Source organism: Coloeus monedula, assembly GCF_965178545.1.
Source record: "Coloeus monedula genome assembly, chromosome: 3".
In the NCBI taxonomy this organism is placed as follows: domain Eukaryota; kingdom Metazoa; phylum Chordata; class Aves; order Passeriformes; family Corvidae; genus Coloeus; species Coloeus monedula.
In genome coordinates this window covers 77,872,240-78,008,409 of record NC_138783.1, presented here as the reverse complement: position 1 = coordinate 78,008,409, position 136,170 = coordinate 77,872,240, and the positions used below count along the sequence as shown (strand labels likewise).

At 40.9% G+C, this 136,170-nt stretch overlaps 4 protein-coding genes across 5 annotated transcripts in view; 2 read left to right on the top strand and 2 right to left on the bottom strand.

The window, feature by feature from the left end:
* Positions 1-14,778: 14,778 nt before the first annotated feature.
* On the bottom strand, positions 14,779-41,522 carry GPR180 (G protein-coupled receptor 180). 2 transcript variants are annotated; one of them, XM_082278312.1, is made up of 9 exons: positions 41,327-41,522; positions 38,583-38,741; positions 35,421-35,615; positions 31,864-32,044; positions 31,612-31,661; positions 27,937-28,094; positions 21,503-21,694; positions 21,080-21,157; positions 14,779-19,410 (listed from the first exon to the last, which is right to left on the bottom strand). In XM_082278312.1, exons 1-9 carry the CDS (start codon positions 41,472-41,474, stop codon positions 19,252-19,254), a joined length of 1,320 nt encoding a protein of 439 aa, XP_082134438.1. In that variant the 5' UTR covers positions 41,475-41,522; the 3' UTR covers positions 14,779-19,251. The 2 variants fall into 2 exon arrangements, with proteins under 2 accessions (XP_082134438.1, XP_082134439.1); XM_082278313.1 differs by lacking the exon at positions 41,327-41,522 and adding an exon at positions 41,198-41,307.
* A 213-nt stretch (positions 41,523-41,735) lies between these two features.
* On the top strand, positions 41,736-54,907 carry TGDS (TDP-glucose 4,6-dehydratase; the record flags this gene model as incomplete). The annotated part of the gene is given in 14 exon segments (XM_082279458.1): positions 41,736-41,778; positions 41,781-41,938; positions 41,941-42,044; positions 43,491-43,557; positions 43,979-44,047; positions 44,882-44,972; positions 45,919-46,061; positions 47,514-47,612; positions 48,448-48,507; positions 50,764-50,807; positions 51,084-51,249; positions 51,814-51,872; positions 53,764-53,861; positions 54,222-54,907. Coding segments are annotated over 14 exon segments (1,302 nt in total). The 3' UTR covers positions 54,323-54,907.
* Positions 54,908-70,035: 15,128 nt separating this feature from the next.
* On the top strand, positions 70,036-86,348 carry DCT (dopachrome tautomerase; the record flags this gene model as incomplete). Its single annotated transcript, XM_082279350.1, has 8 exons — positions 70,036-70,366; positions 77,550-77,849; positions 79,314-79,414; positions 80,483-80,649; positions 82,251-82,430; positions 82,536-82,671; positions 84,072-84,273; positions 86,167-86,348. The coding sequence occupies exons 1-8, from the start codon at positions 70,066-70,068 to the stop codon at positions 86,346-86,348; spliced, it is 1,569 nt and encodes a 522-aa protein (XP_082135476.1). The 5' UTR covers positions 70,036-70,065.
* Positions 86,349-110,344: 23,996 nt separating this feature from the next.
* The window catches only part of GPC6 (glypican 6), a gene marked incomplete at both ends in the record, with an annotated part of 751,009 nt that continues 725,183 nt past the window's right edge, over positions 110,345-136,170 (bottom strand). Inside the window, 3 exons of the mRNA XM_082278450.1 lie at positions 110,345-110,547; positions 110,981-111,156; positions 120,136-120,272. Of these exons, the coding sequence (XP_082134576.1) occupies positions 110,345-110,547; positions 110,981-111,156; positions 120,136-120,272 (516 nt within the window). The remainder of the gene's footprint in view (positions 110,548-110,980; positions 111,157-120,135; positions 120,273-136,170) is intronic.

Genomic DNA, 136,170 nt, shown 5'->3' with positions numbered 1-136,170 from the left:
TTTTTTTTTTTTTTTTTTTTTTTTTGAGGGGTGGAGGGGAAGGAGGCGGGAGTGCAGGTTGGAGCCAGAAAAATGACAAGTTATCTAACCCAGCTCTCATTCAGGTTCCCTACAGTACGAATTCATCCTCCCTGGCCTTAACAGCGAGGAGGCTTTCTAGCACATCCCTGATTTTGACTCGAGGAATTTGACTCGCCCCCTTTTGCTCAGGGGCTGAAGCCGGACTCGGTGCACTTGTTGGGAGCTATTTTCTCATCGGCGGAGTCAGAGACTGAATTAGTCACCGATCCTTTGTTTTGATGTTACAGCCCTTCTTTCTCCCGTGCGACGCTGCAGAAGGACTTGCTGGGCTCTGTGGGACAAGCCACCTGCACTTCCTCAGCTGTAGGGTAGTTTTGACACGCGTGGGCAGTAACTGCTGATCCCGAGTGCGGGAGAGCATCGGGAGAGGCTGTTCATTTATGATGAAGAGCTTACCTCTCGGGGAAAAAAAGGGTGTCTATTAACTGTTTATTAATGCGTCTTAATAACCGAAATTATCTCAATAGCATAGAGCTCGGGAGTAAGAACCATTAAATCTGTTCATGTTTTAAGAGGGATCAGCCTGAACAGAAATCAATTAGCACCGCAGACAAAACCAAGCCCTTCTAAAGACAAGTGTCACTGCATTTTCAGCATACTTCGGGAGTTAATCGTTAGCGCCGACACCGTTCCTTCCTACGTTCAAACATTTCAGCATGAGGAGGCGCTGAAAACCCTCAGCGAGATAACCTTGGGAACAGTCCCCATCACCAGGAGGGAGTTATCCCTCCTTGGCCGTCCGTTTCACACCTGCTGAGGAAATCTCGCGCAATCCCATGCCGCCGTTTCGGGCGAGCAGCGGAGTTGGGCTGGCATTCAAACGTATCTTCCGCATCCGCCCCGTGTGCCGGGTGAGCGTCCCGGGGGAGACGGGCCCGCTGGCCACGGGCTCGGGGACCGGACCGTGTCCCTCGCCGCAGTTCGTGGCATCATTTGCGCTGGAGCAGGTGGCCCAGCACGGCAGCGCCGGGCGTATCCCCCCCGGGCAGCCCGAAGGGCCGGCTGCGGGTCTGTCTCCCTCACAGAGTGACTTTGCAGCCGGACCCCGACCGACCCCAAGCCTTCAGCCTTTCCCGGCTCTGTCAGAGCAGCTGCCCACGCTACCGCAGCCTGAGTACGAGTGTACAGTCCGTGTCACTCCCCCCCCCGCCCCCGCTCTGCTGCTCGCCCTCGCACGACCCCCCCACGCCCCGGTCTCCCGCAGCGGCTGCGGAAGCCGCAGCCGGGGGCACCGGCGGCCGTGCATCCCCCCCGAGGCGGCCGATGCTCTGTCACCGCCCCGGCGCGTCCCTCTGGCTCCCCCCGTGTGTCTTTCTGCATCTGTGCCAGCCCCGGCCCCGCGAAGGCCACCCCGGGGACAGACCGTGCTGACCCAGGAATTTCGGGGGGCGTCGAGGGAAGCTGAGGACAGAGATCTGTGGGTGTTTGCTGACCGCTGTGCGGTCGGCTGAGGCTCCCCGGAGTGCATTCAGCGTCTCGGGGTTCCGCCTTCGCCGCGCCGCGATGGTGCCCCCCGCCCCGCCTCGAGGGTGCCGCACTGCCCCGACTACGATCGGCGAACCCCCACTCCTTCAGGGCCTGCAACCCGGATGGGGTTGGTTTATTTTCTCAGAAATTAAAAAAAAACACCAACAAAACCCTAACCCAGCCCTGTCAAGGAGGGCACACACCTTTGGGCTTTCCCCCGTGGAACGTTTGGAGGATTTTTAATAGCTAAAGTCAATGTGGCAGCCTTAAACCGTGGGAGCAGGTCAGGAGAACCCCTGCTATGGCACCCTGGCCGCGGCTTCTTGGACCTGCTGGGGCTCCCGCAGACCTGATTTCTTCACTGTCAACCTCTAGTTTGCCCGCAACCAACTGGGACGCCAAATCAGGCAAACCCCAGGTTTACGCCGTGCCCTGTGTGTTCCCCGCCTTTGCTCCTGCTTGGCTGAGTAGCTTTCGCCCAGGAGATGGGTCTCCAGCTCCTGGCCATGACATACTAGGGAGGACTTCCAGCTCCTGTCTCCCGTGTGCTCCACCTGCCGTAGGGCAGTGGAGGTGAATGCTTTCCTCTTGCTGGGACACTTGGTGAGCTGGAGGGTGAGATCTAGAGACAGGAGATGGAAAAGCTTAGAGATGAAGAAAAAAAGTGAATTTAAGGCATTCCTGCTGTAGAGGTTCTGGGGTCCTGCTCCACAGCTGCTTGACTTCCATATCTCTTATTAGTTAGTTAAGGGTTAAAATACAGACATTGTTCAGAGTGCAGAAACTCCGGTGGGTACTTCAGATCTGGGTCAAAGAAGTGACTTCAGGCTCTGATGCTCAGCTTCAAAAAGATGCCTAGCTACAACCTAGCTGCAGGAAATGGACATTAGTGGCATGTATTTCTCGGGAGCTTCCTTGCAAATGCTGGTGTGGACTCCATCAGCAGCTTTGGCCCCCACCTTTCGAGTGCTGCTGAGCCGATTTCTTGAATGCATGTTCTCTGGTGTGGCAAGAAGGTTTCATTAACACCTGCTGTTAATTGCCCAAGTCTGGCTGGTGGTTGGGCTATGGTCGTTTCTTGACCGGCCTTTCTTGACCTTGTTACTGTAATTACCAAAGAATAAAGGTATGTTTGAAATTTGTTTTTATGGCCTGCATATTCTGCATACAGGATAAATAATACCTGCTCCTGCATCTTATCATTAGCATAATTTAACAATTAGCAAACCAGCATTTGAAAAGTCCAGGAACCAGTATTGCTGGCCAATATAGACCAAAACATTTGTATAAACAACGCCCATTCATACCTATATGCACAAATCAAAATCTATTATCACACCCAGAATAGTTGACTAAAAATAAGCAATGTTAATTTTGGTATTTTAGTGTATTTTGAACATAACCTATGCAATTTAAATACACCTGAAAACTCCCAAATGTTAAAAGTAATCAGAAAACAGCTGCATTAGCTTTATAATGGTCACAGATAAAAGACAATGGGGAAAATACAGACTACACTAAAGAAAATGACATCTCCTTTTTTCTTTCTCCATTGATGCCTTGTGATAAACGAATTTATTTCTGGGCTCCAAACTCTTCAGAGGGTCATAAATCCTGAGGAAAACATGCTCATTCTTGAAGTTGCACCTGGATCACTTCTAGAAACATTTTTTTAAGTTCATGTAAAAGTTCCTTACTGATTAATAAAGTGAAATGTTGAAGAGGGTACTGGATTAAATGAAAATTTAGTCTTTCATTTGCATCTCATAAGTATTCTTGAGAATGGTCTTTTTCTGACATGGACTAATGACAAGTTTGGCTCCTGGATGACTGACTAGGACAAGTAATTTAAAGATTACTACTACTAGAAACAATTGCTGAAGACAAATTTACTTTTTCCCCCCTCTCATTTATTTGCTCTGGCATCCTCAATAACAATTTATGTTACATCAAATAAAATGTACCCACGGCAAGTGACTTCTAAATGAGCAGAATATTTTTCCTCCAGCTTGTAAGGAAGAAAAAGATGTCTTGTTTTTGAAGGGCTCAGGTATAAGATCGTGAGGTTTTAGGGAAAACTTACTCTTTATGAGGCATTCTTTTTAAAGGTATTTCTTCCAAATGCTGAGTGATGAAAGTTTTGTCAGTTTCCAAAACTCGAACTTAGAAGAAAACATTAATTTTCTCTTTTGCTACTTTTCTAAAATGAGAGTTTTATTTATTTAAACATTTATTTATTTAAATATTTATTTATGATCAGCTATGGAGAAGTAATGATAACCTCAGAGCAAGTCCGCCCTAGTCAGTTGTTACTATACTTCTGACAAACAGGGCTGTCCCCTAGGAACACACCACAAAGCTCTGACAGAGCAGAGCATCTAGTAGTAAACTAGAACTAGTTACAGCTGCAACATGAGCCAATATCCCACCTTGCTAAATACCTCCTGTTGACAGCAGAAGATATTCCAACCAACCTCCTCCTAGGACGTGCCACCCGCTCTCTGAAGACTTTCCACACAGCTCTTTCAGCTTGTGGCCCACAGATTTTTCTCATCCTCTCAGTCTCAGCTGCCTCTGGCACCTGCAGCCACACTCTCCAGCCTTTATTTCTTTCAGGCTTTTTAGACTCGCCTCTTTTATGCTCTTTCCCTTACCTATCCCTTCTTTGGTGAGTCCAGAGAAGATGGCTTCATCTATCACCTTCACTGTACAGTGCAGAGTATCACTCTTCACTCAGATTCTGTCTTTGTACTTGTTTTCAAAATATCTTATCTTTATGGGTTTTAACATACCAGCATTAATTCAGCATAGCTCAGAGCAAGCTCCTGCTTTCTTGGGCTTTGAGCATTTTCTTGCACTGTCCTCTCTTGATTAATATTCCTACCGACATCTTTGAATCTTGACCTTCCCTTACTGTCCTTCAAACCAAACCCCAGCCAAGTCTTCCATAATTTAGATTAATATAAGTTCCTTCAACAAATACCAGTTGTCCGTTTTCCCTCTACCATTGTACAGCAGTGCAGGGGTCTCCTTGGCCCATGTGACCACCTACTCCTGTGCTTTCCTTCTCTGCACCCCTTTGCTCTGCACAGCTGTCAACAGTTGCAACACAACTGTTGTGCTAGCACTGACAATTGTGTGTTTTACAGCACCTTTTTCCTCAACTACAGCGTTGCTATAGGAGCTCCTGCCTTTCCAGTGCTTTTGATAACATCTTCATGGTCCATTGATTCAGCTTCCCTCTCAAGCATCTACAGCTTGCCCGGTTCTAGGTGTAAGGAGCATCCTGTGAGGTTAGTTACACACTGTACTCCTCTTAATCTCTCCTTAAAATCGACTTCTCCAATTTCACCAGCAAAACACTCAACAGAATCAAGGCAGTTGATGGGTTGGATGGCTGTTCATTGTGATAGGAGTGATTATTTCCTCACCCTGTTTGCACGGGCCTTGTATCACACACCAAGCTTGTTCACTCTCCAGTGCCAGGAAAGTACCTCAGGTTCCATGTCCAGCATAGCCAGCTGACGAGCACAGTTTTCATTTGTCAAGACTTAAACACAGAGTCAAGCACGAACACAATTCATTTTATATGTATTTATAAGTAACTTTCATCTCAGTAAAAAATGTTTTTCCACAGCCTTGACATTTTTAGAGAAATAAATTCCCTTTAGAACAAAACATAATGTTTCCAAGTAAAAAACACACCTTACATCTTGCAGTTGTTGAGGTAACTGCTGTTCTGACATAGGCTTCTTCAAGGTATTGTCCCCAGGCACCTGTGGAAGTTCCCAGAACACATGGCTGCGAGACATTTCCAGCACCCAAACAAGCCCAGAACTATGAACCCCAAGGCATGGCACTAGAGCTTGGGCTCTGAATCCCAGTGCTGCAGTAGGCAGTGGGGATGGTCAAAAAGTACATCTATAGGGAGCCTGGGTTCAGATCAATAATTTCAGGGTTGAAATCCAGGGAAGGTATCTTCCAGAATTTCACACTTGGAAAAAGTCTTCTCCAGGACTCCATATAAGCTTTGTGGAGCATTGATCTCCTGCATTTAGATACATTATGAAGCATATTTGTGGCGTCTTTGGACAAATGGACCACAAATAAGATTCTGAGATACAGTGTTGGCCTCAGACCATTGAAGTTCCGTTCCCATTTCCGAAGATAACACCTCCTTCCCAACTTAAATCAGGATTATTTTGAGTGGTTTCAAGGAATTCTGACAATGGACATAAGTGTGAGCTCAAGTCCAAGGTTATTTTGCCTTCATCTGGGGTCAAGCATGGGCTTTAAGCAAACTCAAGAAAACTGTGAGACAGGAAGCTGAGGGTGCAAGAGATTCTTCTGATGAACCAACACACAAGAGAAATTGATCCACTGAATGGGAGGCCATGCAGTCACACAGCTGTGACCCTCCCACAGAGTTTGGATGTACAGCATCAACGGATGCAGGAGGAGAAGAGGAGATAAAGGTCCCTTGAGCCCTTTAAGAAATCCATGCTTACGTAAGCTGTAAGCTAAGGTTCCGTCGCTTTGACATTGTCATTTTACCTGCTGTCCCTGATTTATCTGCAAGGTAAATCTATTTCCTACCTGTAGATTTTTTACAAATCCAAATGAAGGCTTTCTCATCATCATGCTGTCATTCAAAGAAGCAACATTCCCATGGAAGGCAAGGACCTCCAAAGAATCACACTCAACCATATACGAAAGTTGAACATATGTATGTAAATTGTTACATATGTAAATTATTTTCATTAATATATTGGTGTAAATAGTAATAGCAAACTTGTGCATTTCTAGGGTTTGAATTAACAGCAATACAAAACAAAATACAAAATTGTTGCCATTACCAAAATACAATATCTGAAGGTTGAGCAAATTGTGTTGCTTTTACTTAATAGTCTTTACACCTATCTGTTTATTTGACATTGCTTCCTGTCTCTCTTATTTTTAGTGATCACATCCATCACTGATACCAACAGGAGAGGGAAAGGTATAAGCAGTTGCAATATGCAGCACTTCTCTCAGGACTCCATAGGGATGACAGAATCCATGTGTTTTATCTCCCCAGGCAGCTCCAGGCTGGGCAAGCCTGCATTTGCATGGAGTTGTGGATTATGGCTGGAAACAGGCCTAAGTTTTGGAACTATGTTCAAGGTCTTTCTGAAACTTTTTCTTGGATTGGAAGACTCATCTCTATATCTGATTCATAGGATTGACCTTGTGTTAGAGGCTTTCCCTCTGGAATCAGCAGACTGGGTTTTCCTCCTTTACCCAACTGTCCATTTCCATAATAAAGGGCTGAGAGACCATCTTCCCTCAGCCAGATTTTCCTGAATTTGTCCAAAGAGATAAGCCGTTTTCAGGAGGGGACCACCAGAGAGCCCTACATAAGCACACTGTCTGCGAGTGCAACGTTTTCTCCATTATGAAACCAGCCTGAAAATCACAGTGTGTGTCCATGAGATGGAAAATCTGACAGAGGTGGAAGAAGAAACACTCTGGCTATCAGCAGTGATCTGGTTGAATACGTTTGTTTTTTGGTTTTTGGGGTTTTTTTGGAATGGATTATTTTAGAGCTGGAGCACTCTGACAGAACAGGCTAGGGATGAGGTTTTCACCAAAACTAAGCTGGGGATGAGGTTGTCACGAGTTATACGAGGAAATAAATGCATGGGAATGTTGCCCACATGGGATGGCTGGCAGCACCTGGGCAGCAAAAGGGCCAGGCCTTACAGCCCACAGTACCAGACTGTGTCTCCTCACCTCTCAACCCCAAGTGTGTGCTGCAGGGAGCACGCCGACTCCAGCGTGCAGGCAGCAGGGAGCTGGCACTGGAAGGCAGAGCACGGGCAGGCGCAGCCCAGGGTGGTGGAGAACTCAGCCTCACAGGTGGAGCAGTCAGTCCCGCTGTTCAGAGCTCAGTCCCACGGCACAGGGGTTCAGCCCTCCCCGGCAGAAGCAGGGAGATGACGAGCGTGGGGGACGGAGGGGCCGGGCAGCAGCGCCCCGCGGGGCCCGGCCAGGACCCGCCCCGACGGCCGCCGCCCGTGTCCGCGGCAGGGGGAGCGCACGGCAGCGGCACTCAGCCGCCGGGCGAGCGGCAGCCTGCTCCGGGCTTGTCCTGAACGTCACACCGGCTTCGCGGCCGAAATGTGCGCTTCAGTGCGTCTGGGGACATGCTTTGGAAAGGTGCGTGGACACCAATGTCTGGGATGAGACTGTTGTGTTGTCTCCCTCGCTTCCTTCCCTTCCTGAAGAACTGGGGCACATCCGTCAAAGGGCTCGCTGGTCCAGCCCCCTCACCCCCCGCCTCGGTAGGCGATGTGCTGATAAGGCCGAGCAGGCTGCGCGCCTCACCGCCTTCCTGCGCGGCTGCTGCGCGGAGGAGGCTGCGCCGGGCCGGGGCTGCTGCATCAGCCCTGCCAGGGAGGGCTTCCATGGGCAGAGAGGTTCACAGTGTAATGAACAGCCTTATCGTCGCTGGTATCTTTACAACTGCTTAGATGACTTTTTAATTGTGGCTTAATGCATTTAATTATGACAACTCTTCCCCATTTTCAAGTATGATGTATTAATATTACAGATCATTAACATTGCTAAATTACTGTAATGACACAGAGTCCTCAGTGTCCCAGTTAGACAGAAAAAAGACCCGCTCTTCTCATTTGGCTCTTTTGTTATTTGCCTTATAGGAAATTCATGCACGATTCTTGAGTCTTTAAAGCATGTAGGAGAGGCTGCTGCTGCTGCTGCTGCACCCTCCTTATTAAATTATTGATAGAGAAAATCCCCCATGTAAAACTTCCCGAGCCCGAGACGGCACAGGAGCTAATATTGTCTTTCTAATATCCACTTCATCAATGTAAAAGTTAGAAAGCCTCGGCTCTTGAGCGGGTCCCCCCCTCCCCTCCTTCATAATTAGAGCAGACCGTATTTAACATCTGCAAAATAGTCATGCTTATAAGGAATGAGAAATGCGAGATGTTCCATTCTGTTTGCAATGGTTAGACCGTTTTAATCTCTTAACTTCAATATATGTCCTCTAGCAGGCTATACTTCTTGGATTTCATTTTTAGATCCTTAAGGCTGCATATATCTGTCAAACAGACATAATGAATTTAAAGTGCTAATGCCTAGAAGACCAGAAAAAACATTGAAATATATCCTCGGATGATTAAATTACCACCTCTAGCTACTTTACCTCCTTATGTCCAAACAGATTTCCCTTTTTACTTACCAAGTACCGGATCTGGGAGATGTGGAAGATGTAATTTCATGGTAAAAAAAAAAAAAAAAAGAAAATGAAAAAAAAAAAAAGCCGAACACACCAACCCAACCTCAAACCAACCCTTGAACGGATCGTTGGACAAGCGTTTTTTTTTTTGTTTTGTTTTGTTTAAACATCGTTTCAGATATGTGCCTATAAGATAGGACTTGCCATTGACTGGAGGTATTTTTCAATTACACCCGAGCTCCAGGGAAAGCCTGGGGTGGGAGCCCGTGACTTTGCAGCGCTCACCTAAAAGCTGGGGAAAGCGGGGGGGATGAGATGCAGGCGCGTCCGACGGCGGCGGGAGCGGGGGCTCTCCCTGCCCTGCCCGGCACCCCCTGCCCTCCCCGGGGGCTGCCCCTGCTCCCCCGCCGCCGCTGCCGAGCGGGGCGGCCCCGGCGGGGTGGCCCGGAGGGGGCTTGGTGGGGGGATGTGGGGGCGATCCCGGCCTCGAGGGTGCCGCGCATCTGCGAGGGACCGGCGAGTCTGGGGAGAGCGGGGACAGAGGGAAGGCGAGCAGATTTGTCGCGCTTTGAAATGAAACGTTATAATCCCTCCAACAATCCTGTTGACTGTGAGCTGTAGCGCCGGGAGTACAACACGGAGGAAAAAAAAAAAAAAAAAAGATACATTGTTGGATAAACAGCTCCTTATAGGTAAAAACTGAATGGGCCAAATAGATGAATAAGGCGACACAATAGATGGGGGGGGGGGGGTGGTGAAAGGAAACGAGTCGGTGGCAGTGGAAGAAAAAGGTAAAAGTGAACAGAGGAGACAAAAGGAGAGAAAAGAAAAAAATGTAGATGAGTGAGACAAAAAAGCAAAGAGAAAAAGAAAAGAGAACAAGAGGGGGAAAGAAGTAATATTTTCCTTGATAAAAATGCACAAAAGGGAAGATGAACTTTGTTCTTTTTCTCTTTCTACTTTCCTCTCTCTTTCTGCTTTTCGCCTCGCAGCACGCCAGCCTAAGCTGAGAGCTGTAATGTCATTAAATTGCAAATGCTTTTTCATTTCCGACACACACTGTTTACTTATCTGGCAAAAACATATGTTGGAAGGAATCCGTTAAATTCTGCCCATTGCCTTGGGTAAAAGTGCAATGGAAACGGACCCACTGAGCTTCTTCTTTCTTCTTCTTTTAGCACTTCCCTTATCTACAAGACTGCTTCGCAGAAAACTGGCTAGTTCAATGAAAAATGAAGATACAGCAGGAGATTAGAGAAGAACACTGAGCAAAAAATTCCTGGAGAGAGGGTCACTCCATTGCAAATGATTTCACTCCTCTAGATCTGCATAAATTACTATTTTTAAGGCATCTCCAAAGTCTGTATATTTTTCTCACTCTGTCAAACATTTAATTTCACGCCCCGTGTTCTGAATATGCTAAAATGCATATCTCTGATGCACCTTTAAGCCAGAAAAACGAATGCAAAATTGAAGATAAAATGATGTGATTTGCACTACAAGCCTATTACTTGAGGTATTTACATATAGTTTACCTCTGCAGTTCTGAGAATGATTTATTAAAAAAAAAATCTGGATTAAGCTCGTATAAATATGTATAAATCTTTGTTTAGAAAATAGATTTTGCAGCTGTTGTGTCAAAAAGTTCTTTAAGATTCTGTGAAGAATTTTCCTTTCAGCCTGCTTTAAAAAAGAGGGGAAAAGGACAGTATTTGACATCCTGCTTTGGCAGGAAGGAAAACACACACACACACACGCGCACACACACACACACGTTCAGACATTCAGGATTTTTCTAAAGACTCATTTTGGTTGTTGTTTGTTTTTTGTTATTGAGGTTTTACGTTTTCCTATTTCACACCTATCTTCCTAAACTTCTCTGCTCACATCCTCTCCCCCTCACTCGCTGGGACTCGGTGTCAGCCGCTCTCTGGGTTTTCCCGAGCGTGTGAAATAGCGGGTCAGGTGTATGAAAATAATCTTAGGCTGGGGGGAAAAAATAAAGGGGGAAAAAAAAAGGGGGAAAGAAGACGAGAGACAAATCATCACGGGTGCCCGGAGCGGAGGAGAGGACGCCGAGGAGGCGGCTCGCCCAGCCCGGCCGTGCCGGGTCCCGCCGGCGGCGCAGGGGCCGGGGCCGCTCGCAGCCGCTTCCCCGGGGCTGCGGCCGCGGCCCAAGGGCCCCCCCTGGCGGCGCCGCCCGCCCCGCCCGGCCCGGCCCGGCAGCCGCGCTCCGGCCCCGCGGCCCCTCCGCGCCCCGCCGAGGGCAAACGCCGGGCCTCGGGGACTCCGCCCGGAGCCGCCTTCCCCGGCACAGCGGCTTCCACTCGCGGGGACTTTCTTCCTCCCGGGGAAAATTGTAGCCACAGACCCGGGCGTTGAGGAGAGGTGTGGATGCTCACGGGCCCTGCACGACCACAGCCGTGCTTCATAGAACCAACCTGGAAAGACTTCTAAGCCAGCTCTTCAGCCACGACGCTGCTTGCATTGCCTTCCCTCTGGAACACCAACAGCCGTGACTGGGGGTGAGGTGGGTGAGGAGTGGGGGAAGCTTGCTTGGGAAAGTCACATACTCGACAGGGAAGAAGAGAATTTTCAGATAACTTCAAGGTTAATTTAAGACTTGGCCACGAAATCTAGACTTTGAATAATACATGAATTGCAACCATTCCACCAGGATATGGTGACCGGGAAGTGGTTTCTTCATGCCCTGGTTCTATCATCCTATTTTCATCTCCAGAACAGAAGCCCTAGGTTTGCTGCTTCCCCCAACACAGAACTTACAAAGTCACTTACAACAGCGACATCCGCACACACACGCACACTGCCACACATTCTGGTCTCTGTTAATGGACCTCAGAGACAAGAAACTGAAATTCACTGTCTACATATCTCAAACTCAGCTGTAGAAAACGCTTGCTTTTTTTTTTTTTTTTTCTTTGAAGGTGATCAACCCTTCTGGTAAGTGCATGGCCATTCCCCCCTTTTCCAGCAGAAATACTTAGGGCTGATGGCAGCTGTCAGCTCCTCTCCTGTCACTGAGTAAAGTCTTCTTGCTTTGTCCATCTCAGCACTGGGATGACTCAGGCTATTGACAGTGCCAGCACAGGTTGCTGACTTGGAAGGATGGAAACCAGGGGTTGAGCTCATCCCTTGCCCCCACAGAGGTAGAAAGGAGGGAAAAATCAAACATTCAATTCTTGAGAAGCAGCAACAATCCTGATGTACCGATGCCATCAGTGACAATAGCATGGCAGTGAAGGCTCCCAAAGGCCATTGCTTCACATTTAAACAGAAGAAAAGTGAAGACATGAGGGAAATTCAGGGTCTTGAGAAGTGTTTTATTTTAGACAGCAAAGATTCATCTCACAGATTTCTCAGAAACAGGTCTGTTAAATATCAGGTATATAGTAGCCAAACCCAGTTAGAGACAAAAAAATGAAACCAAGTAGCCAAACTTGTAAGAGACAGAAAAATGAAACCAAGAGGTAGAGAACAACCAAGTCTCACATCCCATGTAACCCTTAAAAACCATTGAGGTGGATAGAAGCAGGGTCTCCCTGCTGCAACAGCAGAACACGTGTCCCTCTGCAACAGCCATTTGTGTTGAGGGATATCTAGGTGGCGACCCCTCTTCAGACAGGGCTGCTTTGCTGAATGAAGGTCCACAGGCTTAGCAGCCCAGTGAAATCCTGTAGGCCATCACCTCTCTTCCACATCACTCTTTCAAAAGGAATTTATTAATTTCTAACTCCCCAGCATATTCTGCTCTTCATGTGTCAGGGGTCTGTATTATCATTACTACACCAATATTAGTGTTCTGAAGGTCGCCATCCCCACTGAAATCCACTGGAAGGGCTACAGTTTGTCAGGACAGTGATGGCACTAAGTAAGATTTCTGTCATGTGAAGTTGCTGTTTTTTTGGTGACATCCCCTGCCATGGAAGCTGGCTTTGTGTGAGGGAACAGACACACACCGTGATGTTTGCACTGAGGGGACAGCTGCACACATGCATGTGGAAGAGCTTTCAAGAACTCAAGCAGCTCTATAGAGCAGGACAGGCAAGTGATGAGATCATGGCACCAAACATTTGCAAGTGTTGTATTTATCAGAGACCTGAAAAGCCACAAATAGTCCTAGGGGCTCCAAGGGGACACATCAGTGACAGAGCGACAGATGGTCCATCTTCTCCTACCAGTTTGCTAATGAGAACAGGGTGATGGGAATAACAGATAATCCTGATGATATCCAGTTTAAGACACAGTACCACCCCATCCCTCACCACATGGAGGATCAATGCTTTGTTACTCTATGGAGTTTGTCACAACTTGCTTGGTCTTCCAGAGGTCAGCAGAGGCTTCCTTCCCTTGGCATGAAGGCTAGAGATGAGCAGCTACCATAGCTCTAAATGGTGAAATGTTTTGAAGGTATGATGCTGCTCACCTTTTCTATCTTGCAAAATACAGCTCCCATAAAAATTGTATCCGTTCTCCAAATTCCTCCCAGCTTCCTGGCCCGGCACTAGCTCCAAGCAATTTTAGTTCCTTTCTATTAAAAAGGAGCAATGCAGCCTGGTCACAGTGAACTTCCCATGTTTTGCACCAAGCTCATTACCCTTCTGTGCTTCAATACAGTACTATCTGAATGTAGACATTAACATCCCTGATCCAACTGAATCCTGTGTAGTCTATCACAGGAATACACATCTGAGCTCTGGGTAGCATTGCCATATGCAGCATAAGGAACCTTCCATATGGTTTCTGAAAAGTGGTTACAGCCCACGTGCACCAGGCACTTTTCAAAGTAAAACAGATCTGTTCATTTTTATTTTCAAAATACCAAAGCAGTAAAATCATGTAATTGAGTAATCACTTGCCAAATTTCCTTTTTTAATCTAATCTATTTTGAGTTTCATCAGAGCCAAAATGCAAATTAAACTGGTAAGGTTCCAAGGTTTTTTTTCCCTTCCTTTTAGAAAACACAATTTAAGGTAATCATAAGTAAAGAAATTTTAAAACACCATTTGTTTTGTGTGCTGTAAACTTTGGAAAACATGTTTCAGCCTGAAGTAAATTTTCATAGGTAATAGGTTACATAGAAGTCTTATGTAAATTTTGATCTCTTCTTAACAACCCCAATGTTCATTTTATAAAATTTGATTTGAAAATAATGCCATTGTTTTAAAAGAGGCTGGAAGGGTGAGAAACTAAGCAAAAAAAGTATACAATAACAAGGTGCACATACACTCTTTCAGCTGTAGCTACTGTATTAAGGCAGGAGAGATGCCTGAGATACCTTGTTTTCAGTTTCCATGAATCCATTCTTTTGAGGGGGTTGTTGCTGGAGCATTAAAAACCAAACTCGCTCACCAGCCTGGACAAACTCAGGAGCACTTGACCACAGGGCGAGACAGATCCTCACAATCCCACCACAGCCTCTCCAAGTCAGGCATCTCAGCAGACTAACTGGCTGATAGATAAAGAGTCCCCGCTGCTGGAAACCTTTGCTCTTTGGGTTGCAGATGTTTGGATTAAGTCTCTCCTTACCCACAGGCACACCTTGTGGAAAGCCATGCAATGTCCTTGGCTGCCTTCTACCACAGTGTTATCATGTTGAAAAAAATGGCACCCACTCCAGCCATGTCTATTTTCATGGGTTTTTCTCTCCTCAAAAATACTTCCTCAAACTGGGGGCTGCTTGTGATGCCTCCCAGCTCCTTTTTAAGGCTGCAAACCCATAACTGACCATGTTAAATTTAAAATACTTCAAAGCAACCAAACTTTCTCTTGGCTGGAAGCCCCCTGCCCCTAATGACACACTCCTGTTGTAAGACAGTGGTCAAGGGCAGGGACAATCCAATCCCTAGCATGCAAAATGCAGAAGACATGGAGAAGAGAGAGATGGAGGACAAGGCCGACAGCTTGTAAAAGACTAACCTTGCAGCCACCCTTCTAAAGGGGATCTGGCCTCTCTTCAATGTGCTTTTCCTACCCCATCCCCAGCAGTGGCACCAGCACTCAATGAAGTTTGATGAACGTGGTTTGGTGAGCTACAACCACTGAGAACTAAATTGTTTTTTCTTTGGCTGCTGCTAAAAGCTGAATTTTTCACCAGTATTACTCCTTGACTCCTCACTCAGACTCCGAGGTGACAGCCAGTGTCAGTTCAGGGGAACAGGGACACTATTTTTGACAGCTCACAGCCCAAATTAGCTGCAATGTCAAACCACACCCTCAGGTCTCTGACGGCTATGGAGACTAGAAAGATGGCAGAGAGGGCAAAGGAGAGACAGGAAAAGCGCGAAAACAAAACAGGCCAAGGATAAAGAGAATACACATACTACATGCAAAGCAGGGGCTGGACTGCAAGTGTTGATCGTGGGAACAGATGGAGAGATAGAGAGAGAAATGACACCCATTACACTCAAAATCATATGTATGAGAGAGGGGGAGAGGGGAGGGCAGAGACAGCACAGTGGGAGAGAGAATTCGCAAGGCAGGAAATAGATTTGCAGAAAATAATGGTTTAAGGAAAACTGGAATCGGAACTTAGTGTTCACTGGAAATTCACAGCCTGGTAAGATCAGTGCAGCTAGAAAAGAAGGATTCTCTGAAAACTGGCTTAATATTTTCTCTTTTAATGTTTGACATTACAAGGAGAACCTGCTTTTTGTACACTGCATAGTCAAACAAAGAGTTAAAAGGTACAGCCTAACATCAGCATTGGCCAGCCCCATAAACACTTACTCTATCAATTAGAGGCAGAACATTGCACAGAATAAACTAAAGCCAAATCAAATAAAGCGTTCTTCCAGTTCTGTAGAGGATTGAGATGCAAACAAAAAGATTTTGATACTTCCACAGCTTTCCACTGGCATAGGAACCAGAAAGGAATATTCATTTAGATCTGGCTATAAACGTTTGTCTTGTGTGGGAGGTCTTAGTATTGTAATATGTATTAGAAACTTGGTATTTTTCCAATCAGGTCTTTCCACCTCCATTAACATATTTAATTGTAAATATTCATTTTCCTACCTGAAGCACTTTAAGTAAATATACAATAAACACAGTCTACATGTAAGGGGAATGAATAGCTGAGGAGACTTGTGATGAGCCCCAGAACTGCTCCAGACTCCACATTGCTGGTCAGGAGCAATGCAGGATCCTTTCTGACAGCTTGTGGGGGCGTGGGGAGGGTCTTGCAGACCAAGTTGGTGATCCCATCCTTTTGTCTACTGAACTGAGATCCTCCCTCCCAACCTACAAACCATAACTGATGCAAACTGGAATCTGTGCCAGCAGAAAAGGTGATGGCTGGCCAGGTGATGCCCTTTCTCACATAGATTTTGTCAGAGTACAACCAACTTCAGTTTGCAGTCTTGCCAATACACTCATGCTTTGTGAGAACTAAAACACAGAGGCAATAGAATGAGCAGACACGGTAACCCCAACTTTATTTAAAACAGAACTGCATGATGCACAGAAACTCTCAGATGAGATGTCATCCTCTGACCTCGACAGTGCTGCCTTCAGGAGAACCCTGCTTTGGCTTCTTGCAGCAGTGAGGTGTCAGGGAGCCTGGAACTGCTGAAGCTGTCCCCAAAAATTCCCCAGGTGCGTGGCAGCTCTCTGCAGGCACAAACCTGCACCCTGTACACACTGGGGCTACGGGGGCACTGGAGGAGTGCTTCTGTGCACTGCTGTCACCTAATGCACACCTGACGTAGGGCGCAGCACTAGTTCTGCTGATGTGTGCAAAAGCCCCAGTTTGTGAGAGCAAGCTAAATTTTTTTCTTTTTTGTGGTGACAGAAAGCACATTTTAGAAGTATAGTTTTCAAGTTGGGATGCATGGATTGAAGACAACTGGAAGAAGGCTGGAAGCTATTTTATCAAGATGAAGTTATGAAATCAAATTGATAGAATGGGTAACAGTGTGGATAAGCATGAAAAAAGCAAGGTCTTATCAGCTGTTCTCACTAAATTAGAAAGAAGAGAGAGACTTTTACATACTTGAACCACTCCTCAGGCATGATCCAGAGGCAGTAAGTTTCAACACACAGTACAGGTTAAGTAAGAAGCTCTGTCCATTAGTCATACTTGAAGACTCCCTCTCCACTCTGAGCTATCCTGCACCAATAACTGAATATTACTGCAGTCATAGTGATGTACTGCTACAGTGCTAAGAGACCCGGGCACCTGCTAAGAGACCCTTTGTACCACTTACCCTGAGAAAGTGAAACTTAATTGCTATAGTTACATTAATAGCAAAATTAAAATTTATTTTCAAGTAACTGGATCCAATGCCAAACTAAGAAGCTAATGTTACCTGTTGACTTAGGGGGCAATGTGGGAAAGATGTAAAAGACACCACCTCATGTTTCATGCTGACACTAATGAACCACAGCTTGTTGTGGGGTATATTTATGAAGTGAAAATAAGGTAAATGGTATCGTAATACTGACCAAGTCAAGGCAGAAGAACTACAGGAAGTAAGACAGTACTTCTGGAGAATAAAACAAATGCAGTGCCTCTTCTGAAAGTCACGTAGAGGTTTTTTTGCATAGATTAAAACTTTTATCATGATGGATCATAAACTGTAAAGTAGTACTTGTGTCTATCAGAAAATTCTATTTTATGTGTGAATTTGAAGTCTTATACATGAGGACAGATAGAACTCTTACTACACTATTGGAGACTTATCAAAAACAGGATGCTTTTTTCTTGAGAAGATGAAAAGTACAGAGATAAGCAGGGAAATAAAGACTGAAGTTTTAACCAATAATATTTTTGTGTGGTTATCAGAGGAATGTAATAATTAATCTTTTAATCATTCTGAAGATTGTGTGAAATCATAATATCTCATCTTTTCCAGCCTCAACCTGCCATTCTTGATCTGAATTACAAACAATAAGAAAGGAGATGATTTAATGAGCAACTTTGTCATGTTGCCATTTTGCCTTAGTCAAAGGCAAATGTCTAGTTTTGCCTCTAAACTAAAATGGAACAGACTTATGTTTCAACTATGCTCACAACTGAGGGAAACATAAATGGAAAAGTTAGGGCTATGTTAAAACTAGAACCAGTGTCTTCACATTTTCACAGAGACATAATCAAATACACACTGTTAAGAAGAAGCAAACACTGATTTACCAGAAAATAAAATCCATTTTGTTCAGAAACACACACCTATGAAGTCTAAATGAAGCTAAATCCAAAAAGAAAAATTTCACTCACAATGGCAATAGGTATGTTCTTATTATGAAAGAAAAAAAAGAAAGTCAGCATGATTTAATCATACTCTATAAATAGGCACTTCAATAAAGTATATATTTACACTGGCTTTCTGAATGCTAGGGCATCACAAAATAGAATGGCTTTATTACAATGGATGGAAGATGGCAACTACTTAGAACCCAGTGCCAACATGGATTATAACAAATCCAGTGAGTATTTTGTTTTTCAATTATTCATAGAAAATTTAATCCTGATTAAGTATCCTTGGGCAGGAATTCATGGGTAGTTGATGACTGAAACCAACATTTATTTGAAATGCTTCTGTTAATTTAATCTGTGTATATGGCTTAATTATGATTGAATCCTCAATGTAACAGAAATGAATTATATCAGGATTAAAATTCTAGTACCACATCACCCATTCCATTTTCTTTGCCTTTATTTTTTTCCTCTTTTAAAAGATGCAAGGCTGCTGTTTTAATTACCTTTATGTTGGTATGTATTCTAAGCCTCAAAAACAGTTTAGACCTTGATTACTGGAAATTTTTGGTTACATTTACGTTTTTTTTTTTTTTAAAGACAGATATTAACCCTATTTACATTCCCATTAGAATTTTAACCAGTATGAACATTAGATGCAAAAAAGGCTTTTATTTTACACCTATGATGAAGGAACGTTTCTTGCAGTCAGTTGTGAACATTTCACATATGTCTTCTAGACTATTCTCCCTCCTTTCTTTCCCCATCTTTTATACTGATACATAAAATGCATTTTCTCTAAAGCATGAAAATAAAAAAGCCCTTGTACTCATCGTTATGCATCACACCAATTTCACAACTGGCCTATTTTAAACTTGTTTGAGCATGTAGATGTTTTAAGAACTGCATTTTATAAGACCTTCAAACCTAGTATTGACACGAAGTAAGGGCATTTTTGGTGTCTGTGAATGGGAGAGAAAAGATTCATTGTACTCTTCTGTGATACAGCTCAGCACCACTTGCTAAACAATACCTATAAAACTATTCAAATTATGGATTAATATACTCCACAATACTTTTAACACATTAATCTAGGAATCTTGTCGGACCAAACGTCTGTGAAGTGCTCTGATATCATCACTCAGTTTTCCAGTGAAACCAATGTATCATACACTTGTGACAAAAATACCTGTATATTTAAGTCATTATTGCACATTTATTACCTAATGTATTCTTCCTAAACATCTCAGAAGTGATGTCGATTTTTATGTCCAGAGGATACTGTTAGTGGCAATGTCACTGATGACAGTGAAGATACTTCCCAATATAGACTATGAGATAGAAAAAGTCTGTAGAGGATAACCATGGAGATGCACTGACAGAGGATAACACCTATGGTAATAATCTAGAGACAAGAAAAGAGAGAAAAAGAAATAGTAAGTCAAAAAAAACCTCTCACCAGACAAGCCACAATAAATTTCTATTAGCATGAGTGCTTGAGGTTTAACTTTAAACCTTTTAATACTGCTGCAGTTACAAAAGATTTGAACATGCATCTTAAGTCCAGGAATCAGACTCTCACACCTGGGTGTTTTTAAATCAGTAGATAGCCCTGGGCAAGTCACATAACCCTTCTGGCAGTCTCTGTTCTGGGGAATTTCAGACTTGCAATTCACCACCCATGCAGTTTCACAAGCAGAGGTGATGTTTAGATATTCTATTCTTACAACAAACAGAGTGGGGGTAAAAAAAAAAAAAAAAAGCAAGCTCAGAAACACTTCGCACTAGAACAGTCATGGAGCTGAGAATAGTGATTTATCAATCTCACTTAGTCAGACCTCTTTCAGTTCAAGCCTCTTAATCTGTAAAAGCTGTGTATGGCTGTATTTATCAAATGCCTAAAGGTGTAACAATTGTTTCTGAGAAAGCACAACTCTTCATTTTATGTACAGGCAGTCTTTTAAAATACATGTTTTTCTTAAATAAATATAGTATTTATTGATCATGCATTTCTTTATTGTATTGAAGTGTATTTGAAGAAGCAAACACAGCTGAATTATCATAGTGTAGGAACTGCAGCTGCACATAATGGTTAAACTTGCTCAAATGCAAGAGTAGAGCAATTGTAGTCTTCCTTCAGTAAGCTCACAATACTGCAAAAATACTACTTTACTGATCCCACCTCTAGAGACTGTCCTCCTGCACTAGGGATGTTTTCATCAAGCAAAACAAAAAGCCTCTTCATTAGTAACTCTGGAGAAATAAATTTTTTTCTGCCTAGATTTCCTTTTTTTTTTCTGTAAATCAAATACAGTATTTAATTGATTATATCTATTTAATAAAACCTTTTTCTTTCCCTTACATATCCTCTACACAAAAAAAAGCTCAATTTATGAATATATTTGCATACCAATGCACAGACGGTTACAAGCATAAAGAAAAGCAGCAAACCCTAAGAATGCACCTGAGAATAGTGGTGCATTCCATCTGAACATGGCAGGCTCCATGCATGGAATTCTCCAGTTCCCAGTATGTTTAAGCAACCGAGAAACTCAGTAGTCCACCTTTGTTTTTAACTGTTTGGAGCTTACAAACCAAACAACATATTTGGACAGACTTCTTGATCTAAAGAACACAGTTCAGCTACAGGTTCTCTGACCTATTTAGCCACAGAAAGCTTTTAAAGGATGAAGACTAAAAAGCAAACAACAAAAAAAATCCACTGATTTATCTTTCTACTCCCTTTGTTAAAAGAATCCCCAAGGTGTTTTTAATTAAAAGCAAACAAGCAAACAATAAAACAAAACACCCCCTCCACATTTTCCTTTGACTTAACAATCTCTCCCTCTCCCTCCCTTAACCTAGAAATGATTACCCTTAGATGATTTGAGCCCTGTATGCCTTTGTAAAATATGACTCACGTTAGCATCAATGAGAGCTGTGTGACTAAGACTTTTCAAGTTGCTTTGGGGTCATAAGATTAACAGCCTAAGAGCATGAGTTTGCTAACAAACATTAAACATGAAGAACAACTACTATTCAAATTTCATCTCTTTTATCTTGCCTGTACATACCTTTTCTCTTTGATATTCTCTGAATATTACAGCAATGGTTGCAAGACATGGGTGGCACAAAAACCAGAGAATGCAGGCCTAAAAAAGAAGATAAGTTGTAAAATGACTACATGCCAGCTTAGAAGAAAGAGATGACAGTTACACGAACTACATTTACATTTCTGTCTATTTTATGAACCCATTGTTTAATTTTCAATCAACATAACGAAAACCACACAATGAAAGGTGGGATTTCTGTTTTAAAAAGCTCTATACTCCTTGTCAAATTAAAATCACTACTCAGAGTATGATGACAGGGTGCAATGTAATCAAATCAGACACTTTAACTTTGTTACGCAAGAAAAGAGTTTAGTGCTTCAGTCAACTGCATGCCACAATTATATTTACAGAAGAAGGGATCAGTTTGCTTGATGTAACTCATACTTTGGCAAAGGTGGTATAGAACTCCCTTTTCAGCGTGCTTCTCTCCACCGTGATAATCTGGTAGAGCCCAGCAGCCAGTGACAGAGCTAGGCAGACTCTGAGGCCAATGAGCAGCCCGCTCGCCAAGCCATGGTGCGAATGGTAGCTGTGGTGATTTGTATCTTCAAACTGCTCCCAAATTAACAAAAAGCTCTGAAAAAGAACAACAGCAAAGTACACTTACAGTAAACCAGGTTACACTAAATCTCAACCTTCCCATCACAGATTAAGTTATCTGGTAATGCTCCACTCTACTTGTCAGCCACTGCCACGCTAAGCAAAAAAACCCAACAAACTCTAGTCTGAACTGCTTTTTGGTGTGACCTATTACTCCAATTGCAACTGGTGTGAACATAGTCTCACTTCTTGGATTCTGTAACTTTTAGAAACCTTGACAAGTTAGTTTCCTCTAATTTGGGTAGAGGACATGTAGCACCTTAGAAAAAAATCTAAAATAATCACCTGAACACTCGTCCTACTCGGCAGGAAGACCACTGAAACGCTTTCACAGAGCTACAGGGAGGTGTCTCCTTTCACTTGTGATCCACAACCTGTAAAGCTTGTTTCAAAGGCAGGCGACTACGCCTTTTCTTTCAAAATCCTAACAAGATTCACTTTTCTTTTCAAAGATGGGGAAGTAAGAGGGTGGTGCTGCTGCCCCTTTTATACAATAGCCTTAAGGCTCAAGCATTCACCCAGGTTGAACTTGGATCTCCCACAATTCCCTTCTTTGCCTACAGGATATCCAATTCACATCTCCCACCTCCTTGGAGAGTGCTGCAACTGCCAGGCTATAGGGTGTTCTTGGGTGGGCCACTCTCCACCCCTTCTATTGAAGCTGTGCCATTGTGGAGAAAAGAATTCAACATCAGCTAGGTCAGAAACTGTGAGCGAGCCTGACTCTGCAAGCACCTGGCTCAAAAACCTCCTAGGGTCTAGGAAAGGGAGTGTCACAGGTTCCAAATGCCATTCCAACATCTGGCCAAACACTCTAGCCAACAGACAACTACATATAAGATAGGAAGCCCCTCCTTAACTCCCAGTGTTGTATCTGTCTGCTGCAGAATCCAATTTCATAGGAACACTGTCAGAAACAATATTGATATTCTCCAAGGAAAAATAGACTAACAAGTGCCTAGTTTCTGAATCTTAGTTGTGAAGAAGGCAGGCGCCAACCAGTTGCATAAAAAAATGTGTCTTGCTGAAGAACACCTTTTCAAGACTTTGGGAATGCTAACATTATAAATTAGAATACACATAAAGTTTAGACTCTCTGAGAATCATGTAGCAGCTGAATGGCATTTCAGAACTTGAATATACACTGGAATCCAGTCCACCTAGTGCACATATCTAACTTGCACTGAGGCTTCAGGTGCATAATAAAGCAGGTTTTCTGAAGAAAGGTAGGCAAATTTGATTTATGAGTGAAGTAGCGCTGAAGGCCTTCAGAAGCAGACATTGTATGGCTCAATTTAGAAATATAAATTAGTCAGATTCCTTTCTGAACACATTCAAAGGCTTTCTCACTACATAAAGACAAAAAGGTTACTAATATTAACTTCTTAAAAATGTGTAATCCACCTGTGCCTTCCAAAGGTGGGTGTCCTTGAGTGTCATCAGTAGAGCATTCGAATAATTTTTGCTTAGAGTATCCTCAGAGAGTACTCTTGTACTTTCCCCCTCCCTTACCTAGGGGGGACACAGCCCTGTCATTTCACAGCTGCTGTCATTTCAGTCACTCCTGAACTACGTGGATGGAAAATGGAAGGATGGGAGAGGGACAGATGTAAAGTATGCGCGTCTTCAACATCACGGATTACTAGCAAACAATCTGACCAACAGGCTTTAAATGCTCTCACCGTAATGCTCGGAAACTGAGTAATTTCAAGCAAACATCTTCAAATGATCAAATTACTTGACTGAGAATTCTGTCAAGGACTAAGACTAAACTGCTCCTGAATCCCTGAGATACAGCACAGTGCTTGGTAACATTGTGTCTACAGCACTAGTTTTGGCATGAAATTGATGAATTCCTATCACAGAAGTTACTTCAGTCCAGTTAGAACATGCTCAGACAACAAACAAGGGTTCTACCAGTTACAGAATCACTGCAGTCTTGTGAGCATTTTCCTTTTTGATATTTACATTTGGGAACAGCAAAAGTATTTAACTTACCTGGACTGTACATATTCTGCTTGAGAAAATGAAAGACCCCTGAACCTATATATAGAATCTTCCTGACTCAAGCAAGCTTCTGGGGCGAAGCCATATAGGCTGATGGAGATAGAAGTGTGATACTGCTCTAAGAAGAAAATATCCCTGGGATCTACCTTACCTTAAAAACCAGAGCTCATGAAGGCCTAAATTTTCCTTAGTCTACACCAAGAGTAACAGCAAAGAAGGAAGCCACTTTCATGAGAAGATGACAAAGAGCTGGAGTAAAGGAATCATGAGAACAAAGCCCAAATCCTCATAGGATAATAGTGTCTGACAGCAGAGTATGTCCTGGACTAGCCCTTTAAAGAGTGTAAACAACACAACATCAGTTGATCAAAGGCTGTGGTGACAGGAATGTGAGATCACAGAAGTCCAGTTTCCTTCAGGTTCATTAGATTATTCCAAAATAAGCAGAAGGCAGAGGTGTTAGAGGCAGAGATGGAACTGTTGGGGTAACACAGTGTTAACACGGACAAGGTGAAGGTATCATTGCCCTTACTGTGAGGTGGGGCTATTCTCACTCATCTGGGAACAGCAGGATCCAATAAAAGAGAAATCTGTGAGATTGAGTGTTTCTAGGTAAAAATGGATTAGGCAATCTGTTCTCAATGAAGAAGAGCTTTCATAGACAAGCACGATGGTGAAGTTTAAATCCCTTTAGTTGTGAAATAAAAAAAAAAAAAAATTAAAATTTGGTTGAGAAATCAAGGTCAAGGAACTCTGAAGTCCCTTACCTTGACCACAGAAAGGCAAGTATCAGCTCACTTAGCTGCAACATCAGGAACAAACCGAAAAACACCAGACATCAACCTGCTGAAGTAGACATCAGAGACATCTTTTGTTGGCAGTGAGCAGAACTATGGTTGAGCTCTGAGAAGAAATTGGGGGGGACATTTCTAATTGTTATCCAGAAGAACAACTGTGCTTAGTTTGTAGACAAAAGAACTTGATGAGAGAGGTAGCTAAAGACGTGACTCACACTAGCTATGTCCAACTGCTTCTTCATAAGGTGAAACAGAATGACCATCTCCTTGTTTACATAATACACTGTTCAAAATTCCTGACTTTACCTGTACATAAACCTGACCTATGCTGGCTCACAGTGGACACCAACCACTGTCCAGTACTGGCCTTCCTCTTCAAATACTAGAGGAATGATGGCCATGGATATCATCCTGATGTTCCAGATATACAAGCTGAACCTCCACATCCATATGAAGAAGAACCAGACACTCTTCCTTTATGCCATGAGGAAACAATTATGGTAGAACTCCTCCTTCCCTTCACTATGCCTACACTGAATTTATGACAAGCAAAGATAACATATCAATCTCCAGCAAAGACAGGTTCTCATGGGACAGATCACCCCTGAGAGGCAAGGGGAAGGGGGAAGCAAAACAGAAATTACAAGTAGCAGCAAGGCAAACAAGCTGTTTCTAACCATGTCTAGTTCTCAGGTATCTGATGTCACACAATGCCAGTACAGCAAAAAAGGGTTTAGATCTAAGGCCAGAGGTAGAGCTCATTCTGAGCACACCTAAGAACCCGTGTGTAGGATGATGTCTAACGCAGTAAGATTCTGTGTCATTTTGATCAGGTTCAGAGCAATCAGCTATCTTTCCAGAATCACTGCCTCCAGTCTGGTCAGCCCTGAAAGCTGAAACCGCTCAGGTCTATGAGATGGAAAGGGCCTGCCATCAATAAAGTTCTGCACAAGGTTTGTGCCTCAGCAGCAGAAAGTGGAATTTCTAATGAATGCACAGCAGCCTGGGAATCTTTTGTTCTGTGGCTGAAATAAAGAACAAGTTAAGGCAAGGGAGATGTTAAATGGCAGACTTGTCCCTCCTTTGAGATGTTACCTCTCTGCAGCTGTGACGACTACAAGACATTGGCTGACTAGAAGGATCTGTCCACCCTACACTGAAGGTAACCCATAAACATAGCCCAAGAAATTGCTAGTGCTTGTGCAAAAACAAAAAGAAAAAATCCATAGCATCAGTACAAAGAGGAGAAAAACCACTAAAAATTTGCTGAGTAATCTGAACTAGTAGTAGGCAAACAGGCTAAGACAGTTTGCCAGTCAAAACTGCATTTAAGAGTAACATGTTTTCTCAGGCTGTCCACTTTCTTTACTTCCCTGAAAATGAGATGAGGACAGGTACAGGAGAATGTCAATAAAACCAACATGGTGCAATTGCTATCTGCTGCATTAGGGTAACGCACATGGTTTCCAGCAGCCTCTACAGCAAGTCCTCAGAACATCTCTGATTATCCACATCAAGTCTATCCAATTTCTGGCATAGGAGGAAGATGGCTCTCCCATAAGAAACTCTGGGAAAGATCAGAACAGGAAGAAGGTTATTCTAGGTTTTTAGTCATTAAAAGTGCCCATCGATTGATTACCGCAGGTCAAACACCCATGTCAATCTAGACAGACCAGTGAACAACTGACTAATCCACAGATGAACTCTTGAACTCACCACCTTCAATAGAGGTGATACAGTCTAAATCCTGCTCCCCTGAGCTCAACACCTGCACTCTCTATTCAGGAGAACAAATCCAGCAGAAGGTGTATTTCGTACTGAACCATGAGGTGGAAAATATCCTCTCCAGAAGGGCAGGGATACTCTTGGTGTGAGGGAACTTTTGCTGGATACAGCAGACACTGATATGGGGGTGCAAAACCACCCAGGCAATGATATATTCCAATATCAATTTTCTGTTCCTACAAGATTCCTGCTGAACCTGACATTCCCAATGGTACCAGGAGGAGATGTGGTAGAGCTGTGCCTTACTGGTGAGAAGTAAGATGGACAACTTTGTGCTTATGCTCCAGTGCTGCTCCAAGAGCCAAAAGATGTGTAATGGACCAGTCTTGGGGGAAGCAGCAGATATGTATGATGCCTGCCCCACTTTTACCATAAGTAACAACCAAAATAAAACCAAGCTGATTATACTGAGTGCCTTTTCTATGTATAGTAAAAGGAAACAACAACAAAAAACTTTCCAGTCTCAAGTGGCAGAGTACTAACACACCATACATATGCACAAGCACAGAGGCATGAATGAAATTAAATACTTTAGAAGTCTTCTTTACCAGCAGCATGTAAAACTTCTGGTGCTAGATAGACTCATTCCACCTTACTTTGACACCCCTCTTTAAATTTCAACAGTCCCATTGACCTTAACAACCTTTGGTTTATATTCTTAATTAGCAAGAAATGTCAGCTCCCAGCTACTCTTAATGTTCTACAAGTCCACTTATTTAGTTTAGAAGCAGCACTAATTACAGATACTACCCAAATGACACAAAAATCTTCAGTATAATCTCTTCCTCATTACTGTCTCCAGTTTCTCCCTGCTCTTCTCTTTCTCAATGGTTTTCAGATTCTCTTGTCTTTATGATGTGATTTAAAAAAATTTGTTTACAAAAGGCACCACCAGGGCTGAATGATTTCCATTACAATTTACTTTTAAGTTACTGGTTTACTTAACTTTCTAATTTATACTAATGGAAAATATTTGAATGAAATTATGTGTCAGACCATTTGTATATTTGCAAGACCAATCCTGCACATGAACCTTTCAAGAATTCCCTTATATTGATTGAAAGGACCATTAGACATTCTATTTGACTGCTTCCAAAAGGAGGGCAGTGATGATTTCCTTTTTTTTCATGACAAAGAATTTGTCACAGCAGCTTTTCTTGTCTTTCCTCCCATGCTTCTGGTTGTCAACCTGCATAATGTAGTTCACAACGCCTCAGTTGTACTGATAACAACTATTTATAGGACCACATTACAAATCAGATCAACAAAATGAATAAAAAATATTTTTTTACATTTTTTTTCAGTCTAGATTGTTCCACTAATCTGGTTCACAGTATAATGCTACAAACAATTGGCACAACCAGGAGTTTGGAAAACTGTGGGAACTTCTTACGTGGTTTTATTGCTAGACAAAAACATACTGTGGAGCTACACCTTAAATTGTTGAAGTAAAGAGAAGGTGGTGTTACCTATTAGACATACTGGGTGCACATTATGCTGTGGGCTTTTTTCCAGTCTTGATACTCCCTCCCTCATAAAATTAAAATATTGAAATTATTTGGTTCACAGTTCTGTCATACTTAATAGCAGCCGTACACTTCAGTGTAAGAATGAATATGAAATACAAACCTGTGTAACAACAACTACTACAGCAATGCCAGTAGATGTTGGACTGGAATCCCACTGAAGAGGTCTGCCATGAGATTTCTTCATTCTGCCTATTGTCCAACCCATACACAGACTCAATAATAAATACAGCATTTGTATCTGTGAGACTATGTCACACACTATTGAAAACAAAGGAAAAAATGAATAAAATTACAACAAAAAAGTTTTGGTTTTTTTTTCCTATAGCAAAGAGAAATGCTCTATATACCCACAAACTATGAATGGATGCTTATGCCTCTGTATCACCTTTTAATTTTGATGAGTTAGATCAGCTGAGGTTGCTTTGCCACAAAATGTGGTTATTTTGTGGAGTTTTCAGTGACCAAACAGATCACCACCAGCTTTCCCCCAGTTATGCTGCAATTCTGCAAGAACACAGGCACAGTGCCCCATCTTTCTAAATCCCACTCTTGTGTCAGAGTAGTCTGGGCTCAGGAGTGCATCTGCATAAACAGACTTATAAATGCTAAAGAACTAAAATCATATGGATGTTAATCACAGTGCAAATATGAAGCATGATTAAATGAACTCCTTTCTTTGCTCTGAAGAACTTTTGTTCAAAAATCAGATAGTTACATTGTACTTTAAATTAATTGCACTTTGTCTTAAGGATGTAGTAGCTTCCAGAAGAAAGCACAAATATTTAGGACAAATTCCACTCTGAGATACTTAAAGGGGAAAATATAATGAATAACCGTAACACGAACTTCATTTAGATCAACAACTTGTCTGTATTTCATTTCATTAAATGCAAAGTAACTTTGCCTCATTTTGTTATATCCATTTTTACCTCTGTTAGGGAGCAATTAACACATACTCCATAAAGTTACATTCTTAATCAGTGTCTCAAACTTGTGTTTGAAGCTGCATCAGAATAAAGAAAACTTTAAGCTAGAATATATTAAAGTCTTTATTTGTAGCCTTGCTAACAGTAGAAAAACCTGACAATTTCTTTCTGGGTGATTGTTAGCTTTAGACTGGTAAGTTTTTGACTTAATGAACAATTTTAAAGTTGGTGCTGGGATCTGACTCATTGTACTGGCGTAGCAGAGATATAAAAAAAATTGATTCTTACACTATATAAATTGTAAATTTGGTTCAGAAACTAGAGATTGGGCACTACACACAGCAATGCCTTCTTTTTCACTTCATTAGTATTTTAGTTCTATTAATTTGTTTTTTATTTGTAATTTTCATTTACACTATCAGGTACAAGAATAATATTTCTGTCACAAAAAAAATTAAGCTCTACTTTTATACAACCGGAGTGTATTAGAAAAAATAAATACCACATCTACTAAAAATACTGGCACAGAAAATGTTGCCATTATACAGAAATTAATATGGATACAAGGGAAGTGTGTCAAAAGAAGATCATCTACCGTATTTCCCTGATACTCAGCAATACCAGCAAAACAGGGATACAAGAGACTTCAAAATGTAATTCCTGGGATATGCTTGGTATTCTCAGAGTTTATATGCTTAAATGCTTCTTAATGTGTTAAGACACCTTTACTGTTTAAGATCTGTCAAGAGCTTTTAGTAAATACAAACTTGATCATTCTTTAATAAAATGAACCAGCACTGCTTTTGGGAAAAAAAAAAAGATCATGGAATTATTTTCCAATGCTACCTCTGGAGAGACAGTACTCATTAGAAAAAGAATTGTTACATCAACCAAAGGCATACCAAACCAGTGTCACAAATCCAAACTAGAAAAATGACTGAATAAATCTGTGTGTTCTAGGGAGCATTTTATTTTCTGTCACTCCTTAAGATAACCTGCCCTATAAGGTATAGCCAGACCTCATCTCTCAATCATCTCTTGGATATAGATACTGCTCTGCTTCAGTGTGGTAACAATTCAAGTGGATTCCCAGATAAATTTGTGTAAGACAAAAATCCACAGCCAGCTTTCATCTTTGACATCCCATACACCTTGCTAAACAGGAACAAGGGTGAGAAAAATTTTAAAGGTTACAATAATCCCACAGTATTCAGGGGCAGCGTTAAAGTCATGTTACCGAGCTGATAGCAGAATTGTCTGATTTCATCACAATTCATCTTTTTTGACTATTCAACAGATATGATAATAGTCTTTGACTTTTCACACTTCATTCTTACCAAAAGTTAGAACACCACCACTTGCAATGTTTCTGAGTGCCAACATTACTTGTGTAATTTATGTAATTAGCTTAGGTGGTTAATTAGACTGAGGATCAGGTCTTTATACGTGGTAAAGACTAAATCATATCAGGAAAAGAGTAATTGCTGGAGATAGTACCCGAACAGGTTTTTAGAAAGATATTCTGGACACACTGCGATTAATAACAATTTTAACATTTAATTTTAACTCAGATTTCTGTTGCCATATAGGAAAAATGGTATCACCTTCCACCTTCAAACTATACTACTTGCCATGAGCCCTTCTTCAGAACTGGAATTGCTACTGAAGCTTTCCACATTTCTACTACTTCTGCTCTTTTACTGTTTTGGAAACCACCAACTTCAGAGACAGTAAGAAAGGAAAACTTTCTTACCTGAATTGATTCAAAAACAATATTAATTATAACTTTTGTTTTATCTAAATTAAAGTGGGCTTTTGACTACAACACATACACAAAAAAAAATTTAACATGCAGCTATTCTCTCTGAAGTTCTGGCTGGATAGTTAACACTGGGGAGGAGTTATGACTACCTCTATATTCTCCATTTCATTTACTTTCATGAGACGAGAAGGAGCATTTAATAATACAGCTGCTGGAGAGGTTGCAAGGAGCTGCCAGCTCAAATGGTTAAAACAAGGAAAAGGCAATTATTGTGGTGCCAGGTGCCATCAAGAGGCTGATAATTCCAACTGCAGCCTTCTAAACGAGCTCTAAAAGGGAAATACTTCTCTATATAGGCTGTTACTCCCCAGCACTACCAAAGTACTACTTTCTTGGGGTGCTTCAAACCAGTCAAAAGGAATTTGCTTGGAAAGAACCCCCAATCCTTCAAATGTGAAATGCAGAAAAAAATCCCCAAACTACCCAACAACAATGCTTAACCCTGAAGAATGGAACATGATTAAGTTAGTGCACTTTGGAAAGGGATGCAATAGGAATTTAGTTCCAGTGAGAACTCAGAATATCTATACAGAGTGGAGAAAAATGTTTTGTTAGCATCGAACCTTCACATAAGCACTTTTTGTATCATGCTAATCATAAAATATGTTCTGTAAAATATGTTTTCATTTAAAAATTGTTAAATTTGTTAGTGAAATGACAAACTCTATAAAACATGATTAAGTTTCCTAAAAAGCTTGGCTTTCTAGATCCAACTCCACAAAACTCTTCAATGTATTGAAAGATTTACTCAGGTGACAGGCATGTCTAAGTGTCTGTAGTAAGGAATCTTGAGACAAAAAAATCCTTTGAAAAATCCTAAACAATATCACAGTTGTATAACTTCAAATACAGTTACTGTAAACATCTAAACCCTTTTTTTTTCTGGAGGAGCAATTTATAGTATTTTATATTAGAAATCCAATTATGTGATCCAAGATCATAGTATAGTTCAGAAACAGCATTTACAAATGTATTATACAGATTCATGGGTAGGAATATGTAAGAAACAGGACACAAACATACTCACATTCTGCCAGACTTCCCATAAAAGGAGCGCCTATCCCATCTCTAGAATAACTGAAAAAATAAAAAGATTGTATTTTTAAGTAGGTGTGTCTTAAATGGGTCTTCTCTCTTAGAAGTACATTTAGGCAATGATGCAATTCAAAGGTCAGTCCTATGTTTTGCTGCAATCCATCCCAGGCAAAATCATGTACTGATTTTACAACACATTGTTCTTCAAATCTAAAGACTGAAAGCAAAAAAGGAGCAAAGGTACCTTGAGAAATGCAGGTAGTTGGCAAAAGCTGAACCAGCCTGCAACAGTAATGCAATTGTCAACACCTTTAATACACCATGCATAGGTCCACGCTTCCTAATTGTTTGCCATAGGGATTGTGCATATATGCAAGCACTTAAGAAGTATGCTAGGACAAGCAGGAAAAAGAATTCATGTAATCCTGTGGAAAAAAAAAGAAATACAGCTTGGTTTTTATGAAGAAACATTGCTACTAGCAGCAAATAACTAAAACAAAACAGCGGGGTTTTTTAATATAATCACTGGGAAATACCTAGCAACTGTTACCCAAAAATGGTAGTACAGACAAAATGTCTAAATTCTAGTAAATTTTATCCAAGAAAGTCGATGAACTTTATCAGAGAACCAATTATTACTTGATCTGACAAAATATTTTTTTATTCAACAATACCTTTTCTGAGCAGAGAGGTTTGCAGCAATTACCAAACTAGTGTAAAGTGGCACACAGTTCCATGATACACACAAAATAATTGTAGCCCGTTTGATCAGTCAGAAATATATTTATTAAAGGACTAACTTTATTTCCCTTTGTTTCTTTGTTTCATTTTGTAAAGGCACAATCTGAGGTGAGAGAAACCCAGAACAGACTTCTATTTAATCTTTTTAACCACTGGGTGTCACTCTTCCTCTGCATAAAGCAGCTCAAGAAGCACAGTTGATCAAGTCCGGAAACTTATAGATAAAGAAAAGTAGCACAGAAAACGGTAATTAGTTCTTAGCATGTGGGTTTTTGCACTTGTCTTAAAAAAAATCCCGAAGTTTTTTTAGATTATTTATAAAACAGAAGTCCTCTAATTTTCAGTCTGGCAGTAGTCTTTTAAGTTAAGCTCCCCTTAAGACCTCGATCACGGAAATCTTTTCTCTTGTCCATAAGCTTTGCAACCCATCAGGAGCTCCCAAAGGGTCAAAGCCAGTGAGATATAAGCAAAAACGAGTACACAAACATTTTTCACAGAAAACTTTACGTTTTCTTTCTCCAACCTTCCTTGAAATCTACTGGTGCCCACAGAATCAGATTCTAAAAAATGCTTTCTCTCCAGCAGCAAAATAACTCTGTTAAAAAGCTTCCAGCCAGCTCCACCCAGAGACTGGGAAGAGGAAGTATACACATTTCAATAGCTGAGCTGAAAAACATTAGAACTGGATGAGTTCCGAATAGTAGCTAGCATTATAACTTCTACAACTGAAATTAAGCATTTTGGACATACACACAGCAAATGGGAGAAAAAAGAGTGTAAGGTAATAAAGAGTCTTAAAAAATTCCATGCCACTCTGCTTGTCTTGTACACTGATACAAAAGCATGATTTATGAATGACAAAAATATGTGGTTCAGATCAAATCTTTCTTCTTTCTTTCTACTTCAAAAGATAGCCACTGAAGTTGGCAAGGATTTTGATAGAGTTATTTCTCACCACAATGAGCGAGAACCCTTAGAAAACTCTTTAGGAAAATCAACTAGCTTTTAACAAACACTAAGCAAATTTATGATAGAAAGTTCCTTCCAACCACAGACAGAGTGTAGATTATTGGTTTGAGACCAAAAGGGTTTAGGAGAAAGCTGCACTAAAAACCAACTATAAAAAATACAGAAAAGTGTAATTTTCAACCTGTCTTCTCTAAGTTTCCTGACTTTCAAGGAACCTAGTTGACAGACAAAATAAAACATTATTTGAAATACCTAACTTCAAAGCTCTTTAAAACACTGTCTACCTGCTCAGCTGCCTTTAGAAATCCTAGATTCCACTGACACCGTATCTTATGTAGAAGACCCCTACCATACAAAATAACATTACTTGCCAGGGATCAGAAGTCAGGCCTCCTCATCTCTCAAAGCAAACATCTTAATCACAAGGTGACAGCCTCAAGTTCTTTCCTATGCTCTCCTTATTATTAATTTAATGTTTGAGATGTCCTGTGCCAGGCCACAGCCTTAAAGTAACTCAAGTGAAGGATAACCTAACTAAAACCTTCTGTAACTATGTAATTTTTAGTTGCCCGCATGAAAGATGCAAGAAATGAAGCTGGATCTTCTCTGTGATACCCTCTCGTTCTAAGTTTCTATGGAAAAATGGCAAAGACTATTTCCCAAAGATGCATTAAACATCAAATTAAAAAGGAGAGAGAATGAGAGAGAGACGAAATTCTCCTCAGCTCTTTGAAAGCAGACCAGTGCACGTAACTTCAGGATTCATGGCAATAATGCAGGTTTTAATTCTGAATCAACAGAGGTGTTCCTCTGCAACTCTGGAAGACATGGCATGTACAGCTCACCTCGCTTCCTACTTGTTAGATCTAAGTACATGCATCCAGCACATTTACACACCTCCTTATCCAGCATGTCAGCTGTTCAGAGATCTGCTTCCAAGTACTCAGTCTTCCTACAAAATCAATACAGAACCAAGATGCCTCTCTAGGAGGTCTCTACACCACTGCAGTGGGCCATATGATGCCTTGTAGCTGCTTTGCCCCTTGATTTAGCAATTACTCCTCTAGCTATTACTCCTCTTTGACAGTAAGTACATTAACCTAGAATTCACTTTTGAAGACCAAATTCACCAAATAAAAGCTGACAATTTGTAGCATAAAGTTAAAGAGAGAGATTAAGTCTGATCATGAACCTTGAAATCCAGATTATTAACGTGTTACTTTCTTGCAGATTCTGCTAAATGTTCCAGTGAGTATTTCCTTCCTTTCAAAAAGTGAGCTGCCTTTGTTCCCTCTACATCCTTTTGAGACCAAGAGTGACAGCAGGGCATTTGATTCTGGGCACAGCAATTAGGCTCACCCTGGGTATGTAGGTTCACTCTTTGTAGGAAGGCAGACTAAGCCTACAGGCCCCTCCCCTCACAACAGACCCAGGTGAGTGACACGCTGATGAGGCCTCCCAGAGCAGTGATGCTACTCATTGCAACAAAGAACACATTAGGCTGGATTGTCCAAAGCATACAATTTTATGTAGGCGTTTCTTAAAATGTCTTGATTTTTTTCTTTGGATGTTTAAAGATTTAAAATTACATTTCCTAATTACGACAAAATCCGGCCTGACAAACCTAATCTACAGCCTGTGACTAAGGCACTTATAAAGATCTAAGCATTGAACTGAAATTGTACTGGCAAAATGTTTTATTGTGTATGTACGCGTGTTGCACAGAATCAAGTTTCACACAGCTAAGGAATTTCACTAATTAATTAAAATCAGGTATTAAGTCCACATTCAAGTGGAAGATTACAATTTCAACATGTTCAAAGTACCTATCAGCAAAGATTTTAACACTGACTTTCCTTGGGCATCTACACTTCTAGTTAGCCAAGTTTTGGAAAGTCCGTCTAGGCAAAGGAAAGCATTTTTCTGTGATGACAGGAAATGAACTCAAGTTTACTCTGTGTATGAAAACAGAATATGAAATATAAGAGGCTCTGCTATCCATTCCCCATACTTTTCCAAGCACAGTAAGCACTGATTTGAGTAATCAGATCCTTAACTTACAAATCTAATTTTAAGGAAAAAAAATCTTACCAGATTCCCCTGCGCTAAAGTGATCTAATGGATTCCCTTCTGCATCTGGGTTTAGTAAGACCATTTCAAACTGAATATCCTCGGATTCAGAATAATTCTCCTCGCAGGTAAACTTGTCTACATAAAACACATACCATGTTTCCGGATAAGGAATCTGGGACACTGTCAGATTTTGCTCTGTGTGGTTCACAGTCACTTTAGAAGAAAACAAAACAAAACAAAAGAAAAACAAAAATAGGAGTAAATACTTGATTAGTTTGGTTTTAGAAAACACATCTTTGCATGAAGATAAAACTTAAATCCACAGCATCATAAACAGGTTATAAACTGTACACAGCAGAAAACAGACTTAGTTTTGAAAGCTATCCATAACACCAGAGACCAGACGTCCAACTTCATCTTTTGTTTTCAAACAGGTGCAGGCAAGGGTTGGTGAGGACACTGCATCCCACCTCTCAGCTCTTAGCTCTGCTGGGAGGGCTCCTTTCTTCCAGAAGCCAGAAAGTGCAAACTGTGTTTCCTCTGCTTAGCACATTTCCATCCTTTAGTTCAGTATTGAGATGATTAGCTATTCTGTACTACCCACCAGGTACTTCTGCAGCATGAAAAATACCTTTGTGAAATTTATTTTACTCTGTTTTCAAAGAGATTTAGAGCACCAAACAGGAACATGTTTGTTTACCGAGCATGTGAGCTCAGTAAACAACAGCATGCATGCTTTAAAGGTGCAAATCAGTATTATTTCACAGGACCTTCCCCAAACTGTAGCATACTGAATTTCAATTGACAGTTAAGGGCTGAAACCATTATGTAATCAAAATGCATATTTCAAATCAGATTACATTTAAAAACAACTATGTAAGATACTCATGTATCATCTGCTCGCTATCTTACCACTATTTTTGCCTAAAAACAACAGTTAACCAAGCACAGTCTCTTCAAAACAAACACTTGATGCAAATGAAACCTGTGGCTATGTTTGGCTGAAACTGCAAGAATTGTTAGCAATGTTACATTGTCTTCCGAACTTGAGTGCTAATCAGCTCAACCATCTCTCTGCAGGAGAAATAACAATATCAGATGAATTCACCTTAACAGTTACAGATTACAATGGCAAAGGATGAAGAAAACGAAAAATTTCATAAAAACCCGACAAAACACATTTCTTTTGTGGAAGGCCTTTTTAAATGAAAAAGCTGCAAACATACAAACACATTTTCCCTAAGTATTTTGTAGACAAAATTTATAACTAATTTCTAACTTGAAGCCTACCTGTGAAAAACTTCTATGTAATTCAAATAAACTTGTTTCAACTACAAGAAGTTATTTTCTGTTCTCGTAAGGTATGAACTGAACAACATCAGAATCCACGAAAAATTGTACTATATGTGTCTTTGCAGCAATTGTCATGAGGTACAGACTCGGATGACACGCAAACCAGTATTTCATATGGTGCTGAGCCCAAATGAAAGGCAAATAGTGACTGACAGGAGCAGCTTTACTCCCCATGCCGACACTCAACTGAGTTCTGACACTGTGTTATTTGCACCAGGAGTAAGGATCACACAGAATGTGTTTAATCAGTTTCCTGTCAAATCTGTAAACTGACTCACAGGCAGAAAAGTAACTGATTTTCCCCAAGATCAGCAAAGAGATGGAACTCACACTTGGGTCATACAACTCCTAAACAGAGCAGAAAACAGTGAGTACACTGCTGGGACAGTCAGGGACGACAGACCAACTGCTAGTTATTCCAGCAGCACTTTTGTGCAGCTCTGATGAAGTGTAAGGAAACCACATCCCTAAAAGTGACATCTGTGTAAGATTCCATTATGACAAATGTTACAGGAGATCAATGTGTTACTCTAGGGATTTTGACTGCACAAAGAAAATGTATTTAAAAGAGAAGCTGTAATCATTTAAAATAGATATGAATGAAGCTTCTAATACTTATTTAATTTCTTAAAGGAAAATTTATGATTTAAGTACCATTACGATCAACAAATGGTGCAAAAATTATTTCAGTCTGTCTTCTAGTTACATAACTCAATGCTTCTGTGTTTTACTGTTCTTTCACATTTAGATGGGTACTCAAGCTAAGCTTTATCCTGATTAGCTCATCTTTGATATTGTATTAAAATTTTTCTAACATGTTTTGTACATCAAAGCATGACAGATTTGTGCTCTCATGAAAATATAATTTTATTTTCGTTTTTTCCGCTTTGAAAAATGCCATTTCCATGGAACCGGAGAACAGGAGCCTCCTGACAAGTGAGAAATGTTCCTTTGAAAACAAGAGACAAAAAGACAACCTACATATTCTATACTGGTATAACTCTCAGCTCAGATGTTAAAAACACTTGAATGTGAGATTCAATGAAGAGTATCAAATTACAAAAGTAAAGGGTGAAACAGCATTAAGTTATAATAGAGGCAAGTTATAAAGTAAGGCAGCATGACACAGATTAATTATTGCAGAAAAGAAAGACTTATTATGAGGTGGTGAAATAGAAGGTTTGCAGTACAAAATTACCCTTTTACTTTGTACTTGGGCTACACACTCTCACCTTACAAGCATTTGCTTCAGAAGTTTAGAGGTAACTGCAGCAGGTTCCATCAGTTTGCCTCTAATTTTTTTTTTCATTTCACTGCAATGAAAGTCACAATTCAAACTGTACATTTGACTGTCCCAAACAGATTCTTTACTTCTTCAGTTTCATAGTACAACGGTACTTTTTCTAAATTCTCTCATATACCCAAGATAATCTATGTTACAGAAAATTTGAGATCTGAGTGGAGTTAAAAAAAAAAATCTCTGTACTGAATGACTAAATCAAAACTTCAGCCAAGCATGTACCCTTTCTGAGTTGTGAACATGTGAAAGCATGAACTAGAACTGGTCATAAAGTTTGTCTGTTTCCACTAAAGCCACTGTTTGTCATGGATTTCATTTTCCAGCAGCACGTAACTTGCAAAGTCTTCTGAAGTGATACAAAGAAAGAAATTTTATTTCCTTGTAGTGGTTTTTAATTGCAGAAGGCCAAAGTCCTAGCTGATGCAAAGCTCAAATTCACTGAAATGAATATTCTAAATACACAGATAACTTAACAGAGTTCTAAATACACCAGTAACTCTGTAAGGAGAAAAAAAGCAGTAACTCACTTGTCAGCTGAGCTTTAGAGAACTTCTCTGTACAGCTGTGATCTTGGATACTCTCCTCCAGCTTCTGCCATTCCTGTGCTTGAAAGAGGTGAAGTCTAGCTGCTTTTGCCACAGCTACTGCTATATTCTTGATTCTGACACACAGAAGAGCATGGTCACCTTGATATTTAAAAAATAAAATCAACTACTCTGTTTTGATGTCAGTTACAAGCAAAAAGATAGCATGGCACAGATTTTTTTATAAGTAGCTGCACTACAGCTTCACATTATTCTTAAATTTTTACCACTACTTCCTAATAAAAGTATTTATGGTCTTTCAGAAACAATTTCTATGTATCTCATTAAGAAACCAGTGCATGCACAATTCTCTATGATGGTACTTAAACAAACCTTCACCGCAGCCCAAGTGTCATTAACCCTCTCTCCTACAAACAGCCTTCCCACCCCTCTCTTTTTTAAAACAGACTTCCAGATAACATTCTTTCCCTTCCTCCCTCCCATCCCAAATTTTATTTTTTTAAGTTAAAGACAGTGCCTCAATAGTCTCAATAACTAGTTCAAAGTCTAGTACTTTATGACCTTTCTGGCATGACTATGAGCATCACAGGGTAGCTCTTAAGTCTAAAAATAGAAGAACTTACGTGAATGGACTTTGATGTTATGGATGGATTAGAGCTAAAATACTTAAGTATAGATAACACATGTCAAACTGATGCAAAGAAAATCAAACTTCACAAGTGTGCTCTAATGTGTCAGTCTACCTGTAGAATCATAGAATGGCAGAATGGCCTGGATTGACAGGACCTGAAAGACCACCTGGCTTCCAAAACCCCTACCATGGACAGGGACACTTTCCACTAGGCCAGATGGCTCAAAGCCCCATCTAGCCTGTCCTTAAGCACTTCCAGGGATGGGACGTCCACAACATCTCCAGGCAACCCATTCCAGTGCCTCACCTCCCTCACAGTAATTTTTTTTTTCCTAATAGCTGATCTAAACCTACTCTCTTTCAGTCTGAAACCATTTCCCCTTCTTCTGACACTACAGTCTGCATCTTGACACACAGAAATATTTTAATCATTTTAGAACTAGCTCATTTGACAAAATTTATCTTGTCTGAGTAACTCCAAATCCTCAAACTTGTCTTCATAATTTCTTTCATATATTGCCATAGACTTCTTTAACCAAAGAGTATCCTAAATTAAAAGGCAGAATTTAGTGTACAAGAAAAATCAATTGGTACCCCAAGAGCACGAATTCCATACAAATTCAAGCAAGCCTTGAGTGGTTTTATATCTGCCAGAGCAACCTTTTTTTCACCCCTAATGGAGGCACCAGTTAGATGTGAATCAATAAAGTACTACCAGCTTCAGATAAGGAAGGTTTGCCTGATCAGAACCAGTTGCAAGACAGGTCCTGCAAAAACCCTCAAATAAGGTGATCTCCTGGGATCTGTAAAGTGTTGTATGAACTACAGTCTAGCTAAGATTTTGAACTACTAACAGAAGGCTCTAAAAAAAGCTTCACTAAGACCCAAAATAGTTGTTGGTATTCATGCAGAAAGAGGAGTATTTCTATGCAAATATGCAACATCAATTTATAGAATTATATCTGAACACCTACACCACTGACCTTGAATCTTAACAGTCTTTTCTCAGATTTAAACAGGGCACTTTTTCCCTTCAGATCTATTTAGAACACTTCTACAATTATCTTCTAGGACAGTGATAATTAACTGCTTTCAAGTCACTTCATAAGCTAGCTCCACCCTATCTATCATTTCCCATTCCGTGCTGGAAGGTCACGCTCCAACTCTATTTTGCTTATGTCACGTTTTCCTGCATCCCGTTAGATTTTGAAACACTCCGCAGAATTGTTCTGCCCTGAAGCTCAATGGGAAAGAAAACAGCCTAAGCTACTGAACTGCTGAGCATATAGGAAAAGCACGCTGACCAGCACAGCCTTGCTGTACACGGCACTTGTCATGGTTACACATGTGTCTTTCTGCAAAGTAAAACTTCTTTAGCAAGCACAATGGACCACTGCTAGAACTCTCTTTCAGCAGGATAGTGGTCAGGAATTATTACTAAGTAATTACTGACTAATAGTCAGAAATCAATACTAACAAGGAGTTAGTAACACGAGGAAAAAAAGCCATTGGGAATAACCAGGTGAGAATTTTACATCGTAATGCGCGGTGTCACCAAGACCACACAGCGATGGGGCACAGCGACGTGAAGCACCGCTGCCATTTGGTGGAGTTCCAAGAGGGAAGGAGCGACGCGTGCCGCAGTGAGAACAGAGCCTCTCTCTGCCGGACACTCGGCCAGGACTCTCCGCACCACGCTTCGGGACACGAAGGGAGGCACAGCCCCGCTCCCCTCCGTGACCCCCAGGCGGGGGCTGCTGCCAACTCCTGCATCCAGCGCCTGGGGCCGCCCGCCGCGCTCCGGCCGCGTCCTGCTGCTGGCCGGGATCCCCGGCCCCGCTCCGGCGCTGCCCGGACAGCGGATCGGACCTGTTGCACGTCCCGGCGGAGGAGTAGAGAGGAGGAAAAGAGGGAAGGAGGTAGCGAGGAAGAAAAGTAGGGAAAGACGGAGAGCTGCGGGGCTGACCTGGCTCCCCACTTCCCGGCCCCTCCGGCCGCCAGCGGTTCTCCCGCGCCCCAGCCGCTCCCTGCCCCATCGGCCCCGTCTCGGGACAGCACAGCCGCTTCCCCGCTCTCCTGCCGTCGGGGCACCCACCGTGGAACTGGAAGCGCGCCACGGGCCGCCACGGCTCCCGGCGGGCGGCGGCGCTGGCGAAGCCGCCCCGCAGCGTCTTGCCGGCGGCGGGGCCCCAGCAGCAGCAGCCGGCAGCGGCGCTGAGCAGCCACAGCAGCCGCCACCGCATCCCCGGGACCCGCCGGACACCGAGATCCTCCTTCCCTCCTCCCGCGCTGCCCCCCGCCGGGTCACGTGACAGCCCCCGCCGCGTTAGGCGCGAGCGGGAGGGCGGTAGCGACGAGCGAGCCAATGAGAGGGCGCGTCCGCCCTTGGGGGCGTGACCGGGCACCCAGGCCCCGCCCCTGCGACAACGTGTCCCGTTGCCGGGTCCGGCTGTAAAGTAGAGAGACTCAGAGTCGTAAAAGAGATGGCTGTCTGTCGCTGCTAAATGCGGAGGAGAAGCCTTGGCCTTTTTCACACTCCGCGCCCGCCCCGCTGTCGGTGACCTCCGGGACGGTGGCAGCTCTGCTCTTGGGGCCGCGCGAGGAGGGAGGAAGGCAATTCTTCAACGAGCGTCTTGCAGGCGCTGCGACTCTGGCCCTGAAACCCAGGGGCCCGTGCCGCGCACGCGCAGCCGTGGGGGAAAGGGAGTGAGGGGCCGGTGCCGTAAAGCGCGGACGATGTCGGGGCGGGCGGGCCCCGTGGCGCCGCCGGGGTTCGAGAAGCGGGTCCTGGTGACGGGCGGCGCCGGCTTCATGTGAGTGAGCCTCTCGGGGCCGCAGCGGGCCGCCGGCGTCCTGTCGGGGGGCGCGGGTGAGACGTGGCGAGCGGGGGTCCCGCGGTGCCGCCTCCCTTGTGCCTGTCCCGGGCCGGTTCCTCGGCGCCGCTGGCTCGGGCCGCGCTCACTCAGGGGCTGCTGGTGACTCTCCTTTGTCGTGGTTTCTGAGGCGGCAAGTGCTGGAGCAAGCTGGGATGCTGCCCCGGCGGTCCTTCGCCTGCAGCCGGCGAGAAGGTGCCCGGTGAAGGCGGTGAAGTCGGTGCTCGGCTTCAGCCTGGATGGGGCTGCCCAGAGAAGGGCAGCGGAGCTGGTGAAGGGCCTGGAGTACAAACATGCGGAACGACTGGGGGTGCTGCGGTTGTTTTGCCTGGAGGCTCAGGCAAAACAACCTTCTCCCTCTCTACAACTCCCTGATAGAGGGGTGTCGCCAGGTGGGGTTCAGTCTCTTCTCCCAGGCAGCAAATGACAGGACGAGAGAACGCAGGCTTGAGCTGCGCCGGCGGAGGTTTAGAGGAGGAATTTATTTACAGAAAGGATGATTAGGTATTGGAACGGGCTGCCCAGGGAGGTGCAGGAGTCACTGTCCCTACAGGTGTTCAGGAAATAACTTAGTGCCATTGTCTAGTTAACAAGGTTGTGTTTGGTCGTAAGTTGGATTCGATGACTGCAGATCTTTTCCAGCCTAATGGGTTATTTGGGTTGGGGGTGACAGGGCTTCGAGCCAGCTGCTTTTTCCCATATCAAGCCCCCAGTGCTGTGGGCTCAGTTTGAGTTAGAGAAAGGTCTGGTCCACCTTAAGCTTGAGCCCGTCGGTGTGCTTGAAGTCGGAAGCTGTGAGAGGGTCAAATTTCTATGTGTGAATAACCCCTGCTAACCTGAACTCTGAGCGAGCTGCACGTACACAAGGCTGTGCCGAAGAGGCAATGCCACCTGGTTGTCTGGTTGTCACTTCTTACACCTAGCAGCAGTGTCAAAGACTTGAGTGATGGGAGTCACTGCTGTGGGTTAGGAGTGTTGACTGGTTCTTCCTGATACCTGATACGTAAACTTTAGAGTGCAAAAGTGTTTTAGAATGGCAATTGAATACAGCATATAACAGGATTTTTTAATGTGACTGTGCGCAGTGCTGGTTTCTTTCATTACAGCATGAGCTTTTATTCTGATTTTTAATTTCTTAACAATATGCACTTATATATTAGAATAATGTACTTATATATATCCTAGAATAATGTATAGAATATATATTAGTATAATGTTGACATATGTTAAAATATATATTTGAATTCGTGTTTCACCTGTCTTGAATATATCCCCTTCTTTCCCCAAAGACTTTTGATATTGCTGACTTATTTGTAATTTGTCATCTCTTTATTACCTTAAAGCCCAGTATATAGTTGTAAAATATGTTTTTCTTCTATCCTGCAGAGCTTCACATGTAGTCGTCTCTCTTGTGAAAAACTATCCAAACTATCTGATTATAAATCTAGATAAGGTAATAGCTTGTTTTCTTTCTTGACATGGAAAACTGTTTTAAATTATTTATAATGCAGTCTATAATGTGTTGACATTTATGTGGCTTATTGTTAGTTATTAATTTTTGTTTGATTTTCCATTTGTTCCTGTGAAAAAAAAAAGTCAACTGGTGTTCAGAAAAAAAAAAGAAGCTTTTCAAGCTGTAAATGTCCATTTAAGAATTTCTGAAGTTGGGTCATCTTTTGGAGATTTGTGTTTTTAAACCTTTGCATCTGCTTGAAAAGCTATAGGAAATGCTATTTTCTATTGAAAAAGTAGGTTTTCTTTTGAAATAAGTTTTTGCTTCATTCTCAGACTTTCCAGTGCTTAGGTTGGATTTGAGTTAGCCTTTTTGCTTCCATAAAGCCCACGTATTGATGTTGTGTGGTATTTCTCTTTAGCTCGACTACTGTGCAAGCTTGAAGAATCTTGAAACTGTCTCTGGGAAGGAAAACTACAAGTTTATCCAGGTGATAAAGCCTTCTCTTCCACAAAACGTGACTTATTACAGATTTTTGGTGTACTGCTTCCACAGTACTACTGGAAAAAATAATCCCTGATGTGCAACCCTTATGATTAGAACTGTAACATTGGTTCTGACCTTAGGAGACAGCAAGAAGGATATATACACTCTAGTGGTACTGTAGAAAGGAAGTCTGTTTTGGAAAGTAGAACAGTAAGTGTAGAAAGTTTGACTCAGGGGCTGTATGAAAGATACATTTTAATCACAATTTCTGTTGCTGTTCAGTGTAGATGTACTAAGCTTGAATTTCAGTTAAAAAAATTCAATAAGTAGCCATTTAGTTCAAAATAATGCCTATTTAAAAAAAAATATATCAAATTAAAAAAATAAATCACCGGAATAAACAGCAAACAGCAAAACTCTTGCAATATATAACCTAATTGCCCCTAGTGGGAATGCGCTTCTCCTTTTGCAGTGCCACTAGATGTCCCTGTCTGCTTGCCAGACTGGGAACTCTAACTCTCTCTGGGAAGTTGGCATTTCAGCCTCAGTGTTGGAGCTCCATGCCATACTTTTGTTGTGTGTATTTTTGGGAACGTTGCTGTTTCTAATCTTAATAGTAATAAAAATTCTGAAATAAGTTTCGTTGAGGATTTTTAAAAAAAAAAAATTGGGTGAAGTTTTATGCATGGTCTTATTTTAGACATGGCGTTGATAAATGGCCCGGAACTCATTTGGTAGTGCTGTTTGTATCCTGTGTTCCGTTTGTAATGGTTTCTTGTATAAATGGAAGCTGACTATGTTCTATCAAAAAATAATTTGCTGGTTTTTTTCTCTTTAGGGAGATATTTGTGAACCTGATTTTATAAAGCAGCTCTTCGAAACTGAGAAAATAGATATAGTCCTTCATTTTGCAGCCCAAACACATGTAGGTGAGCATTGCTGCATGCTTTGGTGTTGTTTTTCATGGTTATACGTACTTGAAATATATGTCAGTACACTTTTCTTTTCCCATCATATAAACCAAGGATCCAATTTGTCTCTACAAATCACATGACTGAATGTCTGGTGGCCTTTTTGACTTAAAGGGTTTCACTGCCTTGATTTAAAAAGTGCTTCATCTAACTGCTGTCTTGTTTTCATTGCACATAAATGGTAATGTACCTTTTTGTCAGCATTACATTTTAAAATTCCATGTAGACTCACATGTAGCTGACAGTGTACTGAGGGAGGCATAAAAACAGTGGAGAGGGTCTTTGTACATAATCTGAATATTTACTTAACTGGCTCCAATGTCACATGAAAAAAACAGTGTGAAAGCTGAAGGATTAGGCATGCACATTTTCTCCATTTCAGATGGCTGCTTTTCAGTATCACTGTTAATACGAACAATCCCCACCATATTCCTTCCATCATGAAAAGAAATCCTCAAAAAATTCTCCAGGAAAATACTTCTCAAAATTGTCAGATTTGATATGCACAAAGTCATTAGGTCAGTAGAACAGTTGTAAGAATCAAAACAGCTGCTCATGAGTTAATAGTCATAGGTCCGTATTACTGCATCTTGCAACTGTCTTTGAATGACACTTTTCTTACTGTGCTTAGCCTTTCCTACTGAGATGGGAAGTAGTTATGCTGCCACTTAAATAAAGTTAGAGAATGCTATTTTAGATTAAAAAGTCCATAGACAACAAGCTTTTGCTCCTGATTTCAGCCTCTTGTTGAGAACAAGGATTTTTGTCTTCAGGTGAGTGTAGAAGGTGCCATCATTTAGTAAGGACATTGCTATCTGACAGATGTGCATTGCAGCCTCCAAGTGGAACCTATAGCCCTGTCTTGCATAAATTTAATCAGAATTGTTTGAATTTTGTAATGCAGATCTTTCATTTTGGCATGCCCTGGAATTCACCTACGTGAACGTTTATGGCACCAATGTGCTGGTTGCTGCTGCACATGAAGCCAATGTGGAGAAGTTTGTCTATGTTAGTACAGATGAAGTATATGGAGGTAGCATTGATGAGGTGAGTGTGAAAATGCATGAGGATTTTTCTGGTTTAGCTGCTTTTAATTGTGAAAACAAAGTTTGGTCTAACTTTCCTTGGCCTCTGTAAATGTTTGGCTTTAAGTAATCATTGTTTGCTTCTAGAAAGCTGAGTATCAAAATTGTCCTGATTTTTTTTTTTTTTTTGTGCATGTTTTATGTTGCATGTTTATTGTCTAAAGCAGTGAGATTTGGATCATTAATGGTGTCACTACTCCACAGAGATAGTATCAAAGGAGTGTATTATACAGGTTTTGTCCTGGAGACATTCATGAGACTTCAGCAATGTGCACAGCTTGACAGGCAGGGAACTGCTCTATATTCTAGCTAAAATGCTAACATTGTAGGTAATGACAATTCAAACAGGAAACAATTCCTGTATTACTGTAATAAATATTCAGGTGTTTCCTCTTGTTGTATGGAGGTCTTTGATTTTTGACAATTTATACATGACCTTAATTCAGGAAATGTAATTTGGCTCAGTTAAAAGCCAAGTTATGCATGTTCATCTTTTCAGAGGCATAAATAACAGTCAAGGAGCCCTTTGCCATAGTCCATGAAAATATTAGTGTATTTCAGAAGAGTTCTATGCACTTTTGTATTATCACAACGTCTTTATCAGTTCCTTCAACACAACTTCAATCTGTGGGCTTTTATGATACCCAAGGATGATGTTTTCTTGAGTGTAGACCTGTGGCTTGGGTGATACCTTCAAGTAAAATTTTTTTGTCTCTGGGCCTTGAAAGAGAACTTTAATCTGTTTTTTCTTCTCTTTTTGAATCACACTAGAAGTTCTTGTAGAGTTTTTTTTTTTTTTCAGGGGAGGAGGGCCAGTTAATTTCAGAGGCAAAGGTCAGACAAGAAGAGTGAATGTTTTAATCACGTTAAGGTGATTGTTACCAATTGCACCCTGTGTAGCATCCCTTCTTCTTTTGGTTTTTTTTTTTCTCTCTTCAAGTAAGAAGTAGATTAAAGTGTCAAGATAGCCTGGAAGAGACCTGTTCTGGAACTGGTCAGAATTGTCGAAGCCTTGCTTTGGAGGTCTTTGGGTTGCAATTCTATATTTTTTACAGAAAAATTTAAGATAAGACCCCTTTCATTTAGGACTGAAAGGTAAATTTGCTAGTGGTGGTCCAATGCCTCTCTGAGGCAATATGAGCCTAAAAATGATTGAGCCTTCCTGTAGCAGCAGTGATTATTTTATAAGATAAAAATCTGAGGACCTGCTACTGTGAGGTAACTCTGCTAGAACTATAAAAATATTACTGCTAGTAACCTGTCTGCCTCCTATGTTGAATAAATAGGCTGTCTTTTAATGTAAGGGGACTTTGTCAGACTGATGTACTTGGATATTTAGGGGTTTTTATTTCTTTTGTAACTTTAAGGCTTATCTGGGCAAATTACATTTGAGTGATGCAAATTTTTATTTTAGGAATTTGATGAATCCTCACCAAAAAATCCAACAAATCCCTATGCCTCCTCTAAAGCAGCTGCAGAGTGTTTTGTTCAGTCTTACTGGGAAAGGTACCAGGTAAGTCCATGGAAGCTTCAAAAACTCCGAAGCCTGTAATTAAATGTCTGTATTATGTATGTAAGAGTATAAAAGAAAAATCAGTGCTGGTCCACACAGTGCCACCTCTTTCCTTGTTAGTCTTGTAGTTTGGATGTGTTAGAGAATCTCCACCAATAAGTGGTGAAGATACACTGGAAGACAATGAGGACAGGTTGGATGTTTTTAATTTTTGTTTTTTAAATCTGAACTGTAACATCTGAGAATGTGTTTTGATAAACTGGTCAAAGAGAACGTTAGGAATTTAAAAACCCATACTAAACTTGAAGGGAGTACAAAAATATTACACAGGAGTAGAACATGCATAATTCAAATTGTATTAAGACTAAGCTTATAGTTAAATTAAAAAAAAAAGAAAAAGCCCTATTAGATTTGTTTAAGGAAACACATTTCATATTTTGAATAGTATACACTTTTGTTCTTGATATACGATGTTTTTGATGAAAAGTTGATAAGAATAGGATGTTAATAACCTGTGAAACATTGGAATAAGTAGGAGTAAGCCAGTCTTCATTCAGCCAGATACACATATGCAATGTCCTGTGGTGCTTCCAGGGCAAGAGAGATTTCAAACATTTGTCACTTGTGGTGCTCCTAACGGGCCGACAAGGCTGGTGGCCCTTGCCTGTTTGACAGAAATACAGATAGCTTAATTGAATAATGTTTGTAAGGGCTTGCAGATTTTTGAGTATGCACTGTGCATGTGTCAGTTTGTTTATTGATCAGCAGGAAGCCTACAGATTTTTACTGATATATGCTTTCCTATGTAATCACATGTATGTTTAATGCTCTCCAGTTCCCAGTTGTCATCACACGGAGCAGTAATGTTTATGGACCACATCAGTATCCAGAAAAAGTAAGTTAACCTGTGCTTTATTCTGAGCTTCAGTGTACCATAATTCAGGGCTGCAGTGAGGTTACTTTTTTTCTCATGTGCATGGGATGACCTTTGAAAAAAATGTTCTTGCAATTAACATGTGATTATGTATTTTGAGCTCACACTAACATGTCTTACTGTGAAAGCATTTTTTGATGGGGGGTAAAACTTCAATTAGAGACTTGTAGTTTAAATGAATTTTACAACAGCAACTTTGTTTTGTAATTTTTCTGTTTTTCAGAGGATATTTCGACAGAGTTCCCCTGCAAATTACATTAACTCACATGTCATTGTCTGTAATTGGGAGTGTTGAATAACTAAGGGAAACATTTCAAAAAGTAAACTGAGAATACAATATGTCTGGTGTAGAAAGGGATGTTCTAAGCTGCACAGAAAATAAGTAAGATGAAGCTATAGCATTCATCTCTAAGGTGAGAAGTAGTGCAAAGTGACTTATCTTTGCACGTGTTCAAACAGACCTTGCAGGGTACCTATTTAAAACAGTTATTAGTGAGGAGTTGCCTTTTTAAGTCAGTACCAGAATCTCCTAGGTTAGTGAATGGAAATGCACTGATGGAATGAAAATGATAATCACATGAGTTTGGAACTGGTGGGAAATGTAGTTACATTTTACAATACTACAGAGGTGTTTTTTAATTTAAATTAATTAATTTAAATTAAATTAAATTAATAAAATAAAAATTTTCACCTTTCTGGGTTTTTTTCTCTAATAAATTTATATTCACCTACATTATTGCAGGTGGATAAGCAGTGGGTTTTAGAATACATTTTTCATTCATCTGTATCTTGATACAGGTTGCATGATTGTTGGGGGTATATTTAGGGGATGTATCACTATTTGCTTGCTTTTGACTTTATAATTTCTCACATACCCAATTTTAGTTACTGCTGAGAACACAACACTAGGCTTGATGAATCTTTAGTTTTACTTAGTATCCTGCTCCTATGTTTAGATAGGAAGTTAAAAAAATTTGAGTAATTTGAGTAGTTTTCTAATGACTTCAGTTTAAGGACTTTAATAGTGGGGCTAACTGGTCTAAAGTATCTGGGGCATTATGAATGCATCTAAGCTTGTAGATGAACATAATATAGTAAATCTTTGTGCAGCAAGCACACTGTCACTTGATGCCTTTTGACACTGAACCGTGCCATAAATCAAATCCCTCCTGATGGGAGAGAATTTTCTAAAAGTCCTTGCAAGGAGTTTCAGTGATAAACCGAGACTTTTCCTGGAGTTTCAATGCTTCCAGATAGTTGTTTATTAAGTCTTATCAGAGGAACAGAGCCACTAGCATGACCCAGGTACAGCATAGAGCACAGGAAGCAGGAGAGAAGTCTAATTATCAAGATTTACATGGCCTTTTAAAGATAATTTAACCAATAGTTACTAAAAACGTATATTATTTTCACTTTTCTACCAATTATTCAGAAACACAGCCAGGAACTGTGGAATTCTCTATCCAATCATCCCAAACTACTTTTACTGCAAAATATGGAGAAGAAGAAGAAGGTTTGGAGAAGAATGACAATCCTCCATTTTGATATTTTTTACTCTCATCTATTTACTACAAAGAGAAGCCCAAAACCTCTAAAATTTTCACCCTGTGTCAGTCTTACATAGTAGTCTATCACCTAAGTCACACCACTGTATTTTCTAGTTTTTGTCTGATCGTTGGTAATTTTTTCCAAGGTTGGAGGTTAAAACAGTGTTGTTCAGGGGGTAAGAACCCATAAAAACAGGAAGAAAAATACTCTCGGCACTCTGGGTTCCGACACCTGTGTATCTGCATTATCTTAAAATTCTCTGTTGATTCTCTTCCAAATTTAACTATTTTAACAACTCTTTGGTTCTAGATTTACTGCAGTTTGCTGGATGTTTAAACCTTGTTCTGAACTGTTGGCAATTATTATCTCTAGTTAGACTCTAATGCACTGCTGTGTGTAAAAGTAATGGAAACTTCTTTTTTTTGTGAAAATGTTACATTTGTAACTGCCAGAAAGATAAGGTTTGCAGTACAATAGAGGCATCTACTCTTACAAAATCTTGCAGCTTCTAGGCTTGATACATTCTTCCCTTAGACTTAATAAAACTTGAAGGTATTTCAAGGATCTTATTAAAATAATGCTACATAACTGTTGAAGTTCCTTATTCTTTGCAGAATAGCAGCTTGTAAAATAGTGGAGTCATGGGGGTTTTTTTGTTCAATTCCTTAGGTTATTCCAAAGTTTATATCTTTGTTGCAACAGAACAGAAAATGGTAGGTAACTTGCATTTTTTTAATAGTATTTTGTGCTATAAAATTCTAATTGCAGTTATAAATATGTGCTAGTTTGTAAAATGATAATTACATAACTAAGTTATTAATCACTTATTTTAATAATAGGATTTCTTTAAAGTAAAGCATTGTTTGCTTGTCCAGCTACTTAAGGTACCTTCAGGTAACCATCTGGCAGCAAAACTGCTTAAAACACAGTCCAGTAAATTGAATGTGTCTATTTGAGGATTAACAAAATTTTTTTGTCTTTTTCTTAAGCTGTATTCATGGTTCTGGACTTCAGAGAAGGAATTTCCTTTATGCGACTGATGTGGTGGAAGCATTCCTTACTGTCCTGAAGGAGGGGAAACCAGGTGAAATTTACAACATTGGAACTAACTTTGAGATGTCCATTGCCCAGCTTGCTAAGGAGCTGATCCATTTAGTGAGTAAACAGTTCTGATACTTTTCTTTACCAGTTTTCATTGCACATATGAATAATTCTATACACCTTTTGTAGCTCTGAAAGAGCTTAGGCTTGTGGTGGGTGCTGGAAGATCCTTGCAGCAGAATGATGTGCTACCCTTTCTGTGGCAGCTGGACTGTGTAAGTTTGCAGTATGGGCTGTCCTGTGTTGGGCTGCTGCGTCAGTTATCCTGACTGGGACATAACTGGCATCATGATTAATTACCATTTTTTTTTCATGCTGACTGCTTTAGTTTTGGTCTGAGAATGTGGCACTGTTAAAATCCAACAGTTTGATTATGGATGTTCTGGTAGTGCTGGGATGAAGGAGACAGATTGGAGTTGTTCTAGATAATTCTGATCATTTCAGTGGTTTGAAGACTCAGTATACAAAAGAGCATTTCTGTTTGTGATTTGTGTTTTTTATTTGGTGGTGGTTTTTTCTTAGCAAACTTAAATCTTGTTTAAAACTCCCTATTTTTAAAAATATGTATTTAGACAGTCCAAGATGTATGGGAGTGATAATTGTTTTTCTTCTTGACAGATAAAGAAGACCAGTTCAGAGTCTGAAATGGAGCACTGGATGGATTATGTTAAAGACAGGTAAGGAATGTGGAGGACATGCAGGATAGTTTTGTCCTGGAGGTTTCTGAGACTATCAAATAGTTTCTTGTGGAAGTGTTTCTGCTCTGAAGGAGGGGGAATGCTTTTGAGGGAGTAAGAGCTGTTTTGCTTCCTTAATTTGTTTGTTTTGCTGGTGGATTTGACATCTATGATCAGGGTTCTGTATAGAAAAACAGGATTTTCCTTTATTATTTGGATCTGTAGGTCAGAATGTGTGTCTTGAAAGGGGAACGTGTAATGGTAATCTGTCTTCAAATTTACTTCATACTTCTCACTACTGAAGTCTGCTCTGGGAAGAGGACAGGTATTACAGAGCAACTAAATCTTTCCTTCACAGTAGTTTGGACAGTTTATTCAGTGTACTTTGTATTCAGCATCACTGAGTGAGATGAATCCCATAATCTCTCGCTTAGCTTTAGTATTTTGGCATTAATGTGACTAATTCAGACTTAGATCTACTTTATAGTAAGACCCACTCTCCACAGGCAGAAATATGTGCCTGTGGAGTGTAGTAAGCTTTAGATTTCTATCTTAAGCTGAAGCTGCTATCTCAAAAGTAGATGTAAAGCTCTAAGGTACCAAAGTTAGGACAGTGGTAAAAAGGGGTAGCTTTTATAGATATGCTTTTGCTGTGTGTTTCTGTCCTTAATTTCAGGCTTGGTTTGGCTCTGTTCTTTTATTGCCATTTCTTTTCTGCAGCAGCAATGAGTCTCTGCTTATACTTTAGATATCACTCTCTCCAGAGTGATTAGAAATGACGTGTCTACTGATAGCAGTTAAGTATTATGGCCTTTAGAATTCTCACTTTCTGTTCACATTTGTGTGGTTATCATGGCAACTGAAGTGTCTTTAAAAATGTGGTAACTTTTGTTTTTAAAAGGAAATGTTCTTCAGAATCCTATCTGAGTGTATCACAGGACTTTGAATGAACTGCCTTTGGCTCACATGATAGGAGTGTTCAGGAGTTCTCAGTGTAATTCAGTTTGAGATGTTTCTTCATGTGTTTTGGGCCCTGTCTGCTAATGTTTAAACATAAATGGGCTTGGGAAAACCAACCACATAGGAATACATGTTTCAGGGAATGTTGAGGTCTTATAAAAGATTGTTAACCTACCTAATTTATGACTATTTAATTCTATAATGAGTGACTTAAAGGTCGTGGGGGTTACTTGCTATGGAAAAATTGAGTTCTGCTTCTGCTCAAGATTAGCATGTTATAGTAAGTGATAAGTACTTGGTTTGTGCCTGCACACGTACCTTGACTATTCAGTATGCCAGTGTCAGTAGTGCAGGAATGCTAGGCTAGGCTACCTATCTGCCAGACTGCAGAAGTGAAAATTTCTTCCATGCTTAAATATAAAATGTGTCTTTCTGTGTTGAATCTCGCAGCTTGGGATTCTACATATTCAGTATTACTAAGGTTGTGTAGCTAGTGAGCCACTGTAATGATGCCACTTTGGAAGCCTGTGTGTTTTAAATCTGAAGTATGTGTAAATTTGTGGGTTTTCAGGATAAAAAATGTAAATGCTAATATTAGAAAACACTGGCTCTGCATTGCAAATGCACTGATTTGCACAATTGCGTTGGCAGTGATTCGAGTTTTGCATTCATTTTTGTGCCAATAAAATACTAATTAATATTTATTCTAGTCAATTTCAAGTAGTTGACTGTACAAACTGAATTGTATTGTTGTAGCTGCACTCAGCTGCCTTGTATTTTTTGAAAGGAATGCAATCCGTTCATGTTGGTGGGAATTTTCAAAATTGAAGCATATCTAATGTTCCTTGGAAGACAATGTGAGGTACTGCATCTCTAATTAATGAAGAAGTATAATCAGATTGTTTTCCGTATGCATTTTATACTTCATCAGGCCTACAAATGACCTGAGATATCCAATGAATTCAGAAAAAATGCACAACTTAGGATGGAGACCTAAAGTGCCTTGGAAAGAAGGAATAATGAAAACAAGTAAGACTGATGACTTTTACACTGATTTAGGAGTGATGGGAGAGGGAAAGGGGGAAATGGGTTATAGATTAGCTACTGAGAAGCTAAAGATTGAATGTAACACTTGAATTTTACATAAAATTGGCTGCTTTCTAAGTAGTGAATTTACATGACTAAAAAACAGGAATAATCACTTTTTAATAATAGAGTAAGTCTTGCATAAAGAATTTATAAAGTTCAAACTAGATTTTTCTAATATTGTAGGTTAAAATTTTTTATAAAGAAACTTGGCATGCTGTTAGTCTTACGATGTCTGTGGAATATTTGGATTTCCCTGTTAACTCTGGTCAACTTGACTTATCAACATTGTCTCCATATTAGTTGAATGGTACAGAGAAAATTTTCACAACTGGAAAAACGCAGAGAAGGCTTTGGAGCCCTTTCCTGTGACAGAGCCATTTGCCCAGCTCAGTGGTCCATAGTGTGGCACAGAACCCGAAAGAGTTTTTTCTACCTCGTATGATCTTTTCTTCAAAACCTGCAATCAAGTGGCCACACTGGACTCTCTATTCAAGATATGTGAACCATGATGAGTAAAGAACCACAGTACAGCACGACTTTGGAATGGTTTCAGCACTTTATAAATTGAACCTCTTAATTTCAGTTTTTGGTGCAATACTCTATTCTCAGTAGGTATTGATATTAAAAAACTGTATGGAATGAAGAATATTTATAATGTTATAACTTAGCGTAACTGAAGTAAAATCTGCCTTGTTAAGAATAGTTGACTGTGATTGCAGCTTTTGGGACTGGGAATTAAATTTGGTTTTGTTCTGGAATTATTCATTTGTATTAGTTTGTTGTTACGGTGTAATATATATATAGAATTTTTTGTCACTTCAAAGAGTTGGGTTTTATTTTTAATCAAGGGGAGAAATTATATATTTTTTGGAGACTATAAATTGGTTGACAAAAGCTGGATACAGTACCTGTATGATTCTGTCCATTTCTCTGCTGCTGGTGCACTAGTAACTTTTGTAGATGACTGATTAAACTTATCTACTCTATCATTTTAAATGCCTCTTTTTAAAGGGAACAAGGGGGGAAAGATGTCAAGAAGTAGCAGGTGTTCCGGCTGAGATTTCCAGAAGCATTTCCATAAACTTTGTCTGCTTTTTACTATATTACTGTCTATTACATGTTAATTCCCTTTCCTTAGCTGTAATTGTAACAAACTTGAAATACTGGAACACAGTTAACATTCCAATGGTCTTATTTCCTGAAATATGAAGGCTGCTTAAGGAGAAAAAGTTTTTAAACACTTCTTTTTCTATGTATTGTGGGTTGGCAGATCTTAATCAGTGCAGCGTTTCACCAATTTTTTTTCTGTAATAAACATTTTAAAGATAAAACAGTATTTGAGTTTTAATATAAAATTTGGGAAAAAAACCTTCAATTCTATAAATATGTCAATGAATCTTGTTCAAAGTTGATTTAGTAATATTATGGTGTAACTGGTTTCTCTTAATTAAAAAAAACAGGCCAAAAAAGTAGATGGTGGGTTTTTTTAAAAAAATATTTCTTAGCTCTTCCTCTATCCTGAAAAAATTACCTTCACTTTTCTGTCAGACGTAAGAGACCACTGTTCTTGGTTTTATCACTTCAGCTTCTGTGGTTGGCACAGTCCCTGATCCTCTGTGGCCCCTGGGCAGAGCTGCAGGAGGCACAGGACTGGGATGCTGTGGTATACTCAGAAAAAGCCGTGACTTCCAAAGGGTTTCAGAAATTGGGAGTTAACTCTTGAAGTACAGGTGTTCCCAACTTCATCACACCTCTTGTGTGGTGCATGGTGCTGTTGATAAAATGCCACTTTTGGTTGGCAAGAGTCATCTAAAAGAAGGCTAACCAGGAAGTTTCTAGGCTTACTGCGGTGCCAAGTATGGGTTTTAAAGTCTAGGAGCCTGTTATTGAAGGTGAGTTTTCTGTGACAAAGTGGGATAATTATAGTATACTTGAATTGTGTGGCAGTTGTATTTTTTGGGTTTCTGATACTTGGTTTGGAAGTAAAAGCCTCCATTTGGGACAGATAGAAATTACAGGACTTCGTACGTAGTGATCTGTTAGCATACATGGCTTACCAGATGTGCTTCTATGGATGAATCACTGAAATGTCACTGTCAAATGCATGTTGCTGACTACATTCAAATATCTCCTTAATTTTTATACTTTCCTTGATATATGACTTCCTTACAATGTGCATCCTTCCTTATGATATCCATCTTACTGTTTTGTATTTTGCAAAAGTCAGTGCCAGAAATAGCTAAAGTCTGGGAAAGATCTGTCTTAGCTGTGCTTGTGATTACTGTGACAGCTGCTTTGAGTGAGTTGCATGAAAATATGTGTATTTCACATCTCCTTATACTGGCTGTGTTGTGTTTTTAGGAGTAGAGATTACAGATAACTAAAATCTTACTATTTTAAACCTGCATAAACCTTAATTTAAGAATATTTTAAAACTTTGAAAATAGGTACAGTGTTTTTGGAGCACTAAAAATAATGTTGTCAGAAATGCATGGGAGAAAGCAGGAGTGGGGAATTGGTTTACTGAATACAACTTTTGAAAGTTGTTTTTAATGTTTAGATACTGAAGATGCAAGCTTTGATATTTATGTGACTATCCAAAGAAGTGATATTACCAGGAGTGGATTTTCAATAGGATCTATTAGTTTTTAGCGGAAGCTGTTCTAGTTTATTTAAATGTTTTTGAAAATTTAATTCATCAAAGTGTTTGAGCTTTTTTGGCTTTGTGTTTCTACTTATATATATATAAATAAATACATGCACTTTTTAAAATACTGAAATATGTATATTTAAATAATCTAGGAGGCTTTTACTTTGAGCTACTTTGCTGTAGATCAGGTTTTCTTAGGTGAGTGATCTGACAGGAGCATTTCTTTCACAGGGAAAAGTCTATTTTCCGTTAAAGAAAACAGCTTATTTTGCCATTAGAATTCTTGCTTCTGTAGGAAGAAGAGGACAAAGGATCAACAGTGAACTGTCAGTGTGGAGAAGTGTGATGCTTTTAGGTTTTATTTCTCACTGATTTTACTGGGAAGCGTTTCTGCAGAAGGCAAAGGTAGTGATGTAAAATCCTGTGAACACTAATTTTTCAGTCCATTCTCTCAAGGTTTGTGTCACAGAACAAAGTGAGGCCACACCAGTAGGAAAATAAGTGGAGTAAATGTGTATGTCACTTAAATTGCTAAAACTTTCTAAGGGAGGAGGGCTGGAATTTGGCAAAGGTTTTCATCCAGGTTCTATCGTGAACTTTGGAAGTATGTGGGGATTGCTGTCATTTTCATCTCTTTCTGGGATTACTGTTCTGAGTTGGATCAGATCTTTGGGAAGCAGTTCCTGAAATCCCTTTTTGGGGAAAACCAACGTTGCTGCGTCACTGTCTTTGCATACCACAGCTGCCATTCAGTGCATCCCTTGCCAGCAGCAGGTGAAAGGATTTGGAAGACATTGAAGTGGGTGGCTGAGGCAGGGCCATCTGCAGTCACAGAATCATAGAGTGGTTTGGGTGGGAAAGGACCTTAGAGATCACCTAGTTCAAGCCCCCTTCCATGTGCAGGGACGCAGAGCCCCATCCAACCTGGTCTTGAGCACTGCCAGGGATGGGGCAGCCACAGCTTACCCCGTGAGCTGTGGCCTGTGGGTGTTTGTGGTGTGTATCAGCTCCAGTTTGTGCAGTGGAGAGAACCCTTACTTTCTCCAAGGCTTTCTTCTGCTCCGACCTTGGCACTTGCTTAAATTTGTGTGCTGCTTGGCATTAAGGGGTGTCAGCTGTGGTTGAGGCTGGTTTACATTGTCATAAGATGATAGGCTAGGAAATAGCTTTTGTTTGTCCACCCTGTGCTTTCTTTGACATAGGAGAAAGATTGTGGGTGAAAAATCAGGGGTTTTTTTGTTTGTGGTTTTTTTGACTCAGAATGCTTGATTTTGCTAAAACTTCTTATGCTCATTAGGCAGCCGTGAAATGCAAGTATCTTTCTAGTCTTCAGAAGGAGGAACTTTAAATACAAACCCCCTCGCCAAATTCTGTTAGGGGAAAAGCTGACTCTTTTATTAAATATGCTGTATCTGAGACGGAATTGTCCTTCTTTTTAATTTTGCTTTGCATTACCTTTAGTTTCTATTTCCGTTGCCATTTCCATTTCACTTGGCAAAACAAAGATTTCTAAAAATAAAAATCAGAATAACCCGTTGCTCCATAGTACCTCTGATTGTTGTGGTAATGTATGAAAACTCTTAAGTCAATAGTGTTTTGACTTCTATGCATGCTGTGACACATTTGGAGTTTATCTGCACCAAAGATCACAAGATTATGTTAGCTGCATCAGTAGGAGACATGCTTGTTAAGGGATTACATTCATCATTTCTCAGCAAAACAATCTTTGCTAGTGGCAATGGAAAATCATGAGAAGATAAGATTTTGTATCAGTATGTTGTTCTTACTACTCTTAAGTACAAGTGTGGGTGGGTTTTTTTAACCTCTCCCTAACTGAATTTTTTTTTGTACAGAGGTTTTTATTCTCAGTCACTAAACTGCTGGCTCAGTCCTCAGCTTTTGTACTTCTGAAAACAGGTCTTTGACTCCTGAAAATACATCAGCTCCTGAAGAACCCACAAATGTGGGACAATTTGAGGAAAAATACACTCTGAAAATAAGAGGAAATGGGATGGTTCATGGCACCAACTACTCACGTGGCTGGCTTAGGCTGAGGCTGCTTCTTCCCCGCTCAAAAAAGGAGGGATTTGTTAAATTCCTCTATTACTATGGCAGAGAGTCTGGGTTATTTTTACAGGCAGGAGGGAGCAGCCATGGACAATTTTGCAAAGCAGCCTCTCTCACCTCACAGTGTGCAGAAAGTGTGAGTAGGAGATGCCCTCACAGGTAGTTTTTCCTAGACCATGGGCTGTGCAAATCAACAGAAACTTGAGCTGTCCATGCCCACTACAGGTGCTAATGTGGGCACTCGGATGCATCCTCTACCTTTGACCTGTAGCCACAGGAGTATGCAAGCACTTGCCTGTTGAACTAAATGCCTAATCACGAACGTGAATGTAAACTATATTTCTTATAACACTGCTTAGTCAGGCTTTGTGATTTGCAGACGCAGGGAGCTTCTCCAGTGGCACATGCATCTTGCAGCAAGACCATGGACACAAGAAGGTGCAGGTGCCCTTCCTATTCATGTCTCTTTGTGATACCATCATCTCTGCACACAATTAGTCAGGCTTTAAAATAAAGTCTCTGAAAACTGAAGTTAAAACACTGCCACTTTAATGCTCCTGAGTGCCACATAATGTTCTTGTTCCTTTTACCTCCCCCAATAATCCAGGGAGCCACTGCCAGAACACCTTCATACTGATGTCTGTGTTGTGCATAGATGTTTGTATGTGCATGTTTTGTGTCACTGCTGATTTGTCCTTGGCTTACGGCATAATTTGGTTTTCAAAGACCCATCATTGACTCGTTTGTGGCACCCGGCACCGCAGGGCTAGTAACACATACTCTATTTCAATCGTCGGGTATGAGCGGCCGGATGGCGGGTATGGAAGAATAGATTAGTATTTTCTCACCTGCGGAAAAGCAACACGGAGCCGAAATAGCTCAGTTGGGAGAGCGTTAGACTGAAGATCTAAAGGTCCCTGGTTCGATCCCGGGTTTCGGCAGGAGTGTTTTCCTCCTTTTCCTTTCCTCGCCGTGCCCGGGAGGTGGCGAGCGGATGCTGCTGCCGGGCCGGCCCGCGGGCTCTGACCGGGCACGGCTGCCCCGGGGCTTGGGCTGCACGTGGGAATTGCTGTGTCGGGCTCGCACCGGCCGCGTCGCTCCTGGCGCAGCGTGCCCCGCCTTCCCGTCTCCGTTTTCGGCTCTTCTGAATTTCAACATTTTATTTAGGATGGAAGAAATGAAAGCAGAGAGCTTCATTGGCGGTGCCTCCTCTGCCCTTCGCCGTCTCCCACTACTGATGGCGGGAGGGACGAGAGAAGAGAAAGTGAAACTGTGCGTGAGGGGCGGGATGAGTGGGAGGGAAGGGACAGGGAGGGAGAGGGTGGCTCCAGAGGGCTGGGACGGGAACAAGGATAGAAGGGTTAGTGGTTGCTTCTTGCCAAAATCTGGAGCGCAGTTCAAAATTTCCCGGACCTCACTATTCCTCTACTGTCAATAGATGGCTGAAACTACTTTACTTCACAGAAAGCTGAAGGAATAGCTTCGAGGCCAGGAGATCTGGTAATTAATGTCACCTAGTCTTTGCCGTTCATCTGTTTCCTCCTGTTCCCTTCTTGACTTGTAAGTTGAGAAAAATAATTTGGATTTTCTGAAGCATATTTTTAAGGAGGGCGTCTGGTTTTGATTTGAAGACATGAAGAGGCAGAGAGTTCATTGGTTGTCTTTGGTAATTTGTTGCAATTTTTTCAAATATATACTTTAATCTGGTCCTGCCCTCTGTTAAACTTTTTCTCTGTTAGATCAGAGATCTTCATACCTGGCATTTGGTAGTCACAAAACTGCCAAGTCAGCACCCAGCTTTGTTTCAGTAAGCTAAAGAAATTAAATTCTTTGATTCTTTAAGACATATTCTCCTGCTTTTGGGTAATTTTTTTGGTAACCTTTTTAATACACTGACACCAGAACAATACACGGAAAAAGGACTTTCAATATTGGTGTCACTACTGCAGCAGTAAAGCATCTCCTTACTTCTCTGTTCAGCATATTTCATCTATGCATGAAAAGGTGTCACTGGTCCTTTTCTAAGCACAGCATCACCATTGATTTGAATTACTTGTCTAGTACGAGGAACACTCACTACAGACAAACATCCTTTTAGTACAAAGCAAGGGTAGTGGTACTTAGATCCCTACTAATAAGACAGATAAGGGGTAGTGTAACTGCTAATATTACTATTTTTCTTAAAGATTTTTTAAGGTTTTGAAATAACATTAAGACTGCACACTTGAGTACTCAGGGACAGAAGGAAATGTTAAAATGATCACTTACAACTCCTCTGAGTGTGATATCAAAAATACTTTAATTTTTTTGCAAAAAGTGTTCAGTTATTCATCAACGACTTCTATGGTGCTTTGGGGATGAATTAGGGAAGTATTAATTTCCTGCAGATATGTGATCAAAGAAGGAAAAAAAGAGAATGGGTGCTTACTTTTTGGCCTTTTCCACACTGCTGAATAAAAGAGTCATGGTGCAAGCTTGCATGCTGGATCTTTGACTCTTTGCTTGGCTTGTGCAGTGGCACCCTGAGAGCTTTTCCCAAGATCGTTTGCTATGGAGGGAAGAGCTGGACACGGTGGAGACAGCGGCCAGAAGGTGCTGCTCAGCTGGGGGGCCTGCGTGTGGTCCCAAGACTGCTTTTATGCAGTGGTCTGGCTATACCCACCAGTGCTGCTCTGGAGGTTTGGTCCCCCTTGCCTCTGAGTTCCTTGAGGGGCAGGAAAAGAGTGGGTCACCCTCACCCCCTCAAAGTGTCTGATTTTTAGCAGGAGTACTCAGGCACATGGATCTATGACAAATATGTGCTGTGGTAATGTCTGAAATTTCTGTTTTAAAGGTAAAGATAATATTACCTGTAATGGTAAACCCATTCTCAGAGCTTTTGTGATGTTAAACAGAAATTTTGTGGATCACCAAAATACTAAAGATGATAGCCATGGGGACACTGAGAAGAAAATATCTTTTTTGTTTGGTGTGGGATTTAGATTGCACACACTGAGTAAAGCCTGAAGTCTTATGTGGAAGAAGAGGATAAAATTAAGAGATAACCTCAATTCTGGAATTTTTAAACTTCTGTCTGTTTGATTTTGCAGGCTTGATGCAGATTTCTAATGTGGTTTGGCAGGTTCTGTGAAAAAGCCTCAAGTGTTGCTGCTTTATTGCTTGTCAGAGAATATTCAGGCATTTCTTCATTCAGCTGTACCTTCTTTACACAATCGTTTTTGCTGCACTCTAGGGCTCTTCTTGCCAGCAAACATTTCCATTTATTTTTCTATCAGCTTCTTCCCTAAAGAGGAAACCCCCTGCTAGGACACAAATACAGGCTGTCTAACTAAGCATTTATGTTTAGTCACAAAGTTCCTTCTCTGCAGCTGGGAAGCTTCTCTGCTGCTGCAGATATAGTTACATATGCTTTTTCAAATGTCCATCAAATACTGAAGTTGATACCTCACAGGGACTCAGAGGAAAAAAAAATCTTACAATGTCTTTTCAGCCTTATGCAAAGATTCAAAATCTGGGGATTTGGTCCACACGCTTTTTCCATGGCCATCCTTGGCTCCTGTTTTAAGTGAATGAAAACTGGGGCAGAAGGAGAGGATCAGAGAGAGGTGTACCCCACATCCTAGCTCTGCTGCAGGCTGCAAGAACTTGCAGTCACAGAACACAACAAATAATGAAGTTTAAAGCTTTACTGTGAAATACCTCTATTGGAGTTTCTGACAAAGTTGCTGTGCCTGGTGTTTTCCATAGGCTCAAGTTCAGGTGTTCCTCGTGTGAAATGCTCCTCTTTTTCCTCCATGTCCCCTAAGTTGCACATCTACCTGATTTAAAATTCTCCTCCTTGTCCCTGAAGGAATTTCTGCACTTGATACATGTTTCTGTCTTTTCTACCTCTCAGCAGTAAAATTTCCTTCTCTTTGGATTAAAAATTGGATTTGTTTGATAGAAAAGATTTGTTTCTGTCTCTTGACTGAAAGGTTTCTGACTTTGTCTCCCTCACTGTTTATGGACATCTGGTAAATCTCATTTAGTTACATAGTGTGACAGATACAAGGGGTTTAGGAAACATGACTCAGGAGTCACATTTAGGTTTTTTTTGTGTTTTAATAACAAATCTTAGTTATAGTGTATTTGGTTTCTGATCCTGTAGAAGAACTAGAATGGTGTTTTTCAATTTTTTGGGAAATAAATGCAGTTAAAAAGACAACAAAAATTTTCAGCTGATGATGCATTTCTACAATCCGATAATTCGTATTCAAGTCTTTTATTTCCCCTGCCCCCCTGTGAGTGAGAAGTTTAGGAGAGCTTTATCCTGTTTGAGTTCAGCTCAGGAACCTCATTTAAGGAGGCATTTTCTGATCCTGTTCCTTGGAAGTTTTGGGTTGTGGTTGTTTTTCCCCCCCTCCTCCTTTTTTTTTTTTTTTTCTCCAGTGATATATTCCAGAGTTCCTACTTTATGCTTTTCTAGGAATATAGGACTCATATTCCATTGTAACGTAGAACTAGAGAATTTATGGTACAGTTAACAAGGCAAATATGGGGCAGTTAAGTGAAACCTTAGCCTTCAGTCCTGCTATGGTCATCAATGCTGTCTTTATTCCTCAGTGAACCTCAGGGGAAACATTATATTTTTTGTTTGTATGTGTGTACATCCTCTTGCTTAAAGCAAGGGAGCATTCATTACTTTGTCCAACAATGGTCTTGGAATTTAGACTACATATCATGAGGGATGAATATATTTTGTTCCATTTAATATTTTCTATTGGGATAAGTAGTAGCATTAGTATTTTGAGTGAAAACTGTGAGAGAAGAATGTCTTCTGGAACAGGCTCTGGAAAGCTGAATGTAAGGTTCCAAGCAAAACTATACTATTACTCTAATTTCTGATATTATTTCAAATACTGTGCTTATCGTATCTTTCAGGGTTTTTTTTAATGTGGTACGGAGCCAGATCTGAATTTCCTTCTTCATATTTCTTTCCCTGTGACAGGGACAATTTGTTGCCAGCTGAATTGATGCGATGAGAGACTCTATCCTATCTATTTCACTTCACATTTTGTAAACTGACATACATCTACTCTATGTAGATCAGGTCCTCCCCTACCACAGCCATTTAGTGATATTCATTGGATTGCAGAGACATTTAGAATTTCAGTGTCTGTCTGAATTCAAACTAGTCATCCTCACCTCCTTTTACGATCAAGGCAGAGAAATTAGGACAGAAGACGTTGCCAAGCTGCAAGGTCTGTCTGAGAATGGGGTGTGTTGTTCCCTGGAGGTGCTTCTTTCCCTTCGTAGAGTATTGCTGAATGTCAGGGTAACTGAGATTTAGTTCTCTTACCTTCCAGATTCTGGCTTCCTTAAGTGAATCATACTTTATATTCTAAGTCTGCCTTTATTGTAAGTCTGGGCTAGAAGATGATGAAATAATTCTGAAGATGAAGATGTCTTTGGGTAGGTGGTTACCACAGCAGCAGTTTAATCTGCCAGTCAGCATTGTGTTTATCTAAATTATAACTTGTTTAAGCTTATATCCATGTTCCTGCATAATATGGACACTGGAAAAAGTGTGCTTGGCTTGTTTAGTTAGAAAGTGACAGAGTTCTGAGTCTCATAAACCAAATGATGATACTCTATCATGATCACCGAAGAAGTTTCTCAGACATCTTGAATGAGTAAGTAGGATGAAAGAAAGATCTTACAAAAGAAATGGAGGTACTCAATTATTATCTCAGACAGAAATGCATAAAACCACAGTAAGGCAACACCTGACTTAAAAGTGTAAAAATGTGTCTACAAATAATGTTTATTTAAGGCTGTGGAAAGATCTGGCAGAGCTGACGCAGGCATGTGTTACCAGAGCAGTGTAAGAGTGTAGGACCTTCCTTTGCAAGCTGTGCAGAGTACATGCTTCAGCTAGCACGTGTCTTTGGGGAGGGGAGAAGCAAAGTGCTAGCAAATTCAGAGCTTTGGAAATGTGTCTGTAAGTAATTCCCACTGCAGTCAGCTCCAGACTTCTGGGAAGCAAGTGTAGCCAGACCACAAGGCCCAGTGAGGAATCCATGAAGAATCCAAGAGGGATTCATCTGTCTAAAGGTAGACCTCTCATGCATATTGGGTACCTACCACTGAAACCAATGCTCCCTTTACAAGAAATAAATAAATTGAGTTTAGGCCTTGTGTGGTGCAGTTCATACACTCCTAATGTGAGTACAGAAAGCAGGCCAAGTGAATTGCACTTAAACCCAGCTATTTCTCTCCATTAAGAGAGTATCCTACAAAGGAAACCCTGAGTGACTGGTTAAGTGCAGATTTCAGTAATCAAGAGATGTCTAACATCAGGTGAGATAAATTTCATTCTCTGTCACTTCGAGGCCTACAGGTAAATCCACAAAAAGATGACATGTGAAATTGGTGACGCAAGGAAAGGTTGAGTATCTAGCATCCAGACTGATAGCGTACAGCAGCCTTGTGGTTATTGAGGAAAGAAAACTCATGGAAGACTGTGAAACTGTCTTTAACTTAGGTTTAATTCCTGGCTGCATTCATCTGGTGTATTTTCCATGAGACTTGAGCAGATTGTTCTTCTCTGAGTTGCTCTTCTATTCTAACATGTGAACATGTGGTAGCATATAAATTGATTTTCAGGAAAATAATTCCATGCATTAGAAAAGAACTGGATAAATAACTTAAATATGAGAAGCCAGGAGATGATGAGACTGTTCATATGAAGAGGGTTTCTGTGCAGCAGCAGGATCATGAGATCTTCAGAGCTTCTCTGACATTCCCAGATGTTGTCCTCATTCTCCCACATACAGGACAGGGAGACGAAGGGTAAGGTGCTGACAGGGCAGTAGCTTGTGTTGAGAGATCCCAAAGACATAAATTTGCTAGGAGATTCAGGAAATGTAGAACACACACAGGTGTCTGAAAGCCTCTGCTGCAGTTTTCCTTGTAAAATTGTCTTTCTTCTTGTTATCTCTTAAGTCATTATGAATTATCATGTAATTTATTTATTTTTTCTGTTGATATACTGGTTTTCACACAAGTTTATATGTAGAATGTTTTATTTTGACCAAAATTCTTTCCAAAATTCCACAGGCTAAATACTTTTCTGGCTTGATACTAATCAGTGCTTGAGTACAGTAGAAGGAGCCTGAGAAACAATAGTGTCATTGACAAAGAAAATGTGAACTTGCTGCCTACTTACTAGTCAGGAATTCTGTATTACTTGTGTGAATTGTGTTTAGTGATTTCTTTTTCTGTACCTTTGAGCATTCTTTATTTCCTCTCTTGCCACAAAAATATGTGAATGTACTTATCCCAAAAATGTGTTGGCATATGGATATATTTCTTTGCCAGCCTTTGATGACAGGCTGAGAAGTTTTCTATTGGGGGTGACCCTGTGCATGAATCCAGACTGCAAGGTTGCTGAAATACTGTTTTCTTGTACTTTCAGCATAAATCCTAACTATTGTAATTAAAAATTGAACACAGTTTCAGGTGTGGTAGCCTGACCCAGTAGCTCAGATGTGTGGTGTGGTGGGTTGATCCTGGCTGGATGGCAGATACCCACCAAAGCCACTCTGTCATGCCCTCCTCAGCTGGATAGGGGAGACAGAATATAGAGAAAGGCTTGTGGGTTGAGATAAGGGCAGGGACAGATCATTCACCAGTTACTATCATGGGCACAACAGACTCAGGGAAATTAGTATAACTTATTACCAGACAAATCAGAGTGGGGTAATGAGAAATAAATTCTTGAAAACACCTTCCCGTCATATCTCTCCTTTTCCTGGGCTTAATGTCACGCCCAGTTTCTCTACCTTCTCCCTACCAGCAGTGCAGGGGAACAGTGAATGGAGGATGTGGCCAGTCTATCATGTCTCTTCTGTTCCTTCCTCCTCAGGGGAGGACTCCTCACAGTCTGCCCCTGCTTCTGCCTGGGGTTCTTCCCACAGGAGACGGTCCTCCATGAATTTCTCCAGTATGAGTCCTTCCCACAGATGCAGTCATGCAGGAACAGACTACTCCACTGTGGGTCCCTGCAGGGTCACAGGTTCTGCCAGCAAGCCTGCTACAGCAGACACTCGTCTCTCCACAGATCCTGCCAGGAGCCTGCTTCCCAAAGGGTCACAGCCCACTTCGGGCATCCACCTGCTCTGGTGTGGAGTTCTCCCCAGGCTTCAGGTGGGTCTCTGGTCCCCTGTAGACCTCCATGGGCTGCAGGGCCGCAGCTGCCTCACCATGGGCTGCACCAGGGGCTGCAGGGGAATCTCTGCTCTTGTACCTGAAGCATCTCCTGCCCCTCCTTCTTCTCCTTGGTGTCTGCAGGGCTGTTCCTCTCACATATTTTCACTCCTCCCTCCGTCTGCAGTTGTTTTTTTGCAGTAATTTCTTTCCCCCTTTTAAATCTGTTATCCCCAAAGTGCTACCACCTTTGCTGATGGGCTTGGCCTTGGCCATCTTGGAGCCAGCTGGCACTGGCTCTTGTGGACATGGGGGAAGTTTCTAGAAGCTTCTCACAGAAGCCACCCCTGTAGCTCCCTGTCTGCCAAACTGTGGCAGGCAAGCCGAGTGCGTGTGGATAAGGCAGTACAATCACAGTTTGGATCATTGGCATGGCTCATGTGCTCAGATTTGATGCCTGAAAAGTCCTCCCTTGATAGTTCAGGGCAGTAGTACCAACACACAGCACTACTCATTTTTCAAGATGTAGTAAAACTCTATAGTAAATAGAAAGCCATTCAGGATGCTAATTTGCAAACTGAAATAGTGCTGATTCTGTGCAGCCCCAACAACAGCTCCTTTATTTAAGTGTGATTGCGTGGGAAAAATGGAGGAACTTCTCAGTAGTGATGCACTAAGGAACAGACAGTGCCTGCTGGTTTCCCAATGACTGATTGAAAGACAACTGTCTTTTTGTAATTTTGTTCAGTGTATTCCTCATGGTGTGTCATGCAGCAGCAGAGAACCACCATTGTTGGCGACACAGTGATGCCAGGATGTGGGATCTGTCTGTCCTTTTTCCATTTGTCTAGGTGCCCCCCCTCAGCCAGGGAAGGCACTCCTAAAATGCTAATGCATTACTGAGGACCAGAGACTAGTGCTACATCTATGCCAGGAGAGCATGCTGTAGTGTGCTCCCAGTTTTGTAAAATTACATAGTTGTGATGGAGGGAAGTAGTCATAATAAAAGCGACACGTGTGCCACTCTTCTACTCACAGTTCTCTTTCCCCTGCACACTAAGTAATTTCCATGTCATCCTCTACCTGCTATTCCTTTTCTCCACACTCCAGCTTCTCTGAAAACAGCAGATTTCTCCTTCCTCATGTACTACATTAGAAGCCCATTTTCTTGTCTTACCTTATCTTGCCTGCCTCGGTACCTCACCTTTTTCTGCCCTGACTCTTTCTGTCTTGTATAGGGTCTCAAATAGCAGTAGGAACCTTCCTATCAGTGTCTGAATTGAGCCATCTTTGACTAAAATGGCTGCTTGGACGCATATTCCTATTTTTGTATAGACCCATCAGTTCAGGGGTTTGATTGGTTAGCTGAATCCTATCTGTGTGTTTTGAGTTAATTTCAGTGATGCTGATAAGTGAGTGTTCACTTTAATTGCTTTCAGATAGTATGTGGATAATGTGGGTAACCAATGTCTTTGGTACAAGACATTGTCTAACACAGATTCAAAGACAGATCCTTCACACACCAGAGAGATGTATTTGGGTGCTGAGTAGGATGGGGAGGAGTATTGTTCAGATGGTTTTTGAGCCAGTGCTTCCATTCATAACTCCTGAGCTTCTTCAACATGTTTTTCCAGTGCCTATTCGCAGTTTCTGTCTTTTTCACATGTTGTGTCAAGAGCAGCAGACAAAAGCCAATTCCAGGTAAATTGAATCCAAAGTGAGGTGAGTTGAAACCCATTTCAGAATACATGGTACTGCTAATTCGCTTTATGCCTCCATAAATGAGGTGGAATCATATTTCAGTTCATCTGTCAAAGAGTAAGTTTTTGATATAAAGATCTGAGAACCTAGAAGTGCTGATGACAGTGTCCACAGTGTGGATGAACTCTTTAGCTATATGATGGCAATAATTTGCTGCATAGATCAAAAACTTCTTGTGGCAGAATGGTGAGGTTGAACATCCATATTGAATAGCACAGATGCAACCATGGCTTTTTTCATTATACATGCTTATAAAAATGGCTAAACAACAGAGCTGTTGTTTAGCTCTGTGGAGGGGGAAGGTAGTGAAAGCTTTCAGTGAAGCAGGGGGAGTTGCCAGTTTTTATTTAGTATGGTGGACCTGAACTAATAGCTGTTGCTTCAGACTCACAGAACCACTTATCATGACTTTATTTTTGTTTATTAAATTTATTGCTCTAGGAGTTGCATTTAGGGCAAGAACTGCTGCATACTAGGAGCTTTTAAAGGATATTTTTGTCAGTGTACTGAACAGAACCACTTACGTGCATGTCTGGTGTGTGGATCAATCTCATAGACTGTCTCCTGCCAGGTGGGTAATAAATGCTCAGCTGTGACAGTTCTGAAAGTCTAACAGCCAGACCAGCTATACAATGACCTCTGATGTAATGATGGGGAAAGGATTTGAGAGCAAATAAGGACCATTCACTCTTTAAAACAGGTAAATAATTTATTTTGCATGCAATAAGACTATTAGGAAGGAAACCTTTCTTCGCTTGCCACTCAGATGTTTTCCGTGCAAGCACTGAAGTTCAGCAGTTGGCAGGTGGAATCTCCATCCCAAATTTATACTACCACATTTATTAATTTTTGTTAATGATGCACCTCTATGCTCTGCACTTCCAGTTAGTTTCCACTGCTACTGCTTTAATGGAAAGTATTATCTTGCAGTGAATGAACTAAAAGAGAAGAGGTTTACTCTTCTATTTATCATCTGTTTACAGGGTTTTGATTAAAAGAATAAATGTGTTTCTCCAGCCACCTCAGCTAAAACAAGACCATCAATTTCTCAAAGCTCGTAAAAGACTTGGAGAAATAAATCTGAGGCATTCACTTTCCTGACAAGCTGCAAGACCCTGCAGAACTTGCTTTCACACTGGCATCTTTTCTGCCCTTTATGTCATGTGCAAAACACGAGGATTTGTGCTGTGCTAATCCCCCTAATGAGGGCTTCTCCCAACCTCTATATAAACCCTGCTCAAAGCCGTGGCTGTTGGGCAGGCACCACAGAGTCAAAGCACCCGTCTTTTGAACTGCATTCAAGGCAATTAGAAGCCGGGATTAAACAAACACCCAACACCAGCATCCTCAGCAGCAAGAATTATTATCCTGGTTGGCCGGGGCATGGAGCTGTGGTGAGGCCAGGCTGTCTCACAGTAGAGATCTCCCTCCTCTTCTCACTCAGGTTCAGCCGGGAGGCAGAGCCTGCACCCAGCTGTAATGGGAGCCCTGAGGTGGCTCTTCTGGGCTGGGCTGGGCTACCTAAGCTGCTGCTGTCCCCCACAGGTGCAGGCACAGTTTCCCCGTGTCTGCATGACAGTGGAAGCCCTTCGCCTGAAACGCTGCTGCCCGCCCTTGGGGACAGAGCCAGGCAATATCTGCGGGTCCCTGCAGGGCAGGGGACAGTGCGAGGGTGTGCAGGCAGACACTCAGCCCTGGAGTGGCCCCTACACTCTCAAAAATGTGGATGACCGGGAACGGTGGCCCCTCAAGTTCTTCAACCACAGCTGTCGGTGCACAGGTGAGATGGGTACTGGGGGGAGGCTATGGGGATGGAGGGGTCTACTAACCTTGCTCCAAAGGCCAGAGACATTCCTGGTGGTGTAAGACACAAAGAAGGCTTCAAATATTACCATTTTCCTAAAAATTCATCCATATTGGCAATACTATTAGTACTTTTTCAGAGCAGCAGGGTTGAAGAAGTGTTTTCTCTCACATAAGCTTTGATGTTTTCCTCTTTGCCTGTGGAGTTGTCCTTGTAGCCAGTGATCCCCTTTCTCTGCAGGGTTCTGGACCTTTCAGTGCTGCTTTCAAACCTCTATCACTGCTGATCTAATCACAGGTGCAGTGAAGCTGGATCGGTGTGCATTGTTTGAAGATTCATTCCTCATGGACTAGTAGTTTGCAGCATGACATAGCCCTGTGCACTGCAAGTCTCCTGATGTCAGGCCAGGGCATTTCCCAGGTTTGTTAACTAAATCTATCTCTTACACTGATCCAAAATGTGTCTGTACAACCACCAAAGAGGCCATCCCACGCTTTTCCTCCTCATCTCCAGCTACTTCTTCTCACTGTGACTTTACATAGGCTCCTGAGTTTGCTTGCTGGAGGTGAAATGGATCTGGGAGCAGATGTGCTTGAAGGTTAACCTGGCCAAAGGGAAAAGGTTCTGATGAGACCACTTCACTAATGCTGGCAGGAGGCAGTGAGCAGGAAGGTGAGCTCAGGGCAGGATAAGGTATCAGGATCCTTTCTCAGCAACAGCCCTGGCTGAAGGGGGGTTAAAATGAGCAGGAACTGCACCCTCAGCCCAGACTCCTGTGCAGGGCTGGCAGGAGATGGCACCACTAGTCAGGCAAAAGGCATGTCCCAGCCACTGAAGTCTCTTCCTAGGCACATTTCAAATGAAGCCTGGGATTTCTTGTTGAAAACATCAAGTTGTTTGAGTTTTCTAACATGGGAAGAATAAACTGCTTTCCTTCAGCCTGATTCTTAGAACAAGCTGAACTGTTTTGTCTAAAATACACCTTGGCTCTCACTACCAAAAAAACCTGGACCAATCTGAGAAGGCAGCACTGCAGAGAGTTTCAGCCAAAGAGGTTAAATTTTCCAGTGCAGTTATCAACTGGAAACAGAGAGAGGTAGTGGCAGATGACTTAAATGGATACATGGTGTTGCCGAAACTCCTCAAAATAATAACAATAGGCTTTAGAGTATCAGTTTTTATCTCTTCCTTTGACTGTATTTCAAATGCTTGTGTGAAAGGACTTTTCCAGATGGTTTGCAAAAAAAAAAAAGGATGCACTTTTTTTTATCTCAAAGGTTCTTATATACCTCTAAAACTTAAGTCAGGTATCACAAACAGACACAGATCCTGGGTCAGAAGAACACTGAATCACATGGACATACACCAATATTTACACAGTTAATCAGAGCATCAAAACCTGGGAATAAATTGAAGAGCAGTGGAGACAGACATGGTCTGCATAGTCAGACATTAATTTGCTTGTCCAAGTAGAGATAAGCCCTGGGATTTGATATTTGCAGGACTGGATCCCAAGTTACATGAACAGAATGTAGCGTCCTTTTCTTCAGCCTTACTTCTTAGCTGGCTGCTCCCCTCGTCTCTTTAAAACCCTCGGATTCCTCTCTCTCTTTGCAGTTTTTTAAATCTAAATATACCAGTGATAAAACAGTAAGTGAAAGGCATCCTTAAGAATGACTTTCAGAAAGTTTTCCTGGGCTGTACTCTGCTTGATGCTGTATGCAAAACCATTTCTGGGAGAATGCTAAGAAGTTCACGGCCATGTGGGATTTGAATTAGATCTGATGCTTTTACAGTGCTGGTGATCGTGGCTCAGTGTCTACTAGGGTTTTTTTGTGTTTTGTTTTTCCACTCAGTTTAATACACTGGTTGGTTGTCTGCACACCAGCTGTAAGTGGCATGACGTGTGGTATTTATTAGGCATCCAAAGTTATGCTAACCGTGTAACATAATGGTAGGTAACATATGGTAACATAATTTAAACATTCTCATTCAAAGGGACATGGAACAGTGCACATCTCTGCTATTAAGGTGTCCTGTTTTCCAAGTGAATGTTGTGTGCAAACTGCCTGTTTGGAATGGTTCCTGTATTGTGCAAACTCCAACCCCACCAAGGCTCTTTCTAGCACTTTAACAAGATAAACAGTCATGTTCCATCTTGGCACTGTTTAATTTATAGTTTAGAAATTGTGTGAATGATAAGCTATGGGAACTCCAACTACCATGTGGCTGATAATTTGGTTAGATGGTGCCAACTGAATGCGTCACATAGCTAATGGCTATATGGTATCTATCCAGGTCTGGGTCCTGAATATTTATGGCAATCGCTACTCCCCCGCCCCCCCAATGCCCCCCACGACAACCAGACAAACCAAAAAGAAGAAAGAAAATCCCTAACACAAGTATGGATGAATGGCTATAATGGGATCAGATAATTTTTTTCCATTTCTAGGCTTCAGCAGATAATATGCATTAGTTTTTCTTTAACTAAGGACAAATAGAACAAGATTAGAACAAAAGAAAGATCCAGCTTTGCTTCCCTCTTTTTGTGCCAAGGGCCATGGTCAATCAGCAACTGCAAGTCTGTTGTCAGGATGCTGCACATTTCACTCAATGTGTTGGTTTCAGCAAAAATATCATCTCTGTAAAAAAAAAAAACGGGGTTGTGGCATGAACGTAGTTGGAAGGTAGCAAAAAGTTTTTAGTTCTCGTCTAATTTCAGTTTTGAATTTATTGAATGTGTTCTGCAATTGGTTTGGGTGCAAATGATATTATTCAATATATATAAATTCTTAAACTGAAATGACCTGATGACAGATCCTGACAGTGTGCAGTACTGTGTGAAGGGGAATGTGCTAATTTGTTTTTGAATAAGGTGTACGTGTTGAATTAGACCAAGTGATGGGTACATGAGTCCAACCTTGAATATCGAGACTTGTAGCTGTTTACACAATAAAGCAATATTTCAGTGATAGCTAAATTTAGTTTATAAGAAAACTGTTATAGAAGTCTTGTGAACTAAATGCTATTTTGAATTCTAAATGATAATGTTGTATTGCTGGGATAGAGGTCTGGTATAGCATTTTAAAAACACAGTACAGAAGACTATTGTGAAAAACCACTGCAGTCTGTCATGTGGTTGCTAATGCAAATTGTCACAGTGGTTAAACAATGACGTAGTTTGAGTTCACTGAGGACTTAAACATAATTATCATTCTTTTTTTCTGCTTCCACTTTCTAAGGTTTACATATGGGCATGTGATGAACTTTGCTCTATTTTTTAATGTAAGCTTTTTGGTTGCCCAGGCAACCTCTGGGCTTGAGAAGAAGCTACAGTGGTGTGTGATGACTGGTGTTAGCATACACCAGTGATATTTATGAGCACATACCGAGTGTCAGGTCATTTAGAAGTGTGTTTTACTCAGTACCATGCCCATGGACTGACGCACTGGGAGAAGTAGCGTGGTCACAGTGCCTACAGAAACAGCCAGATTCACCCAACTTGACTGAGGAAGAGCACCTTAAATGTTGCTGAGTTTAGGTACAGAAGAAGACAGCTCCCAAGGCATGTGATCCCATTTCCAGACAAAAGGGTTAGTGGAGGAGACACAGATGATTTTTTTGACCAGTGTCAGCAAAATGGACATTCCTGGAAACAGTGGAACAAGCTGGGATCATCCAACAGAGATATGATCTCCCTGCTGTGTACCAGAATGACCTCCCACACTATGTTCTCTGGAAACCACAAGAGGTGATAATAATCTCTATTGTTCCTGGCATAGCCTCAGGAAAGCAGTACACTGGGTTCTTATGTGTTAGTCACTGAAGGTGAAAAAATGCTAAGGCATGAACCCGTGCATGTTCCTATAGTTCCTGTGTGCAAAAGGATCTTGAAAGGGTCTAACTGCCTTACTGAAAATATCTACTGTGTGCTATATACTGCTACCATGAGATTACTTTTCCTGCTCTCCTAGAGCTGTACCACCAGCAGAGCAGACAAGGAAGATAAGCTGCAAGAGACCACCATTTCACAACACTGTCATGTGGGAAGTTCACATGGCAGTAAATGAACTTTCTGGAAACAATAATGCATAATTTCCAGATCAGAGGCCTGGTAGAGTGCTTTAGAAACAAATGCTGAAAGTGTGTTTTGGGTGGGTCATGAAAAAGCTGGGTCTGATTACTGCAGTAATTTCTGTTCACAATGTGGGAAATCCCACAAACCTCCATCAGCTTCTTGCCATTTCAGCTGCTGCATAATGGCAGTCCTGTGATGCACGGAGTCTGTTGAAAGAAAATGACAAAAAGCAAGTTTTGATATCATGAAGTGTTGTTGTTTTGTGTGTTTCTGACAATAGAACATTGCCAAATAGACCTGAGGATGTGACAAAAATGTTCAACACAATCAGCAGAAATACTGCGGTGTGAAATACCACTTTGCCTGGAAATCGTCTCCTGTTTGCAAGTCTCCACTGCAGTCCTCCTCACTTAGTAACAGCTCATTCCCCATTGAAAAGTGACTGGGGAAGTGATGGAAAGAATGGACACCTCTAATTCCCTAATAGATAGGGTGGTTACAGGAGAAAATCCTGCAGAACATCAACTGGATATAATTAGCACGTGCCCAAGGGAAACAGGTGAGAAGTCATTGTTCCACCTGGCTCCACATACATACAGTTGGAGAAAAGCTTCTTCCCATGAAGATAAATCATCATTTCAGGCTTCTGCAACTTTCTTCTCAGAGCCTGAGGAGGTGCATAGAGTATACCTAAAATATGGATATTGTCTGGTAAAATGATTTCAGGCATCAAGACCTGCACAGATTCAGAGGGCCCTTCCTGAGAGAGGAATAGGCACCATCACAGCCTCAACAAGTGACCAAGAGTGTCTTGTTCTAGTACGAGCCCAGAGAGCACAGACCTACCTGGTCCTGCACTGACTTTGGTTCTGTTAGTGCTGTATTTCACTCTGATGCTTATCCAGCACTGTGAGTAGAAGGGTCCTTTAAATGACTGAAGGAATAACTGGCAGTCTCAAAAGATGTTGTTGACAGATCTTTTTCATGGTTAATTCCTGCTTTTTCCTCCTTCTCTTAAGGATTGGATTGTACCTGAGTGTGAGGGGTCAACAAATGCTTTCCAGAAGTTCGTGGTCCACGACTGAAACTTGAGAAGTATACAGGGCCTGATTAGGCAATGTTGCAAGATATTCCTAATTTTTGTCATCTGGCCAGTTCAGGCTGGAGTATGTGATGGGCCCTGATAGCTAGGCTGAGGCATGAAGAATGAACAAGCCACAGACAGTGGAGTACACCAAATGATAACAGTAATTGTGCTGTTCTGATGGGACCCTGAGGATACTGTGATCCAATAAATCTTCCATGTTCATACCCCCCTCCCCCCCCCATCCATACCATCCATACAATCATCTTTGTTTCATATAACTATAACCTACTTGCTTTTTGTGGAGTATGTCTTCATCCCCTTTAGCCAGTGCAGACCCCTGGCTTTGGGTGCCTTCCCTCATAGCTGGAACATGGCAGCTGTACCCAGCTGCTTCTACTTGCATCATGACAAGCGTAAGCCATACATCTGGAAATTGTCCTCATGGGATGCCATCAGGATGTGCATGATCCAAAACCTTGCTGAAGTCTTCATGCTTGTGGTCCCTAACCTTAGCACTGATCCTCAGCTTCATGGTAACATGTAAACGTAGAGATCTCAGGGGCTCTGAAGCAACAATAACCAACCTATGGTTGGTCCAAACTCTACAGTGAATCCTCATATCATGGCAGGTCTCACAGGAGTCTGTCACAGATGTTTACAGTTCAGCAGCCCTTACACTAAGAGCTAGACATAAGCTTCGGAGCCTTGTTGGTAACAGCCCTTGTAACCTTGGGGGTCTTTGAATTTGGTAATAAGCCCTGTAGCCCCTAACAATCTGAAATCTTGCCTTATTATTAGTTGTTGTTCTGGTCATAAGCTCAAGCCCACAGCTTAGGGACATCTGCCCATCTGGGAACTTTTCGTAAGACTCTTCCTCATCCCCATGTTAGTCCTGGATCTAGCAGCACCAATACGTGCGGTGAGCAGTGAGATTTTGTGGCATTTTGGAAAAAAACTGGCATGGTTGTTGTGGAGTGAGTGTGTGGGGAGTTGGAGGGGAGCTTAAGGAGGGGTTAAGGAGTCAGTGCAGGTTTTTGAGAACTGCATGGAGATCCCAGAGGAACGCTGGTTGCCGTTCCGCTCCCCCCTGCCCGGCAGCATGCCCACTGTCCTACGCTGCTGCAGTCTGCCAGCACACAGGCAGGGGGCAGGTGTGTACCGCAGGAATGGCCGGTTGTTCCCCGTCTCCCCCAGAAACCGGGAGCAAGTTGCAGTAGGGCATTTCTGCTGCTGCCAGCTATCTGCCACAGCGTGCAAGAGGCCACACTCAAGCAAGCTCTGCTTTCCTGGACTCTTCCATCTCATCAGAGAGTCTGAGCTAATATCCTAGAGCGGACCTGATTACTTGCCTTAGGAGTGATGCCAGCAGGGAACGACAGTAGTGCAGTGTTTCTCAGGCTGTTATTGCAGCTCTATTTAGTAATGCTTAAAGCATGACCAGCAGCAACCCTGGTGCTTGTCCTGGTTTGTGTTGGGCCCCAGATACACTGTTAAGAGGCACTAGTTTCTCATAAGTTTTGTCCTTAGGAGAACTGTTTTGTTTAGGGATTTTTTTTTTTTTTTCTGTGCTTAAGGATCCACGTGAACTGACCCTGCTTTGGGTTTGATCCTGGAAGCAGAGGAGTACTTGAGAGCTAGTCGAGCAAAGCACTTCATCACCGGCTTAACCTCAATTGCTCAGCTCTCTGTTCCGTGAGAGTCCTCACGTGCCTGAGGGCTTTGCAGAGCTCTGAGCACCTCAGGGCGTCGAGCCCATTACCCAGCACTTCTCCAGCTGGCTGAGTGTGATTCTTGGCCCTGCTGTGGCTCTGGGAATCGGGCCAGCCATCCTTCTGGTTAGTCAATTGGCAAAGCTGCCAGTCTGCTCAGCTGCTGTCCTTTCCAGGAACCTGCATCTCTGGGGAAGAAGAGCACTAATTCTTAATTCTTCTGCATTTCACTGTTAGTTTTCCCTGATTCATAACATCATGACTGATTGTTCTCTCTTGATCCAGGAAACTTTAGTGGCTACAACTGTGGTGAATGCAAGTTTGGCTGGACCGGCCCCGAATGCAACAGGAGGAAGCCAGCAGTTGTCAGGAAGGACCTCCACCCCCTGACAGCAGAGGAGAGAGAGCAGTTCTTCGATGCTCTAGACCGTGCCAAGACAACCATTCACCCGGACTATGTCATTGCAACTCAGCACTGGAGAAGTCTGCTTGGTCCAAGCGGAGAGGAACCACAGATTGCCAACTGTAGTATTTATAACTACTTTGTTTGGCTTCATTACTACTCAGTCAGAGACACGCTATTGGGTTAGTGCTTTTCTTTTCCAATGGGCTTTGCAGGTAAAGAAAAGGGTGAAAGTACCACTGCTGAACAAAGGTGTGTGCTTAACACAGCTGTGCTGCTTCATCAAGCACTGAGTCCCAGTAGTAGGCATAGAGTTGTAGAGCAGTTGGTGTAGAGACTTGCAGAGAAACAGTTGGTGGTGAGAAGCTGGTGGCCATCAGTAATCGAGGGAGATGTCCTTGGACCTGCTGTGGTCTGGTCCCCCCACCCCATGGCAGCTGGAGCACACCAGTTGCACCCCTGGTGCATCTTCGATCTGACAGGGAGCAGTGCACAGTCTTCACTTGAGTGAACTGAAGTGTGGTCAGGCAGCGACTGACTTCAGAAAGATGTTTCCAGTCCATAGGACAAGGTAGGTGCAGTGGCAGTGGGAAAGAAGTTCTGCAGTGGTGAAGGCACAGACCATGCAGAGATATTTGGGACCAGAGTGTTACTGCTTTCTGTGGCCTTCACCAAATCACTAAGAATGGGATTTGCCTGACTATCCACAGTCACCTTTTAAAACCAACCTAAGTTAGAGGTTTGGGTATCTAACCCCATGCTTTCTCCCAAATCCAGATTACTAGTCCTCATTGCTTTTCTAGGCAGAAGTACCTATACCAGCCCCATTCCCCAAAGCCTACTTCTTGTAGGAGGAGCACCAACTAGTATGGCTTTTCTACCTGGCAGTCCCATGTGCAAGCTGAACAGCCCATATCTATCTCCTTGCTGGAGGGCGACTGCTACTCTGTGGTGGCTTTCATTCAGTTTGCCCCTCTGACACAGTTCCATTTTGCAGGGCTGAAGGAACCAGTCTGTGGTCCAGCGAGAGCAAAGGTCCTTCAGGGGACAGGACAGTCATGTGGAAAGGGAAAGGGGCAACTTCTAGTGCTGCTGCAGTGGTAAATAAATACATATATGGCTTGAAGCTTTCTACAGTGATAAACCCCTATGCGGTTTGAAGCTTCTCACCACTCACCCAGCAAAAGGACAATACAAGAAATAACAAGCACAATTAGAAGAAAGTTGGAAAAGGATTCCAGATTACTATTGGCATGGAAAATGCTGAGGTTCTCTTAATAGATGGATGGTGTAAGTCTTGCAGCGGAGCAAGAGAATGAGATAATGCACATATTAGCAAGGAGATAAGGTTTTAGAAAGTAAAACTGCTTTTTAAAAATCAAAATCCACTAAAGTGGGAAGAAATCTTCACAATGTCCAACTTTTTAGGGAATGTGAAGTTTTGAGAAGCACTGGAGCAAATATCCACAGAGGAGTTTGTTTCACTTGTCCCAAGTAAGTGATGTAGCTTCTGATGTGTGCACTCTTTTCAAAAATGCAGAGCAGAAGGTTCTTGTTTAACTCCTCTCCGGGCAATAAAAGAAGGTGCTGTCTTTCTCTCCAGCCTCGTTTGAAGCCTAAACACTTACTTTATCTTTCTTTTGTAGGTCCTGGCCGCCCCTTCAAAGGTATTGATTTCTCCCACCAAGGACCTGCCTTCGTTACTTGGCATAGGTACCACTTGCTGTGGCTGGAGAGGGAACTGCAGGTTAGCTGAACAGCCTTTCCTTTTCCTTGCACAGCTTCTCCCTTTTGCTCTGTCACCTTGTTGAGCCAGCCGAGAGTAAGCTACTTCCTACGATAGTTTTCCTCCCAAAGTCCCAGGTGTATTTGCTTACTGATCTTATTTTTTTTGTTTTAAGTGAAATTAGTGCTTTCTGAGTGCTGAGGACTGAATGGTTTCTCACTGTGAACAGTGATGTGAAGGTTATCATGGAGATTTATTTTTTCCCTTCATCTCCACAACAGAGGATAGAAGATGTGAAGTAACAGTATTTATTAATAAGATTGAAGCAACACCTTCATGTAAAACTTGGCAACTGATATTCTTGGCTGATATTGGAGATACCATTCCAATGAAACCAGCTCTAAATATGACATATTATACATTTAATACATACATGTATTTAGCAATATGCCTTTTAAACAAATACATGTTTACATGCCCGAGAGTCAGTTGCAGAAGCATAGACGCAGAAGCATAGACTCATTTCCATTTGCATGACTTCTTTATTGGAAATGTTGCTGTATTTCAGCCTTAAGATCTCTAATGAGAATGGTTGCTTATCAAAATAGTTGCAGGATCTTGCTTGTGTGAAATCGTATCTGGCAAGCAAGCACAATCAAATGCACTGTACTCCCCTATTAACACAAGTTCTGATTCCTCCCCAGGGCCAGTTTTCTGGAACGAAAGCCAACCACATGCACAATTTTACCCATTACCCGCTTACATCACTCAAAGCCTCTTACTTGCTTAAGGCTCTATTTATCTCTACTCCTGCTCTCCTGCCTGGTCTCTGAGTTGGCAGAAAGCCTAACATGGCCAAAGGAAGTGCAGTCCCACAGTAGGGGAACTAGAGACAATGTCTTTGCTTAGACTGATTCAATGCCACAATCTTTTGGAAGGAGTTGGAGCGGCACTGTGAAATGCAGGTAGCCGAAATGCAGAATGAAATGCACATAGAGTGAACTATCCAGTCAAACAGCTTGAAGGAGTCCCTTTCCTTCTCTTTCCTTTGGAGGTGATTCCCAGCTAATGCATTCCTGTCCCTTGCAGCGTCTGATGGGCAATGAGTCCTTTGCGCTGCCGTACTGGAACTTTGCCACAGGTAGGAACGAGTGTGACATCTGCACCGACCAGCTCTTTGGAGCATCACGGCCAGAGGACCCAGGCTTGATCAACCTGAGCTCCAGGTTCTCCCAGTGGCAAGTGGTTTGTAACAGGTATGAGAATATCCAGGGGAAGTTCGCATATGGACAAAACCTTGTCATTCAGCATTGACAGCATGGGCTGCTCTCTCAGTGTGAGGGAGTGGCAGGAAAGGAGCCAAGGCATCTTCTTTAAAACTGGAAATTGCCACCAGTTTATGTGTAGATGGTGCTGTGTAAACTTTCTCTCTCGTATTATAGAAGTGTATTTTTTAAAGATGATTCTCCTAGTACAGGATTTTTGTTGATTTAGCCAGTTTATGGCTGCAAAAAGTCTGAAGAGTTTCCATGTTGGCAAGTATCTTTCTAACAAAAAAATGCCTGTGTGTTGGTTCTCTATAACATACACGCAACTCATCTCAGCAGCAGAAAAAGAAAACTGTTTTGGCATGTAGGAAGCTAGAGATAGGCTGAAAAGTCTGCTACGTTGTTTTGGATGAGACCTTAACCCTGGTATATTTAATGCAGTTTGGGGATTGACTTTGAGGTATCTGAGATTTCACATGAAAAACAACATAGAGCCAGCCAGGAGCTTGCTGCCAGCTCCCTGTGGGAATGTGCTGACTTGCGTGAGAGCAAGGCTTTGACAGGGGATTCGGATGCAAGATTGGGGTGCTGTGACAAAATGCTGTTGGTTACAATATCCATGCATCATTCTTCTCTCAGCTCAGGGGTAGTGTGCAGTTAGTCAGACAGAGGTACCAAAAGCTCAGGGTTTTTGAGTCTCTTTTTCTGGATACCAAAAGAGATATTTGAAATTCCAGCTTTAGGCACCAGTTGGCTTTAAGTCCTGCCCCTACTTTTTCTCAAAGATAAATAGGGCATTGGTTTTTTCTTGAAAACTGAAGTGACTAAATTCAGCCTTGTCAAGGTAAAACCAAGAAGAGCTTTTGTTTACTTCTGAAGTTTCTGAAAATGCTGTTTCATTTCACACTGAACGGCACAGATTTTTTTTGTTTGTTTCACAAGTGTTACAGTTTTTTTCTTCTCCTTCCCTCTTTCTCTCCCTGATGTAACAGATTTGCTCCCCATTAGTTACTGGGTAACCCCTGCATGAGCAGGTTGTTCTCGAAGGCCCTGAAAAAAGAAGATGCAATGCATTGCTATTGCTTTTCTTCTAAAGGGGATGAAGGATGGAAAGGGAAACCCTCACAGCTCACATTTCAATATTTTTTTCTTCTTTTTGTTAAGAGTTAAAAAATAGTCCTTACTCAGGAGTGAAAGTTTGCCAGTTCAAAGTTGAAGTCTGTTTTACATTGCCTGACAAAAACTCTTCTTCCAAAGCCCTTGGAAGGGGAGAAGGCGTGATGGGAGTTGTGCTTTCCTTTTCTAAAGCATCCTCTCTCTGTGGACAATGAACTTGGTAACCTTTGGTCTAAATGACTGATGCTCCAGAGAGGAAGCAGAGCCACAGAAAGCCATGTTATGGTGACAGTCCTGCAACAAATTAATCTCCCAGGCCATGGGAGGTGAACTGAGCTGCCACAAGAGGTGTCCATCCCAAACCTCTGCTCTCTCACATGTATAGCTGAGGCCTCTTTGTACTGTGTGAGAAAAAGCCAGCAAACAAGGCATCACCTTCTTCTGACTTGTGCCTCTCTCTGTTGCACGCTCAGTTTGGATGACTACAACCGCCTGGTCACGCTCTGCAACGGGACTGCTGAGGGGCCGCTGCGGCGGAGGCCGCCCCAGGGCTCCAGTGAGCAGCTGCCCACCGTGGAAGATGTCAGGAGGTGCCTTTCCCTGCAGGAGTTTGACAGGCCCCCCTTTTTCCGCAATTCCAGTTTCAGTTTCAGGTTTGTCCTTCAGCTCCTCTAGAGCTGGCTGGGTCACTGGTTTTCTTTACGAGCACATTTGTCAGCTAAATGTGGTTACTTGATGGTGCTTTTACCCATCCACAGGAATGCGCTGGAGGGCTTTGATAAACCAGATGGAGCCCTTGACTCACCGATGCTGAGCCTTCATAATTTGGTTCACTCTTTCCTGAATGGGACCAGCGCTCTCCCTCATGCAGCTGCCAACGATCCCATCTTTGTGGTATGACTTTTACCCCCAGCCTGATTGACCATGACTGTGGCTTAAAGGCACCTTTCTCACCAGAGATTTGCAGAAAAAGTAAAGCAAATTCCCTAAAAATTAGTCCTTTAAATAGAAAAGGAGGAATCCTTTATATTTTCTTGAACACTGCCACACCTGTGTAAAGGTTGAATAAGAAGGAAAAATACGGTAATCTGTAAAATATAAAATAAGATTCTAGGGAGAAGAGCTGCTATTCTGAGTCATGCTGCTCTGAATCCTTTCATTAGGTGGTATCTAAATTTAATGGCTTATATTACAATTTAACAGCAACAAGGTAAGGTGAAAGTACGCCTAGTTATTTTAAAGCAGTAGATTGAGGGACTTGTTTCTTTGCTTCAAAATTTACAGGCTAAAAGAATGTCCATCTGATATCAGGGTCTCTTGGGAAATAGAAAAAATGTGATTTCACTGGTGCATCAGAATAGTGCTGCCCTGCCATGAGCAGCACAAATAGCAATGTGCAAATAAAAAGCCAGTAGTCGACTCTGCTTATACATCTTTCTCCCCTAAGGAATTTGTGCCAATTTATTTTCCTCTTTGTTAGATTAAACCACAGTGTTTACATTACATATAAAAATTCTTTGTATATTATGTCTATATATTATGTAGATACATTTCTTTCTTACCTTTAAGTTTTCAATCTTTTTTTTGAGAAATTAGTCCAAACACTTACATAGTGGTTTTCCAGATTGTTTCCTTAATAATTCTTTAATTCTTGCATTAGTTTATTTCTTACACAATGAAATTCATTTCAGTATGCTGTAATTTTGTACAAAAGATATCTTCTATAGGATATTTTCCAGTTTTTTCCCAGGGTTGTAATTAAAAAACATGAGTACATCAGAAATTAGTTTCAGACATTCATAGTAGTTGTCTGAAACAACTTTCCTGTATTAGTCAATTATAGTTCTATAAACTCACCTGATCAAATTCATGGCCACCTGGAGCTGTGGAGCTGGTGGCACGTGCTCTAAAATGAGCATGATGGAGTCAAATTTCCTGCAACTTTCCATACTTGTTCAGAGACGAGAAAGACTAAAATATATTTGAAAGGCACATTCACTGGAATGAGCTCAGTGGTTCCTCACCTGAGAAGATTCACCTGCCCATTCAATGCCAGCTGATGTTAAACTGTCTGGGAAAAGATCTTATTGTGAACGAGCAGCAACAAGAGTGTGTAAAGCAAAATGTCCCATGCAGAAGATGAGTTCAGCCTTCTCATGAGCTCTTCTGGTTTCCCATTCTGTAAATCCCATCTAAATTATATTATGTTCCTCCTGCGCATTTGTTGAGTGTTTTAAAGGTGGTTGAATTCTGAAAGAGCTTAATAGACGTCGTGCCCATGGCCGGATTTGCAGGTCCTTCACTCCTTTACTGATGCCATCTTTGATGAGTGGATGAAGCGTTTCAAGCCCCCTAACAACACTTGGCCTGAGGAGCTGGCGCCCATCGGTCACAACCGGCTGTATAACATGGTCCCTTTTTTCCCTCCGGTGACCAACGATGAGCTTTTCCAAACTGCGGAGCAACTTGGCTACACCTACGCCATTGACCTGCCAGGTATGTCCCAGGACGCTGTTCCTGGCCAAGTCATGACACAGCTCACATTTTCCACGGCACAGGCATATATAAAATAAGGAACCTTTCACAAAATGCACATGTCTATTCACCTGCTCACTACCCAACATTAATATTTGGGTACCTGGAGAGATGTACCTGGGTGTTTTATGTTGTAAACCCTCCATTTTAAAGATTTTTCGTGTCCATAGCTGGGATGTGTCTTAGGGTTTGTCTATCCATTTGAAATTACCTTTGACACAAATCAGACAAAGACAAAATAGCAAGAAAGCACAGTATTTATACACAAAATCCAAATTTTGCAAGAAGATACTAAAATACTTGTAAAAGGCAGAAGGGTAAGAACTGCATGAAAATCATGCTTCAGCTCCTTTTCCAAAGATTAAATCTAAGCAGTTTCTTTCTCCAGTATTACTTTGAGAGGCAGTAGGTGCTTATCTAACCTGTGTGGGCAGGAATTTCTTCTAAATGCTTACCATATATCTGTGGTTTTAATCTGTGGAGACTGTTTAAAGGTCTAGAGACTGCAAAAGATTGAAACCCTTGTCCTCAGGCTGCATTCATGCAGGGGAGCCCTACTTCGTGGAGGCATGCTAGCTGCTTCTGCAGTGCTTTTCTCAGGGGCATCCCCAGAATTTCCCCTGGAAATTTAAACTTCCCCTCTTATGGAGTTTAAGTTTTCCTCCCTTTGGACTAATGTCCCCCTCTCCTGCTTTGAAAATGTGGATGCCCCTTTGGCATGAGGCACTCAGAGAGGAACACGGGCAGCTTTTGATTCTGCTGCTTCTCAGCTCACACCTAAAAATATTGTTAGTTCACTGTGAAGGAGGGTATCTATCCCTGTCTGTATGGCCTGTGTTCAGACAATAAAGCTTTTATATCCAAACCCTTCTCTTTCATCTAAAAGAATAACTTGCTAATTGTACTTCAGGTAATCACATTAGAAATAAACATATATTAATACATTGCAGATTCTTACTTGAAAGGTGGTAAAGAGGTAAACAATTCATTTTGGGACTTTACTAATTTTTTGAATGATTGTACTCAACTTTTTTGAAGACTGCAGGTTGGGGCACAAGACTTTTAGTTGCTTTTATAGTCAGTGTGACATCTCCCTTAGCCATCTGTCTCCTCTAACCCATATGTCTAAAAAACTTTTAAATATGTGCAGTCCTCTTGAGAGTTTTTTTTTTGGTGATTGTTTTGTCAAACATGATTATTGCCATCTCAGTATATGTAGAATTCTTCAGAAAAGGAGAGCAGGCAATTTTTGCTTCTGAAAGCAGAAATGAAAACACAAAAATTCAGTCAAATGGAGCAGTGTTATTATAGGAATAAGCAATATTATCTTCGAAGACAGCGGTTCTTCAGAAGTGGTTCAAAATCAGCAGATGCGATCTGGAGCTGGTCAGCAGTACCACACTAAGTAGTGTTTTTAGTTAAAAGTTTGACAATAGGCTGCTTTGTGGTCTTTAGGAAAATTTGAGGGTTTTCTGTTGACCAAAATAGCTTGGAAACAGCTGTCTTGAAATGGCACTATAGAAAGAATGCTTAAATCATTCATAATTTTGGCCAAATTAGATGAAAGAATGGTCTTTTTGTTTTGTCAGTGTTAATCTTTCCCATTCGCAACACTTTAATTTGTATGAATTGTTGATGTTTAAATTCAGCTCTAGACTCCTCTGGCAGGAAGCATCTCCAGCTCTGGTATGTGTCTCAGTTACGTGGTGTGTTGTGAGCTTTCCCCGTGGCCAGTAGGTCACAAAGCTGCACAAGTAATCACAATTATCAGCATGTAGGAAACATTGCGTCTTCCATGTAACTTGCAAAATTGAATGATGGGCTGTCCTCACTTCAGTTGTTTCATATTTCCAGGTTCCCTTGAAGAAACCCAAGCATGGGCTGTCATGGTTGGATCCACAATTGGAGGAGCACTTATAGCTCTGGCCATGCTTGTTCTGTTGCTTGTTCTTTTCCAGCACCGAAGGCACAGAAGAGGTTTTGAACCACTGATGAATGTGAGCTTCACCCCCAAAAAGTACATGGGAGAGGCCTAGTGCCCTCACTTTCTTTCTTTGCTTGCTCTTGTAGGAAGCGACCTTGATTGCCTTACTGAGATCTTAGCTGAGACTTTACCACACACTCCTTTGGCAGCTGACTACATTGTTCTCATTCAGGTTTTTCCCATTATCTTGTGAATTGTAACGTGTGAAGTCTCTGGGTACATATGAGCAAGGCCCAAGTCAGACTAGATTTTTTTCATTATTAAATGTTATCTGGAGTGCATGACACTTGTAAATCATCCTCTATTGATTTAGATCAAGACAGCTAAGAATCCAAATAGGAGAAAACCAGCTTGAATAACCAAGATAATTTTTCACCTCAATGTGTTCTTGATTTCATTTCGCAGTATTAAGATGTGCTGAAAGTTATTAATTCTACATGTATATTTGAATAACATATTATTTTACAGTTATCAATAAATATTCTGAATAACATAGTCTTGTTTTGAGGTTCAAAACGTTTCATGCTGTATGAGAAAATACTATAGGAACACCCTGGTTACAGTTTATTTCAGAAACATGATCAATTCTATATGTTATTTCCAATAAAGTTGCTGTTAGCAATACCAGGTAAACTCCAAAACTCCAATTCTCTGAAAATTTAAGAGCAGGATTTCCCTGACACCTATACACTTGTGTTTTACCTCTGTGTTAGTGACCTTGGACAGAAGTTGAAAGTAGGACTTAACTTTTTTGACTCTGATGCACTGTTCTATGTATCTAGACTTAAACTTCCAAATTTCCAAAGTCTGGGATTCAGGACTCGAGGTAACAGGATTAAGATAACTTTCATTACTCAGGTGTGCAGGTGGGGAATCAGGTTTGGATGTGGCAGTCACCACATCCTAAACATTTCTTCATACATCCCCTATATATTTCTTTATTTAGACATAAGTTTGAAGCCCATTTGTGTGGTTCTTCTGTGTTGTCTTGGAACAGGTTTCTTTACATACCAAATGACGTCTTGAACAGATCCTGTCAGCTTTGGTGCTTGATGTATTACATTAATGGAGTGTTCCAACTTTGTGTATTGTGGAGTCCTGAGTCTTATAAAACTTTTGCTTTTGTAGCCTTGAATAAAAAAATTCAGTTAGCAACAGTTTCTGGCATTTCTTTTAGGCCTGCTCAATACTACCTGTGTGGACTAGGAAGAAGATGGTTTTCACATATACTTAGCTTTGAATATGTGTAACTCACAAAACATACCTCTAGAATGCAGACTTTTTGGGGCAAAGTTGTGATTTGCTCACCACACACTCAGACAGCCCTTGCTCCATCAGGTGGACAACAATCTGCTGCCGTTTCTTCTGTTTTGTGCTGCCTTTGGGGGTTCCCAGTGTGCTTGTTCCTGGAATATGCCCAAGATGTCAAAGGTTGAAGCACTTTTTGTACAGCAGCTCAGCTCAGGACCTTAGTTTCCAACTCAGGCTGCCTTTTGGGGGTTTTTGTTATTTAGGGACCAGTGTTATCTGGTGCTGAAGACATCAGATGAGGTCTCCAGAGACCTAGCTTACACATGTGTTGTATTAGTTGACCTTGATTAGTGTCAGAAAGTAGCTACATCTGAGATCTCCATGTGCCTTTCTCAAGGACTTGTCAGCTGTTTTCCAGCACTACAAGACTATGGGTCTTCATACAGAATCACAGGAGATTTTGGGTCCAGATCATCTAGTCCAGCTCCTCTGCAATGAGCAGGAACATCTTTAAATAGATCAGGTTGCTCAGAGCCCTGTTCAACCTGACCTGAAATGGTTGCAGGGATGGGGCATCCACCACCTCTCTGGGCAACCTGTGATAGTGTTTGACCATCTTCATTGTAATAAATTTATTCCTTATGTCCAGTCTAAATCTACCCTCTTTTAGTTTGAAACCCTCACCCCTTGTTCTATTACAACAGGCCCCACTAAAAATTTTGTCCCCATCTTTCTTATGACTCCATTTGAGTATTGAAAGTCTGCAACAAGGCGTCCCTGGAGTCTTCTCTTCTCCAGGCTGAACAACCTAGAACACGCACCAGTTCATGCTAAACACTAATTTAGAGAGCTGCTGTTGGATGGAGACCGACACATTTTTGTCCTTCATGGGATGTGGATGCCAAAGTTTAGGAGGCACTCTAGGCTGTTATTTCCAACAGTGGATGAGAATTTTCCTTGGGGTCACAGGGTGCCCAACTACATTCATCAGCTTGGAGGTTTATATGCTGCTGTCCCAAGGGCTTGCTTTGCAAGCTGCCCTGGGTATGGGCAAGTAACTGTGGCAGTGGGGTAGAGGAAGGAAAAACAAGAGAGGGGAAATATAAAAAAAGTAGCACAGCAGCATACTTGTTATAACACATTTTGCCTAAGTGCCAGTGGGTAAAGAAGAGTTGTTCTCGTTTCACATGTAGACTGAGTAGAAAAGTATTTTCCTTTCCAGAAGAAAAGCAATGAGGGCATTAGATTGATGCTATGCACATAACAAGTACTAGGGTCAAAGACGTGCGCATTCCTCTTTTCGCTGGCTGGAGCTTCGTTTGGTAATTAGGGCTTTAAACTGTGAGCGGACTTAAAAGCGGCTTATAAAAATCTGCAGCTGTATCGAAAACACAACCTGCCCTCTCGTGGCTTACTGGAAAATTGCCTGGTGACACCAGAAAGCTCTTTTTCTCCCTCTTAAAAAACTACAGCAACCAAGAAAAGTTGTGTCAACTTTCCATGAAATGCTCAAAAAGAAAGGAAATTTAGCACAGACACTTCAAAGAACAGACGGAGGAAATCTTGCAACAAGTCTGATTGTAAAGGTTGGTTTTCCATGTTTTAATATTCCATTCATCCCTAACTACAGAAGAAGCATTCTTTTTGTTGCTGGTTTATGCAGGTGTTATTAAATATCTACTCTCTCTTGTTTCATAAATTTTCCTGAGGCTGCTGGGGTGGGATGAAGAGGGATGCCCAAAGGCTCCCACAGATGCCTAAACTGAGGGAAGGGGTGCTGAAAATATACCCCAATATCCACATAGCCCTGTATACCCTGGGATGTTCATCCTAGAAATCAGTGCAAAGCATTACCTCAGCTGGTGCCCATGGACCACCTCTGCCCTTCACTTTTTCCCTTCACATTCATAACTAAACAGCCACACAGCCCAGCGCAGTGAGGAAGGATGAGGGATCAGCACATCTGTTTTGTGTGCTTTTTACTCAAGGCACTTTGCTAACAGGTGGGAGGTGCACTGCTGAACGGCTTCATGCTGAAATGGGTGTAATCGCCACCACCCCTGCCCCCCTTTAAAATAATTCCTACTGAATTGCTGCATTCTTCTGAGAAAATGATCTGAATCACACAGGAGCGTGTAACAGCTACAAATGAGATGTTTGAGCTCTGGAGAAGAAGTGCTCAAAAACATGCCTTCCTCAGCCTTTTTTTGTTAGCTAGACCCATGCAGCTTTCAGCTTTGCATGTAGGGCTTTTGTGTGGATCATCGTTCTGAGGAGTTTAATGCCCTCTCATCACTAGTTAATTGCTCTCTCACCTGACTGTACTGGATCTGTGGGCAGCTAATGCCTCTTTCTGAGTCACCCAGTAGGTTAGGTGCCTAAAGTTTCACACTGCAGTAAGCTGATGACAGCCACATCATCTCTGTCAGTCATAGCCTGTGCCTTTGTGAAAATGAGTATCATAAAAATACTCTTAAGGATTTAGCGAGAACCTGTTTTCTGAATTAAATTAAATCTCATTCCTGGCTGTTTAGCTAAATGCTTGAAATGGAATTTGTTCCAATTCTGACCCGATATAGGACAGAAGTGATGTAAAGCTACCTCATCTCATGGCTATTACTGTAAAATTGTAAGTTGCAATACCATTACTGACTTTCTTTTGGGGCAGACACATGCCTATGCTTGTGATGGCAGAAAAGAGAAAGAAAAGAAGCAGATTGAAAGACTGTCAGCTAAATTTAAGGTGAAGGTGTACAACACTTGTTTTCCTGAAATACTGGCTGTGCCCCGTCGTGCAGTGCATGCAGCCAGTGATGTGCCCTGCACACAGGTGCCTGCACTAAGGCAGGTTATGAACAAAGCTGTGTCTATGATCCTGCTCTGCTTCAGTGCTCCTGCAGCTGAGACAGCAGATATTCATTATCCAGAGCTTTTTACTGAAACTAGGCTTTCCAAGACCTGGGTGGCCAGACAAAATGGTACCAATGCTGTCCATCATTTTTACACACCAGCTTCTTCTTGTGAAGGGGTATTTACCTTCTCTTCTATAGGCTGAAAGACCGTGGATAGCAAAAATACCTCTACACTGGGCTTCAAATTAAGACAGCATATAAACCATTGCACTGTATAGATCCAAAACCATGTTCGAATACCAGCAGAGGATGGATGAAATATGAAAAGAAAGCTCCAGGTATTCACCTAACTGCAGAATCTGCAGGTTTGTGTTATTTTGCCTGTCCTGATCTTCATGAATCCCATCTGCACTTCTGATGATGTTACCATTGCCATGTGTTCCCACTTCAGAGGTCTCATTTGTCCTTGGGCCAGGACAGATGGGTTTTGCAGGATAGTAACAAAGCTAGAAAATCTGACTATGAGAGTGAGAAACCTCAACACACCAAGCTTTTCAGTAGAGAGCAAATAAGCAGTCAGGTCTTTTCCACATCACATTATCCATCCCTGTTCATCTCTCCTCCCTTCACTGCCTTGCTCTCGCTGGCCTGTTGACAAACTGATGAACCCTGGAGCAACTTCAACAGGCAGAAGGGAAAGAATGTATGGGTGGACTGCAGCCATTGCCCTTGGCAGCACTTCCAAGTGCCTGAATAAAGGAGGCAGCCACTAGGTCTCCAGCCCTTATCTCTGTCCTCAGGCTTTCTCACAGAGTAGATTAAAAAGATCCTTTCCAGCACCATGGTTCTGCCTATCATGGATCTCCTTCTGTGGCTGCTGATTTTCTGCGGTTGTGTAGCAGAGAGCTCAGCTGTCTGTTCTGGATATGGGGAATTGTGGATTTACGACTGGGAGACAAATGCTTAAATGTTCAGTGGTGAGGCCACAAAATCTCCCCTGCATCTTCCTTCACTGGGTGATTTCACTGCTGCATCTAGGCTGCTTCCATTCTTGTTTCCCTGCCATCCATCTCTGTTTGGTCCATACTGTCTCTGACCAGATTTATTTCTATTTCTGACTCAGAAGAAGGTCTTCTGAGGTTTCTTTCTTCTTTTTTTCCCCCCATGCCTTCTACTTGAAAACATCTTCAGTGGCTTCATATTTATGTGGAGGCATTATTGTTCAAGTATCTGTAAGAATTTCACAGTTGCTTCCTCTGCTTGAGTTAACTAAACAGCTGCTAAATACATTAAATGCTCAGAAGATGTTCTTGTCAGCAGTCAGGCTGGCTTTGTTGGGGCTGGTTGCCACCAATTTCAGATAGAGCTAGAAGTGCTTATTAAACCTTACTCATTGGTTTCTTTTTCATTTTTACCAGACTTCCAAACTGCAGCCCAAAAAATTTATAAGCAGATTTTTTCACTCTCTTTCATGCTGCCATCCCGTGGTCAGTGGCTGCTTGGGGTGGGGAGACCTTGCCAGAGAGCTGCTTCTTCCCATGTTGCTGCAGCTGGCTGTGCAGGGCGAGGACATTGCGAGGAGAGCCAGTGTGCTCAGCCCTTGCAGATGCACACCAAATCTACTCACAGTCCTGAGGACTGCCGTCAACAACCGGGTTCATGGTTAGCAGGTGCACTCCTGCTCGGCAGGCTGTGCTCTCACTGGTCCCCTTGGCATGGCTGTCCGGCAGAGCTGGGAACAAACAGCTTCATTGAGAGCAGCTCCAGGGCTGTTCGGATGCGTGTCACATCCCAAGGTGGCCGTACCTCCTCCCCAAGCCTGGAGACGGCAGCCTCGATGAGCTCTAGAAAGCCTGGTTCTCGTGCAGATGTGTACCCCTGCTCGGTGTGCCAAACCCCATGGATTTACAATTCAGCTCAGAGCTTTGAAAAATACTGCTTTGTGAACTCAAAGCACAATCCTTCCTGAGGAAAGAAAAAGTTGGATTTTTTTAACAGAAGGAAAAGCTGTTCCTTTTGTTTTCCTCCAACATTTTCCACATGTAATCTTAGGATAAGTTGATTTTGCAAAAGCCATGAGAGCATTTGTTTTAATATAGAATTTGTTGTTTTCAACTGAACCCCCCAACTAAAAATATTTGATCAGGGACATGACACATGTAGAGAAAGATTACAGAGCTCAGTGCTCATTTGCACTATGTCTATCTGCTGGTAAGAAAGAAGTACACCCTGGTGGCTGTGCTAGGACAGACAAACATAAAGATAAAAGGTATATTTCTACTTAAAATTGAAAAGGGAGGGAAAAAGTGTTACTTTTTGTTTCAGTCTTGTCTATATCTAAATTTTTTAACTTGGTCTGGGGATTGTTAGTTGTGTTTTTGTGTTTTTTGTGTTATTCAGACAGATGAATTTGTGTCGGCTCATCACAACAGCCTGTCTTGTGCTCATTTTTGCTTTAGTTGCTGTCAGTCTCTCAATATTGGTATGGTTTTTATCTGGAAAACACATCTCTAGTAGCACTTCACAAAATTGCTCTCTCTTGTTTTCTCTAATATTCCATGATTTATTTCATTTGGAAGCAAGGTAGGGGCAGGTTTTACAGAGCAAAGTGAATGGGAATGGGAATTTATTGAGCAACAAAATGACTACTTGGAATATTGCCTTTGCCTGAAAAGTGTCAGCAAATTCAATTTGCAGCCATGGAATGTCAGACTTTTTCCTTCCACATTTCATGGGATGTGTAGTGGAGCTGCTTGCCCTAGAACATTCTGTTTTCAGTTGTGCCTGTGGCATGGTTAAAAATCTTTGAAATTGTTTCAGGGAGGAGTCCCTCAAATATTTCAGCATTTCAGGGCACTGTAACTGAATTGGGAAACAGAGTTTCCCAAGTTTCACAACAGCTGGGGAAAGAAAAAAATCCAGTCTGAATTTCTAGCATGTTTGTATTGCAGCGCAGGATTGTTCCAGTTCTGTTTTCTGCTGGGATTGTCCCAGAGATTTCATTTCTATTTGTTTCTCTAGAGACTTCTCCAATCTCCCTCCTCTTTTCAACATTGGTTGCTTTGTCCTTTTGGCTCTTTCTGCCTTGCTTGTCAAATGTATCTATTTCACCCTCCTCTAACTTATCTGTTAATATTCATTCCAGTGGGAGAAGGTAGAATGATGCTTAAACCTAGGGTGTATTTTAAAGAAGCATCATAAATTAAGTAGCACAATAGTTGTCCCACATACTAACCATTTGTACTTTATATACTCTGCTGTTTTAAGTATAGTCAGGGTTACAGCTGAAAGATGGAAATTTTTAATATCTAATAAAGAGTGTGTGAAGAGTTTCTGTATTTAAAATTTTATTGATTGTTTTGAATGAATTAATAACTCTATCAAAACTGAATAAAGGCATAATTGAAGAAAATAATTAACCAGAAAAAAGAGAAATTTCATCACAAAAATTAAAATCAGGAGCCAGACTAGGCATCTATATCTGTTTCATTTTAAGGGTATTTTTACTGATACTCAGCTCAAATATTTCCTCTTAATTCCATTATTCTGTAGCTACTGGACTTACTTAATTTTACTCTTTTCTTTCTCTCATGCTCATTATCTCATAAAATAATTTATTTGAAGTAATTATAAGTATCAAAGATGCCTTGTTGCAGTAGGCTGGTGTCTTCTCCAAGCCTGTCCTATCCTTTATGCTCCCTCACTGCCCTGTCCCCAGAGCTCCTGGCTGCAAGGGCAGCCCAGCCCTGTGCTCCCTCCTGTATGTTGGGCTTGGACAGGTGAAGCTGATGGCAGAAGTGAGCATCATCTCTCACACAGAGCTGCTCAAAAATGGGCCATCGTCTCTCTCTTTATAAGACAACATCATTCCTCATGCAGATCCAAATCCCAGGGGAGGTTTTTTTGCATTTACATCATACTGCAAGTACTTGACACCTGCACATTCTTTATATTAACTGGGAATTTGTATTTGATGGCTCTCTGGAATGCCTGAGCTTAGCAATGCATCAGAAAACATTTTCTTAGGCCACGGTTTTCCCTGGATTAACGTCAACAGTCGATTGGATTTATTAATGTCTGCCATCGATACTACCTGAACATTCAGGTAAATGGATATGCACTTCACAGATGCAAATGTAATATTAGGTTCAATAGTGTATTAAGCCAAGAGAGTGCTAATAAATTCAGCAAAGCCTCAGAATTTAGTATATCAATATCTTTTCAGTGCTAAGGCTGGTGTTCAAATACCATCTCTAAATTGTAAAAGAACCGACCAGAACCTTTACTTGCCATTCAAATAAAAGCATCTGTTGTTTTCAAACAGTTAGATGGTTGTATTTTCACTTTTTAAAATACTTTCTCACATTTCATTCTCCTTGAATTTTATTTGCATTCTAATGAGACAAAAGAATCAAAATAGGATTGCAATGTTTCATACAGTCAAGAAACAAATATCAGAAGTCTGACAGAGAAAATTGTTGTGATAGTATCCCTAGACTAAAGGACTCAGTGGTGTTTGAACAGGCAGGTAAATTTTTGACACTTAATGGAATCAAATCCCTAGCAATTCACATTTTCTTACTGTTCCCAGGATGACTTAAATCCAGCAGAATTTAAAGCAAGGCACTATTAATCAACAGAATCTTCTTGTAGGTGCACAGGAAAGGAATAATAATTAAAAGAAATTATTAGTTGTCAGATAGATTTTCCATGATTCACAGAAGACTCCATGAACTGCTTCAGGTAATATTTCTTCAAGGAAGTACCAGAATTCTAAATTGTTGATTTCATTACATTCTTCTATGACAAGCGATTGTTTTTACCTCGTCAGGAAACACGCACAGCAAGGTTTGCCGTGTATGAATAAGATAAAGAATACTACGAAAGTATTAGAAGCTGGAAATCATTCTTCAGCATTCTTCAGAGGCTGAACACTGTAGAATATTTTTTTGTCTCTTTGAAAACACAGTGTTTTGGTCTAGGACAGGGAACACAGCAGTCCACTCTAAAGAAAGGAGTACATTTAACAACCCTGCCCAAACAATTTTTTCACAAAAACACTTTGAAAATGAGCTGGCTTCTCTCAGCCCAGTGACAGACATGCCCAGAAGGTGTCAGGCTTCATCTGTCTTAGAGAGCTGGTGTGGGTACGCAGAGGCAGGTAATGTAGTGCCACTGGAGATGCTCAGTGTGCCATGCATTTGCTCCAGCCGCTATCCCAGGAAGCCATGGATTTCTTGCTGCTCTGCATATTTGCCAGCTACACATAGACATCTTGAATGCAATGCAAGCTATGACCCAATGAGCCTCACAAAAGTGTCCAGTGCTCTTTGATACATCCTAGAAATCCAAGGCAGTGGGACTAGAAGATGTAGACACAGGATAGACAACAGATCCAGTCGGCAGCTGAACCAAACCCTGCCATGCCCAGAATGGCAACAGTGCCTCTAGACAACTTCTCAGGGTGAGATGTAGTTCACCCAAATCAAGGTTTGTACCAAGTTAAGGTGGGATTCAGCTCATCTAAATTTAGGAAATTGGTTCTCTTGCCTAAACTTAGGCCTTTAGTTTCATTTAAGGTTCTTGAGACCATCCCATCTGGACAACTAATTACCAGTCTGGAAGGATGCAGGGCCTCTGCAGGTCCTGTGTCATGTCTGCTGGCTTTGGGCAGATGCCTTGGCTAACTTAAATTGTTTCAAGTGATGCCAGACAGCAACATGTAGGCATCTGAACAAACCCCTTAACCTTGAAACCTAATCAATGGAAGAATTTTAAAGAGGCTGCATCGACAGCTTAAAAACCTAGCATGAAATCTTAGACTCCACTGAAGGAATTAGAATAAGCCAAACTAAAAAGGAGAAAGAGACCCTTCTAATTTGCCAGATCCCACATTTCTTAAAGGCCAAGATTGATTTACATTTTAAGACTCCTGGATCATGGGCAGTCTTATGCAAAAAAAAAAAAAAAAAAAAAAAAAAAAAGTGTTCAACAATTGCAATAAAATACTACCATTAAATTAGCTCCCTAATGAAACTCGACTTACAATTGTCTCTCTAAAAAAAAGTCTTGTCTTCTAAATATACCTGGTTTGGTAGCATTTTAAATGATTTATTTTAGCTGTCCCTTCTGAAACAAGTGATAAGATTAAACTGCCAAGTTTCTGTAGTCATAAAAAAGTATGTACTCTGCAGATTAAAAATAAAATTAGATTGATTTAGAACTAATAAATAAGTAAAAATAACAATCAAGTATAATTTTTAGAAGTATTTTATGTATAGACACAAAAAGACCTCACCTTTTGCAAAAGAATAAATAAATAAATGACTCCTGCTTGAAATTTATCCTCAGATGTCATGACTTTGGACACTTCCAGAACGTTTTTCTCTTCTCTGACAGATTCTAGGGGGATATGGTTGACATATAAATATAGCTGAAAAAGAATGCTGTGGAATGAAGTTCCTCATAAGTTATTTTAAAGATTCATTTTACCTCATGATTCTCCAGTAGCTGACAATCATGGGATTAACACTGCTGGTCTGCAGAGAGCACTTTTCATTCTGCAGTCAAGAAACCACAAGACATGAGGCAGGTACTTCCTTCAGATATTTATTGTAGTCCATCAGAGAATATCAAATACCTGCTTTCAAACCACCAATATACATTGCCTTCCTGGTGTGAGTGAAGGGTGATGGGAATGAGAAGAACTGATGAACATGACTTAGATTTAACAAAACTTGGATAAAAATGAATTGGAAAATTTCAAGTTGGAACAGTTATAGTTTTATTCTTTATATGGGAAAGCAATCTAACAAAACCAATACCATAAAAATAACTAGAATGAGTAAGGCATGTCAAAGTCTTCACTGAGGTGTCAAGTAGATATATACATACAGTACAGAATATCAAGCAACAGTGTAAAAGATAGTCCCACACTTTACTTCTGCTGTAATTATGAACTAGTAAGTGTCACCAGTGTTATTTGAGAGAGAGACATTGAGGATATGAACACAGATTTAAATGGTAAGTATCAAACTTGTCAGATGTGCTTCTCCTGGTACTGGAGCCAATGGCAAACTCTCACTAGCTTCACTGGGAGGAGGACCAGAGAGGCTGGGAAGGCGTCTCTGATCCCCCATTGCATAGTCCTCACACAGCATAAATTACATTGACCAGGTTGCTGGAACACTTCTAAACTTTGAATTTAAAGGAGTTACGTTGGGAAGTCTTAATCCATACACTTTGAGCATAGTTACCTCACCAAAAATAACTGTTCTGATCACCTATCTCTAATACTTGGATGAATATGCTGTGTGCAAACCACCTACTACGGCATCGTGCATGTACTTAAAGGTTTCTAAGCTGAAGATGGTAATGAATCATTCACATTGCTTGTCATGCCATGATGCCAGACTAAGAATACTCGTTACTGTCAACAGAGAGAAGTCAGAGCAACATACAGTATATGCAGCTACAGCAGGTGGAAAGAATGTGTTTCCCTCTTACTGTCTGTTGATTGTATAGACACTTGAGATCTCATGGCACTGGGAAGCAGAGAGTTGGACTCTCATTGCTTTCTTGATGTCACGTGTCACAGTAGTTGTTGCAACTGGATACCTATAGTAGATGGTCTGCAAATGACTTTGTGTGTTGCATCAATAAGACTTTCCTGACAAGCAATCTGATATTTTTTAGCTGAGCTATTGCTCTCTGTGCACAGAGAGTTAATGAATTGTGGGTTCTATATTCTAATGCTTTGCCAATTATGGCAAGATTCAAATAAAGCTCAATATATCTTCTTGTTTAACTGAGAAAATCTATTTATTTCTTATTATAAAGACAACTGGGAAAACTGTTTTCTGACATTTTTAACACAATGTTTTTGTGGAGATTCATTGATAAGGAGTTTGCTGTGACTTTGAAAAGAATATAATTTAGATCTAACAATCAGAAGTGAACTCTCATGTAATGATCAGAATCTTATGTAATGGTGTCTTAACAAAAGAAAGCTCTGGCTAGTAGTCAGTGACAATCAATTAGACTTTCCAACAAGCCATTGCAAATTTAAAATATGCACATGAATAAACAGTAGAATAACGCTACAAGAGAAATAACTTGCCTTACACTGTCGCCAATGGGAATACATATTCATTAATACATGTATACTATGAAGCAGGGAAACTAACAAGGTACAATCTGTCTGGAAAGCATTTTGTGGATAACGTTTGCAGGCAAAAGGCAGGGCAAATAAAATTAATCTTTAAGAATGCTATTTATTGTTTCAGTCTGTTACTGAATATTACAATCCTATTCTAGCTCTCAGATGTGTTGTAAGCACTAAAAAGGGATTTTTCAGTAGGCAGCAAAAGAAGTATTGATTTAGAAAATAAAATGTATGGCTTTGTCTAGTAACATAATATTGCACCAGGCAAAATTGCCTTGGCTGAGCAGCAAGGTCTTCTAACATCTATATTTCAGGAAGATGCAATACAAAAAATGAGTTTAATAGGAGGACATTCATTATCTGTAGTAATTTTAAGGTATATGAAAGAAGCAGGTGCAGCTCTACAAATATATATATATATATGTATGTAAATGACTGTTAATACAACCCTGCCAACAAAATATCCCTGCAGTCAAACTTTTCTTACTAATGAACAGAAAAACAATGGTTTATGGTTTAACTGTTCTGTGATTTCCAAATATCATCTTTAACATCCTTGATGTGAAAAACTGAAAGAAACAAGCTCAAAAACCACAGAATTCATTACAAATCTTGAGGGAAGAAATGGTATTTACATTACTGATCATTGCTTTGTGAAAACCACATTAACTGTTGTGCACTGGACTTAGTAAAGACTCAGGGGGAAATGGAAAAGCAATGGGCCGAGCAGTACCGTCTGAGATTGTCTGGAAAATGTCAAACACTTCCCTTCTTTTTATCCACAGGGAAATCTGAATGCATTTCTACTAATCAAAACTTCCTGGAGGAAAGTATGTGGAGAAGAAAGAAATGAAAAAGACCCAGTTGCTGCAGGGGTAATCTGTCGGGTATTGTGTCATGTCATTCTTGAGTGATGGACAGTGGCAGTATGATTATAAATCCGTAATTCAGTTAAGGGGGGGGGGGGGGGGCGCAGATGACACCATTAGAAGTTAGAGCCACTTTCCATGCATTATGAATTTGCTTTTTAAAAAACCCCGCCAACTAGGATGATGGTTTTGATCATCAGTATTTTACCCAGTTTATTTTTAAAGAGCATACTTCCATAAATGTAGAAAAGTAATCATTGAACAATTACTGTAGCCTGAAAGGAAGGAAGTAGGGGTTCTGAAAAGCTTGGTGAGCTTCTACAGGTTTTTTTTGTGTGTGTTTAAATAGAAACCAAGTAATAATGAAATTTGTATCAGTAAAGCCCCCAAAATACCATCTAGGTTGCTGTTTTTATCTGGCGAGTTGTGGGTTTTTTATGTGTTCCTTACTAGTAGCAGCAGATGTTGTCAAATTAAGTTCTGCAGGCTCACCCTTTTCCAGTTATTTCAGCAAATTTCAACAACACTTAAAGATACACAAGGTATAAACATATTTAAAGCACAAGTCCCTGTCTAGGACTCTTCTCATTAGGTCTGTGTCAAGTATTGTGGTAAATGGAGCCTTTGCAATACTCTCTTATGGCATATGTGCTTGAAATTTACTGGTCTGTGACTGTATTTGTCGAGATACATATATATGTGTATATGCATAAATAAATGTGCATGCAGGGAGAGAGATGCATCCTCACATGCACTATGTGGATATGCCATTCTCAGAAATGCAAAAGGAAAACAAAGAGGAAGAGCAGGATGCCTAGAATACTGGACTGAAATGGGTGCTTTACAGCTAGGGCTTTTGGTTTCTGCCACATTTCAAATACCAACCCCCCAAGAAGTATTTTGGGGAACGAAAAATAATTTCATCATTATGGAGTCTCAAGAGATGGAGGGGGATACAGATGAAGCTATGCTTAATTATTTTTGAGCTTTTAACAAGTTATTTCTATCATACCACTCAGCTATTTTTCAAGAGGTGTGTTAGTGGTTTGTCAGCATTAACCTGTAGGTATTAACCTTGCTTTCTCTACTGACCTCTTAGATGTGTACTTTCCTTTCGCTGATGCAGTAAGGGCTGAGACTGACAAACAACTAAGTGCATTAATGATTACACCCAAAGGGTATCTTTATTGCAGTTCCTCACTCTTTGAGGCACTGCATTAATTTGCTTTCTGTCCTTTGGCCATGTGCGTCATAATCCCTGCTAACTGTCTGAGCTGGCTTTAGCCCTGTGCACTGCTTTTACCAGCCTTGGAAAGACACCTGGGATTTCAGAAAAGACGTGTTTGAGCTCCACCCCTTGTGCATATGTGCACTGAAGGCAATCCCCTTTCCTGTTTGAAGCTAGGATATTTGACTGGTTCCAATGTCTATATAGGTAAGAATACAAACATAACAGCATCAGGCAGCATTCAGAACAATGAATGCATGTTGGTTGTACGTCTGGTTTGGCCCAAAAACAAAGTCATTGTACTGGGGTTTCTCCAGGTGGAATTCCTCTCCAGGCTCCTCACTCCAGCCCTGACGTGAAGAAGAGGCACCATTGGGCCAACAAAAAGAAGCACAGGAGAGAGTCTGGGTGAAGTTTGGACACCTTGTCTCACTAGTGGCATCTACCTCCAGGCACTTAAATGAGATTTCTACATGACAAACCTTGTCATCCCAGGCAGCATGTGCTGGGAAGGGAGGTAAGCCCCTTCCCAGGTATGGAGGTGCCCATCTCTTCTGACTATCTGTAGAGATCTACAAAGACAATGTGCTCCCTGAAGTGCTTGGTGGGATGATCTGAGGCCCTAAGTCACAGCTGATTTTCATGAAGACAGATGGCATGAGAGGAAGAAGAGTCAGTTGTAAAGGACTAAGAGAATGCAGGTATTGCCCATTGGGAAGGTCTTGGTGCCCTTGGCACAGTCACCACTTCTTGCTTCCAAGCTCTCAGTCTACAAGTGGACTGAAAGTGCATTCACAGCTAAAAAAGCAGAGCTTTCATTGTCTCTCTGTTACAGTTAGTGATAATAAGGCTGTATATGATTGCAGTGGAAAGAAAAGTCTAGTGTTGCATCCGAAGTATTTACTATAAAAAGCTATATACAGAAATAAATTCGATTGCATTAGCCCTACATAGAGTGATTTAAGGCATTTTGCACAAAAAATATCAGGTTCTGTGAAACCTATTTCACAAATGTATCAAAACAATTGTATATATTTTTCTATTTCTGTCTATTTCTGTGGTACAATATTTCTCTGAAGTTACAAAGCCATAAAGAATCTTTCCCTTAAAAGTTCAAACTCTGCCTTGATATACTGCTATATATATACACACACACTGCCATATGCTGCTAAATATTCTATTTTTGTAAGTAGTGCTTGGAGATGGGAGAACTTGGGATTTTTCTCTACCTTTCATTTTGATTGGAATCTCCCAAATTTGAAACTACCATTTAGTTTCAGGTATGAGCTATAAACTGGTTTTGTGTTTTTGTCGTGCCAGATTAAGCCGAAATGTCAGAACCAGATCAGTAGAAAAGCAGGTTTAATGTTTAATAATATTTTTTCAACCCAACCCCATTTCTGTCTAAAACTAATTTTTTTCTAAACTTGATTTGCATTCAAATATCATCCCTATAAATTCACATTTAGCTATGTTAAGTACTAATCTAGAAATACAGTGTAAAAACCAGAGCTAACAATTTGCATGCTTTCAAGCAATGTTCATATGTCTGGAGTCATAAAAGTTTAACAAACATGTATAAATATCAATTGATACTCAGATCAAGAAATCTGACCTACTTAAACAACACCCTTCCTTTGAATTTGATAAATGTAACAAAATTGCTAGTGGAAATTAAATGATGTTGCTTATCAAAAAAAAAGTAACCTGGGGGGAGTCTGTCTATAAATGTCCATCAATTGATTTAGTTTGACATCCCTGAACATCTGAGTGTGAATTCCTCATTTGTAGATTTGTGTTCAGATTAGGCAGAAGTTGAAAAGAAGGTTCAGAATATTTTAGAGATGAAAATGCTTCCTTCTTCCCCCTCAAGTACACGCACATATTCACAAATTATTTACAAAATATTCTTGGAGCCTCAAACTCAACTAATAGCATGAAGCTGAAATCTGAAGTCCTCTGACTACTCTTTGGGCAAATTTTTGAGATTGATCATCACTCTGTAGCTCTTAACAAAACCCCTAAGATCGACCAACTGCTTAAAAACCTTCTCTGTGATGTAAAGACCGAAACAGTTAATCTGTAGTTCCATTACATGGGTACAATGTAATACACACGTAGACGTGTAAAGTAAACAAAATGAAGCCCACAACGTTTAAATAAAATAAAGTGAAATTAAAAAATACCCAACAGCAGACCTCAAAATAATCAATTACAGAAGCAATATGAATTGTTTCCACAAGTCGTTGCCCATTCAGCTAATCTTGCTATAGAAAATCCACAAGTTCTTTACCGTTGGCCTTGCTGGCTCATCAGCATAGCAGACAATAACAAAACAGAATTTGCAGGCTATAGTTATAAGAAAGAAGTAGAACTTTGCCACAACTGAATGAATAACCCAAGACATAGTCTATAAGCTCTAATTACAGATTCAAAAAACAGTTAGCAGGATTTATGTCAGATAAACAAGAGCATACACCCAGACAAGCATGTTTAGAATAGAGAATGAAAGCTAGAGGTGGGGTTTGATAAAGCCCAATAGAAACCTCCCAAATAAGTGAACCAAGTCTCCCTTTAGATACAACCTCTGTCTGAAAATAGAAGCTTTAGCTTCTACCAAAGGCATAGAAATCTGGTGAAGGGAGATAGAAAATGAGCTAAAAATGACTGAAAAGACAGTTCAGCCTGGAGAAGAAAATTGTCATAGCGACACTGGTGACTCAAAGACAGATAGGACATGTGGCACACAGGAAGCATTAGTTAGAATTATTTATCATCAGGAAACACAGATATGGTAAAAAAAGATATTTTTTTTCAATGTACTAGCTTTGATGAAATACTTATTTTGAAAGATTTTCAAGCCCAGGGTGATAGCTTGAGGTGAGGAGTGAGAAGAGGAGGGATGAGAAGGAGCACTGTTCACCTGTAACCTGGTGTTTGGGGTATTTAGTGGAACATGGGAGACCTCTAAGAAACTTAGAGGGTTAATGGAGTTTGGGCTTTCTCCAAAGCCTCCTGTGAGTGTCATTTTCAGGCTGGAGAAGAAAACTCACTAGATACATAGCGAAATTGAGTAGTTTTAATGAGGCATGTGAACAACTTTTGTGCCTAAATAACACTTTAAAAACAAAAAATGGACTATTGACACACAGAAATCTGGTTTAGGTAGTAAGCTCTTCCTCAGACTCTGAAAGATACAGAATTAGACAGTCTACCAGGAAAATGAGGAGAGAGAGAAACTTTGCAGCAGACTACCAAAGCACTGCTGAATTGTGAAGCTATTAATAGTTGTGCCTTTGCTACGCCCATGAGTAGATGGTTATAATCAGACTACACTGAAAATTCACAGGCAGTAGGTTGAAAAGAAGAGCTGGACAGATGTGAGGAGCACCAGCTGTCCCTCACCTGATTTTATTGGTAATCCCCCACAGTCATATATATCTGCTGGGTCTCACTGTGAAGTCACTCTGCCCTGACTCATTCCTCAGCTGTCTTTCTATCCATCTTGGAAAAAGAAACTGCATTGTTGGTAGAGACAACTTCCTTACCCAGGAGGCTCCTTGCTTCAGACAATCTGTGTTGGGGCTCAGGAGAGCCCTGTAGAGCTACAAAAGAGCTCCAGGAGATGAGAGAAGGAGAGCTGTCTAAATCGCTAGCTTCCCACTTTGGAGAAATCAAATTTCTTTCTAACTTCCCCAATGCTTGGAACTGAAAGCCACATATTCTGTATTATTTTCATAGAAGAAAACCATACTGATTTATGTTTTAGTGGGAGTAGATTTGTCTTCCCTGGAAATCTGGCTTTAAAACTTCTTCAGAAATGCTGACAGATGGACCTCCACTATACCTAAGATAAATAGTCGACATTCTGTACATCTTTTTTGCTAATGATAAATGGACACACTCTTTCCTTATTCCCTCTCAAGAAAAAGACAATTCCTCTTAGTAATGCAGCTGTTCTGAGTTTAATAAACAAACTACACACCAGATGCTTCCAACTGCTGCAAGTATTAAGCCTCACAGATTTCCTAGTGCCAGAATAAAGGAGGAAAAGGAAGAAGGGGTTTTTTTCATCAATGTGAAACAAAAGCATTTCATGTGTATTACACTGTTAATTATCAGTGCTACATTATGAAATATAAAGGTGAAATAAGAGCTGACTGAAATACTGACCCATTTTCTTGAAATGATTTGATTTAACCATGTAGACTTAAAACTATGGACAAACACATATGCCTTTCTTGAGCTCCTGGACAGTCCAGAGACCTCGGCTGTGGGGAAGCCACGCAGAAAGACTGCAACTGCTTTGGAGTAAATGTTGAAAACTTGCAGGTGACAATGCTAACGTCATTTCTTTTATGGACAGTGTTGTTGTTTTATTGAGTCAGAAACAAATCACATATGAACAGCTTCCAGAAAAAAAGGGACTTACTTTTTTGTCTTTGATTATAGTCATAACCCTTGCTAACGACAAAGCTCTCATTTGTTTTGTCATGGCACCAGGATTTCACACAGGTGCAATGCACAAATCTGTTTACGACCTCATACAATGCACAATCAGAATCATAAACTATATACTCAGTTTAGTAGAAAAAGTAAGTAGGTACTGTAAGCGAACACTTCATGTTACGTTGGCAAATTACTCTCAAGTGATTGGTTGGTTGTATTGATCAGCAGATTTGAATAGGATGGACTGCTAGAAAACATTCTGACTAAATTATTTTGAGGCCATCACTCCTGTCTGATGCAAGAACTTCATGTTAAAAATCAAAGTGCTTCATTCTCCATTATGTCTCCTATTCTGTTTAACAGATGAGAAAATTGTTAATATCATAACATTTATCTTCACATACGCTGTTACCATGGTACTGTGGTCTGTATCATTATTTTATTAAAAAAGGGTCATAATTACACATGTTAATATGATCCTCACAGTCCAAGTAGTTGTAATGAAAACATTGCCATGTTTAATGTATCACCTGCCCTATTTTTCTTGAAACTAGGCATTACTGAGTCTATTATGTTTTGACAACATAATCTCAGTACTGACACTAAGACTTAGCCTTTGACTGCTGAATTTCCCTTTAAAATTACAGCTTTTTTCAATTTTATGTAACATTCCATTGTTGTTAACTCTATCCATTCTCCTCTAGCAGGTTTGAACATTTGTGGGTTAATATATTAAACATAGTTTTGTGGTCTTTGAAATGTGGGTTTCTTGTTAATATCCATAATGCAATCTATAGAAACCTGCATAACAATTCTAGAATTTTCTGTATTCAGTTTTAATGGGTTATCTTTGGAAGCAAATTAAAAACAAAAAACACAACTTGCATCAGTGCTGTAATTTATTTTTTATGTTGAAGTAATAAAAGTTTCAGTGAATAAGTATAGTTACATTTGATAATGATTCAGAGTCAGTTAGTAAACTGAAGGCAACTGCTGCCTGCTGAGACACTACACATAGAGTCCACCTCCCAAGAACAGCTCCAGCTCATAGAATCACAGAATCACAGAATGGGTCAGGCTGGAAGGAACCACAGTGGGTCATCTGGTCCAACCTCCCTTCACAAGCAGGGTCATCCTACAGCACATGGCACAGGATTGTGTCCGGATGGTTCTTGAATATCTCCAGTGAGGGAGACTCCACAACCTCTCTGAGCAATCTGTGCCAGTGCTCAGTCACATGCACCGTAAAGCCATTTTGCATGGAAGCAGCTCAAACTGGTTCACACATCTGTGGGAATCATCCTTCCTAAAAATCCCACAGAACTGGGATGATTTGTGCATCTGAGACTCAGATTTTGGGAGCTTTCCACGGACAGAGGTCTGTGATGCCTCTTAGGAAACTGGGATAGATCAACCCTTACCAGAACACTGAGGCACAGGTTCCTTTCATCTTCCTCTTTTGCAGGAAATCTCTATCCTCTTTTTCAATTTTTTCCTGATTGTCTGTTTTTGAAATGCCTAAGTTTGGCCAGAGTCCAGGTAGTCTGCACTGCATTTATAGTACTGTGTACTTAGTCACCAGTAGAAAAATCTGCAGTACAGTGAACATGAAAAATTTGGGGATGATGCAAAAGCAATTCAGTTAATATTGAAAGGATAAACCTCATAGGGGTCTACAGCAATGGTTATGTAATTAACAGCATCTAATTTTTTATTAGTCTCCACTTTAAAAGAACATTACATGTTAAGAACTTCTAGACTGCGCAGCAGAAAGGGTTTACACAATCAAAGGACTTTTCCTTAGGACTTAGCGCCTTTTTCTTGAACAGGTAATTGTCTTCTTTATAATTTCTTTAATTTATCAGCTGCTAACAGAAGAGAAATATTTAAATTGTGGCACACCAAAAATTACCTTAGAAGAAGAGCTATTGGATGCAAGAATGTGCAAATAGAATCAATGAAAATTATGTAGATTCTCACATTTATGAATATGAATGCTTTTTCTTTTCTCTCCTTCATTCCCAATTTCATTTTCTCTGTAGATTTAATAGCTCTCTTAATCTCAGAAAAATGCAATGTATGAAGAGTGCATTCAACCTTTAGGGACTATTAAAGAAATGTATGCACAGTACTTCATGCAAAGGCATCTCTGTCTCCTGACAAAATATCACCATGCATAGTAGGAAAATAAGAGGAGAAATAATAATGTGGAAGACATAAATTTCTGGCAGAACTCCCTCAAGGATTACATTTTGGCAAGGAGTAGGCTGGTTGTTTGAGAAGCTGTTTGTAAGATCCAATCCAAGAAGAGCAGGGCAAGCTCCTCCAGTGAGGAGCACCTTCATTGAAGCCCTAGTTCTTAGGGAACCATCTTATTCCTTGTCCAAAAGTCCATGGAGGTCTGCAAATAGATGAGAGCACCCTGGGCACACATCTTGGCTGCACCAGCTGAAAACAGTCATCAGATCACCTACACGTGGGCTGAGGCTAACACAAAAACCTGATGAGCCCATCAGCTCTTTGACTAGCAGTGTGGAGCAAGTACAACAGAGGACTTGCATCAGAGGGCTTGGCCATTGTTGCCTGCCAATAAGCTTTTAGATCCAGACTAGTTGGATGGAAATAGAATCAGTTACCACCGAATAAACACAAAACCAGAGAAACCAAAATCAAACTTAACTTCTCCTGAAACAAAGTTGCTGAAGACGTAGAGAGGATGTGGAGATGGGTAAAAAGAGATGGATCAGGGGAGATTTTTAAAGGGTTCTCCTTGTAGAAAGCTGCACGTGCAAGTTCAGGAAAAAAAATTAAAAACAAAGACCTTCTGCTTGGTACCTGCTGTACCAGGGCAAAAGAAGTCTATGAGAATTGGCTTAAACTTCCTGGAGACCGTAAATGCTGAATCACAAGACTTGCTCCATGGGGAACATTTGGAGAAGTGGGAAGCATTGCCATGTAAGACCCCTGTGATCTGTACACTTAGACAGTGACACACTAATCTGGGCCCAGAAGAATAGACCACCTGTCAGGGCCAGGCTGGATAGGGCCCTGAGCAACTTCATCTAGTGAATGGCATCCCTGCCCGTGGCATGGGGCTTGGAAATAGATGATCGTTAAGGTTGCTTCCAACCCAGACCGTTTCACGATTCTAGAATTCTATGATGTTATCTTTCATTGTATTTCAAAGTAAATGAATGGGGGAAACAAAGGAATGGAATACAAGTGGCTCAAACCTTACGCTTTCTGTTATTAGACATACTATATAAATAGATTGTAAATACTTTTTGGTAAAAGTGCTTAAGTATACTTTATTCTAACGTGCTGTGTGTTTTCTATTTTAATTTCATGCCTAAATCAATAGCTAATTATAATTTGACAAGAAAAAGCAATTGCAATGGATACGATCTACCTGCTCTGCTGTTAAATTGTACTGTGGTTGGCTGGCTTTACAGTGATACCACAATTTGTGTATATGATTTCCAGAGTCAACATAAGAATCAGGAAATAAATTTCTGGCAAATCATTTCAACACCACACAGAATTGCCCCAAAAATCCTTTGTCTGCGGTTGATAGAAGAAGGAAGATTTTGATGTCTAATTGTTGACACACATTTGTCCAGGATTTACACAGCATCCATCTTGGGTTTACGACCAGATGCAAATTAGGGAAACTCTATCCCAGACCATAACCATTTAGACAATGATTATTAAAGCTATGTATTCTTGAAGAATCTGAGAATACAATTACTGTCACAATTAACATCCATGTCCTTCTAGGCCTATCATACAAGCTCACATGCCCCTCCCCCCAACCTCCACCAAATACACACATATGAGAGGTTTTCTCCACCAACCTGCAAACTTGTTAAGAAATGGACAACTGGATATGTAAAAAATTCTGTTCTTTGATTTTCATGCTCACCAGTCATTAAAGGGTTACTTTTCAGAGCAAAAAAGAGTTGGTTGACCAAACATTTTTTTTTTCTTATAAAGAAGTGTCAACCCTGAGCTTGTAATTAAGAAGTTAAAATCTGTGATTTATATATATTTATATATATAAAAATAGATGATCATACTAAGACTAAAAAAGTGAAAGAAATCTCCATGTCAGTACTATATATTTGTTTGATCTGAAATTTTGTAGAAGAAATCCTTGTGACACTGAAATTAACTGATAAGAAAGATGTAGTTAGGTGTGAAACACACTATTGATCCGGTTGCTGTCAGTCTATTAGAGAACTGCTGTCTTGGTAGGGTAATGGACATAGTAGCAGAAAGTTCTAATCGATGTCAGAACAGTAACGAAAGGAAAAAGATTACATCACAAGAGATTATTTTCTGTCTGAACCCGTGAGGGGTCAAGAGCATTGTTTAACATTACCATCATGGCTGGTAAGCTCACGGTGGTGAGCTAAGTAGAAAATGGTGACAATTGTATAACATGGATAAATCCTAAAAGAAACTAGGTGAAACGGTGCTACTACTCATATTTTTACTGGGCATTAAGATTTAAGTCCTAAGCAACTGTAACATGACATTCTGAAGCTAGTGGAGCTACTACCATACTAAAAGATAAACTTATTTTTCAGCTTCTACCTTCATACCAATCTGATGTGGTTGGCAGATGGAGTGCAAGACATTCACTGCTGAGACATACATTTTTAGTGTTGGAGAAAAAAAATCCAGCCTTCCTCCCTATAACAGTGATCATTCTGATGACCTGAATCATCCTACAGAAGTTCCTAAAGGAAACCTGGCTGTCAGTGAAAAATGGTTGCATTTTTTGTGTTCCTTTCTTGTCTTTTTTTGTGTTTTGTTGATAGTCTGTTGAAATGCAGCAGCCTTGAGTCAGGCTTGATTCAGAAAGAAAACTTTCTTGGTTTCTTCCCCCCCTCTTTTTTCCTCACTGGGGAAAAACACATACTGTAAGATCCTTTTTCCCTTTTGCAGCATAAAAGGAAATGAAGCTCAGAAAGTCTCCTGTAATAAAGGATTGAGAAAGAATTCTCTCAAGAGTGGATATCATCTTCAGAGATATCTGAAAAAAGCAGGAAGCAGTTCAGTCTGGCACCTGGTACTCTTTGGGAAAACTAAAATGGGAAGCAGGTTGCAGTACTGCTGTCTTGTAGAAAACTGCAAGTGTTTGTGGCATGGTCCATTGTCCAAGAGTATAAGAAAAGAAGAAAGTTGGCTGTTTCTGTAGCTAAAACACAGTTTGTCCGCCTAGATCCAGGATTATCTCCACTGTCTCTGCAGTACGAGACTGAGGAAGACGACGAGCAACGTCTGCAGTGACCAGCCAGGCTGTGTGGCTGAAGCCTCCACCTCCCTCCTGTCCGAGTCGACAGGCGGTGCTTCGGTGGTGATGAAATCAAACTCGGTGGGACAGATGTCGTCTGTGCAGCCGCTTCCGCTGCCCGAGCCGCTGGTTTCGTCACCTGGCACAAAGGAGTGAGGGAAACAATGTGAGTGCTATAGGTTACAGCTTTCATCCCTTTTCTCCCTTCCACTTGGCACCCCAGTGGGGATGAACACATTGGGAATGAGGAAGTGGTGGTCATGCTAAATTTCATTCAGTAAAGCTTCCAAATGAAAGCCACTGTAACTTAATTAGATGATTAAATGCTCTTCTGAAAAAGGATCAGGCTGCTGGCATTATGGAAAGCCCTCAGTGTCTTGATGCATTAAACATGAAGATAAGGAAGAGAACCAAAAGAAACAATTATATAACTGGAATTTTATGGAACAGAAAAGGCTTTTTATGTTGTCAGCAGTGCAGAGCACAAAGACCACAGAAAGTCATTGCAACAGAGCCAATTCATAAATGCTTCCAAAATTAGAGTTATGTAATGACAGTTAATGGTTTCTTACTTGTATCCTGGAAGTTGACATCATTCCCATTATATGCGTTCTTCAGTTTGTTAGTCATGACACGTAAGGCCATGATTTGTTGTCGAATGAAGGTGTCTGGCCTTGTGATGTCCACATCTACTTCTGGATTGTTGATCTGGTTGGTCAAGCCATCGTTCATAATCTCAGGCAAGTATCTATACAGCAGAATGAAAGATTAGTTTGAGATGCAGTAATTTCAGAAATAAAACACTGTACAGTAAATGATGTGCTAAAAAATTCAATGTGCAGTTCTTAAACAGATCCATTAAAACTGTTTAAAAAATATAGTTTTTAATTTTACTGACTCCAAAGGACCTGTTTAGTAGCTGAGCTGCATGGGGAGCAGAAAGGATTTAAGTTTCTCATCCTCCTAACTTTCCATATACGCCCCAGCAAGAGCAATGACTGTGTGAACTATGAAAAAGGTTCGCAAGCCAGCAGTAAGTCACCGCGTATTCATATCCTCTGCTGACATGAATGGTTGCACACTAAATTAAGCATCTAACCGTGCATTCTGCTGTTTTCATTTCTTTCTGCTTAAAAGATATGAAGTCCTTTGTTGTATACAGTATATTTGTTCTGAGACAGTTTAGAAGCCTATCTCGAGGTGTTATGGCTTTCCTAGTTTAAAGGAGCACTTAATTTTCTTCTCCAATTCTTCCTTGCATCTCTTTTTCAGACCACCATGAACAACATCTCCAGCTTATATGACATCCAGGCCCATAAAAAGCATTATAATTTTACCAAACTCCGGTATTCTCTTTGATTTGGTCCTTATTCCTTTAAACCAGGCTATGCTTGCATGTCTTGTGTACTTTGTGCATAACATTTAAGGTATGACATTTCCCATCCCTCCACAAATCTGAATCTTTTATTCAGGCTCTTACCTTATAATTTCTTGATTACTGCAGCATTCCTTTCTCTGACCTTGAGTAATGCAGTCTTAGGCTGCTCACAGGCAGCAAGTGTGCTTTTGCACATCTTTCCCCCACAAAAAAGCAGCCCATGCCTCCAATCATGCTACAGTAAAAATCTCCATTACCTTTTGTTAAAGATGCACACTTTGTTCCCTGCTGCTCTTTGTCCTCAGGAAGCTCACCTTATAGGCATTTGCAAAGCTACATTTTTCTGTGCTTCAAATCTCTGTTAAAAATTATCTGTGCATTTTACAGCTGCCAGGCTGAAAATGGGTCGACATTATTTCTCTGTGCTGGCATGGTATCCTGAGAAAATAGTGCATCACAGCTTCCCTGTTCTCTCTTGTCTGTCTTTACCTACTGTCTTTGTCTCATATTTAGGCTGCAAGGGATATGGGGCAGATCTACCCTTTGTTTACCTTCTTTATAAGGATATGATCTATTTTGTAATTAGTTTGCATACCAGGCTGTCCTACTGATGTTTGTGGGACTCCGCATGTGCATATGTGCTCAGACAATAAGTAATGACAGCACAGTCTAGCCTACTAATGATAAACTTTCATGATGCCTGGTACCAAATATAGTTTGAGAGTACTTCACGTCACTCTCACTCGTGTGTGCCCAATTTTCTATCACCACTGAAGTCTGGCATTGATGACAGCATTGTTCATAGTGGTCTGGAAAAAGAAATATATCTAAAAATAAATGTGAAAGTAAGGGAGAAGAAAGGGCTTTCTCTGTTGAAGCCATGGTGAAGGGAAAATAAGCTCTACATTCCTTCTGGAGGTTCACAAGAGAACAGATGCTTTGGTGCGCCAGGGAAGGGCTTAGTCTCAGCGTAATGGGTCCTCACTTTGCAAGATGAGATTCATTTGCCAGCAGTGGCTTTTGAAGGCTTACATGAGAATAATTCTGGGGGCGTGTGAACATCTAAGAACCAACCATGGTTGCCAAAATACCCAGCCTCAAGCTGCATGTCCTGTTGTTTTGCTAGTACCATGATGAGAAATAACATTGCTGTGGGGATCCCATCCAGAATCCTGCGGTCAGATTTACTATGGTGAGAACACAGAGCTACCTCCCCCAGTATAGCAGACCACGGTGTTATGAATCACTAGAGACAGAACAGGAAATAATTCTGCAGAGCTGCCTAGAGGCAGTAGGATGGAGACCTTGGCAGGCAGAGATGCTCTGGACTGCAAAGGAACAGCATCTCCATCTGTCACACGTCTCTACAAATGAAAGGGCTGCTGTAGATAAATTACTCAGCCTAGTAGTAAATCAGCCATTTCAAGGTACAGTTGATTAAAAAAAGAAGGAGTGTAAGAATTGAACTACTGGCTCAGAGAGGATGACTGTCTTGCCCAGTATCCTGTCCATGACAATGGCCATAGCTGTTAGCAGCTAGAAGTGACCTGAAATTGCTAAACATTCATGTGGATTGCTTTCCTTTTTTATGAAGGATTAGCTGCTCTTTATTGCAAGCTGTCCATGAGAAGCTAAGGATAGCTCTGAATGGCAGCTCACAGGCTTTCTTTGACTGATTTCTGTTTGATTTAATTTTGTCTTATCATCAATAACAAAAGAAGAATGTACTGACTTAAAGCAATTAGAGGGTGCTCTGGCGTGCATTTCATGAAGGCTCATATTTTGCACTGTGACTAGTGTGCATCTGCTGTCCTTCTCAGGATCATCTAACTTTAAATGGGCCAGCCCATTCAGTTACAGAAAGTGATTTTGTCACACTATCACACACCCTGCTCTATTTGCCCAGGATCTGGTGATCCCCAAAGCATTCCTGGCATGTGTACCTCACTTAGGTGTGTAAGGGACACATACTTTATGTAGGTCACAAGAAATCCATGGCCTTACTTCTGTCTAACAGTTAGTCAGATACTTAAATTCTCTTGGCATTTAGGACATAAGAGCAAAAGAATTAGAAAGGCTGAAAATTAATCTTTAGGTTTACACATATACCAAATCTTGTATGCTCAAATGCAAGCATCTGCATATAATCAGAGTCCCCCTCTTACCAGATATAGTCACCACCAGATCCAGTCACCACCAGATCCAGTCACAGCTAGTCAGCAGTTTATTCATCAGTGGAGCAGGGACAGCTGTTAGAGTCCCATGTGCCTTTGGCCAAATGACTGATTCATTATATTTCACCTGCTGGGATTTACTTGCATAAACATAGACAGCTGGTGCCATTTGAATGCTCTTACTTATTCCTCCTCTTCTTGTCCCTAGCTCTGACAGGTGAGCTCTGAAAGCTCTTTCTGGATCATATCTGCAGGCTTGAGGGAGAGGTCCTGGACATTTGGGGCATCTACAGTTATAGTGTGTGTCTTTCTTTAGGCAGCTGAATTGAGTCTTGAATGCCACTTTAGCCACTAGGATGTAGGCCATTTGGTGTCATACTGCCACTCCCGTAGGGTTTGAATATCTGTAGGTCCAGGGTTTAATTTGCCAGTTCCAGGAAGGTGTCTTCACTACTTAGACCATCTTACATAGCAGTAGGTAATGTGTTCAGGCAGTGGAAAACTGCCCCTTTGAGTAGACTGACAGGATATTGGGGCTCTTTTCAGGCACCATAACATTAGTGCTTTTCAAAATGCTCAAGCAGTTTTAGCCCAGGCTCTGGTCCAGAGGGGAGGCAGTGTCCTGTGTCATACTCATCCCAGAAGGCCCAGAGAGTATCTAACAATACTACAACTGCATGGACCACACGCTCCTTATTGTCTCACTCTGTATTTAAGTACCTGAATTTACATGTCTGAATGTGTAGCTGGATTCTACCCTCATTACTGAACCAGTTCACCTGCTTCTTGGGGGGCATGGGGGGGAGCAGTCAGAAAAGTCTATATTGAATGAAATATCTTTGAATAGTTTTCCTTTCTTTACAGCACTGATGCAGATATGGGAACACGCAGCCCAAGGTGTTTCGTAAATGACAGCCTCGGAGAGGCAGCCTGACACATGTTCTGACAAAAGCATTTTGATGTGTGTGGGGTAGGGTTAAGTCACACTGAATAGGAAGCCATGTCTTGGGACTGTGATTTGACAGAAGATTTGTTGCTGTCTGGGCAAAGTTGTTGAACACAGCTGCTTTTGCTGCAGTTCCGAAAGTGGAGACACCCTTGTGAATTTTAAGCTTTGCTGCTGCTTCTTCTCTCGTTAATGATCTCTTTGTTGGCCTGGCCATTACAAGAAGTGTATGCCCATTATAAATGAAAAGAAGAGAAGTGCCAACCTGAATCAGTGTCTGTTCTTTGCATCCTCCTAGCAAAAAAGAAAAAAAAAAAAAAAAAAAAGAAAAAAAGAAGCAAGCTTTCTTAGCACTGAGTACAGAGAAGATGAACAATACTGTTTGTTTTCTTCTGTTTGCTCCTTGCTCAGCTATGTCAGGATTTTAGTGTAATTTATGTTGTTTTCTAAAATATTAATGCTTTCTGTTCCTCTTAGCCTTTCCACAGTTCTTGCTTGCCTCAGCAGACACAGCAAAGATGTCTTTTGGCACATCATAGCCAAGTACCACAAAGCCTATTTAAAACCACTTCTCTTCTCCACCCCCCCCCCCCCGCTTTTTTTTTTTTTTTTTTTAATAACTCATTAATGTTACAGGGTGTCTGCTTCCTTTCCAAGTCTAAAAATGATTGATGAATCTTTCAGATCATTTATATAAAGCCTGTAGAGTTGACAACCCCTACACCAAAAAAAAAAAAAAAAAAAAAAGGAATCTTCTGATTTTTAAAAGAATCTGTCTTAAAGGACAACATTCTTCATATTTCATATTTTGCTGCCACAGCAGCTACTTACAGTACAACTGGGGCATGCCACCTAGTCAGTACTGGAGTTATTCCAGGTGCACAAAATTGTAGGCAGCAAAGTACAAAATACAGCACAGGGTTACTCAGGCTGGGCTGGGTTTAGACAGTCACATCTGGTCCAGAAAGATAAGTGCAATGGAAAATTGGCTTGTTTGGCTAACTAGTTCACCTCATCTGATTGTGTTTGCTCAGGAGGTAATCCCCATAGGATATTTTCAGTTTGGTTTTTCTTCCTGCATCTTGGAGAAAAGCTTCAGGAGACACAAGGAGAGGGAGAAAATGGCTCATCTGCCAATTTGTTGGAAGGTGTAAAAATAAACTAGAGCCATCAATTAAGAATAGGCAGTTTCCACAGTTACTGAGAAGTGGTTTATTCATGCTTTCACTAGTGGTGCTGAATGGTTATCTGTGCCTACCTCCAGCTAGAGGACATTCAACTCCCTGTCACTGCAAGCTTTGCTGGACAGCAGTTAGCAACTTTCTCAGGGCAAGCACTGATCTGGTGAGTCTTTCTTCCCACCTGAATTTCACCAGGAATTAAAAGCTCTGCCACAGAAGTAGACACGCCCATATGTATGTCAGGAGAAGAAGAGAATGTCAGGACAGCTGAGAATCTATTCTGTGTTTGTTTTGGTGACATACCTTGTAGTTTTGAGCAAGATATTGAAAATTATAATCTTAATTTTTCCTTTTCTTCCTTACTTTTCTCTATGTTTTTCTGTTTATTTCTCTGTCTATATATAATTCCTTTTCTTCTTTTCTTTGTAGGAGTGATAGGTTCATTGTGGAATGCAGGTCTCATCCATTCCATAGATTACAGCTGTTCAGAGCTGAGACATTAGTAAGTCTATAGCCCTGGTGAGCATGAGAACCAGGATGATAGTGCATGAGCACAAACTCTCAGATGCTTTGGTTGAAATGAGCTGGCTGAGTTGGTTGGAGCAATTCAAGGTTTGTCTCCTGAACATCAGATGGCTCCAGATTTGGTTGCTCTTCTCACTTCAGCAGAAGTCATATATTCAAGGACTAATACCTTGGACTTGGTTTAAGTCCTAAAGCCTGATTTCCATCATGCTTGGGAAAATTTCTTCATTTCTGGAGAATACCTATTAGTGAAGATGTTATCAGCTGTTAAGAATTTAACTGCATGTAGAGAGGCAGGAAAACTTTCAAAGTTTGATCTTAATGTTTTTTAAATCCTAAATAGGTTTTGGAAGTCTGTCTCTGTACATCTGGCAGAAGACGTTAATTCTTAAAACATAAAATTATGTCCATGTTCTTTTGTGAATACAAATATGATGGAGAAATCCTGCTGGGCATCTCTCTAAAAGGCACTTTGTCTTTAGTAGCTATTATCATTATTCTTAATATGGATTTTTCAAAAAAAGAGATTCATCCATCTAAAAAATATTTTCCCATTTCCACAGCACTTGGTTTCTACGTGACATGACCTGATTAAAACCGTTCCTCGCACAGGATCAGCAACGAGCCAAGTGCACCCTTCCAGAACGCCAAATGGATGACTCTGTTACCCCATGATTACTTGTGAATTGGTGACCTTCAGTTGGCGACCTGGTGTCACTGTAAATTAATCATGGCAGCAAAGTGATATTTAGGGAGTGTAATAACCACAAATGACCTTGGTGTAATGCCTCTCTCAGGAGAAAGCCAAGCTTTTATTCTCTGTAATCTCATGTTTGTAACTTTTCCCCCAGTAAAAGCAGCATCGAAAGGTGATGTGTAAAGTGAAACATAAGGCATAATGTCTATCTGGAAGTTCAAAGTTTCTAGTTCTTTATTCCAAAACAGGATTTGATAAAACCCCCAGAAATAATTTCATTTCCCAGTGGTAGCCAGCACCATGTTGTCTTTTTACTTACAGTATTAATGTCTATGAAAACAGGAGGTGGCTAAATATCCTTTTTTTTCTATCACAGGCTTTTGTCATATTCTTTGGAATTCAAAATGCAGCTCCTCATATAGCACAGGGGTGCTTATGACAGCTGACACAGTGAACACAGATATTTATATATATATATATATATATATATATATACACACACATATGAATACTGGCCAGATTTTGCTATGCTTGTTCTTGTGAGCCACTATTTGATATCAGATACTAATCAATCTGATCAAGAAAGCCTTTATTTTTTTTATGCTGCAGTAAATGTCTTTGTCCACCAGCCAAGAGGTGATTTTGCATTTAAAGCTAGTTATTTTCAATATTTTTTTTAATACTATTTCATATACAAGCCACGGCATTCTGTAGTGTTTCTCTGACTTATTGCTATTGCCTCCACTTGATGCATTTATTGAATTCTGTTACTAAGACTATGACTATACATTTCCTTTGTGAATGGATATTAAACAGAAACTGGGCAGAGAAGCAGTGGCTGGATCTGCTGAAATCATATCTTCAGGTGATATTTTGAAGCTGTCACTCTACATCCAGTGAACCGTCTGTGTTCAATTATCAAGGACATTATTAACAGAGGACAGGTCTTCTCTCTCCAGAACATTAATCTTAGAAGGCATCACGGAAATAACCAGGCTTCTCATAAGAGAAATACAGCAAAAGAAGGGTGATAAACTGTATGCATAAAACGTACCTCCCTAATTCCCAACAAATGTGGAAGCTGTGCCAAACCCTTCAGTGCAGGAGCAGAAGAGAGCTGCCAAGTATTTGCCAGATGTGGTACACACACTAGAGTTGGCCATGGAAACCAGGAGGAATAGATGGATATTAAGGGATTTGACTGCTTTTTTGTAGAACGAGTAGCATATATCTCTTACTGATGCATGCATCCTGGTGTGGCTCATGGCATTTAGCTGGGATGCCTGGAAATTCTGCTTAACTACTGGCAGTGAGTGCACTGGCCTGGGCTCATGTCTTTCAAAGCTCAATAACAAGAAAGGATAAAATAGAAAAAGAGAAGCTGCACTTTTTTATTTCTCTCTTCACACTGTTCCTTTGTGATGAATCCTGTAATAGCCAGACGCTCCTCCTAGTATTTCTCTGAATCCTCAGGGGCTTTCTGTGGATCTAGGACTTAGCAACTAAGCAATGGCTCATGCTTTCAGATAGATTTGTTCACATGCATCCAAAAGTGGATTCAAGGGGCTAGCAGCATCCCAAACAGCCCCCTCCTCTTGTCTGCAAAATGAATTCTTTTGAAGGTTATGTAATAAGGCTAGGAAAAAATGGTGTGCATTCAGTGTGAAACATCCCCCTGTAAACTGTGCTCCTTAATAAAATGATCAGATGATGAGATGGTGGGGTGGGTGCAATCTATTTATGTATCCATCCATCCATACATCCATGTAAAATTACACTGAGCAGGTTTCTAAGTTTTTTTCCTATGTTGCCTAATTTTCACTGTTTTTATATTTTATGTGTTCATCTCATTTTTTTTCTACTGTTTGTTTGTTTGACTGGTTGATTGTTTTTTCTTATTGGCTCATTTTTATATTCTGCCTTCATATGTATTGCCAGGTAAAAAGAAAAGAAAGATTCCAGTCTCTGAGTGCCAGAAAGTGTCACTTCTCTCGAGATTCAGCTGTCACCAGACACTCAAACCTCTCCATCCTCATGTCTACCCAAAAGCACAGGATACCGCTGTGCACCTGAAACCACATTGCCTCTGGCATGGTCCCTGAGTCAGTTCCTCCCTCTCTCAGCAGGGATAATCAGATCCTCTCCTCTGTTAGCTGATGAATCCACACTGGGACCTTTGGAGACACCTGCTCATCTGCTGGCTCCTGCTCTGCCACAGCAGGGCCAAGTAAACTTCAAAATTAAAACCCACAGAAAACTCATCACAAATAAGAGCAGATGACCACAGTTATCTCTGAAGAAGTAACATAAGGTCAAATCTTCTACACAAGATAAGGAGGAGTGCTACATTTATTCTCTGGTGGTTATTTTTCATTTCTGCCCCACCCCCCCTGCCCCAGTAAATAGCCCTAAGCTTTGCCAGCCAATAGCAAGTAGAGTTGAAATTCCAATTTCTGTTTCATCCCTGTATGATATCCCAAGAGTGCAATTGCTTCACAAGCTGTCATTCCCAACACAGGGATGCTAAATGGACCTAAAGAGCTCTTTGAAATCTCAGTATAAATTATCCTTCTGGAGCCGAACCAATGCACATTTTCTGCCTTCACACGCTGACACGCTGTGCACATTTACCCTGACTCACACTCTGGCTTTAATGGCACTTTGACAATAAGTAATCTTGGCTACAAGCTGCATGCGGACAATGACTTGTTCTCCCCATTTCTGTTTCACCCTCACAAACAGTTTTGTGAAATACCCTCAGCTTCATGATCGCTTCAGGCCAGATGGGGATTTGGACTGGGTGGGGTGGAGAGGGGTCCACCTCACCTCGCCTTGGTGTGGCCATTCCAGCAGTCCTCCTCGACTGACGGACCGGCTGTCACTCGCTCATCCTTGCAGATTGTGTAGGGCAATGTTGACCAGAACTTTTTAGAGATCTTTAGCTTTTCCTTAATGTCTGTTACCTGATTAAGAGACAATGAGAGGGAAAACAGATTAAAAACATAAGCCACACTAATTATAATGTTAAACAATACATTGTTTAAATTTGTAATGGTGATGATGGTGAAGGTTAAAAAAGCTAAATGTGCTAAAACTTAATTTCCTGTGTTTAAAAACAAGACACTCGGCATTTGAGTTCAGAACATACAATCAAAGTCACCTTTTTCCACAGGCAAGACATTAATAAAAGCATGTTGCATCTTGCTCTTCCTGGTCTCCATTTGTCTAAGGTTTTCTAAATGTACACCTTTTTAAGAATTAATATGCCTCACAGTCTGCTGAATATGAATTCAGTTAAACAGTGTACATCAGATAAACCCACCAGCTTGGTCATGTCTTAGAAAAATATTATATAGACAGCTACATCTGCAGGTTCTAAAAAAATGGTTCAGTGCTGAGCTGATGTTGAACTGATTTAAGATACACCGGCTGAATACATTACAGTACATTTGTATCTCAGTTATAGTGAGAAGTCATGCAGAGACTATATTCATCTTTGCTATTATGTGTAGATAAATATATGTAGCTGAATACAGAATCCGCATGCAAGAAATGTTGGGACAGTATCGAAACAGTTTCTTTACCTTATAAATTCCTTGAACAAATAATTTAATTTGGCATGATTCAGGCAGCAAGCAGGAACAAACTGAATTTCCAGCATCGACTTAATAAATAAATGCTCTGACTAAAATTTTATCAGTTCTTGTTTTGTGTATGGTATACTGGAGTGGGAAAATCTACAAGAATAGATAGAAGAAACAACAAAGGACAGACTACAAAGGATGAATGCTGCCACTGTAGTTCTTATGGAAACAGATGCATTTCACATTAAGTTGTAATAGGATTTAGGGGAGCTTGTTGAATAGCTTTTAAAGGAAATCACTAAGCTTTGTTCTTTAAAAACCCAAGAAATAAAAGCTCTCCATTCTTCCATTCAGTTTTGAGATTGTCTTTTAGGTTGTTGAGGTACAATATTGTACTCGGCTATTTATCTCTTTTATCTTTTTTTCTCAGGACATGATAGCTGTCCTCGCAAATGGCCCATGCTGCTTTGCCATGCTTAAACCCTGTGGAATGTCACTTTATAAGCCAGGAGATAGAAACAGCTGAGGATGTTATTTCAGAAGCACTGTTTGAATTTTCATCCACAAGAAATAAGTAGGACAGTATTTTTCTGTATGAGTTGTTGACAGTGTTTCTCGCCGTGATAGACACCTTATAAATCTCTTCCACATGCTTTGCCAAGCCCTAGTTGCTTTGTTTTCACATGAGATACTAGTGGCATTTGCAAGCCTTTAAAGTCTCAATAGGGGAGCCCTGTCAAGCCAAAAAATAAATTCCAGTTTACAGGCTGTGAACAAGGCTTTGGCAGAAGTGGAGATGGTCTCAGGATGCCTGCCCTTTCTGATGTCTTTGGTGCATGGGACCAGGATTCTGGGGAGACAGCAGTCCTTCCTCTTCCCCTTCTGCTCATGCTGAGGGTAAAAACCCCTAGGTCTCTACTGGGACAGCTAACCAGCACAAGCAACTCAGTTAAACTGCCATGGTTCATGGCAGTTCATGGTGTGTAAATTCCTGCTAGGACACAGTGAGGATAGAGAAATCCTATAGAAAATTTAAGGAAGAGAGTTCATAGGGTGAAGGATCCAGTCATATAATCAAAAGTTTATATGGGAACGTCAAAGGGATAGATTTTCTTATTATTGCTTGTGCCTGCATAACTACTTACACAAGCAATCTGATTGATATTGGTGGTGAGTAATTAGCTTTCAGAGCAGTAATTTCATTGCTTGCTGGAAGTTATGTAAAGCTATTCAAAACTCAGATGTTTAGAGTCACATTCAGATTTTGCCCATATTCAAATTAGAGCTCGTGCTCTAGGACTTGGGGACTTCTGTTTTGAACCACAAGTGATTCAACACCTGTTGGAAAGTGATTTTCCCCCTGACCCTTCTAAGGGCTGTAATTTGGCATAGAAGCCTTTCATTTTCACAGAAGCCAGCAAAAGAATGGAGAGAGGTTCTCACAGCTCACACATTGCACATGCTCTCCAGATACTCCCCGAAAATCAAAATGAGGACTCCCATTCCCCAGTCACTCCTGAAAATATTAAATGGTGTATGCATACTCTACATAAGATAACAAATCATTACATTTCCTAACAGATTTTTAAAAAATTGGGGTAAGGGAGTACACCTGATAAAGTAAGATGGTCTTACTTTACTCAGGATTGTTGGTAAATGACAACTAATTAAATCTCAGCGGCATCCTTCTGAGGTGTTATTCCCAGTTTAGAGCCTGGGGGGAAGAAGACACTTGCATGACTCACAAAAGGCAGCAACAGCAAAAATGACTACAACTTAGGGAAAGGTTAGCATTTACAGCCTCTCTAGATGCCTTTGATTCAGGTGCATTTTAACATTTTTTTATCTCCTTCAGATATTTCCCTTCACAGCTATCTCCCACCTCCCACCTCCCTGCTGCATTATTTCACTTTGGAACTTTACACAACTTGTGTGGACTCAGTCTCTGAAGTCTTGTCCTTTCCTGCTATCTGACTAGACCTCTGTTAATCCTTACTCTTTAGGAGTGGAGTTTGCACATCTGTTTAACTGGTTCCTTGAACCTCATCCTGAAACCTTCTGGAAGTGCAGTGTGGTGTCTGATGGCTTTGCTAAAGGAATTCTGAACACTGATTGATTCACCTCCTCTTTTAGGGAGTGGCCTGATGGCCACTTCTGCGAGATCAGTGTTTGGGTTGGCAATGACTTTGGAGTACTTTTAATGTAACTTCAAATGCAGAATAGAATTAGGAGGTGTAATGCCTGCCATGACATGTTAAGCTTTTGCCTGTGGGTTTCAGAGGCTTCAATTCTGGGATCTTGTCAAGCATGACCACAGAAATTCTCTTATTAGTCCCCATGGTTACACACGTTCCTCTGTACATTGTTTTGATCGCCACCCGCATTTAAAAAATATATAACAGGTGTACAGACCCTTGAAAATGAGATAAAACCCACTAAGGACTCAGTTAACATTGCTTGCTTGTGATTTATGATGTCAGACTACTGTATTCCCCAGTGACCTGTGGCCTTGTAAATGATTCCTTGGTATTTCCTATTCTTTGAATTAAAGATTAACTTTCAACCTTGGTTAGGCTTCTGTGGAAACATTTAAATATGAGACATATGCAGTTTTGATATTTTACATATTTCTTTTCCACTTGCTCTAGCAGAGATTTATAGGGATTATGACAGTTGGATATCTTTGGCTGTAGCTAGCCTGATTTTCCCTAGTTATCTTCCTGACATAGCCCTGATATTATATTGAAAGATCCTTTTTACAGCTACTTTGAAGGTGTGAAACTTGTTCTGAATCACAAAACTTTCTCATAAGAAAAAAGATATAGCAAGAACCATGCAAAGAGTTAAATTTTTAATTTATTGGGGGATATATCAAAATGGATATTAAAATAGCCTTGCCTTGATCTATAATTGCTAACAGAAGAAAGGCATTACTGTGTAAGTAAGAAAAGTTAAATATTTGCTTCATTTGCAAAGAGAAACTCCTATCCAGAGTTACAGGAATGGTATAGCTACACATCCTACATTGAGAAATACAGTTTATTTCTTATTTCTGCCACTGACTTCTTATGTGACCAAGTCAGTCACGAATGTCATGCAATTCCTCAGCAGAACTTGGAATGGCACCCATGAGCTCAGTTCCAGGCCTACCAGCATGGGCTCAGACATAAGGTAAATAAAACTGACCCACGTTTCTGTCTTCTTTATTCACCTTTCACTCTAAAGTCATGAAGCAGGTTAAAAGCAAGCCTGTCACTTTAGTAGGAATTAGACCTTAGCATTCCTTGCTTTATTTCAGGACATTTGGATAAACTGAGAACTCAGAGTAAGTGTTGAATACACCATGTAAAAATAAAAGTGTGCAGAATGCCAGTTTTACAAGGCATGAAAGACTGCAGAAGGAGTCTTGCTTGTGGAGCAGGCAGACAATTGCCAACAGAATCACTTTGGTTTAATTTCTGATGGAAGAATGCTTCTTTGGCAGAGTGATAAAGTGTGCTCAGAAGCAATTGGGGGCAAAAAGCAAGTTTTAAATGTGGGTGCACTAAAATAATTTTTAAAATGTAAATTCCATTTTTTTTCTTTTTGTCCTGCTCTGCCAAGTTCTTCTCTGTCAAGACCATCGCATACTCCTTCCAGATTTATCATCCCCACCCATATAATTCCTACTATCAAAGGTAAAGGACTATCAGAAGATGCTAAAATCATGTTCAAAGATGGTGAAATGTATGCAAACCTGATGTAGGTTAAAGGCAATAAATGAAATCAAATAATATGGAGTCTTTATGTTAAGAAGAAATGGTTCCCATTAACCTCCCTTCCTTCTTCCTGGTGTTTTTGAATTGCATTTTTTTTCTTGTTTATTCTGCAATTTGGGAAGATTTTCCTTGTGAAGTTCAAGCAGACTATTCAGTTTGCCTTTCTGTCAACACCTTCTCCTTGTGGATGCTCAAAGACATCTTGCTGTAAAGTCCATAGAGAATTAAGCCTTTATGACCTGGAAAAATGTACAAATGTTTCTGGTTCACTGGAAGTTGCTTCTCTGCAGTACCAGGGTGTCACCCCAGATATAGTACTGTGGGTTAGTACGTGGCAGCATAGATGCACAGATGGAAGATGTTTCAAGTGGCTGCTTGTGATGGGGTGCTGTAATTTCAGGGACTTCAGGCTGTGTGTGTAAAGTGTATCCTATCCTATCAGTGTATACTGAGAGAACAGCTAGAGACAGTGAGTAGAAAGAGGTCTGGCATTTTGTCTTGGAGAACAGACATGAAAGCAGCCATCACAGGCCATGTTTGTGTCTGTGTAGTTTCCTTAGTCACATACTCCTTTGCCCTTTAATTCACAGGCAACATTTAACTAATGCTGCTTCTTCATGCTACATTATTTCCCAGTGAAAAACCAGACACGTTTTTTGTTTCCCTGCTGCTTGCTTTCCCCTAGAAGTGTCTAAGACATGCAGCCATGCGTGCAGTCTTTATTAAAAATAATATAGACCTTGTATAATGGTGGGCAGCTGGATAATGGATTTATGGATATGGTGCTTGAGCAACTGAGCTGCATGTGGAATTGTGAGAGACATGCCCTTCATCATGGGCATGGCCAGGTAGGAAGAACAAACAGTTCACCACCATCTGATTTGTGCTCTGCCCTACCAGCAGAAAGCTGCGCCAGGCTTTCATCCATCGATTTATGTCCATTAGGGATTTAATCTGAAAGCATTCTAAGACTAACAGCCAACAATTTATTTAAAAGGACTAGGTTAGCAAGCACATATTATATACTGTTCCTAACTAAGTTGTTATGTTTATGTGTCTGCTACGTGTGTGTCACAGTCAGGGCAAGAATCATATGTCACAAGCAGCTTAGTATAGCACGGCTGGGTATTTTAACTGACATACAGTTTTCCTTGTAAAAGGGGCTTAATGAAAAGCAGCTAATTTGGGCCCTGAAGTTTTAGGGGCTGTCCCTCAAGAAAGATGTGTCTCCTGTATGTCCTTTGTTACATCTGCCATCTTCATATAGATATCTCAGAGGCACTAGGCATTTATCTATAAGCAACTGAATCGGGCTCTCTCTATCTCACACAGCTAGAGGATCTCTCTCAGAGGTTTTTTTAAAGGCACCTTCATTTCTCCACTGATTTGATGTAGGGCGCTGAGGCACACATTTTTGTTTAGAATGGTTCATTAGGTGCCCAAAATTTTCATGCACACTAGGCACCTCAGTGAGGGTGACTTGCTTCGCTTATAAAACAAGTGAGGCAGAACTTTATTTGCTCTCTGTGGAATTTTTTTTTCATACATTATACATTTCCGTATTTTCTCACAAAATAAACTTAAATGCCAAGCAGTTGCCAAACCACCACACACTTGAAGGTGGATTATTCTCAGCCTTTTAGAAAGTGAAGCGTGTGCCCCATGGATTCAGCAGGATTTGAGCTTCGCGTTGCCCCAGCTGCCAGGGAGCACCCTGGATTTGGGGGGCCCTCGAGATGGCAGTGTTGCTCACTCTTTAGGCTGCTGCCAGTCCCCCCCCCCCCCGCCCAGCACACCCGCTGTGCTTCCCAGAGAATAAGACTGTAGATTGTTCCGCTGAATATAAAACTGACAACCCTGTTATTTTAAACTAGAAAGTGACAGGCTGTTATTTTAATGAGGTCTGCCAGTGCCAAGGTTAACCAAAGCTTTATTTTCCCTACAAAACATTAAGGCTGTGGTTCTAAAAAGGGGGCTGTGAAATTTTATGGTTATTGATACTTTCTCAGGGCAGAGAAGTTCTGAGAATTTCACCCAGGTCTTCTTGCTCAACAAATGCTTTTTGGTTCTCCACCCCCCCTTTTTTTTTTTTTTGACTTTGTGACTTTAAATGGTCCGGAGCTTTACCAATAACTGCCTGCCCATGATTCATGTTTCTGAATCTGCAGAAAAGCAGATGACAGCTCTTCTAATCAAGAACTAATGCAGAATCCCAGTTATAAAGCACAAATGGGCGCTTGGGTAATTTTTGAAATAAAACAAATGAGCCAGGCGACTTTCCGGAGGTAGACTTTTCTCATCAGAGTATTTTAAAGTAAAATGAAAGGAGTTTTTGCTGTCATTGTCTCTGAGAGCTATCACCTCTTTGACAAGAAAAAAGTTAAGGCCTTTAATAACAGTAAAGAATGGCTGTTAACCTTACCAAATTCTCAGAATAACACATATATAAGTTCAGAGAGTTAGGGTACATTCAGCTTCCACACTAATACTCCTACATTTATGTATCTACATTCACATCACAGTCCCCAGAAACCCAACACTGACTCACTTAAGTTTCTAGTGCCTTTTGAGACACCTGCAGTGACCTGAGCAAGACTCCTATAATTTGTGATTTATATGTGACCGCCCAGGGTACTGTCTTGGATGACCTGGTTGAACTGTGTTTCACTGAGCTTTGACCTGAAACATGCATTTTAAAACAATCCAGGTTGCCTACTGCACGTTTTTTCAGGAAAATAATTTACGGGTCTGCATGAGGGCTGACATGATCTTGCAGGAGGCTCCTTGCCATCTGTGGCCCGGAAATGCTGGTGTCACACTGCGTGCTCGCTGGCTCCAGGGGCAGGTGCCATTGCCCAGGTAGGGGCTAGACAGTCACTGCTCACAGATGACAGCCTTGTGCTCCAAAAGAAGACAAGTAAAGCAGGCATGTGCCTTTGGCACTGCTACTTTTCTGTGTCTTAGCCCTCACCTGGAGATCCTACCTTCAGCCTTGCAGAGAGCGTAATGTTGTAATGTTGCATCACATCATCAAATAGACCCTTCTTTTTTAATAAAACACTAACATTTTTGTTTACAGGCAGGTAGAGCCTGACACAAAACTCCTCCCACATTCAACATTCATTTTGGCTGAGGACACACGAAGTGCAGAAGTTTGTCCAATGGTGGAGCAACCTGGGCTAATGTTCTTTCCATAAATGTGTCCACTTAAACTCTACACTTTGACCCCCAGTAAATAAAAACCTTGCTTTTGGAAAGTAGAAGGTACTGGAAACATCAGTGCCCTGAAATGGAAATCTGTAGGACCTGAGGCAGCTTTCCTCTTCCGTGCAATACCTAGGAGCAGTGCTAAAATACTGGTCTATAAATCTGATTCAAGCAAATCCAAAGCACTCGGAGGAATCAGCTTTTTATTGCAGATAAGTATAAAAGTAGCAACAGAAATATGCTGGAATCTTAAAGATAAAATGCCAGAGGCTTTTCTGTGGCAAGGCTAAGCTGTTAAGCACTGATTCTTTCTGAACAGCCCTTCATCCCTCCGAGCAAAAATGTTAATAGCTAATGTAAACAATTACTAATAGAGTATTTCAAGCTTACACAGACTTTCATTTGTCCTGGAAATGTTCATCTGGTACCTGTAGTGAAGTGGCTGTTTCTTCTCTTAAAACTCAAGGGTTTAAAAGGAACTGCATGTGTTATAGCAGACAAACGGTTCAAGCCTCCCAAGAGCTGTGAGAAGTGTATGATTTCAAAGGGCAGCAAGAGCTGGGATATGTCCTTTCATAACAGCAAGGATAATTGTACTTCATACTTGAAGTAGCCTTACATTTTACTTCACTTCTTCTAGTAGTTACTTCTTGACATAGCTCCTTTGCTTTCCAAACTGAAGTTCTCAGTGGACTCTCAATGACTCAAAGCCAAACTTTTCAGACCCTCTTATCCCAGGGGATCACCAGGCCCCACAGACTCAGCCTGAGGGACAGCAGCTGCAGAGAGCAAGGCATTAGAGCTGGTGGAGTGCTCTTCTCCACATCATAATCTGGATTAATAGTGTCCCCATTATTAATGTTTTATGGGAATACCCCAAACTTGCAACTGTATGCAAACTCCTGCTTGTTCTAACATCATAATTTATTCCATCCAAAATTAATCCCCTGTTAGGGGATTTCCCTTCCCTAACACCTCTGGTTGCCAGTCACGCTCTTCTGGAACTGGAGCTTGTTTTCAGTGGCCTGGATATTTTCCTCTGGATTATTTTAAACCAAATATATACAAATATGCATTATTACAAGTGGTGAATTTATACAGTCAGGAAAAAATTAAAAGCCAGCATGGAGGCTTTGTCACATTGCATGTGGTCATTACAGTGATGTGTAGTTTTGGTTTTTTTTGCCAAGTTTTCTTTCCAGACTCTCTGAGGAAGATGCCACAATCTCATTTTCAGAGTTGTTTCGGAGATGAGAAAGTTATCAACAAATTGGTGTTAAATCACATGCAAATATAAATTGTTAAAACATCTAAGTGAATATCACAAAATATTTAGAATGAAGAAGGTAATGTTTTCAGAGACACAAAGTTATGCAAAAAGATATTTCTGGCAGGGCGACTAGGCTCAGCAGGGAAAGTGCTTATCAGGAAAACAATCGGAGTCAGAGAGAGCCTTGTAGTGTCAATCTGCCATGTCAATATACTAATGGCTTTCATTGCCTTCCTACTGAGCAGGGGAGCTGAGGTGGAGTTGCACTCTCTTGTGCTTTCACTAGAGGATTAAGTGCCCCAATTACTGGATCCTCACGGAACAACTGCACAGAGCTTCCTCAGGGCTGCCAGGGACTCACGCAGATGCAGACAGGAGATGTAGAGGTTGGGTATGGGTCCAGCTACTGCTGGTGTTCAAGAATCATTCTAAAAGAGGGAAGAAATTCAATTTCAGATTGAAGTATAGCAAAGTAATGGGGTGCTCTCATAAGATTTTATCCTAAAGCAGCAAAAATCTAATGAGACTAATCGATTCCCTGTTTTCTGCCATGGCTGGGTGGAAAGTAACGAATTTAGATACTCTTGCAAGACTGGTGCTCAATCTAATACTGAATCAGGAAATGGACCACTTCTTAGGTTCTCCTTGAAGCAGATATGCATGTCTGGAGTCCTCAGTCTGAGCCCTGTGACTTGGTGAGCAGTATGAATTTAAGGTGCAGAGCTCACCTCTGCCATAAATTCAATACACTGCAAAACCATTTGTGAAATCTAATCTGGACAATTTAAAGAGCAAACACCTATGGATAAGAACGAGCACAGTTTCCAGCACTTGAGGCATACTGTGTGAATTTGAATGAGTTGTCTGTCCCAAAGAGTTTTTTATTCCAAAGAGAAAAATGAAGAGAAGAAAGGAATACCCCATATAGATGAAAAATAATCGTATGCCAAGCAAATTACTTGAAATCAGAGAGTCATTGGATAAGCAAAGTATTACCCCTACATCTCTAGTACCTTCCTTACAATGAAAACTCTATTTTCCCTTCTTGAATACTGCTTTAGGTAAAAAGCCTCCCCATTTCTCCAAACATGTCTACCTAACAGTAGTGATATAGCACAATTCAAGCTATATTTAAATCAAGCAGGTAAACACAGCATGCAGCTAGGCTTGGTGTTACTGCTTGACTATTTGTTGTGGCGCTTGGGCAGGCTTTCTAGCTTGCCATCCCTCTCCCTGCCACCACAAGCATGCTGCTGGCATCTGGGAACTTTATGTCACCACACTGCTGAGGGGTACACACCACTTTCTGGATGCTGTCAAGGGAAGGGGCCTGAGTCACGAAGCTGTGTATGTAAACTTGATTTTGTCTTTTTTTTTTAAATTTTTGTCTTTTTTCTTTTTGTCTTTTTTTTTTCCCCCTCTCTTTTTGTTTTTGCTGGTCTTTTTTTTTTTTTTTTTTTTTTTTTTGCAACAGGTACCAACCTCCTTTCTGGGCTTGCACCCTCCCCTTCCCTTTAGTGCTAATGCGAGAGGCCTCAGCATCACAGAGGCTGTAGGGGGAGGACAGGCTGCATGGCTCGGCAGGGACAAGGATGCTGTCACTGGGATATTTCCAAATACAAATGGAAAATAGGAATGCATCAGTTCTGCATCTTCTGCTGTGGGCTGTGAGGGCAGGGTGGGTGGTGAAAGGAAAGCTCCAGGACACGAAGCAATCAATTTGCAATGGATAGCTAGTGAGTCACTTCACAAAGAACAGTAAAATATTCTTGTCTCATTCTTCTCTCAAAGCCCAGGCAATCCTGCCTGCTCTTCATAGCTGTCTCTGAGAACAAACAGGTACAACTGAGCTGCAGAGCTGCCTATAGCTGGCAGGCAGCCTCCTGCCAGTTACCCCTCTTGATGGAAGCAAGTAGCTGGACAGAAGATCAATGCTTGCTCCTCACACACAGGCAGCTTAAAAGCAGCCCAGCCTCTGTGCCAGCCCCTTCACGACGGAGGCAGCTGTGCACTGGTTATTTATTTGGCTTTTTTTTCAAAGTGCCTACCCCACCTTAGTCTGCTGATGCTTTTCAGCCACACAAGATATTTAGTTATCACAGGTTGTGTTCCCACGGTCAGGAGTCTATCATAAAAAAAATGACATTATAAAAGCAACAAGTACTGCAGTTTATTTGCCTCCAAAATCCAGCAGCTTTGAAATTCATGTTTCAGGGGAATTAGTAATAGTCACGAAAGTGGAAAATTGTATTTGTTTTACCATAAGAGTGAAGACTGCAGATTTTAAGAAAAGCAGTTTCACAGGATAGGGAGTGAAAAATCTAGAAAATTTGCCATTTTTTCTATAAAAAGTAAATCCAGAGTTCTTCACAGCATAGAAAAAACTCAAAATGGAAAAAAAATATACAGCCTCACAATGGGTAGTTTCATAAAGGAGCGAAATATAATAATAGAAACATTCACATTTTCTGTCTATTTTAATTATTTTCCAGTCAGGAGCTCTTCAGCAGACAGAAGAGATTATCCTCACTGAGCCAAAGCTACCATTGATACTGAATGCATAAAATATAGGCCACTGCCTGAAGAATATTTTCAAGATCCCATAAGGATCCTGAGCTTCACAAACTCTCTTATTCCTTATTCTGTTAATTGGAGTACTTCAAGAATGTCATTTGAAAAGCTGAGATTTGGTGACTTGGAGCAGAAAAGGATCAGGAAGGTAGTGGCACACTGTAGAAGGATCCTAGTTACCCCCTGTAGGAGCTGATACAAGTATGTGAGGAAAGGCCAAACCATGCCATCTCCGAACTACCTGTGGGAGTAGAGACACAAGCTTGACAGAAAAGAAATAGGATTTTTGGCAAGGGAGATGGAAAATTTCCCTTCTAAAATATTTTCCTCCAAAGGGCTCAGAGCAGTTTGAGAAGTTGAACTATAAGGAAAAATTATGAGGACTCACCTAAAATAAAAACTCACTTAATTGTTTTAACCATCAAATCATTCAGTGGCAGGGATCACCTTATAATTTATAGCGCATTTTTGAGTCACTGCAAATTTATTTCAGTACTTCCCTGAAAATTTCCTGACAGTAATTTATGCAGGCCAAAGTCATATTCTGTCAAATGTGTCTCAGGCTATCATTGATCATCTGTCCATCAAAGCCAATAACAGTAGACACAGGGAATTTGAAAAAAAAAAACAAAAAGAAAAGGAAAAAAAATAATAGAGGAACAGAAATATTTTATAATGAATAAGATAACACTTGGGATAAAAAAAAAACCCAACAGATGAAAATGGGTTTCAGACAGACCGTTCCACTGCTATTCACTGCTGTTACATCTTTGCAGATAAGAACAGCAGTTCCTAGAGGGGACCTGATGTTTGTGGAGGAAAGGGAGCAAATGTACAATTGTTCTCAAATGTACAAATGCTCAGAGAGGAGTGGCTTGAAAAAAATTAAAATCCCTGTGGAAAGAAACAGCCCACCACCAGTTTTTCTTTATTTAATTGCTATGTACAACGGAGTAAAGAACATGAAGCAAATGCAGTGTTCAGGGAAAAAGAAAAAAAGGGAAAATTATACTTATTAGCATGCCTTTTATTCTGCACTGTTAACATCTTGCTGTTGTGTAAAAAGATTGCCACAAGGAAGAACAAGAAGCAGGAGAAGTACAGAATTCTAATTGAGTTTTCCATCCTAAACAAAATACCGTGATGATTGCTCATTCATTTGGCATTCCTACTCTCCCTGAGTCAGCACTCTGAATGGCAATATCCTCCTGTGATATTTCTGAGCAATGGCCTGACCTACGGGTCATTTGCCAGCAGAGCAAACAGTTGTTGACTACCCTGCCCTTAATATCAAGCAAGGAGTTACATTCTCTCTGGTTCATATCTTGAGCCACAAATGGGCACATATGAGGAGGACAAGTTATTCAGCAGCTATGAAAAGAGGTGATGAGGTTCAAATTTTTTTTGTCACAGTGGTAATAACTTGCACTGCAATATAATGAAAAATTCATTACTTCTTATTTTACTGGGTTATTTTTTCCTTTTTCTTTTTCTATTTTATCTCTATCTCATTTTCTTCTTCCTTTGTGCAGAACAGAATCTCCTTATTCCACTGTTTCGTTTGGCTCTGTCTGTCCTGCGTGGTTGGGGTACACTGAGGTTGTGGTCTGGTAGCCATCTCCCAGGGTTAAGATAGCTCCAGCTCTGGTGTGTGAACACCTGAGGGGAAACATGAGTGAACCCTCGCAGGCATGCAGAGATGGGAAGTGGCTTAAGAGACTCTTCCTTGGCATCCCACTCTATGACTCTGCCAGTGTGAGCATAGCTAAAGGGCAGGAGATCTTTTGGGTCAAAGCATGTAGGGCTGTGCAGTGCAGACATGGGCTTTTGTTGGGCTATTTTTCCAAGCATATCCATTTTTCAGGACTAGCAGATCATGCCACATGTGTACATGGACATATACTCCCCTATACTTAACTGTTACTGCATGCCGAGGTCATCTAAGTTGGATACTACAGGAAAAACTGTAATTCCCATCCAGTCTTTATACCCTGATTTCCTTTCCCAGAAAACAGGAATTACAAAAGTTTTGGGAGGTGTGTATTTGAGTTTTGACAGTCTGGAGCTGGTGCCAAGCCAGAGGGGTTAGCCAGTCTGAGCATCCAGAGCAGCTGGATGCTGTCATTTAGCCTTTGCCTGTGAAGCTGTATGAAGTAACTCACTTTTAGGTATGCCAAGTCAGCATGCAAGAGGTTAAAGCATATTAAAAAAAGTTTCAAGAAACTTTCCCTAGAAACTAAAGTTGCCTGTAGTCATAGAGCAGATGTACTTCTTTGGAGCAGCTATAAATCCTTTGAGTACCCTAATAAATACACTGCATATTCATTGGAACAATGTGCCCCATGGATTTAAACTGCATCTTAACACTTTTTCCTGAAAATAATTATCACACCTATTAGAGGCTATATTTGGGATTTTTATCCTTATACATATATCTGCTTTCCTCTCTCTAGACAGATATTCTGCCATGAAGGATGTGTGCCTTTGCAGCCTGATTTTCTCCCCAAAGAACAGAAATAACCCTATGAGTATACACTGGAGCACTGCTTACAGTTAAATCAAGGTGCCCTTGAATATGGCTGGAAGCTACAGGCACCGAAAGTCCTACTTTTAAACTCTTTCAGGAGCAACACAAACCTTAGTGCACAAAATACATTTTCTAAGTGTCTCTTTTCATATCAGTCCATTGGATGATCACGCCGTAATCATGACAAAGTAGTTGAACAAGAACTTCAGAGCAGCGTAATCTTGGTGATATTTCTGTTAACTGGTTTTCCAAAACACTATGTTGGTTGCAGTTGCTGCTTTGGAATGACTTTCTGAGAAACATCTTCACTGCAAAATAAAGCCAAATGAAAGCTCTGTACTTTAATATTTTTTAAAGACTTGACAAGTTAGATTCAAGTGATGCTGCCTAGGTTGGATTTGGATTCTTGAGACAGTTCGTAGATTATTTAATTTTTCCTTCTGAATCAGACAACAGGCAGGTATCAGTACTAGGATCTTCATTTTTCTCTGAAATTCAGAAGGAATTCAGTAGGTAGAAAACATTTTTAAAAATCCCAGAAAAAAACAGATTGAAGAAACTCCCACAAGGATAGCACAGATTTATGAAAAATCCACAGAGTATTCTTACCACAAAGAGAAACAAGATCTTATAATAATGGGGAGAAGGCAAACAATGCACAGGGACAGCTCAAGTGTGCCCAAAAGGCAAACTAAATAAGTTCAAATACAGAAAGAAAGACATGCCTGATAACTCCAGGAATAGAATTAAAATTCCTTTTGATGAAGGTACAATGGATACATGTAATCATATACAATGAAGAACAAAATTATTTTGTGAAGATTAAATTCACGGCATGCTGAAATCATCCCTCCTTGCATTAATTTGACCCCAAACACCAAGAGCTGGTCTTGCTTGAACATGATGGGTGGTAGCTTGTATTACAGCTCAGAACAATGTTATTTTCATCACAAGGAGAATTTTCCCAATACAATGCTGGGAGCAGATAGCTCTGGTTGTAGTCCTTAGGGACAACAAGCTAAGCTACTTTCTCTCAACAGACAGATGATTTCTAGGTGTTCACCTCAGCAAAGAAAAAGTACTATTCAAAAAGTAGCAATCCATACTTGAGGACTAAAGCACCCTGCAAAATCCAAGAGATATTTCCTCATAACATGTAAAATACAATGCATACTGACATCCTGCAGATGTGTGCATGAGATGCTTCACATAGAAAAGTAATGATACTGTGAAAGCCACAAATACTCAGGTTTGCTGGAGGCTTGCAGTACAGTAGTCACAAAATGATCTGTGTATTCACTTGTAAAAAGAAAACCTGTTTATGAACAGCAAAGCCATATGAAAGCATGGCTCCTCTACCAGAAGCAATACTCATGAAGTGTATTTTGAGCTGATATGGAAATACATCACATATAAATTACCTATGATTTTCGGTGTTTAAAATTTCAAAAACGACAGCAAATGTAAGGCATATTCCCTCTTTCTCCTGCTCTGAGAAGTCAAAACAAAAGTACTAATATCTTTCTAATGAACCATTGTTTTGTTTATCCAGAATCCAAATAACACATGCAGGCTGAGAGTCAGCATAACCCACTGTGTTGCAAGAAACTTAAATCAAATCTGATATTAAATCAATGTCCTGATGATTTGCTTCCCCAGAGCACTCTCATTCCCACAACAGGAAGGCTGCCGAAACTTAAAGGAGTAGTGCATCATAATACTCATTTAGATTAGCTTTTTTGGAGCCAGGAACAGATTTTAGCCAGTATTAAGTGCTTAATTCTCACTGACTCTTGTTTTTGGGGGGCATGCACGTTATCCCCAGAACATCTCCTCTCCATAAGATGTAGGTTACATCAATGAATACACTGATCTCACATGTCTTAGGCAGGAATGCTGCTGAATGTGGTGCTTTGTATGGTCTGCTAGGGGAGCTGGCATGCT

What these genes read in the sequence shown, in the direction of transcription:
- GPR180 (XM_082278312.1), bottom strand. Translation starts at nt 41,474, where the DNA reads ATGCGGTGGCGGCTGCTGTGGCTGCTCAGCGCCGCTGCCGGCTGCTGC. An exon ending in CTCTAAAGCTCAGCTGACAA is followed by an intron (nt 35,616 to 38,582) that starts GTGAGTTACTGC and finishes TTTCTTCTAAAG; the next exon opens with TGACTGTGAACCACACAGAG. An exon ending in CTTTAGCGCAGGGGAATCTG is followed by an intron (nt 32,045 to 35,420) that starts GTAAGATTTTTT and finishes TTTTTTCCACAG; the next exon opens with GATTACATGAATTCTTTTTC.